Source organism: Homo sapiens, chromosome 2 (genome assembly GCF_000001405.40).
Source record: "Homo sapiens chromosome 2, GRCh38.p14 Primary Assembly".
NCBI lineage: Eukaryota > Metazoa > Chordata > Mammalia > Primates > Hominidae > Homo > Homo sapiens.
The window spans coordinates 171,508,182-171,650,296 of NC_000002.12; the positions used below are offsets into that span (position 1 = coordinate 171,508,182).

The following is a 142,115-nucleotide window of genomic DNA, read 5'->3' on the forward strand; positions in this document are numbered from 1 at the left end:
GAAGGGAAAAGTAAAACCTTCCGAGTACACGTGGAATACTAAGCAAAATTGATCAAATGCAAGTTCATTGCTTCGTGAGCTTCAAGTGTCTCAAATGCTATTCTTTACATGCGGAAGAATATCTTATTTTTCTTTCCCTATCAAGAACCAATCTTTACAAAGATTTATTACTGTCAAACTTTTAATCTAGTCAATACATTTGTGAATCATTTATTTGAAAGTAGTTTAAATGAGCATGGAAGTCTGAAGTCTCACAACAGATTAGATGTCATGGAATTAAAGGTATGATGTTAAAATCAGTAACAGATTCTTTCATGTTTCTTCCTTTGCACACCGAAGTTAATAGCACCTTCCCAGGATATTTTTATGATAGAAAACTAGCCCTGCCTCTTAAGCATTCATAAATAAATAAATCTAAATGATAAGAATATAAATAATCATTAACTTAGTACATTACTAATTGAACTGAAGTCCATTTCTTGCTTTAAGATTATAGTTGTAAGGTTTTGGAAGCAAATAAAGAAAAAGGACGTTCATGTCTTCCAAGTTTTCCAGTTTAGAACACCAGGGTATCTAATGCAGAATATCTTCAGAGTAAAGCAAGTTAATGCTCACATTACTTGATGTCTTCAAGGACCAAATAGCTTATGTGTATTTTACTAGCAGAATATATTCTTATACTTTCTTTGCTTGAGCCACTGATTAAGTTATATTTGATTAAATAGTAAAGGAAGCCTTTATGATGTTACAGAAGGAAAGCCAGGAGATTACTAACACCTTTTTAGTACTTTAGAGCTAAGTAATCATCTTGACATATCTCAAATGTAAATGTATTACCTACGAGACAGGAAGGTGGGCTTGGAGGAATTTCTAGAAGCTGGGTTTGTCATAGTTTGGAACATGGCTGGACCTGGACTTGGCTTGGTTAATGGCTATGATCTGGGTTGTGCTGCTTTCTGTAGTTTCTCATTTCAGAATTAATTGGCCTACCAGGTTGAAGAAGACCCTGAAGGGACAGACCCAGCTAATGATGACCATGAGTGGATGTCCAGCCCAGCAGTCAGAACGTGGTATCCAAAAGTTATGGCCATAAACAACAGAAAGACCAAGTCAATAACAGGAAAATGCAACCTAAGGTATCATAAAACTGATCTAGGCTCCCACATATGGTTGTTCAGATCATGCACTGCACAACCCTAGATGATGCTATTTACATAGATGGTATGTCCTAACAAATAGACCAAGCATAGACTGGGAATGCAGGAATGATAAATAAATAGTTGTCCAAATAGGAAATACATACAGTTGGAACAGAGAAAGCCTACTAATAGTCAAAGATTCAGAGGTAGGACTCCAGACTAAGAAGATGGACCCAAAAGGAAATATTTCTGTCTTTAACAGAAAACAGAATCTCAAAGGTTTTGGCAGCTCGGGGTGTCATCAAGGAGTGATTCAGTAGGCGTCACCTTGAATTTCACCTCCTCTGGATTCTTGCTATTGCCATGGGCACTGTGGCTCAGTGGTGCACTACTCTGCCATTAAAGTTCTCACACAAGTGGGCAAAATACCTTCTTTTAATTCTTGATAGAACAGAAATAAACTGAAATTTTTCTTAAAAAAAGATTTTACTAAATACAAAAAATGAACAAAAAATAAATATTTAAGGTAATATAAAATTGAACTAACTATCTTTACTCAGCTTTTGCATGTCTAGGAATTTATCCAAAGGAAATAATTATGAATGTCAATTAAAATTTGATCAGAGAAGCAGAACAACTATGAGTGATCCAGAGGGATTTGTGTAGAGGACAGACCTTACACATTAAGTCAGCGTAGGAGCTGGTTGTGCAGTCTTTGTATGACTGTGGTCCTTTGTGTGGTACTGAGCCTGAAGTCAGCAGGGCCCGTAGTTAGGAAGGGAAGATGCATGTGAAGTGGGAGTGAGCAAGGACAAACGGGGATTCACAGGTTGAGCTAAAACTGATAAAGTGAAACTAAAATTTGCATCTGCCTCTCATTGTTTCCAAACAACCAACTTCAATGATGTGGAAGACTTCGAGATGATCTAATGCATTCCACCATGGAGCTGCACATGTACAAGGGCCAAAATCTGGAGAAGTTGAAAGCTGGATCTGTTGGACCCAGATATTAACCCATGGAGATAGAGCTGGAATTGCTACTGGTCTGGTTGCTGGCTCCTTTAACAAGGTGAGGCAGCATGACAATGTATGTGAGCTGCAATGGTGCCTGACCCTGCACCAGTCTTCCAAGCCTAAGCATGATTGCTGCTACTATTCCACCATCCAAATCTCATGCAATTTTTTTATGGTTCTCATTAGCTCAGACGCATGCAGGGAGGCGGGGTCTGGGAAATGTAAAGTCCAGTTTACGTGACACCATACAAAGTCACTGTGTAACGCGTGTCACAAATTAACTACAGAGATTTTTATTGCAGTATTACTTGTGATAATAAAGAATAGGATACAACCTAACTTCCAACAATACAGAAATGGTTAAAAATGTATGAAACATCCACACATTAGAACATAATATATTACAAAGGGGGCTGGGTGTGGTGGCTCACGCCCATAATCCCCAACTTTGGGAGGCCAAGGCAGGTGGATCACTTGAGCCCAGGAGTTCAAGACCAGCCTGACCAACATGGCGAAACCCCTGTTTTTACCAAAAATATAAAATTGGCTGGGCGTGGTGGCACACGCCTGTAATTCCAGCTACTTAGCAGGCTGAGGCTCGAGAATCTTTTGAACCTGGGAGGTGGAGGTTGCAGTGAGCTGAGATTGTGCCACTGCACTCCAGCCTGGGTGACAGAGTGAGACTCTGTCTCAAAAACAAATTAAAATTAAAATTAAAATATAATATATTATGAAGGACATAAAAGGATGTTTAAGCCCACGAATGTATGTTCACAATACATTATTATTGTACCTGGTTGTGTAAATACGAAATGTTATTGAGTCACTATGGCAAACAGACTAACAGCATCCCAAAGATGGCCACTTCCTAATCCCAGAACTTGTGAATGTGTTAGCTTACACAGCAGAGGAGAATTAAAGTTACAGATAGAATTATTAAGGTTGATAATCAGCTGACTTTAAAGTAGAGATTATTTTGAATTATCTAGGTGGAACATTTAAGAGTGGATAAAAGTGGAAGAGGGCAGGAGAAGAGGGTCAGAGAAAGAGATGTGATGATGGAAGAAAGGCTCAGAGAGATGCAGGTATTGTTTGCTTTGAAGTGGAGGAGGGGGCCATGAGCTAAGGAATGTCAGTGGCCTGTAGAAGCTGGAAAGGCAGATAAATGGATTCTCCCCTAGAAGCTTCAGAGAGGAGCTCAGCAGCCCTGTGAACCCTTGATTTTGGCCCAGTGAGACCCATGTCAGACTTACGTGCTCCACAACTGTAAGATAATACATTTGTGTTAGCTACGCTGCCATGTGGTCATCTGTTGCAGCAGCAATGGAAAACTAATACTGCACTGTAACATAATAAATGGTCAAGGCCACCATGCATGCCACAATACCAAGTGGGAATTTCCAAGTGGATGGCCTAGAACATATGATGTGGCTCTCAAACTCAAAGGAAGATATAGAAAGATGGCAAAAGCAGAGATGGACTACTTTGTGAGGTTTTCTTTGGGCAGAGCTGTGACTTTGCACTCTCCCTCCCAGCAGGAGAGGGGGACAGAGGGTAACTTCCCCTTCCCTTCACTAATTAGAGGGGCTTTAAGAACTTAGTCTGTATCCCCTTGAGTTTGGGGCCACAAAGGACTGAGTCTAACTGCTGCTCAGGAAACCTAAAGGGCAAGAAAGATGAACTGGTGATCTGCTTTGGTTTCAGAGGATGAAGGTCTGCAGCTGCGTTCAGCTCAGCCTGTCTCTCCCAGAGTTTGTCAGGACAGAGTAAATAGGTCATTTCTGTGGAACAAGTGTTTTTGCTCCTGCCTTAGGGAAGAGGAAGCAGATGATGAAGTTGCAATAGGAAGAGTCTGAATGAAAAACCCAGAGCTGAGCGGGTAACAGTAGCTGAGGAATAGGCTGTACAGCAGTGACAGGGGAATTACAGCTAGAGGGGCTCAGCAGGGGAGCCCCCAAAGAACCCATGGGTGTTTTTCCATGAGAGGTATTCAGCTTTGCATGTGTGCCAGCCTATGACAGTAAATCAAGTAAGAACTTCCCCCTCCTCCCTCCCTACAAAGTAACTAGGGTTACTTTGAAGAAGTGCTGGGTATAATTGATAAATTGAGATATCTGCAAAAATTCTGATGCAACATGAAATTATCAGTGATTTATATTGGTGACAAGGTCACAGGTCCTATGAATACTAGTGGGGTTTGTTGTCTGCATTCATAATAAAGAGATTGCTAAATTTCAGTTAGGAGTTACTGAAAATAAAGATGCAATTTCCCCTCATCCATGTTCTGTCCACATATACCGGGTTAAGAACACTAATCTAGTCCCAAAGTGTCCTGTCACGGATTAGCAAACTGCAGCCCAGTTTTTGACCCCTGTGAATTGTTTGATGACAAAGTAAACTAGTAGCAGATTGAAGGCCTAGAACAATATCTATTCCCTTATTCCAAACTGCTTCATGTTGACTAGAATCTCAAGGATTCAGCATTGGCTTTAGCAACATGCAAATGACAGAAGTCAAGCTAAATTATTTTCCAACAAAGGTAAAATGCTGACTTATACCATTTGATTTCTCTTTTAAAAAAAGCTTTATCTGCTAACAGAAATGTAGTCAAGCCTTCCTAAGATCCACTGAAGTGTAAGATAAAGTTTGTAGGCAAAATTTATCTAGCCAAACACTTGACCTATTAAGAGGGCCTCTCTGGTCTACATTCAGAGTTCTTTTTGGACTTGCATGATTCCTTCATACTTCAATAAGGCCCTCAGATCTATGAGCCAAAATTCTGAGACACTGCCAGTGAACGTCCTTTAAAAAATCCATGTGACAGAGATTATAATTAGAACATTTATTCCTGTTATTACAAAGCCAAACAAGAAAGCATCCAATAAAAGTTCTCCAGGGCCAGGCGTGGTGGCTCAGGCCTGTAATCCCAGCACTTTGGGAGGCTGAAGTGGGCGGATCACGAGGTCAGGAGATTAAGACCATCCTGGCTAATACGGTAAAACCCTGTCTCTACTAAAAATACAAAAAAATTAGCCGGATGTGGTGGCATGCGCCTGTAGTCCCAGCTACTCAGGAGGCTAAGGCAGGAGAATCACTTGAACCCGGGAGGCGGAGGTTGCAGTGAGCCAAGATTGCGCCACTGCACTCCAGCCTGCGCAACAGAGCAAGACTCCGTCTCAAAAAAAAAAAAAAAGTTCTCCAAAGGTAAAACAATGTTTCTGGCTACTCTATAATAATCGTATAACCCAGTTCTTACATACTAAAATGTGCCATCCAAACAGTCCAATGTCGTAAAATTTGGTTATAAGAAAAATGTGCCAGGGCATTTCTTTCCTTGCTAATTCTCTGTCTTAGGCTCTCTAAACTTCTCATCAGTCTGTCAGCCAGTCAGTGCTTGAATGTGTTTTTAACGGCCTCTTCTCTGTTGACAACTGTTCTAGGCTATGTTAACTATTTGTCTGTATTCTTAGATCTCTGGCATGTGGAGCCTTGTGGACCTGGGGAACCACTCCTCCCAGAGTTAACTAATTCCTAGAGATAAGAATTTGCCTGCCAGCACATCTTTGATATGCAGACCAACCAATTAGGGTTCCACGCCCCAACCTACCTGCTTTTATCAGATCACTACAGGCCCTGCTGAAGTTATTTAAACTGTCCAATCATAAGGTTGTTCTGCTTGCTTACTTTGCTTTCCCCTTTCCTCTTTTCAAAAGCCACAATAAAGGCTTCTGCCCTTTCTGCCTGCTCATCTGGCTTCGGTGCTTCCCTATGTGGCCCTGCCTGCCATGCCTTGCCTCCTGTTTCTAGGGGACTGTGAACATAAAAAACCTCCTTCCTTCATGGCATTTTGTGTCTGTGTGTTGTACTATATCTGCTCAAAACAATTTCCAGGTAAATTTTTAGACAATAGGCTGGAAGAACAGCAGCAAGTAAGACACACCAAATCTGTCTTTGAAAAGCTGAAGATCCTTGAAGGAGCTTATATTTTAGCCTAGGGTTTATACATTTGCATGAGCGAGGGCTCTAAAATAAATAGAACCTAGATGTGATCAAGCACCATCCTTTTCTTCCCCATCTGGCTATTTTCTGCTAACATATGGGATAAAGGTAGTAGATGAGAATTGGGGAATCAAGGATTTAATCCTAATTCTCTTTTGCCTGGATAAAGACCAGACTCTGCCTAGAGCACACTCCACCTACTAATGCCTAGGCTGGGGAGAAACGACCAGGATGGGGTCCTTTTAATTTTATCTTGCCACATGATTAGGAAGATGCAAGATGATTAGGAATAGGTGTGGTGACTCACACCTGTAATCCCAGCACTTTGGGAGGCTGAAGCAGGAGGATCCCTTGAGTCCAGGAGTTCAAGATCAGCCTGGGCAATATAGGGAAACTCTGTTTCTATAAAAAATTTTAAAAATTAGCTGGGTGTGCTGGCACACACCTGTACTCCCAGTTACTCTAGAGACTGAGGTGGGAGGATTGCTTGAGCCCAGGAGTTTGAGGCTGGAGTGAGCTGTGATCATGCCACTGCATTTCAGCCTAGGTGACAGTGGGAGAGCCTGTCTCAAAAGAAAAAAAAAAAGGAGGGGGAGGGAGATGATTAGGAAGACTTACCAATGTCTTTCCTGAGTGCTTCCTGCCTTACCAGTTTTCCTTAAACCAAACTTGCACTGGATGGTGACGGAAGTGTGAAAGCAAAGTAACTCTTGGGGCCCCCAAATCACTCAGCTAAAGGGAAAAGTCAAGCTGGGAACTGCTTAGGGCAAACCTGCCTCTCTATTCTATCCAGTCATCCCTCTGCTCACTGAGATAAATGCATATCTGATTGCCTCCTTTGAAAAGGCTAATCAGAAACTTTAAAAAATGCAAATTTCTATAATCTGGAAGCCCCTCCCCATTTTTAGTTGTCCTGCCTTTCCAGACCAAACCAATGTACATCTTACATATATTAATTAATGTCTCATGTCTCCCTAAAATGTGTAAAACCAAGCTGTGCCCCAACCACCTTGGGCACATGTCGTCAGGACCTCGTGAGGCTATGACATGGGCACATGTCCTTAACCTTGGCAAAATAAACTTTCCAAATTGACTGGGACCTGTCTCAGATACTTGGAGTTCACAGAAGTATTTAAAATTTAAATGGAGGATCAGGCAGATCTTACAAAGCAGTATAGTGTGGAGGGAACAGAAGTCATGCCTAGGTCTAACCTACTCTTCTTCCCATGCTCTTCTTCTCCCATGCTCCCCACGTAGCACAAAAGAGGCTGTACTGAATTAGACATTTTGCTGGAATGCCTCTCAAAGATGCTCTGCTCACTCCCCATTCTCCCAGATACCTTCCTCTTATCCTTGTGTCTGCTTGTCAGTCCAGTGTCTTACTCTGTTCCCTTAGTAAGAGAGTTTCTTCCTGCCTCTTCTCAAAGGAAGAGGCTATGGACCAATACAAATGAAACCTTCCACTGCCCCAGCCCTGCCCACGTGGGGCAGGTGGACCCAGAGCCTCTTGAATTGGAGAACTGGTAGAGGGCTGCTTCCACAGCCAGTATCCCCACAGTGAGAGCAGAAGCTAATCTCTCCAGTTCCCTCAGAGGAAAAATCCCTCAGCAATGCAGGTGTTTGTTTTAGACAACACAGTCCAGCCTTACATGAAGAAAGTTTATTCCCCCCATTTAACATGGGTTTGGCTATGTTCTCTTCAAAGCAGTAATCCTTGCTTTATTTCATCAAGAAGCCTCTGACCACTCTGGGGCTTGGCTTGCCTCATGAGTCATGGTGCCGGCAGGGAGTTCCTTTGTCTTGGTCATCTGGGGCAGCTTTCTGGTCCAAATCTTTTTTTTTTTTTTAGGCGGAGTTTCACTCTTATTGTCCAGGCTGGAGTGCAATGGCACGATCTTGGCTCACTGCAACCTCCGCCTCCTGGGTTCAAGCGGTTCTCCTGCCTCAGCCTCCCAAGTAGCTGGAATTACAGGCACCCACCTGGCTAATCTTTTGTATTTTTAGGAGAGATGGGGCTTCACTATGTTAGCCAGGCTAGTCTCGAGCTCCTGACCTCGTGATCCACCCACCTCTGCCTCCCAAAGTGCTCGGATTACAGGCGTGAGCCACTGTGCCCAGCCACTGGTCCAAATCTCTTAACCAGAAGAAGGGAGGAAAAGAGAAAGTGGGAAGGGAAAGCATGTGAGTTCATCCCTCCTGCCTGTGATTTTCTCACACTGCGTCCGTTCCTCCATTCATCATATGTCTTCAGAAGGCATGAACAAAAGGCTAGGAGAACAGTAGTATCAGGTCAGAATATTTCCCCACTTGTATCTGGTCTTGCAAGAAATAGCTGGTTTGCACAAAGGATTTAATTGAAGTGAGTTTAATAAATGGACTATTAACAGAGGTGCAACAGCCTTAAGGGAACTCGGCAAAGAGTGGTGAAGAACCAGGGACAAGCACAGCAGGAAGCCAATGCCACTCATAGACGCGTAGAAGCAAGTGGTGATGGTGTTACTGGACCCCTGTGAGAGCCACAGCTGTGGAGAAGGGAACACTTGAAAGTCCCGTGGCAAAGAGGAATGCAGCCACTGCAAAACCATGTCCCAACAAGGAGTCACAGTGGGATAAATAGGCTGACCTGGCTTCCTGCCTTCTAATCCCCAGTCAGCACCAGCCATCAGCCAAACCCAATTGGAAGCCAGAGGACAAGGAGAGTCAGATGACACAGTTGTAGGCGTCAGCCTCCCAGAGCACAAGCCAAGGCAAAGGGTGGAGAGTGGAGGGGAAAACAGAGAGGAACCAACACACAGTCAACAATCAGAAGTGAAAAATGTTCGGCTTATCCCACAAAGCAAACCACTGTGTGCAGCTTATTACGACTTTCTGTTAGCATACTGGACTTCTTTTTTTTTTTTTTTTTGGAGTCATGTGCGCCTTTATTAGCTGAGCCATTACTTGAGAGGGATGAAGCGGGAGGAGTGGGTGGCCCCGATGCCGGGCCGGCCGTGCTTTACGGGCTTGTAGGTGATGGAGAACTCGCCCAGGTAGTGGCCGATCATCTCGGGCTTGATCTCCACCTGGTTGAAGGTCTTGCCGTTGTAGACGCCCACCATGCTGCCCACCATCTCGGGTAGGATGATCATGTCCCGCAGGTGCGTCTTCACCACTTCCTGCTTCTCCATGGGCGGCGCCTCCTTCTTGGCCTTGCGCAGGCGCTTCAGCAGGGAGTGCTGCTTCCGCCGCAGGCCCCGGTTCAGCCGCCGCCGCTGGCGCGCACTGTACAGCTGCATCGGCTGCTCCAGCTGCTCGTAGGACATGTCCAGCAGCTGGTCCAGGTCCACGCCGCGGTAGGTGAACTTGCGGAAGGTCCGCTTCTTCTTCTGCTCTACTTCTGCCATCTTGCCGGATCCTCAGAAGAGCAGCATACTGGACTTCTGTATGCACCAGAAGAAATGCAACATTATTTTGTGGAAGTTCAAAAGACAGATGGCATCTAGGGCTCCCAGTGCCTCATCTCCTGATGGGTGGGATTTGGATTTTCTTTCCACAACCCTCACAACATGTCTTCTTACTCTACATTCTACATCTGTGTGAGGGACAAAAAATTCTGCATGAGCATGTTTCTAGCATCTAGGTGTTTTTTTTGTTTGTTTTTTTTTTTTTTTTTTTTTTTTTGAGACAGAGTCTCGCTCTGTCGCCCAGGCTGGAGTGCAGTGGCGTGATCTCGTCTCACTGCAAGCTCCGCCTCCCTGGTTCACGCCATTCTCCTGCCTCAGCCTCCCGAGTAGCTGGGACTACAGGTGCCTGCCACCACGTCTGGCCAATTTTTTGTATTTTTAGTAGAGACAGGGTTTCACCGTGTTAGCCAGGATGGTCTCGATCTCCTGACCTCAAGATCTGCCCGCCTTGGCCTCCCAAAGTGCTGGGATTACAGGCGTGAGCCACTGCGCCCGGCCAGCTTCTAGGTTTTTAGGAAGGCCATCTTCTTCAATGCTCTCCCCCACCTGCTACATCAGGAATCACCCAACAGCATTGCTGACAGGTTATTGAGTCTGATTAGGTACTTTGGTGACAAACTGCTTACAATCTCCAGAGGGAAACTTCTATCATTTAACAACTCTGTTTTAAAAAAGTTCACAGGCAGGGGTGGTGGCTCATGCCTATAATGCCAGCACTTTGGGCCGCCAAGGCAGGTGGATCTCCTGAGCTCAGGAGTTTGAGACCAGCCTGAGCAACATGATGAAACCCCCTTTCTACCAAACATACAAAAATTAGCCAGGCATGGTGACACACGCCTGTGGTCCCAGCTACTTGGGAGGCTGAGGCAGGAGGGTGAGTCCAGGAGGTGGAGGCTGCAGTGAGCCAAGATCATGCCACTGCACTCCAATCTGGGTGACAGAGTGGGACCCTGTCTCAAAAAGAAAAATAATTAATTAATTAATTAAAAGGTTAACAGTAAGCCACAACAATGTTTATTGAAAAATTTCCCCTTCTCAGTGACAGTTTTATTTAATATCAAAGTTAGGTTCTTAAAAGATAATTTAAAAGTTGAAATTCTCTCAGTTTTACATATAACTTCAAGATGATTCAACACCATTGGTACCATTTGGCCATGTTTTCATCCTCCCGAAATGTTTTGTTAAATGGGGTCTGGAATCCCAGAGATTCTCATCTGCTGCTGCTATGAAGCAAAATTAACTCAAGAGTGGAGTGAAGGTGTTAGGTCAATGGGGTGAAAACATTAATTGAGGACAAAGACTAGATACTTTTAGGGAGAGGGATAGGGATACAATGATGTCATTATAGAATTACAAGCTAAAGTTCGCAAAGGAAAAGAATCAGTGTAAGATGAAACAGGCAATGTTTGCAGCACTCAGGAACCAAAAAAAGGTCTGAAAAAATAAAACCGGAAGATTCAGGGATAGTTTCCTTTTATTCCTAGGGATCCGCTCTCACTCTTCTCTCTTCTGCTCTGTGCCCTAAGTTGACCTGGGATGGATACATGGACTGCCCTGTGGCTTCTGATTAGGTTCTGGTTAGCCCCTGGGACACCCTAGGCAGAAGATCAGAGGGGAGAAGAGTAAGGCTGGAATATTTATCTGCTTCCATCTTTCTCCCTATGAGGTCTCTGCAGGCTGGCTGCATCCCTGTACTCAAGGCCTCTATCGGACTTCCCCCTCCGCACAATTTTCTCTCTGGATTCCAGTAATTCTCTGCCCTTCAGACCTGGGGCACTGCCTAACCCTGAGGTTTCCTACACTGCCCACAACTTCATAAACAGTCTTGTTCATTATGAAATTACTCAATTCCAATATGCTGTTTGTTTTCTGCCAGGACCCTGATTAACACACTCAGTCTCATTAGCCTCCCAACACATGTTTATTGAGTAACTACCACATCCCAAGGAGGAATAAAATGATCAATTAGAGAATCAATGCCTTCAATAGGGCAGTCTGAGAGTGGAGACAGCCAGAGAAGCAGATCCTTATATTACATCCTGACAGGTGACACAAGGAGGCACTGGATGGGGAGGTCAGTGGGATATAAAAGTCTGGGCAGGGGCAGACTCAGGGAAGGTTTCTCAGTGGAGATGGGGGTCAGGGAAATTTAGAGGCAGTGGCGTGGGTAGGAAGTGGTCAGAAGCTGCCAGAGCAGTTTACAGCCAAGGACATCAGGGCCAGTCAGGTTGTGGTAAGAGACTGGCAGGGGGTGCTAGGCTGGACCAGATCAAAGAAAGCCTTGTGCTGGGGAAAGGTATCCTTCTCTTCCATTTGCTTACTCTCCCCACCAAGGGAAAAATAATGACACAGGTGAGGTCTACAGCCTTTTACTCTGAGCCCTTAATCCTGCCCTACTACCATGGCTTGCCACTCCTATTTCCTTAGCCTGCTTTGAAAATCATCCCCGTATACTTCCTGCACATTCTAAGGTCTTTCAAGACGGCAACAAGACAATATAGCAAAGTAGTCCTTGGAGATGAGCTACAGAAGAGGGCTAGAAGTGAACGTTCCCAAATGCATTCTGGAAGCCCTGGCAGTCAGAACCCTTTTTCTTATAATAGCATTAGATAATGCTGACATTGTTTTTGTCCAGTGGAGAAGGGTGAGGATAATGTTGGAAAGAGGGCAGGGAGCAAGCTTCACTTCATCAAGGAGGGGCTTTGGTTCAAATTGGTTTGGGTGGGCGGGCACTTTGAAAATCCATTTGTCACACTAAACGGCAAGTCCAGGTCCAGGAGGTTCCTGTCTTCCCTCTCTCAAGAGCAAACTGCAAGTAGTTTCATTGCAGGATAAGGCCAAGCCCACCGCTGCCCATGCTGTTTTTGTTTTGTTTCCAGACAGAGTCTAGCTGTCACCAGGCTGCAGTGCAGTGGTGCGATCATACCTCTCCTGAGCTCAAGTGATTCTCTTGCCTCCACCTCCCAAAGCCCTGGGATTACAGCTGTGAGACACCTCATGGGGACCCGGTTTACTGGGTTTTTTTTGTTTTTTGTTTTTTGTTTTTTTTTGAGACAGAGTCTCACTTTGTCACCCAAGCTGAAGTGCAGTGGTGCAACCTCAGCTCACTGCAGCCTCGACCTTCTGGGCTCAAGTGATCCTCCTTCCTCAGTCCCCCAAGTAGCTGGGGCTACAGGTGCATGCATTTGTATTTTCAGTAGAGACAGGGTTTCACCTTGTTGCCCAGGCTGTTCTCAAACTCCTGGACTCAAGTGATCTGCCCGCCTTAGCCTCCCAAAGTGCTAAGATTACAGGTGTGAGGCACTGCGCCTGGCCTTTACTGTTAACTTAAAACAAAAAATTATAAATTTGAAAAAAGAGGAGACTTTATTTCTTATAAAAGGTTATAGCCTGCAAGGAGGCCATTCCATAGGCTGATAAACATAGCCTCTGGCCTAAGACCAGAGACAGGCACTTGGAAGGCAGAGGGGTTGGGGTAGGAGCTTTATGCTGAACAGTTTGGCCAAACATACATACGTAACAGGTTACAGGAGGAGCTATGAATATTAATGGAGGTGGTCCTTACACATGCATATTGAACAAACATGCATGTAACATGTTCTCTTTGGGGTGGAGACTTAACATTTAATTGTATTACTTCAAATACATTTAAATGTATTACTTCAAACCTACACTTCAAAAGGTCTTTTCAGGACGTGAATGCATACAAGTGCACAATCCCTGTACACTGGCCAGAACCGGTCCATGGTCGGTCTTCTTATCATGAAAAAGTTCCTGAAATCAGCCCAGTGAAAGCTGTAGTTCTGGCTGGTGCAACAGGGGTTCAGCTGGTCAGCATCTGTGAACTGATTAAGTTGTAATTGTTTTAATATTGCTTATCTCAAGCCAGTGCTTGTTTAGCCTCTAGAGGAAAAGAAAACCTTTGTGGCAGTTAGACCATAGTTTATTTCTTAAGTGTAGGAGTGTGTGACTTAGGTCCTTTTTATAATTTGATGTCTTATTGCTACAAAGAGTCTGTTCTGTCCGCCTTATGATTTCTATTTTAAACATTAATGCTAGTCAGCTGTTGAGTCTAAATTCCAAAATGGAGGGGGTAGACTTCCCTTCCGGCTGTAGCTAGAAACTCAGCTTTAAGGTTTTTCTGGGGTCTGCTTGGCCAAGGAGGTCCATTCAGTCAGTGAGGGGCTTAGGATTTTATTTTTAGTTTACACCACCTTACAGGTTCCTCCTTAACACCCTTTGATGTCAGAGACAGCCAATTCTCCAGCACTGTGGCTAAGGAGGCTTCGTTAGTAGTTAAAAGCACACACATAACCCTACCCAACGGATCCCTCTCTTCTCTTAACCAAGAGGGCGCACCACTGCCCTACTCAACCTCCCCACAAATAAGGACGAGACACGGGAAGTGTTAAAAGCAAGTGGTGAGTATAAAATCCTCGGAATTTTCTCTTTGAGCAACTAACTAGGTCTGTTACTGAAGCCCTCTGCGAGCTTGGATGCTGGACGAGGGAGAGGGTGAGGCCACCAGGCAATGAGCGCCCTCGGCGGCCGCGTGATCCCGGGGGTGGGGCCCATTTCTGAGTTGGGGCCAGCTCCCCACCCCCAAGAGGCCCCACATTCCGGGCCAGCAGCCCAGAAAGTCCCTCCCCGCAGGCGGAGACAGCCCCAAGAAGTCGACGCCCCGGTCCCGCCGCCCGGCCACTACCCAGAGGGCTGCCGCCGCCTCTCCAAGTTCTTGTGGCCCCCGCGGTGCGGAGTATGGGGCGCTGATGGCCATGGAGGGCTACTGGCGCTTCCTGGCGCTGCTGGGGTCGGCACTGCTCGTCGGCTTCCTGTCGGTGATCTTCGCCCTCGTCTGGGTCCTCCACTACCGAGAGGGGCTTGGCTGGGATGGGAGCGCACTAGAGTTTAACTGGCACCCAGTGCTCATGGTCACCGGCTTCGTCTTCATCCAGGGCATCGGTACTGGCACCTCCTGGGGGGGTGCGGGGAGGAAAGCGGGGAGAACGGCGGGGGCAGAGGGTCCTCCGTGAAGCCCCTTCCAGCTGAGGAAGTGCTGGAGGATCGCGGGGCCCGGAGGAGTGCGGTGAGGAGCGCGCGGGAAGCCAAGTCGGCTGGGCGGGAGGGAGGCTGGCTGGCTCTGGGGCGGGACAGAGCTGCGGTTCAGGAGGATCGCCGCGAGCGCGGGGCCGGGGGTGCGCGGTGGAGACGCGCTGCTGGGGGCGGCGGAGCGGGGCCGGCCCCACTTGGTTAACTCTTTGCGGCGACTGGCTAGGACGCACTGGAGGGGCCTCCAAGACCCAGAAACTTGAGCCCGGGCGCGATGCCGGAGCGCCGCGCAGTCGGGCCGCTGCAGCCCACGCGCCCCGGAAAGTCGCCCCTGTGGACCGAGCCTGCGCGATCGGGGGCGCGGAAACACTTTCGCCTCAGCCTTTTGCTGAACTTGCTTCCAGGCTGCAGATGAGGAGGGGAAGGCAGCGGGGAAAAGATTGCCGGAGCGAGAATTTGCCCGTATTTGTAACATCCTCGGCCCTGGGTAAAGGGGCTGGCCAAGGGGGGCGAGTGAAGCATCCGCCCTGGGTTCCTCTCCTCCTAGAGTGTTAAACTCAGTCGAGTCCGGGAAGCTGCCAGGACTTCCAAGTGTGTTTCGCCGCCCTGCCCAGTCATTGGACGGTCTTGAGCCCGACTTGTTTATGTGGCAGAAGAGTGGCGAAAGTTCCCCCGCGGGGCTTCCTATTGGGCACTGGCCCAGCACTCCGGGTGGGAGATGCCCGGAGAGGGCCCGCGGCTGCCTGGCACCGAGGGATGCCTCTGCTCGGGATGCCCCCGGCGCAAGCTGCGTCCGTGTTTGGCCCGCGGCGAGCCAGCCCCGGGCCTGCATTCTCTGGGCTGAGGCTGGCGCGGGGGAGGGGCTCAGCAGTCGCTGGCAATGTTTGTTGTCATTGTGTAGTGCCTCTCAATGTCCTGACTGCTTCCTTCGGTTTGCCGTGTAGCTGGAGGAACCTCTAGCTTTTGGCGCAAACACCATTTATTTGTAACCACTTCCCCAAAGGCACGGCCTTCAGAAAGTAGTTAGAGAAAGGCAGCAAGGGGTGGAGTGGTGTTATGTCGCAGAAAATAATCGAGAGGAGTAGCAAGGGTTTGGAAAGATATGCCCACTGGCCGAAATCTCTAGCTTTGCCTGCGGGCAGGCTGCCTTTTCTTCACCAAATATTTAACTCCCCACAAACGAGTGTGCAAAAGAGTGCTGACCTCATTCCTAAAGAAAAGTGATTTTGGCTTTTGTTTTTGTTGGTTGTTTTAAACTTGTACTGCAGCTTTGGCAAGTGTGGCCAGCATTCTCCCACTCTGGAATGTAGTGGAAGGTGTTACTAACCCTCAGCATTCAAAGGCTTCCCTGGTGTGAGATCGGCATCAGGGTGTGAGATCGGCATCAGGGTGTGAGCACCACTGGGCACCTAAGGCATTTCGTTGCGTAACTCTCAGTTATTTTGCCACTATGCTTATAAGAAAAAAACATACTCAAGTTCCAAAGTAACTGTCAGAAGCACTCTTTCCTTCGTGGTGGAGCCCTTAAGTTTGGCCCCGAGCTGTCTACACCTTGTTTGCTCAAAGAGTAGAGCCAGTCTCCTCTTCTACCCAACTCTTCAGAGCAGCTTCTAATACCAAAAAGCTTTCTGGAGGTCTTGGAATATCTTCTCATAATTGAGGGTAAGGGAAACACAAGTGTTATTGCTCGTTGCCTGACTTGCCACAGAGGAGAAGACATCAGAATGGCTAATAGTGATTGCATGCTGTGTGTCCACTAAGTGCATTATGTCACATCACATGTATGTAAGAGTAAACTGAGGCAGAGAAGTTATGTAACTTACCCATGAAAGTTGTTTTAAGTCTTTTCAGTGACCTTATCGTCAAAGTTGGATTCTCTGCTTTTATGGCAATATGCTTATTTTCTGCCAAATCTTTTTAGACAGCGAAAACCTTCATCTAAAATATGTTTTGAAACTCTTCATTCATGTTAGAGTCCAATATACGGTTTTCTAAAAGGTTTTTAAATTTCTCTAAACTTTGTACTTCTCTTAATCTGTTCATACTTAACTCTTGGACAAAAATGTGTAAATTTTGGCAATTTTCATCTGCTGCTCTTACGAAAATCTTGTTTCTTTTTTTCTTTCTTTCAAGACGTAGTCTTGCTCTGTCGCCCAGGCTGGAGTGCAGTGGCGCAATCTTGGCTCACTGCAACCTCCACCTCCCAGGTTCAAGCAATTCTCCTGCCCCAGCCTCCCCAGTAGCTGGGATTACAGATGCCTACCACCACGCCCAGCTAATTTTTGTATTTTTAGTAGAGACGGGGTTTCACCATGTTGGCCAGGCTGGCCTCGAATTCCTGACCTCAAGTGATCCGCCTACCTCGGCCCCCCAGACTGCTGAGATTACAGACGTGAGCCACAGTACCCGGCCGATCTTGTTTTCTTTAGGTTCAATTACTGTATTTGTATCAATGGTCCAGAGTTTGTCCCGTCATTACTCATCCTGTTTCCTGTTTGGATCCTGGATGTGCAAATCACTTTAATCATAATGCATTTAATTGACATGAGCATAAATGTTTTCATACATGTAGGCACATGTATAGTTCTCCCCAGTTCTTCCATATCTTGGCCAACCCATCCACATTCCTCACCCTAAGTATTAGGAAGGCTCCAGTGGAAGGAGGGGGAGTAATAAATAAACTTTATAGGCTGCGAGGGACCCACATGTTACAGACTCGCCATGTTATAACAGACTTTTTTACCGTGTGTGATTGCTGCAAGGAGGAAAATTTTAGGCTATGAGATTTCAAATCTCTAACAAAGAACACGATGTATTGGAGTTCTTCTCTTCTGTAATACACAAATATTTGGAGATGAAGAAGAGAAGGCTAAAGTACAGTTATTACTCTAAGTATAAAATGCTTTAGAAATGCAATATACAAATAGTAAACAATATTTGAAACTAAGAACAAGTATGAGTCCTTTGAAACACCTTTAAGAAGTAGGCTCTGGGCCGGCACAGTCCAGCTACTTGGGAGGCTGAGGCAGGAGAATTGCTTGAACTCGGGAAACGGAGGTTGCGGTGAGTCGAGATCTTGCCATTGCACTTCAGCCTGGGCAACAAGAGCGAAACTCCCGTCTAAAAAAAAAAAAAAAAAAAAAAAAAGAAGTAGGCTCTGGCCGGGCACGGTGGCTTACGCCTATAATCCCAGCACTTTGGGAGGCTGAGGCGAGTGGATCCCCTGAGGTCAGGAGTTCGAGACCAGCCTGGCCAACATGGTGAAACACTGTCTCTACTAAAAATACGAAAATTAGCTGGGCGTGGTGGCAGGCACCTGTAATCCCAGGTACTCAGGAGTCTGAGACAGGAGAATTGCTTGAACCTGGGAGGTGGAGGTTGCAGTGAGCCAAGATTGTGCCACTGCACTGTAGCCTGGGCAACAGAGTGAGATTCTGTCTCGAAAAAAAAAGAGGGATAAACTCCAAAGAAGCAAAGCTAACATAGAAGTTACAAAACAAATCTCCCTCTCCTTCTTTATTCCCCTTTCCCTTTCTCGCTCACCCTCTCTCTCCTTGTCCCATTTTCTCCTCTGTGTCCCTCTCCCTTCCTTTCCCCCTCTCTCTCCCCTCCTTTCCCCCTCTCTCTCCCCACCTCCCATACTCCAAGTATATTTTGGAATATGTATATATTCTAAATTAAAGTATAACAGATCATGGGAAATCTAAAACTAAAATAAAATTTTAAACTAGTGGGAAATCTAGCTAACAGACTCTAACATGAATGAGGAAGGGTTTAGAAGAGGCTTTGTGCTTCTCTGAAAGAAATGTTTCCCATGAAATAAGTATACTACTAGGAAATCAGAGAAACGAACCTTGAAAAGAGGGCCACAGAAAAGACTGAAACAAATAAACGCTGTCAAAGTGGCTGTTGACCTTTTAAAAGGTTCAGCAAGGTGGAATGTGTTCTTTAGTGAAAGGTAGAAAATTCGGGTGTCTACATTTAGCGAAAAGAAGTCTTGGCAATTCTATATTCCTTCCTTTCCTGTGTAGAACTCCTTTTATTGTATAAACTGAAGGGAGAGAAATTAAATAGTCTAATGATCTCAAGTTGATTTCGTGAGATAATATAACTACCTTTAAGTAACATTTAAAAGACTAACAGAAATTAAGAGCAGTTCTTAAAAAACAGTTGGGATATCCTATTAATTTATCTAAAAGTGACCAAATTCCAAGATTACTTAAATAGACTTGAAAAGGCTCTTGGGGTAAAATCCAGCAAGTAAGATAACGGAGAAAGTGTCCCAAATACCTACTCTAAAAGAAGCTTCAGGGACACCATTGATAATAAATCCTATCAATATTAGCGATACAAGGGTTTTTACAAAGCGTAAAGAGATGATTTAAAGCAATTTTGTGACCAAAACCACAAAAAATATCCCCAACATATTTTTTGTTGTAAATAAATACACATAGATTTTTAAATAATGCAACCAATAAAAATGTTTTAGATATGACTGTGGTGCTCAGTGCTATATCCCCAGTACCTAGAATAACACTGAGAACTGGCACATGGTAGACGAGTAAGTGGTTGTTGAATGAATGAGTGATTATTTCTGTACCATCATTGAATTGTTAGTAACAAAATGCAGTTTACAGCCACTTACTTGTGACGATAACAATAGTGTCTAAAGTAAACACACCCTCGCTTTTCCCTAGTGATTCTCCTGTTCAGCCAGTTTAAAAGCACTGGCTTAGTCAACCTCCAGGAAGAATGGACATCATATTGCACTGGAAACGCATCTTTATTCTGAGGCCTCTAGCTGATGAGAATGTTGCTGCTTAAGTACAATCTGTACCTCCTCTTCCCTTCATCCCAGTTCTCCCTCCTTTTTCTGCATCATTAAGTTTCTCCCCCAACTGGCTTATTTCCAACATGTTATAATTTCTATCATCTTCGAAAACAAAACAAAGCAAAACAAAACAAAATCACTCTTGACCCTGTATATCCCTCAGCTACTGCCTCAGTTCTCTGCTTGCCTTACTATGAACTTTTGAAATTTTTGTCCATACCTGCAGTTTCTAGTTCCTTTCTTCCTGTTCTTTCTCGAGCCGGTTCCAATTAGGTTTTCATCTCCTGCTCCACCAAAATTGTGCTTAATATGGTAGCTAATGACTACCATGTCACTAATTCCATTGGTCAATTCTCAGTCCTAATAGTGTTTGAGTGGAAGGCAGCATTTGACATAATTGACCCCTCACTCCTCCTTGGGGCACTTTATTTTATTTTATTTTTTTTGAGATGGAGTTTTGCTCTTGTTGCCCAGGCTGGAGTGCAATGGTGTGATTTGAGCTCACCGCAAACTCTGCCTCCCGGGTTCAAGCGATTCTCCTGCCTCAGCCTCCAGAGTAGCTGGGATTACAGGTATGCACCACGATGCCCAGCTAATTTTGTATTTTTAGTAGAGATGGGGTTTCTCCACGTTGGTCAGGCTGGTCTTGAACTCCCGACCTCAGGTGATCTACCCGCCTCAGCCTCCCAAAGTGCTGGGATTAGAAGTGTGAGCCACCACGTCTGGCCGGGACACTTTCTTTACTTGGCTTCTCTTTCTTCACCTGGTAAGTTGGGTGGCTTCCAGGACACCTGATTCTCATGGCTCTTCTCTCTTTCCTGGCTGCCCCATCCTCAGTCTCCTTTGCTGGTTCTTCCTCATCTTCCTGATGACGGCAGGTTAGAGTGCTCAAGCCTCAGTCTTCTGACCACTTCTTTTTTTCTACACTCACTTCTTTGGTGGTCAATCTTATCCAGTCTCTTCTTCGCTTTAAGTACTATCTATACACTGAACCCTCTCAAATTTGTATATTCAGCCCAGACTCTTCCCTGAACTCCAAATCCAAATATCTGTTTGCCTACTCAAACTCTCTACTTGAATATCAGATAGGCATGTCCAAATCTCAGCTCTTGATCTTCCTCATGCCTGCAAAACCAACTCCTCCCATAGGTTCCACCATCTCAGTAAATGGCAACTTTATCCTTGTAGTCGTTCAGGACGAAATTATGCAGTCATCTGTGATTCTTCTCTTCCATACTTCTCAGCCATTTCACTAGAAAATCTTATAGACTCTGAATTCAAAATACAGTATTATCTAAATTCTGATCACTGACTATTAATTTATTGTCTGTCTTCTCCTACTAGAATATAAACTCCCAGAAGGAAGGGATTTTGTCTGTTTTCTTCAATGCTGTATCCATAGCATTACCCAACACATAATAAACATTCAATGAATATTTACTAAATTGATGGAAGTTTGGCCAGTTCTTTAAACCAGAGGGTCACACCAACAAGGATTGGAGTACAAAGTAAATAGGTGAAGTAGATTTAGTATACAGCACCCACCAGGGTGTCTTTCTGGATTCAACTAAACATTCAGACACGAGAAACTGCTGCCAGGGGCGGTGGCTCATGCCTGTAATCCCAGCACTTTGGGAGGCCAAGGCAGGTGGATCACCTGAGGTCGGGAGTTCGAGACCAGCCTGACCAACATGGAGAAACCCCATCTCTACTAAAAATACAAAATTAGCCGGGCAGGGTGGTGCATACCTGTAATCCCAGCTACCCAGGAGGCTGAGGCAGGAGAATCGCTTGAACCCAGGAGACAGAGGTTGCGGTGAGCTGAGATCATGCCATTGCACTCCAGCCTGGGCAACAAGAGTGAAACTCTGTCTCAAAAAAAAAAAAAAAAAAAAAAAAGACATGAGAGACTATTAAGACCATACTGAACACCAGTCTACTCAGAAGGATGTAGGACAGAAGTCAGAGCTTGCTGGCAGGACAGTGGCTGGGCAGTGGCAGTGGGCATCCTTGCAGCAGCAGTCATCATAGCCCTCAGTAAGCTATCCTTTCCTCAGGTAACAGCTCAGGCACCAGGAGATGAGATCTGCACTGGTGAGATCAGAGCTTAAAGTCCCCTTGCCCCATAGGAACCACTGTCTTTTGTAGTACTCTGTATACCTACTTCTATGATCCCTGCAAGGGATAGGTAGTGGGTTGAACAGTGCCCCCCAAAAAGGTATGTCTAAATCCTAATCCCAGGTATCCATGAATGTGACCTTACTTGGAAATAGGATCTTTGCAGATGTTAACTATGGATCTCAAGATGAGGTCACCCTGGATTTAGACTGGGCTCTAAATCCTATGATTGGTGCCCTTATAAGAGAAAGGAGAAGGAGATTTGAGACAAAGACACACAGAGAAGAAGGCTATGTGAAGACAGGCAGAGATTGGAGTGATGTGGCCACAAGCCAAGGAAAATGGAGAATTGTTGGCTCCCCTAGAGGCCGAAGAGGGTATGGCATGGCTTCTCCCTCAGGACCATCCTGCTATTATAACACCTTGATTTTTAATTTCTGGCCTCCAGAACTGAGAGATAATAAATATGTTGTTTTAAGTTACTAGATTTCTGGTAATTTGTTATGGTAGCTCTAGGGGATTAATATAGGCTATAACAGTTATCACTGCACTCTGGGAAGCCCAAAGTATTGGCATCGTCATCAGGTATTTACAGATTTTTCATTGTTTCTCTCAGTCCAGACACAGTTTACCAATTGGGTCAGTTTTTATTATAACCAGCGTTGCCTAATAACTGGTGACAAACCACTTATCTGTTTACTAAGGCAGTTAATTAAAGGTCAAATCCTCATGCAGCAGAGTATAGGTGTACACTTGTGTGAGAGGTGGGAACTGTAGGGAACTAGAGAGTGCTCACTCCTGGCAAAACAGGAAGCTTCCACTTAGCCCCAGTGGATCGTGGCTACGTGAGGATGCCAGTTCAAGGTTGCCAGGGCTTCTCATTCTCCCGAGAGAATCCAGGTTTTTAAAAAATTGGTTCAAACAAAAAGTAAACCAGCCACAAAAACAAAACCTCCAAAACATTGGGCTGATCAAACAAAACAACATCTTTGGACCAAATTCCAGTCCATAGCTTCCAGTTTACAGGTGACTCCTGCTAGGGTTTTCTGACTTGACTTTGCAAGGTTTTAAATTTTTCCCTTAAAAGGTAGAACATTCTTCCTTTTTAAGAAAGATAGAGGGCCAGGCACAGTGGCTCATGCCTGTAATCCCAGGACTTTGGGAAGCCAAGTAGGGAGACAAGCCTGGGCAACATGGTGAAACCCCATCTCTACAAAAAAAAATACAAAAATTAGCCAGGCGTGCTGGTGTGTGTTGGTAAGTCCCAGCTACTCAGGAGGCTGAGGCTGGAAGATCACTTGAGCCTGGGAGGTTGAGGCTGCAGTGAGCCATGACCATGCCACTGCACTCCAGCCTGGGGACAGAACAAGACCCTGTCTCAAAAAAAAAAAAAAAAAAGAAAGACTAGAAATCTTTGTTATAACTTTTTTCTTTATATAGAGACTTCCTTAAAAGGTCAAAACAAGCTTTGAAATGACTATACAGACTTTGGCTGTACTTTTCTAAGTTTTTGTTGTTGTTCATTCAATTTCTTCATATTATCCTATCCATTTAATTAACATATTTATTAAGTACTTACTGTGTACCAGACACTGTGTAAAACAAGTAAGATACAGCTCGGTCTGCAAGCTGTTCCCATTTAATTTGGTTGGACACGAGTTATGGTTTCTTTCTTTTTGCTTGTTTGTTTTGATACAGGGTCTTGCTCTGTCAGCCAGGCTGGAGTGTAGTGGCGAAATCATGACTCACTGCAGCCTCGACCTCCCGGGCCCAAGTGATTCTTCCACCCCTCTCAAAGTGCTGGGATTACAGTTGTGAACCACCGCACCGTCCCAGCTCAAATTATGATGGGGTTTTTTGTTGTTTTGTTTAGAAATGTAGGTTATATTGATCCTTAAATATTTAGAGCTGGCTGGGACCTTAAGTTCTACCCTTCATTTTAGAGACCAAATGTCTGGCCAGGGTCAGACAACCAGGTAGTATCAAAGCCAGTACTCTTTCTAACCTGTCATAATATTGATATGAGGCACAAGAAAATATAGCTGATCTTTCTGAAAACACACAATTTCTGAATATTTTTAAATGTGTAGTCAATTAATTGAATTTTTTTCTTTTTCTACATGTATTTGGTACCAAGTAGCTGCCTTTGCGAGGATTTTAATCACTCAGAGATGTTTCTAGGGCTAAAAATATCTTCCAAATCATCTGAATCACTTCCTTCATTTTGACTTTCCAGAGATTTTCAGTTTCATGACATTCGTGCTGTGAGACAGTTTGAATGCACAGACATGTTTCAAAGCTCTGATTCTCTTTGACAGCCACTGCAGGAATCTTTTCAAGAAGTTTATTTAAAGAAGATTCTCTGCTTTTTCATTTAAACTTAAGGTCCTTTGGATAGAATCTGGTAAGCTCTTGCGTGCAGAGGGAAATGAGTTGTGGAGACTGATAATCCTGTTCTGAGCATTCTGCCAAGGAGAGTGAAATAATACTTTATTCAAAGAGGGAAGGGAAGTGTAATGAGCACACCATGTTTAAGTAGAATTCATAAGTGTTTTAAAATTCCAGTGTACTTCAAACTCAATAACTTACTCTTATTTTATTTTTGAATTCACTTCAAGTTGTTAAGTGGGTCCAAGTGCAGAATGCTTTTTACTTATTTGAAAGGGCCATTTGGTCTTCTATTAGCTAATACTTGCATCAGCAGTACAATTTTTCTTGAGTTTTTTGATTTGTGCATTTTATGGGCCTGGCATGGTGGCTTATGCCTGTAATTCTAGCACTTTGGGAGGCTGAGGCAGGAGAATCACTTGAGCCCAGGAGCTGGAGACCAGCCTGAACATCACGGCAAAACCCTGTCTCTACAAAAAAATACAAAAATTAGCCGGGCATGGTGGTGTGCACCTGTAATCCCAGCTATTTGGGAGGCTGAGGCAGGAGAATATCTTGAGCCCAGGAAGCAGAGGTTGCAGTGAGCCAAGATCATGCCACTGCACTCCAGCTTGGGCGACATAGTGAGACTCTGTCTCAAAAAAAAAGAAGACTAAAAAATAAGTATGTGAGGTGATGGATATGTTAATTAGCTTGATTTAACCATTTCACGATGTGTGTGTGTGTGTGTGTGTGTGTGTGTGTGTGTGTATGGAAACATGTTGTATAGCACAAATATATGCAATTTTTAATTGTCAAGTCTCTAAATTAAAAAAATAAATTTTAAAAAAAGTAAAAGAGGATTTGCTCATTTGCTGGCAATACTGAATGAACTACTGTGCTTTATTAGCAATTATTCCTGTGCTTTATTTAGAATTATTTGGGCCGGGCATGGTGGCTCACGCCTGTAATCCCAGCACTTTGGGAGGCCAAGGTGGGCAGATCACTTGAGGTCAGGAGTTCGAGACGAGCCTGGCCAACATGGTGATACTCTATCTCTACTAAAAATACAAAAATTAGCCGGGCATGGTAGTGCTGGTCTGTAATCCCAGCTACTCTGGAGGCTGAGGCATGAGAATTGCTTGAACCCGGGAATCCGAGGTTGCAGTGAGCCGAGATCCCGCCACTGCACTCTAGCCTGGGTGCAAAGAGAGAGACTCTGTCTCAGAAAACAAAAACAAAAACATACTTACTGAATTCCTACTATATGCCAAGCTCTATGCTAAATACTGGGATGTGACAGTGAACAAGATAGACATGTTCCCGCCTTCATGAATCACAAGATTTAAACACAGAAGAACTAGAGTCAAAATGTTTTCCATGTTTGGGGACATTTCTCTCCCTCTAAGCACTCTTCCCCTACCACACACACTTTGACAGATTCTAAATTTGCATTGCCTGCTCTAAGACAAACTTGTGTATATAAATAGTTTTGTAATGGTATATGGATGGAAAGCTGGTGTCAAACCAGAGATTACATTTTAGAGAGTATACATTTTCACATATTCCCAAGTTTTGGTTATGCAACAAGGAGCTGAGACATTTTCTTTTCTTTTCTTTCTTTCTTTCTTTTTTTTTTTTTTTTTGAGACAGAAACTCCAGCTCTGTTGCCCAGGTTGGAGTGCAGTGGCTCACTGGGACTACAGGTGTGAGCCACCATGCCCGGCTAATTTTTCTATTTTTTTATAGAGACAGGGTTTCACCACATTGGCCAGGATGGTCTTGAAATCCCGACCTTAAGAGATCCGCCTGTCTTGGCCTCCCAAAGTTCTGGGATTACAGGCGTGAGCCACCACACCCAGCCGACATTTTCTAATAATTAAACCCAAATTCAAGTTACTGTATTTTTCTCTTCATTGTCTTAAGATAATTATACACAGGTATTCACTTCTTCCTCCCTCCCTTTCTTTCTTTTTAAGTTTGTCATGCTAGCATGTTCCACCATCAATATCTTTTCTTTTAAAGGATTTAAAGTGTATTTCTCATCTATAATGTTTGTATTTCCCCTCATTTTCTGGGAGAAATGGAATGCCAACTACAGCCTCTAACAGCAAAGCCTTGTTTCCGTCACAAGTAGCTGTTTTATACCATTTCCCCTTCTTGTGGGCTTAGGGGACCTTTTTCTTCCTTCTCATTGAACCTCAGGAATGGTGTCTAGGTAAGTGCCAAGCCAAAGAAGCAAGAAATATTTAAATTCCGCTCTCCAGGCAGTTTTTATAACTGTTGAGAATAGATTCTTGTTTAGGAAATATGGCTTGGTTTGTTAAGATTGCCCTTTTCTCCCAAAGTCCACCATATTTCAGTTACTTATACATTTTAAAAAGCATGTAAACAGCTTATGCAAATGCAACATTTTGCATTTATCCTTCATTTATCCAGAGAGCATTTTGAAGCATATTGAGCTTTGCAGCAGAGCCTCTATGTAGCCAGGATAGATGCTGTGAAAACTCCATGTGCTAGAGGTCACCTGCCTCACTTCTGTGAGAGCCCCTCAAATCTCTGCGAGCCACCTATTGAGTAGGTAAGACTAATTGGCTAGTGGGTTTGCAGGCTTATGGAAATATTGTTTTAACTTTAAAACTGGAATGAGCTCTTTCAACCATAAGAAAAAACATAATAGATCCCTAAGTACCCACGACCCAGATTTAACAGATGTTAAGATTTTCAGCAACATAAAATTTTATAAGCTGTTAGCTGGGTGTAGTGGCACACACCTGTAATCCCAGTTACAGTGGAGGCTGAGATGGGAGGATGGCTTGAGCCCAGGAGGCAGAAGTTGCAGTGAGCCAAGATTGCGCCACTACACTCCAGCCTGGGTGACAGAGTGAGACCCTGTCTCAAAATAGATGAATGAATAAATAAAAATAAGACATTTTATAAGCTAAAACTTAGAGCTGGTGGGAACCAAGGATGAGACAAAGTGATGGAGGAGAGAGGTTGGAAGTAGGTGCCCTAACTCAAGCCAGAAACAAAACGAGATAGAAAAACTCTGAGAGAGACCCAGGGACTCTCAAACCATAATTGTATGGGCTCATTTGGATCAGAGGTGAGCACCTCTCCTGCTTCAGAAACCCCTAAGGGCTTCCCTTTAGAGTAACAGGATAATAATTGGTGTTTGATTGATGACCCCAAATGATCAATAAAAGACTGAATATATTCTATTCATTCTACTGCTGGACAGGGAAAGCTAGCGTGCAGCCAATTTGCGTAAATGTAAAAGGTTTTTAAAAATCAAGTTTTGACACTCAGAGGGGGCAAAGTTCAGTTTTACAGCAAATTTGACACATTTCTCTGTGATGCTTCATAGCATTAGAAAGAGTAAGAAGTCTTCACTGGGAACACGGTTGTCTTTGAATTTTTGGCTTTATTTATTTATTTTTGAGACAGAAAAGAGTAAGAAGTCTTCACTGGGAACACGGTTGTCTTTGAATTTTTGGCTTTATTTATTTATTTTTGAGACAGAGTCTTGCTCTGTTGTCCAGGCTGGAGTGCAGTGGCTCGATCTCAGCTCACTACAACCTCCACCTCCTGGGCTCAAGCAATCCTCCTGCCTCAGCCTGCTGAGTAGCTGGGACTATAGGCACACACTGCCAGGTGTGGTTTATTTTTGTATTTCTTTGTAGAGATGAGGTTTCACTGGGTTGCCCAAGCTGGTCTTGAACTCCTGGGCTCAAGCAGTCTACCCACTTTGACTTCCCAAAGTGCTGGGATTACAAGCATGAGCCGCTGTGCCTGGCCCCCACACTTTCTAAAAGTAAACTTTTTACTGAAGAACAACATACATGCATAAAAGTACCTAAATCGGAAGGGATGTGTGTTTATCACATGCACACATCCGGGTACCCAGAACAAGAAGCAATATTCTGTGCACATCAGAACCCCCCCAGCAACCCTTGTAACTCCTTTGAGTCATGATATCATGATAGTTACTCTTTTTTTTTTTTTTTTTTTGAGACAGTGTCTTGCTGTGTCACCCAGGCAGGGTGGAGTGCAATGGTGCGATCTCAGCTTACCTCAACCTCTGCCTCTCGGGTTCAAGCGATTCTCTTGCCTCGGTCTCCCCAAGTAGCTGGGATTATAAGCACATGCTACCATGCCCAGCTAATTTTTTGGGTTTTTTTGAGACAGAGTCTGGTTCTGTTGCCCAGGCTGGAGTGCAGTGGTATTATCTCTGCTCGCTGCAACCTCCGCCTCCCGGGTTCAAGCGATCCTCCTGCCTCAAGCCTCCCAAGCAGCTGGGATTACAGACATGCACCACCATGCCCAGCTGATTTTTGTGTTTTTAGTGGAGACGGGGTTTCACCATGTTGGCCAGGCTGGTCTCAAACTCCTGACTTCAAGTGACCCACCCGCCTTGGCCTCCCAAAGTGCTGGGATTACAGGCATGAGCCACCACGCCCAGCCTGTATTTTTAGCAGAGACAGAGTTTCACCATGTTGGCCATGCTAGTCTTGAACTCCTGACCTCAAATGATCTGCCTGCCTCAGCCTCCCAAAGTGCTGGGATTACAAGTGTGAGCTACTGCGCCCAGCCTACTCTTGACTTTTAATATCAGAGATGAGTTTTTATTTTGGGAATTTTTGATATAATATGATCCAGATTGGGGAGAAAATGCTACTGTGGTTCATTGTTCATAATTTGCTTTTCGAGTGTTGAAATCCTGAGTATTTTTTTTTTCTGTATGTAGATGTTCAAGTTCACTCATCTAAGACTCCTTACCCGGAGTGGTGTTTGCATAATGTGATGGTGATGATGATAACAAAAAAACAACAATATTAATTTTAAACCATGAATTGAGGAGGGACAAACTACTTAACCTCTCTGCCTCAGCTTCCTCTGTACAATAGTAATAATAATTCTATCTTCACAGAGTTGAGGTGAGAATTATAATGAAACTGTGAAGCACTTAGATGGTACCTACTACCTAGCAAGGACTCAATTGTGTGTGTGTGTTTGTGTGTCTGTGTATGTGTGCGTGTGTGTGTAATAAATGAGCCCAACACAGGCAAGGGGGAGATGTGTTATTAGGTCTTCATATATCGCACATTTTTATTTTACTATTGCGTGATCACACACAGATTGCAGAAGGCTCCACTTTGTAGATAAAAGTTCACTAGGTCATTGGGTAAAGAGGCATTTGCTTTCCCAGGAAACTAAAGAATTATGTAGGGTCTGCTTAGAGGAGAAAAAGCATGAGGAGGGGAAACCACAGTGTTTGAGTTGACATCAATTTAGTTTCCAGATTTGATCAGTCTGTAGAAAGTGCTTTGTGTTTGTTTATTTAAACAATACTTATGGGTCACACATACACACAAGTAACCTAGTGAAATCTGAATAAGGGATGGAGGAGGAGGGAGAGAAAAAAATAAAAAATAAGTAAATTTTAAAAAAACCTGAATAAGGTCAGAGGATTGTATCAATGTCAATTTCCTGGTTGTGCTATGGTACCATAGTTATATAAGGTGTTAGAGAAAACTGGGTGAAGAGTATATGAGATTTCTCTGTACTGTTTCTTACAACTGCTTGTGAATCTATGATAATCTCAAAATAGTTTAAAAAATAAGTTCTAGTGTTCTATATAGCACTGTAGGACGACTAGAGTTAACAATAATATGCTATATGCTTTCAAGTAGCTAAAAGAGAGGATATTGAATGTTTTCAACAAAAAGAAAAGAGTTTGAGGTGATAAATATGCTAATTACCTTGATCTGATCACTATACATTGTATGTTTTGAAACATTACTATGTACCGCATAAATATGTACAATTATTATATGTCAAGTTAAAATTTTAGGCCAGGCACAGTGGCTCACACCTGTAATCCCAGCACTTTGGGAGGCCAGGGTGGGCGGATCACCTGAGGTCAGGAGTTCAAGATCAGCCTGGTCAACATGGCAAAACTCCGTCTCTACTAAAAATACAAAAATTAGCTGGGCGCGTATTCCCAGCTACTCAGGAGGCTGAGGCAGGAGAATCTCTTGAACCCAGGAAGTCGAGGTTGCAGTGAGCTGAGATCGCACCATTGCACTCCATCCTGGGCAACCAAGAATGAAACTCCATCTCAAAAAGAAAAATACAGAGATTTAAAAAATACTTATGGAGGAGCTACATGCTTTGAGTCCAGGGCTGCCTTAGGCTCTGGGGATACAGTGGAGAACCAGCAAGACACATTAACGCCCTCAGAGAAGATGAAGTAGGGGTGAGAGGGGGCCTTGAGTTTGCTTTAAAAGTGTACTTTTTAAGGTATTGCATTAAATCATTTGAAAAGATTCCTTGAATATAGAAATGATTATCCAAAAAGTCTCCACGTTCTCAAGGAAGTATAACCAATCGACATTCATAGGATACCCATATACACACTAAATTTAGTAAGTAGCAGTCCTTCAGGGTTGGGATTAAGTAAAAGAAATATTGTCCTAATGGTGAGGACTGTTAAGTGTTAGAATGGAACCAAAGAATAGGAAAAATGACATCCTGTGCTGAAAGCTTTAAAGAGGCTGAATTCACATCGGTCTTTGTAGGTTTAGATGTGTTTCTGTCTGAAAAAGGAATAGATAATCCCTTATATTTTTATAATCCTATGAAGTTCTTGGGTGTTTGTTTGTTTGTTTTTTGAGACAGAGTCTCATTCTGTTGCCCAGGCTGGAGTGCAATGGTGCGGTCTTGGTTTACTGCAACCTCCGCCTCCCGAGTTCAAGCGATTCTCCTGCCTCAGCCTCCCAAGTAGCTGGGATTACAGGTGCCTACCACCACGCCCGGCTAATTTCTGTATCTTTAGTAGAGACTGGGCTTCATTATGTTGGCCAGGCTTGTCTCGAACTCCTGACCTCAGGTGATCCACCTGCCTTGGCCTCCCAAAGTGCTGAAATTACAGCACCGAGTGGCTCACTGAGCGCAGTGAGCCACTGCGCCTGGCCTGAAGTTTTATATATTAAAATTATAAAAGCCTTTGGTGAAGTGAGGCTCCTTTTTATTTTCTGGAATTAAGAAATGTACATGAGGCCAGGCACTGTAGTTCATGCCTGTAATCCCAGCACTTTGGGATGCTGAGGCGGGTGGTGCACTTGAGCCCAGGAGTTCAAGACCAGCCTGGGCAACATGATGGAATCCCATCTCTGCTAAAAATAGAAAAAATAGCAGCGTGTGGTGGTGCATGCCTGCAGCCCCAGCTACTCAGGAGACTGAGGTGGGAGGATCACCTGGTCCCAGGAGGTCAAGGCTGCAGTGAGCTGTGATCGCAACACTACATTCCAGCCTGGGTGACAGAGAAAGAAAAGAAAAGAAATATACGTGATACCCTGCTGATATAGTGGAATCCATCGTCTGAGGAAGTATTCTATAAACTTTTTCAATCTGCCACACATTTCCAGATATCTAAATTTTCCCTGACACAGACTGGAGGGATGGATAGGGGCAGGATTTTATCTTCAGAACAAAAATTAACTGAATGTTGGTTAAGGTGGCCATATAATTTATTGCTTAAACCAGGACACTTAAGACAACCCTTTGTAAAAAAACTTTTGTTTTCTTTTTTTTTTTTTCCCCGAGACGGAGTCTTGCTCTGTCACCCAGGCTGGAGTGCAGTGGCATGATCTCAGCTCACTGCAACCTCTGCCTCCCAGGTTCAAGCGATTCTCCTGCCTCAGCCTCCCAAATAGCTGAGATTACAGGTATGCACCACAATGCCTGGCTAATTTTTTTGTATTTTTAGTAGAGACAGGGTTTCACCATGTTGGTCAGGCTGGTCTTGAACTCCTGACCTCAAGTGATCTGCCCACCTCGGCCTCCCAAAGTGTTGGGATTACAGGCGTGAGCCACCGCGCCAGGCCATAAAAAACTTAATTGGAGTTTGTTCTACATGCAGAATGATGAATCTTCTGTCTATGACACCTGTGAAACCAGCACCTAGATTGAGAAACAGAATGTTAGTAGGAGTCTTCAAAATCCCTTGTGTGTTCCATTGTAATTGCTGTATCCTTCCCCACGAAGGCAACTACTATCCTGACTTTTCCAATGCAGAGATGAGTTTTGCTGGTTTCTATACTTCATATAAATTGAATTACACTATATACTTGTTAACGTCTGGCTTCTTGAGATTGACATTATAGGTTGATCCATATTACTGGGTCTAGTTCTAGTTGTAGATCGTTTCTTTCCATGGTGTAAATTTATTTATTCATTCTATTGATGATGGGCATTTGGGGGAGTTTCCAGGTTTTGGTTACTATAAATAGTACTGCTAATAATATTCTAGTATCTTTTGATGATCATATAAATATTTCTTTTTGGCATATACCCGAGAGTGAAATTGCTGGACAATAAGGTATGCATAACTTTACCTTAAGTAGATACTGCCAGTTTTCCAAAGTTTTGTTCTCATTAAAGCACTCATCAGCAGAACATTAGAGTTCTGACTGCTGTATATTCATTTTGATACTTGGTGTTTTCCAGGTTTAGCCATTCAGATATGTGGTAGAGGTATTCTCATTCGGCTTAAATTTGTATTTCTCTATTGCATGGTTTAAATTTGCATGTTTTTCTGTTCCTTTCTTTTTCTTATCAAACTAAGACTTTTTTTTTTTTTTTTGTCTTCCTCTGTTGCCCAGGCTGGAGTGCAGTGGCGCAATCTCGGCTCACTGCAACCTCTGCCTCCCGGGTTCAAGCGATTCTCGTGCCTCAGCCTCCAGAATAGCTGGGATTACATGTGCATGCCACCCCATGCCTGGCTAATTTTTGTATTTTTAGTAGAGATGGGGTTTCACCATGTTGGCCAGGCTGGTCTTGAACTGCTGACCTCAAGTGATACCCCGCCTCAGCCTCTCAAAGTGCTGGGATTACAGGCATGAGCCACTGGGCCCGGCCAAACTGAGACATTTTTAAGAAGAAAGGAGACAACAGGCATAAATCAGATTGTTAAGATTAGGAATTTGGTTTTGGATAAGTTTGAGATGTCTGGGAAGCAAACGCCGTACGGAAATACCAAGAAGACATTGGATTATGCAGATCTGAAGCTTAGAAGACAGTTCTGGGCTGGAGATATAAATTTTTTGGAGTCCCTGCCATGGAGACAGCATTTCAGTGAAAGAGTGAATGAGATCACCCACAAGAGGGAGTGCAGAGGGAGAAAAAGCCCTAGGACCGAGCCTGAGAGGCACCAAGGTTCATTCACAAGTTGGGAGTGAAGAAAATGCCAGCAAAGGAACTCCTCCACCGTCCCCTAGAGGGAGCCACTGAGAGGCAGGGGTAACATGGGGAAGAGGGGAGAAGCAAAAGCCAAGGGAAAAAGGTTTCAAAAAGGGAGTGTCCAGTGTGTCAAACTGTTCATTTTGTGTTGTTTAAAAAACAAAACAAAACACATTCTGTGTCCTTTCGTCTTTCCCTAGCCATCATCGTCTACAGACTGCCGTGGACCTGGAAATGCAGCAAGCTCCTGATGAAATCCATCCATGCAGGGTTAAATGCAGTTGCTGCCATTCTTGCAATTATCTCTGTGGTGGCCGTGTTTGAGAACCACAATGTTAACAATATAGCCAATATGTACAGTCTGCACAGCTGGGTTGGACTGATAGCTGTCATATGCTATTTGTTACAGGTCAGTATTTCAGTGTATTTACAAGCAAGTTATAAAAACAATTCAGAGACTGTAAATGTTTTCTTTTCTTTTTTTTTTTTTTTTTTTTTGAGACAGAGTCTCGCTTAGCCACCCAGGCTGGAGTGCAGTGCTGCGATCTTGGCTCACTGCAACCACTGTCTCCAGGGTTCAAGTGATTCTCCTGTTTCAGCCTCCCAAGTAGCTGGGATTACAGGTACCCACCATCGTGCCAGGCTAATTTTTGTATTTTAGTAGAGATGGGGTTTCACCATGTTGGCCAGGCTAGTCTTGAACTCCTGACCTCAGGTGATCCGCCTGCCTCAGCCTCCCAAAGTGCTAGGATTACAGGTGTGAGCCACCGCGCCCAGTGACTGTAAATGTTTTCTAAACATTCTTTACATTTGTTTCTATTATAACTATTTTCCCCTCAGAGAGCACCAGAATTGCAGAATTCACAGAACAAAATAATAAGAAATAAAGATTTCTTATACTGGATATGACTTTTAATCTGGATTCTCTAAAAACCAACTTATACTCTGCTCTATATCTTAATATGTAAAATTAAGAAATATCAGGCTGGGCATGCTGGCTCATGCCTATAATTCCAGCATTTTCGAAGGCCGAGGTGGGAGGATCATTTGAGCTCCGAAGTTCAAGACCAGACTGGGCAACATAGGGAGACTGTCTCTACAAATAAAGGAAAGACAGAGAGAGAGATCGAGAGAGAGAGAAATCAAGAGAGAGACTGATCTAACAATTAGCAATAAAGAGAATACCTATTTAAAAATCTGTGGGTCCTGGCTGGGCATAGTGCACTGCTCACTCCTGTGATCCCAGCACTTTGAAAAGCTGAGACCAGTGGATCGCTTAAGCCCAGACGTTTGAGATCAGCTTGGGCAACATGGCGGAACCTCATCTCTAAAACAAAAACACAAAAATTAGCTGGGCAGGGTGGTGCACACCTGTTGTCCTGGCTACTTGGGATGATGAGGTGCACAGCTCCCTTGAGACCAGGAGGCAGAGGTTACAGTAAGCTGAGATTATACCATTGCACTCCAGCCTGGGCAACAGAGCCAGACCCTGATCTCAAAAAAATAAATAAATAAAAATCTTTGGGGTTTAATTAAAATGGTTCCCAGAGGAATATAGGCTTAAATGCTTTTATTATATTTTTTGGAAAGAAAACTTAAAATACATAAGCTATTTACTTAGGTAACTATAAGGGAACAGCAAAATATACCAGGAAAAGTAAATCAATAAAGGTAAAAAAAAATCCATAAATAATTCATTTTCTATTGTGGTAACCAATTACCACAGACTTAATGGCCTGAAACAACATAAATTTATGACCTCACAGTACCTGTACATCAGAAGTCCAGATTGGCTTGTCTGGTTTCTCTGCTCTGGGTCTAACAAGGCCAGTATCAAGGTGTCAGCCTTCCAGGGCTCTGATTGGGAGACTAGGGTAGAATCAGCTTAAAGCAAATTCAGCTTGATGGCAGAGTCCAGGTCCTTGTATGTGCAGGACTGAGGTCCCTGTTCCCTTGCTGGCCATCAGCTGGGGCTGCCCTGAACCTTGGAGTCCTCTCTTCCTTGTACCCGGCTCCCTTCATCTCCCTACCAGCAATGGACATCCAGTCCATCTCGCTGGCTTGGAAACTCTCTGACTTCTCCTTCTCCTTCCTCCTCATCTCTTCTCCTCAACCAGATAAAGTTCTTACCTACCCCAACCCCTAGAGGTTACCATTCTCCCGGTGTTTATTCTCATTCTCTGCTTTTTAAAATACTTTAATCACATACTGTGAATCAATATATTGATTAAACAAGATGTTTAATTAAATAATATTGATTAATTAAACAAGATGTTTAAATATTGATTAATTAAATCATATATTGTTTAATTTTGCTTTTTAAATGAAACTTTTTTTAAAAAATGGTCTCATATATATTCTATTGCAACTTTTTTTTAACTCTACTGATTAAACTGTATTGATTCCTCTGGCTATAGTTCATTCATTTTTACTTTTGTATTCCACTGTATAAATATGCCACAAATTTACTTACCTGTTCTCTTGCTATTTTCAGTTAGAAACTATGCTGCATTGAATATTCATATATACATCTCCTGGTCCTCACATCTAAAGGTTTCTCTGGGCATATACATAGTAGTGAAATTACAAGCTCAACCTAAAAAGATAATGCTAAATTGTTTTCCCAAGTGATTGACCCAGATTATATTCCTGCCAGAAGTTTATGAGTTCCCATATCCTTACCAGCTTGCACCCTCTTTAAACTTTAAATCCTTGCTAAACTAGTTGGTACTTAATGATGTATTCTTGTAGTTTTAATGTTCATTTCACTTGTGTTTTATCTTCTAAGACACACCTGTTTGTGTCTTTTGTCTATTTAAAAAATGTTTCTCTTTTTCTTAAAGATTTATAGGAATTCTATATCGAATTCTTTTTCATTTATATATATTGCTATATCTTCTCCTAGTTTGAAGCTTGCATTTTCTCTGTTGTTAACATCTTTTGATAAACAGAAATTGTCAATTTTAATGTAACCAAATTAATCATCTTTTCCTCTGAGACTATCATTCTTTGTTTTGTTTTCTTTTGGTGACTTGTTTATGAAATTCTTCTCTACCCTGAGGTCAAAATATCATCTTATGCTTTCTACTAAGAGCATTAAAATTTTGTCTTTTACTTTTCTACTCTAGTACACAGAAAAAACAAACCAAAAAAACCCCAACAATATGAAAAATAGTTTTGTCTTTGATATTTAAGTACTTACTTCATCTGGAATTAATTTTAATGTGTGAGGTGATGTGATTCAACTTCATTTTTTTCCAGATGGGTAAACTATCTTCCCATCACCATTTATTGAATCATCTCTGCTCCTACTATTTATGTACAAAGCCAATTGCATCCTATAGAGTATCTTATCCTCTGTATCCTAGCCAGTGCAGTACAGAATTCAAGTGTGTAGAAGTACTGAAGTATGTAGAAGTGTATAGAAGCCATAAGAAGTAGAGAAGTAGAGAGAAAAATCTTTGACTTTTGGGGCCAGGCACAGTGGCTCATACCCATAATTCCAGCACTTTGGGATGCCTAGGTGGGAGGATTGCTTGAGCTCAGGAGTTCCAGACCAGCCTGGGAAACATGGCAAAACCCCGTCTGTACAAAAGATATAAAAATAAGCCAGCTCTGGTGGTGCACACCTGTGGTCCCAGCTACTCAGAAGGCTGAGATAGGAGGATTGCTTAAGCCTGGGAGGTCAAGGCTGCAGTGAGCTGAGATCCCACCACTGAACTCCAGCCTGGGTGACACAGCAAGACCCTGTCTCAAAAAAAAAAAAAAAAAAAGAATCTTTGACTATTTTTTATTTTAAAGAGAATGCCTGCCAAAGGCTAAAAAAGAATTAATAAATAAAAAGAATGCTTCTAATATTTTACCATTGAGTACAGATGCGTCACATTTCCTCCTACCCCTGTTTGTGCAAAGGTTTTGTTTTTCTTCTTAAATCATAAATGGATGTGGAATTTTATTGAATGCTTTTGCTATCTCTGCTGAGATGAATATACCTTTTTTGTTTTTTTTTTTTGAGATGGAGTCTTGCTCTATCACCCAGGCTGGAGTGCAGTGCTGCCACCTTGGCTCACTGCAACACCTGCCTCCTAGGCTCAAGCAATTCTCCTGCCTCAGCCTCCCGAGTAGCTGGGATTACAGGCTCGTGCCACAACATGTGGCTAATTTTTTTTTTTTTTTTTTTTTTTAGTAGAGACGGGGTTTCACCATGTTGGTCAGGCTGGTCTCGAACTCCTGACCTCAAATGATCCACCCGCCTCGGCCTCCCAAAGTGCTGGGATTACAGGTGTGAACCATCACGTCCGGCCAATGTTTATTTATTTTTTAATTGATGTATAATAATCATAACATATTTTTGTGGTACATATGATATTTTGATAAAAGTATACAATGGGTAATGAACAAATCAGGGTAATTGGGATACCCATTATTTCATTTATCTTTACTTTGTGTTGGGAGCATTCCAGTTCTTCTCTTCTAGGTATTTTGAAATATACAATAAATTATTACTAACGGTAAACACCCTACCTTAAGTTTTCTTCTTTAACATCTTAATGTAGTCAATTATATAAATATATTCTATTTTTAAACTTGGGTGAGTTAAAAACATATTTGTCTCAAAATTCTCTTTTGCTGTCTGAAATATCCAGATTCATATCTCGCGTTGTTGTCTTTGTGCTAACCGAGCTTCTCAGAAATATTATTTCACAACTTCATGGCTTTGCTTAGTGGGAGGAATTTTGGCACCTGGCTTCTTCCTTGCTCAGATCCAGAGGACAGGTAGTGTTTAAGAAAACAGGATTTGCAATTAGGAAGACCTCAGTTTGGATTAGGTTCATCCATTTGATAGTTGGTGACCGTGGACCAAGTTACTTCTCTGAATTTCTTTTGCACAGCTATAAATCAAGGATTATAATCCTTCACAAAATCATAAGAATCAAAGCCAAATAATGCATCTAAAGGTCCAGCCCAGGGCTTAGCACACTGGTATAACACAAACTAGCTGTTGTTATTATAAGTGTAAATCCTGTGGTATGCCCCTTTATGACCTGCAGATGACATTTTCCACTTCTACTATTGATCATAGGTACCTTCATGGTTAAGAACATGCATTTTTTGTCATTGCAATTTTATTCCCAAATCTATTCATATATTCAGCAGTGAACCGAATACCCGTTATATGCCAGATACCTTGCTAGGCTGGGCTGTGGGTGATACCTGTTCCACAAGACAAATGTGGGCTCAAAGAGACATGCTCTCTGCCCTTGTAAAGCTTGCAGGGAAGATAGGCAATTGAGTATTTGGTAGATAGGAAGTGTTCTGGGAGGCCTCTCATATAGTATGTGAGAGCTCTCATATAGGGGATAAAGGAAGTCACACCTCACACCAAGACCTGAAGCCACACACCTGGTGTAGAAAGGGCGGAGAGTCTTCTAGGTGGATGGAATAGCATGTGGGGAAGAGTTTGTGGTATTTGAGGAGTAGGGAGGAGACCAGGCTGTCCAGAGCAGGGCATAGAAGATGAATTGGAGGCTGGACAGGTATAATTATAGGGAGACTAGCTTGCAGGTGTTTATGGAGTTAAGATGAGAAACAATGGTGGCCTAGAGGAGTAGCAGTAGCAATGTAGCAAAGTGGATAGATTCTAAAGATATTTAGCAGGTAGAATTAATGCGTGATGTAAAGAATGAGAGAGAGTCACTCACAGGCTTTATTGAGCAGGTGGGTAGCCACAAGTTTGAATAAGTGGGTAGATGAGAAGGGAAACATTGGAGGGGAGGAGAGGGCTGGAGGAGTGTTAGATGCTACTGAGGAGATAAGCAAAATAAAGTCTGAAAACTGATCATTAGGCTTAGTAACCTGGAAGTCACTAATGACCCCAGAAAGCAATTTCCTGGCTTCCTTCCTAGGAGCCAGACTGCAATGGATTGAAGAGGGAGCAGAAGGTGAGGAAACAGAGTGGTAACTCAGTCAAGAGGTTTGGGTGAGAGGGGAGGAGACAGAGAGGGTGACAATTGGACAGGGGCAAGAGTCCAAGGAGGCATTTGGGTGCTCTTTTTTTTTTTTTTTTGTCTACTTCTGCTTTTTATTGTGAGAAGTTTGGGCTTATGGAAAGGCTAACAGGATGGCACCAGTAAAGAAAGAGACACTGTGAACACTGGAGAGACACAGTGATGTATAGCTAGGTCCTTGGGAAGCAGGTCACAGAGCACAGCTGAAAAATTGGAGGACATAATCTCCAATGTAATTGAAGAAAAGAATTGTTGGCTTGGGGTGATTTCTTGCTTTGTTTTGTTTGGTGGCAGGAAATTGAGGCTCTTCTCTGAAGTTGCTTCTGTTTTTCCCATGAGGTGATAGTAAAATCATCCCCCAAGAGTAAGGAGGCACATCGGAGAGTCAGACATTTGAGGATGGGGGAGAATGGAGAGCTCATTGATAAATAAGACAATAGAGGTTTGCTGAGCAGGGTTGTTGAACTGCTCATAATCATGAACTTGGAGTGATGCTAGTCTCTGTGGTTGTGGTTTACTCCAGTATTACCTAGCAGACCAGGGGTAGTCATGAAGATGGCTGAGCCAGGGTTGGGGTATTGCCAAGTTGATGTGATGAAAAGACAGTGTAGCAAGGAGATGTAGAATATTGGCAGGAGACTTAATGACCAGTTTGAGTGTCTGTTACGTCCCTTATAAAAAAACTATGGGCATATTGTAGTTGGTGCTGGTTAGATTTATTTATTTATTTATTTTTAATTTTTTTTTAACCCCTGGAAGAAAAGTGTCATTACACTGGAGGAATGCAATTTGGCAATGACCTAAGACAGCGTTTGGTCCCTAGAACAGCAGCATTAGCATCACTAGGGAAATTAGAAAGACAGATTCTCAGCTTCCACCCTAGATCCACTGAACCAAAGACTCGGGCTGGGGCCCAACAATCTGTGCTTTAACAAGCACATAAGGTGATTCAGATTAGTGCTAATATTTCTGAATAATTAATCTAAGAGAAAAGCCTATGAATGGTCAAAAAGTTGGACATTAACAGTAATATTAATGAAAATAAATGTGAGTTCTTTAACATTGGGAGCTTGTCTGTCTTGTGTAGCATTCCCAACACTCCGAACATCTGGGTCATAAGAGGGGCAAAACGTATGTGGAATGAAGGACTGAATGAGTTTATAAAATAGTACAAAGATGAAGGAGAGCTGGGAGGAGCTTCCATATAATAATCTACAGTTTACTTGAAAGCTCATTAAATCTACCTGTACCCTAAAAAAAAAAAAAAAAAAAAAGCAAACCATACCTACTACAAAAGCTAGCCAGGTAGATATTTTCTGGTCTCATTAATGTCTTTTGCAATAAGAGCTTTTGTTATGTCTAAAAGCTTACACACACTAAAAAAAAAAAAAAGAAAACAAAAGAAAAGAAAAAAAACCAACCTCAGGCCAGACATGGCATGGTGGCTCACGCCTGTAATCCCAACAATTTGGGAGGCCAAGGTGGGAAGATCAGTTGAGGCCAGGAGTTGAAGACCAACCTGGGCAGCATAGCAAGGCCCTATCTCTGTAAAAATAAAAACAAAAAAACTCATCTGTTTCATAAAGTGAGAAACTGCCATAGTAGTATACATTTATATCTTTAAGAATAGTAATAATTAACTGAGAAATGCCCAGGCATTTAAGATGGAAACTTTATTCTATTCTATTCTATTTATTTATTTATTTACTGAGACAGCGTCTCACCCTGTCGCCCAGGCTGGAGTACTGTGGTGCAATCTTGGCTCATTGCAACCTCTGCCTCCTGGGTTCAAGTGACTTTCATGCTTCAGCCTCCCAAGTAGCTAGGATTACAGGCCCATGCCACCATACCTGGCTAATTTTTGTATTTTTAGTAGAGAAGGTGCTTCACCATGATGTCCAGGCTGGTCTCAAATTCCTGGCCTCAAGTGATCCACCCACCTCGGCCTCCCAAAGTGCTGGAATGGCAGACATGAGCCACTGTGCCCAGCCAACATGGAAACTTTAAAAGTAAACTTTTATTGTCTATTTCTAATTATAAAAGTAATACACATTAATGTTAAAGTTTATAAGATGTAGAAAGATATAAAGAAAAAACCCTGGCTATTCTGGGCACACTGCCTGTGGGGTATTCCTGTTCCACAAGGAGTAGAACCTCTGCTGCTGCTACAAATTAAATAAAAAAACAAAAAATGAAAAAACCCACTGATACTGCCATAATCTAGAGATATCATTAGCTTTTGGCTTATTCCCTTTAGGCTTTTATTATGCCTATGCAAATGTAGATATAGATATTTAATTTTTAAACATAATTGGGTCATACTGTATTTTCACTTTCATCTCTAAGTAATAACTTTTTATGAAAGTTTATTTTTCCTTAGCTCTTAAGAACTTCCACTGTGTTGAAGAACAGCTTCCTGTAGGTGATGATTCCTAAACACTGGGGCACTTTGTTTGCATATAGTTGGCATTTAGTGTGTTTGTAGACTATATATAATGGAATATTCCACTACCTTCTCTTTTGAGGGTTTTCCAGACTGTTTATCCATATCTCTAGAATAATTTGAGTGAATCAACAGCAGTCATTTTCAAACTTCAACATACGTAAGAATCGTCTGGGCAGTTTGTTAAAAATACAGATTCCTGGGCCCTAATCCAGAAATTGGATTTAGCAGGTCAGAATGTGGCCCAGGCATCTTTTTATTTTTTATTTTTTTGTTGTTGTTGTTTTTGTTCTTGAGACAGAGCTTTGCTCTGTCACCCAGGCTGAAGTGCACAATGTCAGCTCACTGCAACCTCCGCCATCCGGGTTCAAGCAATTCTCTTGCTTCAGCCTCCAGAGTAGCTGGGACTACAGGCATGTGCCACCATGCCTGGCTAGTTTTTGTATTTTTAGTAGAGATGGGGTTTTGACATGTTGGCCAGGCTGGTCTTAAAATCCTGATCTCAAGTGATCCTCCTGCCTCGGCCTCCCAAAGTGCTGGGATTACAGCAGGCATCCCTTTAAATGCATGCCTTCTGTGAACAGCACTTCCAGTACTGACTTAGAGAGACAAAAGGTCTTATAATTTTCGGTCCACTAGGTTATAAATTATCACCTTCACTTGTAAGGTAGTAAGATTAAGATAGTTAAAAGGAAATAATGATTATTTATAAATTATAAGTTATTATAAATTATAAATATGCATTATTGCAGCATTCAGAACACTTTTAATCAAAGTTAAGCATTCTGTAATGTTTTTCTTTTCCTTTTAAATGTAATTTTCTTTTGTTGCAAAAAATGTTTAATGGTGAAAGTCAGATTTAGGGTAGTTAAGTTGCTCAGGGATCCTGTAAGCAAATTTCTGACCTCCTACCTGCTTAGACTGTTGAGCCCTACAGGATTGTAAGAGACACACATGACAAATTATGGAGGAAATGAGAGAAAACAGAAAGAATCTTAGGAATGAAAATAGGAGAGCAGGAATGAGAAATATATGTTTCTATGGGTAAGCCACAGAAAAGATATGATGATTTATGGAGATATATTTGTGCTATATCCCTGAGCCCCATTTTCTTTTCCTTTCTTTTCTTTTTTCTTTCTTAGACAGGGTCTCACTCTGTCACCCAGGCTGGAGTGCAATGGCACAATCTCAGCTCACTGCAACCTCCATCTCCAGGACTCAAGCAATCCTCCTGCCTCAGCATCCACAGTAGCTGGGACCACAGACGTGCACCACCATGCCCAGCTAATTTTTTGTAGAGATGGGGTTTCGCCATGTTGCCCGGGCTTGTCTTGAACTCCTGGACTCAAGTGATCTTCCCACCTTGGCCTCCCAAAGTGCTGGGATTACAGGCGTGAGGCACCACACTCAGCCCCCATTTTCATATAGAAAGCACAACATGGACATCAGGAAGCTTGCCCTTTGATACTAATAGAATCACTGAAGTTCACTGAAGAAGATTTAGGAATATTCTGAACCACCAAGAGGGAACCCTCTGAACCATTTCTAATATATTCAGGCATTTTGGTTATTAACTAAATAATAAAATATGCAAACCAACCTATCAAATGCATTTGTTATTACTTTTTAAATATAAATTACAGAATTTATTGTATTAGGATATACTTCAGAAAACAACAGTTAATCTTGGCTATTCTTGGCCCTTTGATCTATGTAAATTTTAGAATCAATGCATCAAATTCCACCAAAAATCTATTAGGATTTTATTTAATCTATAGATGAATTTGAGAACCGACATCTGTATAATACAAGTCTTCCAACTCATTATCCTGAGCCTGTTTTTTTAGCCTTCTCCAAAATATTGCAAAGCTTTATATTTTCTTTGTAGAGTTGTTGTCTCCAACTTATTGCTAGCTCCTTGCTATTAAAAATGGTATCATTAAAAATTAATTCACTTGTTGCCTCTTTACAAAAAGTGCAACTGATCTCAAGTATAAATTTATACCTAGCAAACTTGATAAACTTATGTTAGTAATTAATCTCAAGATTCTTTTGGATTGTGTTTTATAATCTTATGTGATTAATAAGTTTTGTTTCTTTTTCTATCATCATTTTTTTTTCTTGCTTAACTCAGTAGCTGAGACTTTCAGAAAAATGCTGAATAGGAATAGGTGATAAGGGATATAAGACAAATCCCTTCTAGATCTGAGTCATGTCTTGGAAGAGAGCTACTCTGAAATGCCTATAGACCATAAGCAGACTGTGTGTGAGCAAGAAATATACTTTTATATGTTAAGCTCTTGAAAATGGAGCCTGTTAGTTCCTATAGCATGTTCTGTCCTAATATAATCAGATTAAAATAATCATCTTCCATTCCTAGTTTGTTAAAACATCTCATACATGACTGTTGAATCCTACCAATGTTTTTCACCATCTGTTTTGATGATTATATGATTTTTCCTCTGCAGTCTGTTAAAGTGACAAATCATACAAATTGTTTTGTTATCAGTTTCCATTTATTACTACTTGGTATTACACATGAGCTGATTCTCAGTGTGAATTAGGGCGTTGGACCCCTCCCCCTGCCTCCCTTCTTCTGTCTCCCCATTAGCCCTTGGATCTCAATCAAGAAAGCTGAACAGTGATGTTAGTGCTTTCTCCCCACTCTCCTCTCTTTTCATAATTGTTTTGCTAGGATGGTAGATCCTAAATAGGCATCTGAAAAAAAATGTTCCTTTAAACTCAGTAATTCAGTAACCACAAAGTCATCTTTATCTTGTTGAAGAGAGGATACTTGATGGGCAAACGTGTGGGGTGACAAAACCGTGAAAGCGCAACAGACTTCAGTTTATATAGGAACCTTGCTGTCTTCTCTGCAAAGAGGTATCCCACTAGCGATTTCATTATCAAGGAAATGAAGACACCTTTTCTGCAGAATTCATTTCTTTCTCATAAAACAAAAATCAACTTCATTCCACATAGCTTTTTAGGTTGAACTGACTAAATTCTGTGTCCTAATGTACTCGGTTTTAGTGATTTAAAAAATCTTTTCCTTCCCTTCCTACTTAGCAACCTTAGGAGATTGGTAAAAACAAACAAGTAAGTACCAGAATGTTCACTATAGTCGGATTAAGGATAGCAAAAACCAAACAGAAACATCCATAGAGAACTGTATAAATAAATTGTTATAGCCTTAGGATATTAGCCATTAAAAGGAATAAATTAGGTAAATGTATAGGTATGAAAAAGATTTCCAAGATATTCTGTTAAGGGAAAAAAGCAAGATGCAGAACAATATGTATAGGGATAATAAATTTTCTGGAATGATCCATGAGAAGGTGATAAAAGGGGTTACATTAGGTAGTGGAACTGGAGCGAGGAAACTTCATTTTCTACCCTTTGGTTCTATATGAAAGGTTTTGTCATATTACACATATTGCTTTTTAAATAATTTAAAATTAGTTTAGAACTTAAAATTAAATGATAACCTTTGCACTTTTTGGTGTTTAGCTTCTTTCAGGTTTTTCAGTCTTTCTGCTTCCATGGGCTCCGCTTTCTCTCCGAGCATTTCTCATGCCCATACATGTTTATTCTGGAATTGTCATCTTTGGAACAGTGATTGCAACAGCACTTATGGGATTGACAGAGAAACTGATTTTTTCCCTGTAAGTTGCATAGTCTTCTTAATTGTAATACTTAAGCCACAAAATGTTAAATACTTGTTCACTGGGAAAATGTAATAAAAATATAACAAAATTTTTTAGATATTAAAATTAAAAAATATTTTAAAGAATTTGTTATATCATATAGGTAATATGATATTACTAAAAGTTTAGAAGGACCAAAAAGTCTGACAAATTGTATTACTCTTATGAAACAACTATTGAAGTTATACATTCCCTTTCAATCTTGTTGATATGCATGTTTTTATATTAATTGTAATTATAGTGTACATACATTTTTGTTTCATCCTTTTTAAAAATTTTAAGTGATAACTGTTACTGGTGGAGGGTGTCCAGGTTCTTGGCGTTTTGAACAAAGAAGTGGACAAAACACACAAACAAAGCAAGTAAAGAATGAAGCAACAAAAGCAGAGAGTTACTGAAAATGAAAGTACACTCCACAGGGCGGGAGTGGCCTGAGCAGCCACTCAACGGCCCGATAGGGAATCTTCTTGGGTCCAAATAGCCCCTAGAGGTTTCCCATTGGCCAGTTGGTGTTCACTGCATGTAAATGAAGTGGTGGCCTGCAGTCAGTTTGATTGGTTGTAGAAAGCAACCAATCAGAGATACTTTCAATTTTCCATCCGCCATGCAGAAAAGCGGGGTTTGCAAAGGGAGTAGCCTCGGGTCCTTTTGCTACTTAGATGTGGAAAGTTGGGGTTTTCCTTTTGGTTTAGTTCTAGGAAGTCCGTGTGAATTGACCTGAGGTTGCCTGCCTCCAGACCCTACCTGCCTTAAAACAAGTGTTACAGATGCTATATTATTTTCATATTTATTATTTTTAAATCAATTTCATTATATATTCCCGAGTGAATTGTAGCATAATTTATATTTCTCCTTAATAGCAAGCTTTGAGAGTTTACATTGAAACTGTACTAGTGTGCATTTTGAGCAGATAAATTCAAGACTGTTTTGCATGTTGCTGTATCATCCTGTTTGTAATTGGATACATCTCTTATTTCATAGGAGAGATCCTGCATACAGTACATTCCCGCCAGAAGGTGTTTTCGTAAATACGCTTGGCCTTCTGATCCTGGTGTTCGGGGCCCTCATTTTTTGGATAGTCACCAGACCGCAATGGAAACGTCCTAAGGAGCCAAATTCTACCATTCTTCATCCAAATGGAGGCACTGAACAGGGAGCAAGAGGTTCCATGCCAGCCTACTCTGGCAACAACATGGACAAATCAGATTCAGAGTTAAACAGTGAAGTAGCAGCAAGGAAAAGAAACTTAGCTCTGGATGAGGCTGGGCAGAGATCTACCATGTAAAATGTTGTAGAGATAGAGCCATATAACGTCACGTTTCAAAACTAGCTCTACAGTTTTGCTTCTCCTATTAGCCATATGATAATTGGGCTATGTAGTATCAATATTTACTTTAATCACAAAGGATGGTTTCTTGAAATAATTTGTATTGATTGAGGCCTATGAACTGACCTGAATTGGAAAGGATGTGATTAATATAAATAATAGCAGATATAAATTGTGGTTATGTTACCTTTATCTTGTTGAGGACCACAACATTAGCACGGTGCCTTGTGCAGAATAGATACTCAATATGTGAATATGTGTCTACTAGTAGTTAATTGGATAAACTGGCAGCATCCCTGGCCTGTTGTCATGCAGTCATTTCCTGTTAATTCTGGGAGACAATGATTTCACAACTAGCGGGAAGCAGTCCTAAAAGTTTAAAATCCGATAAGGAATATCTGGGACAGGGTTTAGATCATGACTCTACACAGATACCATGATGAGAGTATATTAAAGAAATTTAGGAAAGCACCTGGTTCCTTTCTCCCCATGCCTGCCTTCTGCTCCCTCCCCAGCTGGTTTGGGCTCAAATTGTCCCTGGAGACTAGGGTTTATGTTAGGGTATTGATAGATTAGAGCAGGTGGTTGAAGAGATCTTCTCTGGTCAGACTTGGAAGAATTTCCAAAACTGAAGTTAGCCCCAAGACTTCCCTAGGGTTGATGTACTTTATGATCCAGATGCTAAACTTCTTAGAATGAAAATATGCTTCAACACTTAAGTAGCATACACTGCCCTACAAACCTCAGAGAGCACTTTTCCCCAAGTTCTTGTTTTTATTTTTGAAAGTACTCACACAGCACTTACTATGCTCCAAACACTCCTCTAAGCACTTTACACATATTAGCTCATTCAGTCCCCAGACAGACGGGATGAAGTAGGTATTGTTACTGTTCCCATTTTACAGGTGAGAGATTTGAAGCCTGGGGAGGCTAGTAACTCACCCCAAGGTCACACGGCTCATACATGGTGGGACTGAGACTCAGATGCAGGCAGTCTGGCACCTCAGTCTGGATTCTAACCATTTCACTAAGCTATTTTTGTCTTGTACTACTTTGACCCACCCCTGAATAAACCTCAATTGCTGGAGTGGGGTGTAGTTATTAAAGGGATGCTTTTTACCTTTTGCTGTTTGCTGTGGCAGATTCCCCAGATAACCAAGGAAAAGGGGCCACCCATACCTGGAAATAGGCCATAGGGCCCCTACTACTGCCAACAAGCCATGGCCTACCTTGACACTTGTTTGATCTTAAAATTGTGTCTTGGTAACAAAAGATTTGGACAGGCATATCTGTAGCTTTCAAGTTAATTAATTGCAATATTTTTTTCTTCAGGATTTTAGCTGCTGAACAACTTTCAGTTTGGAGCTAAAAGAGACCTGTCTCATGGTCTGCCCTTCCCTGGGGCAATAGCTAGGGTCTTTCCTGATTTTTATGGAATTTTAGGGGATATTTTGAGCTTTGGGTTCTCAGTAGTGAATTGAGACTTGGAGGTGACTTTTCATGTTTGGAGTATCATCTCTGTCTGGGATCTGGGCTGACAAATTAAAACCTAGAGTAGTGCTTATGCTGAAATGATACTTTTCATTTTTTGGTTGATTTTTTTGCCTTCCCTTCAATTTTAAACTGAAGCATTTTAATATGGGTAGAAACTCTACACCAAATACACTAAACATTTTGGTGCTTAGTGGATTTCTTTTTAGGTAACTGGTACTTACTTCCAAAGACTGAATACAAGCCACACTCCATCATATCCCTTAAACTTCATGAAAAACCATTCAAGATCCCCTTGCTGCAACACTGTTCTCTTCTTCTCTACTAAATTCTATTTCCAAAATTGGTAATAGAGCCAGAAGGATCCCCAGTACCCAGCCCTCTGCCTGGCACAAAGTGGTAGCACAATTAAATTCAGTATGGGTGGAGCATGGTACAGTCTTGGTGCCATAGAAGGAGTAGTTGCATAGTCACACATCATTTGATAAGTTGGATGTTCCATTACATAGAGGAACACAAAATTCCAGGGTTTTTGGAGGAAGGGATTAGATAGTGACTAAGCCGCCAGAATTGAGGTGGCCATTCCTTTTTGTATAGGCTAAGAAACAGGTTATCAGTGAAAAGTTAATTATGGCTTTGGCACTAGAATAGCACTGTTGCAAAGTATTTAAGCACCCCCCATCTCAGCCCTTTATTTTATCTTTCATGTGGGCTAATGTGAGGATAATCTTACAGATATTATAGGAATTTCTTTTCTATCTTTATGAAAACAACGTATATAAAATATATCTAGAAAACCTTTGTTTGAGACTCTTATTTAATGGGCTTTTGATTCTAATGATAATTGTACCTTTATCTTTCAAAAGCTGATATTTCCTACCTAAGCATCTCCCGAGAAAAATATCTCATTAAAAAGCCCATAAATAATAGGGGAGAAGAAAGCCTTAGGTATCAATTCCAAAACAGTGATTGAAATTTCCCAAAATAATTATGGCTTCTGTCATCTCCAGAGATAATCTGGCTTGGTTTACCCCATAATCTAATTTCAGAAAAGAAAGCTTTATTTTAACACTCATCTGAATCAACATTAAAGCCTTTTCTCTCAAAGCGTTTATTGAGAAACTCAAATGAATATACTTTTTGAATTACTGTCATCAAAAGTGTACGGCTTCCTGTGCTGCTTGTGTCAAATGGAACCTGCCCTCTAAAGCACTTTCTTTCCTTTACTTGCGTGGTTTCATGTAAGCTGTGCTGTTTAGAAACAACATCTCAGACTTTACAAAGAAATGACAAAGAAGGCAATTGCACTTTTTAAGGGATATCGACAAGCAGTTTCTGTTTTCTAAAGGACAAAATACAGAGTGTGTGTCATTTTTAATTAGATTCTTTCCCCTGCTGAGTTGGAAATTCCAGTGCAGCACTGATTGACCACAGTTGCCAATCTAAAAGCACAAAGACAGAAGTAAAGCTTTATGCTAATTTTATTTCAATATGATAGAAAATTTATCTTGGTATGTCCTTTTTTAGATAACTCCAGCAGGAAACTGTAACTGCTATGTCTTTAGGAAAATGTAGAAGAAAGAACATTATTGTTCTTTAATTCCTACAAGGTACTCGAAAACCTTAAGTGAAAAAGATTTCTATCTTTTTATCTTAGCGCATTTATGGAAAAAATATTAACTATCCTGAATATTTTATAATTTTGTAGGAAAAATATGCATCTATTTTTTCTTGACTTCTTTTATATAGTAATAAAAGTTATTTTGGAAGCTCTTTGTGTGTTATCAATTTGTCTGGGGTAGCAGGGGTAGGCATTGTTGTGAAAGTTTCTTTGCCATGGTTTTTGGTTTGTTTATTTTTCAGCAGAGATAGTCTTTTTTCAGTTTCTTGATTATGTTAACTGAAAAGCCAGACTCTGTAATGTATAATACATATTTTATAATATTTACTATTAATATTATATATTTATATATAATATTTACTATAAATATCATATATTTATATATAATATTTACTATAAATATCATATATTTATATATAATATTTACTATTAATATCATATATTTATATATAATATTTACTATTAATATTATATATTTATATATAATATTTACTATTATTATATATTTATATATAATATTTAATATTTTATATATATAAAATTTTTCGCAGTAAAGAGTTTAATTAATGCAAAGCAGCCAAGCAGAAGGACTGGAGTTATCACTCAAATCAGTCTTCCTGAGGGCTCAGAGGTTAGGGTTTTTCAATGATAGTTTGGTGGGCAGGGGCAAGGGAATGGATGCTGCTGATTGGTTGGGAATGCAATCATAGGTGTGTAGAAAACAATCCTCATGCACTGAGTCCCCCTCTGGAGGAGGGCCACAGGACCAATTAAGTCATGAGTCACAAGTCCAGATGGGGTCAGCTCTTCACTACCTGACCAATCTTAGGTTCTACAATAGTGATGTTATCTATAGGAGCAACTGGGGAAGTCACAAATTTTGTGACCTCTGGCCACTTGACTCCTGAGCAGTAAGAGATTAGAGAAACTGATGCAGGTCAGGGGAGCCCCAACGTGGAGCTTAGCCCATGTAGGTTTTTGGCTTTGCCCAGGAAAGAATTCAAGAGCAAGCCAGAGGTGGAAGAAAACAGCTTTACTGAAGAGGCAGTGTTACAGCACCATGACTGCTCCTGTAGAGCAGTGCTACCCCCTAGGCAGAGAGTAGCCTGTAAAATATTTTAAAGAGGTTTATTCTGAGCCAATACAAGTGTCAATGACCTGGGGAACACAGTCTCAAGAGGTCCTGAGAAAGTGTGCCCCAGCAGTCGGAATTACAGTTTGCTTTTAGATATTTTAGGGAAGCAGGAGTTATAGGGAAAGGCATAAATCAATGCATGGAAGGTATGCAGTGGTTTGCCCCAAAAAGGTGGGATAACTTGAAACAGAAGCTTAGTTTATAGGTGGATTCAGAGACTCTTTAATATGCAATTGGTTAAAGGAATAGAGCTCTGTCTAAAAATTTGGAGTTGGCCGGGTGCAATGTCTCATGCCTGTAATCCTAGCACTTTGGGAGGCTGAGGTGTGAAGATCACTTAAGCCCAGGAGTTTAAGACCAGCCTGGGCAACAAAGTGAAACCGCATCTCTAAAAAAACAAAATTAAGAAGTTATCTAGGTGTGGTGGCATGTGCCTGTAGTTCCAGCTACTCAGGAGGCTAGGGTGGGAGGATCACTTAAGTCCAGGAAGTCAAGGCTGCAGTGAGCCATGATCATGCTACTGCACTCCAGCCTAAGTGACAGAGCAAGACTCTGTCTCAAAAAATAAAAATAAAAATAAAAAAATAAAAAAAAATTTGGGAGTCAACAGAAAGGAATATTTATGGAATAGCAAATTATTCTACGTAGTGGTTCTCTGCTAGGTTTAAGACAAATTTCTGCCCTGTAATAGCTACAATAAGGTCATGAGGATCTGGTAAAACATACTCAAATATCCTACCCAACTTTCTACACCTTGCTGAATTCAGCATCTCCTCTAAAACTCAGATTTTAGAGCTTTTCAGCTCCTGCTTCATCTCCTTTGCCCCTGCTCCCACCACGCCTCAGTCTGGGTGGAATGTTTCTCCTCACAGCATTCAAAGAACTTGGTTCCTGCCTCTAGCCCATCTTTTTTTTTTTTTCAGTTGCAAGATTTAATAGAGTGAAAACAGAGCTTCCATAAAATGGGAGGGGACCCAAAGGGGGTTGCCGTTGCCGGCTCGAATGCCTGGGTTTATGTCCCAATCATTGTCCCTTCCCCTGTGCTCTCACGTGATAGATGATTGGCTATTTCTTTACCTCCTGTTTTAGCCTAATTAGCATTTTAGTGAGCTCTCTTTACTACCTGACTGGTCTGGTGTGAGCTAAGTTGCAAGCCCCGTGCTTAAAGGTGGATGCAGTCACCTTCCCAGCTAGGCTTAGGGATTCTTAGTCAGCCTAGGAAATCCAGCTAGTCCTATCTCTTAGTACCACCTCTCAACAGGAAAACCCAAGTGCTGTTGGGGAGGTTGGCCAAAGACCGCTCTAACTGCTTCCTGCTGAATTGGGACGTAGTAGGGGTCGTGCAATTGAGATTTCCTCGGGAGGCGTGCCTTCGATGTCATTAACATCAGAGCATGGGCTAGCAGGCCGGTCCAGGGGTCCACGGTAGATCTTAGTCATGGACTGCTTCTGGGGCTCCATTTGAAGAACGATTTGTAGTTTTACAGCTTCGATTCTGGAAGAGACAAACTTAACAAGGAGGTTAAAGATACAGGGATTGAAATGTATGGCCTGCAGTGCAGGAGATTATTTCTTTGGCACACTTCACAGGCCCTGACTATCTGCTTGATAGTTTTGAAAAGGCCTGGTCCCATAAATAATGATTTGGCCATCTGATGGGTGCTATCAATGGCTAAGTGAAAGGTTTGGTGAAGGGTTTTAAGTAATTTCCATTGGTTAGCTGCAGGCAAAAGTATTTTCCCTTCTTTGGTGGCTAGCCATCCTGAGGGGAGGAAACTATGTCCCCGTGAGGTTCCCCATTCTATTTCTCCTGCTGAGTACAGAGGGGATTACCCCACACTAGGGGTCCTTCTACAAGCATTTCTAATGGAGGGTCCCACCTTGTGGCTCTTTTGGCTTCAATATCCACTTGGCAGTTCCCTTCCGATGACCCCGACAGTGTAAGACTGCCACCTCTTTAGGTTTCTGTACAGCTAATAATAATCTCCTAATGGCTTCCTGATGTTTGATAGGTGTTCCCTCGGAAGTTAGGAATTCCCTTTCTCTCCATATTGCTGTGTGGGCATGGAGGACTAGGTAAGCATACTTAGAGTCTGTATATATATTTACCCTTTTTCCTTTTTACCCTTTTTCCTTCTTCTAATTCTGGTGCCCAAGTGAGGGCTATTAGTTCTGCCAGCTGAGCGCTAGTTCCTGGAGTGAGGGGATTACTTTCAAGTATTCCATTATCACTGACCACTGCATACCCCGCTTTTCGAAGTCCTTTTTCTACAAAGGAACTTCCATCAGTATACAAGTTGAGGCCAGGATCAGTCAAGGGAATCTCTAGAAGGTCCCCTCGAGTGGTGAAGGTTTGAGCAATTACTTGTTGACAGTTATGTTCTATTTTTTTCTTCATTGCCTGGAAGAAATGTGGCTGGATTAAGAGTTGCACAAGTGTGCAGTCGCAGCACTGGTCCCTCAAGTAATAGAGCCTGATGTTTAAGCAAATGGTTGTCTGACAGCCACAAGTCTCCACACAGTGAGATCTCTTCCCTGTATCATTTTAACTGCTTCAGATACTAAGACTGCTACTGCTGCCACTACCAGTAAAAAATGAGGCCAACCCGTTGTCACTGCATCAGTTTCCTTACTCAAGTATGCCATGGGTTGCAAGCTGGTCCCTCGGACCTGTGTAAGGACTCCTAGAGCTATTCCTGTTTTTTTCTGTTGCATATAAGGAAAAGTCTTGCCCTGTTGGCAAGCTTAACACTGGGGCTTGGTTAGGGCCTTTAGGGCCTGGAAAACCACTTCTGCTTCAGGTGTCCATCTTACTAAATGGGTATTGGCTTTCTGAGTTTTCTTAATTAGTGTATATAATGACCTGGCTATTTCGCCGTACCTGGGAATCCATATTCGGCAGAAGCCTGTTATGCCAAGGAACCCTGTTAGTTGCTTTAGTGTTTTGGAATGAGGATAAGCCGGTATAGGCTGGATACATTTCTCACCAAGGGCAAAACTTCTGGTGAGTGTACTCTTTCTGCAGGAAGTAAAAATGGCCTTACTAAATAAATTAAATTTATGTTCAAGTACTATTTCTTTACAGCACCTGGGAACAAGCATTTCAAACAACTCCTTACCATTTATTCCCCGGGTCCACATCTCTTCTTAAAGGAATGTGGACTTTCTTCCATGATTATCGGCTGTATGAAGAACTGTCTTGGAACCAAGAGAATACATCTTCATAGGATGCAGGCTTCAGGGAGCTAGAATAGAGGAGTGGGGAGCACAAACTGAAAAGGGTTCCCCTCACTCACTACAGAGGCACAACCCGTAAGGCCAGCCATTCTAAGGACAGGCCAATTTGGGTGGGTGAGGATGCTCGATACGGGAGCGGTCCAGGAGCACATGTCTGCCGACCTTTGTTCATGTCAGAGGTAGCCCACAGGGCAGTGCTCATTTATATCACCAATCCATAAGAATACATTTTTGTTTTGTCAAAAAGACAATGTCTATAGAATTATCTGAAACCTGTTTTTTCAGATCTGACTAGAGTGAGTTAGCTATGATCACTTTCCTTCTGGTAGCCACTCAAGGGGCGTGATAGGCGAGTGAGGTTTATAGAGTGAAAGGAAGACGGCTCATGCAGGATTTGGCTGGTGAGTGTTCTATTAGGGTGAGAATTTTGGAAGGAGAAGCTTTCTGATTGACTTTCAAATACAGTTGGCAATCTGGTTGGTATAATATCTACTGGTACATAACTAGGAAATTTCTAGGCTGAGTGGAATAGTATGAGTTTTTCTGTTTCAACGGGAAGAATATCTGGTTGTCAGCCTCAGGGTCAGAACTGTACATAAGCAATCCCTTAGTTTGGTGAATGTTATGGCAGAAATTTAGTCTGAAGTCTAGTCCAAATAAATGTTTTCTATATTCTCATATCTATTTATATGAATCTTATCACATTAAGGCTAGACTGAGACATGTCACAAATTTCTCTCTTGTGGAATGAAGGTGAAAAAGAGAAATATAAGCATTGGGTGAATGTTGAAATGGATAAGTTCTGAGATTCCTCTTAAAGTTTAGATTCTGATGAGATTTCCTGAACAGGTGCCTCTCTTGTGGCTCAGGTACCAGAGGGACTCTGTAGAACTCCAGGGGGCCAGGCCCTAGCTCAGCCCTGGCACACACAGGCAGGCCCTAGAGTAGCCACTAGTGATGAAGGAGGAGGGCAGGAAGCATCCTTGCCCTCCCCAACCCACGACCTGGCTCCCTGTCTCTATCAGCGCTCACATTCCCCATTCAAACCTCTAGGTCTTGAGCAGATTGTAGGAGGTTCTGGCCCAGTGAACTCACCTGGAACACTCAAATGAAGGAAGTAAAAGGGTGTGAGGCAAGAGGAGCAGTGACAGCCTTAAGTGTGAGCTAATTCACCCCAAGAGCAAGCAAAAGTGCAAATAAAACTCAAGGGTGTGGAAAAGTGTGGAGTGATGATTAGGATTCAGGCCTCTCCTTGCCTAGCCTTCCTCCATTCTCTCTCTCTCAACCTCTCACTCTCTCTCTCTCTCTCTCTGTCTCTGTCTCATTTAACAGAGCACTGGATTGCGAATGGAGTGCAAGTAGAGACTGAGAATCACCACTGTAGTGATTGTATCTGTGTGGCAAATCATCTTAAAGATTTCTTGTATTTGGAAACAATGTCTAATAAAGAATGGCCAAATACAAAGTTACACTATACAAAAACTATGTCATCAAAAATTATATTGTTCAAGTGAATAATTAGCAATATGAAAATATGTTCATAAAATATTAAGTGAAAGAAATTGAATATAAAAGAGTTTGTAAATGTGAATGTGCATACACTTTCAAATAACTGGAGGCATAATATACCAAATAGTTAATTAGTTAATAATGGTTATCTTTGGCCTGGTGTGGTGGCTCATGCCTGTCATCCCAGCACTTTGGGAGGCCACGGTGGGTGGATCACCTAAGGTCAGAGACCAGCCTGGCCAACATGGTGAAACCCTGTCTCTACTAAAAGTACAAAGGAAAAAAAAAAAGACAGATGTGGTGGTGCGGGCCTGTAATCCCAGCTACTTGGGAGGCTGAGGCAGGAGAATCACTTGAACCTGGGAGGCAGAGCTTGCAGTGAGCCGAGATCGCACCACTGCACTCCACCCTGGGTGACAGAGCAAGACTCTGTCTCAAAAAATAAAGTAAAATAAAATAAAATAATGTTAAAAAATGGTTATCTTTGAGACATGGTAGGATAATGGGCATTTTTCATTTTCTTCTTTTTGTTTTCTCTGTATTTTCTATAATTAAGTATCACTTTTGTACTAAGAAAAACATGTATTATCGGAATCCCGTCTGCCTCATTGACATCATCCAAATGTTTGCTTAGTCTAATTTATCAAGAAATTGAAGATAATATATTTATAATTGAAATAAATGTTTTCCTAACACCAGGAAAGAGGAACTAAAGCATTTGCCAAGATCCTAACTTGGTCAGATACCGGAATGGCCTGAGGGACTATTTGCTTTGCAGCATTGTTAATCTCCAGATCGCAGAGACATAAACATTTACAAGTCTTCCGAAGGTCATGCAATCACTGGAAGCTGGGCAGTATATACTTGTAAGAACTGGACAAAACAGAAAAATCTGGATTCTTGTAGGAACTCTATCATGGTCCACGGGTGTAATCTTGGGCAAGCCGCTTAATCTCTCCATCTGCTACAAAAAACAGGTCCTTTTATATTCACTCACCAATTAGTGATTGAGGATGTCTTGTGTGCACTGCTCCTAGGCACTGCCTGGGGCTCATGCTGAAAGCTATGAATCTGTTATTTTATAGACTATTGCAGCCAGTTTAATTCATACACCATTTCCATCCTTCAGCACAGAATTACCTACAATTCTCATGGCTTACAACTGGAATAAACCTTTGTAATCTAGGTATCGAGGGCTCCAAAAAAGAGAGACAGTTAGTAGGCTTTGTAAAAGTGACAAAAGAGGCAAAAATGGGACCAGACACAGTGGCTCACAGATATAATCCCAGCACTTTGGGAGGCTGAGGCGGGCCGACCACTTGAGGCCAGGAGTTCAAGACCAGCCTGGCCAACATAACAAAACCCAGTCTCTATTAAAAATACAAAAAATTAGCCAGGTGTGGTGGCACACACCTTTAATTTCACCTACTCCGTAAGCTGAGGCAGGAGAATCGCTTAAACCCGGGAGGCAGGAAGCGAAGGTTGCTGTGAGCTGATATTGTGCCACTGCACTTAAGCCTGGGCAACAGAGTGAAACTCTATGTCAAAAAAAAAAAAAAAAAAAGAAAAGAAAAAAAGGCAAAATAGGGTAAGGAATAGACTGAGTAAAGAGTTAGAGATGGGTCAGAACAGAATCCACTTGGCCCAGATTAGCTTGGAGGGCAGGGAGGAGGGATGAAACCCTGAGCAAAAAGCAATAAGAGAAATTACAGATCACGGTGGTAAATTCCCAAACATGGTGTTTTAAATACCTTATTTACCACAATGTACAATTCATTATTCTTTTCTAGCAACAATAATCCGTACTAGTGTTTATGTGTTTGCTATTATTGCAAGAGAAGGAGAGGTTGAGCAAAACACCTTTGAAGATCTAATACTGTACACAGTGGTTAAGGTCACAGGTTTTAAAAGATATGGGGACTATGGGCCAAAAGCCATAGAGACTGGTTTTTGTTCCATGAAAAAGATGACATAAACTAAACATGATCATAAAAAACACCATAGTGTCCGGAAAAGTTATTTGTTTGCTTCTCAGAAGATATTTCCATACATTGCTAAGCACAATGGTTTGCTCTATTTTGTTTTTGATATATCATAATTTGATTGTCTTTTGTGATCGCACAAAAATTTTGTGCAGTTAATTGTTTTTCCTCATTGTACAACAAAGTGCTCATTAAGAAAATTCAAAGGGCTGTTAGTAACAAACAATTAGAAAGCAAACTATTTGGAAACATGCTCCCATGAGGATATGCACTCACATTTGAACACATATACACACAGATACAGATAAATGCCATCTAACCAAAAGAAATGTGAGGTATTCAATTAGCAAAACTGATCATTAACCAGAAATTTAACTATAAAGCCAAAAATACCTTTGAGCAAAAGTTGGTGAGCACATTTTTTCTTTGTGAGAGACCAAAGAGCTCCATATTATGCAATGTCAAAGAGCTCCCCTCAGCTCAGCTGTCTTAGCCAAACATAGGGCTAGCAAGGTAAAGGTACGTTGTATGTTAAGTTAGATAGAGGGTTGATAGGAATATAGAACCTAGTTATATGCTCTGAAATCAGGACAGAAGGTGTTTCCAGCCATTATGAGAGTTTGATCTGATAAGAGAACACTTATGAACAAAACAAACTCATATTTTATTATACAAAAAATAATAAAGCTTCTTGATTCATAACCCACATGCCTGATGGGCTCCCTTCCTTGTGTCAAGAAGCTAGGAAAGCTCAACTGAGACAATTAATAACATGTCATAGCTTTACATTGCCTTACAGATTGTACATTATATATAATGTATTTAAGTATGTAAAGTACAGTCACTTTATGGTCCCAAGCTTTATCCCTTACTAATTGTGAGAACTTCAGCAAGTTCTCTGAATTATAGCTTATGCATCTATAAAATGGAGCTAAGGATACCTTAATATTGGTGGTTTTAAAACAGGTCCTCAAATTCTTTGACACTCTTTCCCATCAAAAGATAGAACCCTATTCTCCTCTCCTTAAACATGGGCCAGGCTTAGTGACTCACTTGTAAAGAATCGAAGACAAGACTGGTGCAGTGGCTCGTGTCTGTAATCCCAGCGCTTTGGGAGGCCAAGTTTGAAGCCAGGAGTTCAAGACAAGCTTGGCCAACATAGCAAGACCCCATCTCTACTAATAAAATAAAAATTAACCAGGCATGGTGGCACACACCTGTAGTCCCAGCTACTCAGGAGGCTTAGGTGGGAAGATCGCTTGAGCCCAGGAATTCAAGACTGCACTGAGCTATGATCTGCCACTTGCACTCTAGCCTATGCAACAGAGCAAGACCCCATCTCTAAAACAAACAAACAAAACAGGAAGGCAGCAGACAATACTATGCGACTTCAGGGACTAGGTTTCCTAGCTCGCTGTCTCTCTCTCTCTCTCTCTCTCTCTCTCTCTCGTGTGCAATGCTTGCTCTGGGAACCCAACCACCTTGTCATTTGATGGGGAAATCAAACACTACATGTGTATTAATCCATTTTCACATGCTATAAATAAATATTTGAGAGTGGGTAATTTATAAAGGAAAGAGTTTTAATTGACTCACAATTCACACGACTGGGGAGGCCTCAGGAAACTTGCAATCATGGCAGAAGGGGAAGCAAACGCGTCCTTCCTCACATGGCAGCAGGAGAGAGAAGTGCCAAGCAAAGTGGAGAAAAGCCCCTTATAAAACCATCAGATCTCATGAGAACTCACTCACTATCATGAGAACAGCATGGGGGGAAACCAACCCCATGAGCCAATCACCTCCCTCCCTCAACATATGGGGATTACAGGTCCCTCCCTCCACACATAGGGATTACAATTTGACATGAGGTTTGGATGGGGACAAAGAGCCAAACCCGATCAACATGGAAAAGTCACGTGTTGATATTTGGACAACAGTTCTGCATGAGCTCCCAGCTAACAGCCAACATCAGCCAACCGGACACGTGAATGAGTGAGTTTTGAGTTTATTCTAGCCCCCAATCTTTGAACCACCCCAGCTGACACTGAGTTGAGCAGAGATAAACCGTCCCCTCTAAGTTCTTTCCAAATTTTTTTTTTTTGTTTTTGGAGACGAAGTCTTGCTCTGTCGCCCAAGCTGGAGTGCAGTGGCACAATCTCACCACACTGCAACCTCTGCCTCCTGGGTTCAATCTTCACCGGGAAGCCATTTCATTTGCCGTATGAAGAAGCTAGAAAGGAGAAACTTTTATTTTCAAACCCAGCAATTCCTGGCCCCTCTATATTTCACAGTTCTCTTTCACTTCTCTCTTTCTCTTGAAGTTTACTATACTCAGTGAGAAAAACCAGGCAGCTTCTTCAACACTTTTCCCAAAAATCTCCTTAGATAGACGGTTCAGTTAACTTGGTATATTTTCTATTCTCCATGTTACCACAGGTGACAGTGTTGCTAAACTTTTTGCTGCTATATGACAGCTCTCAGTAACATTTTCCTCGCTTTCCCATAAGCCCTAACCAATAACTTCTTCAAGAACCATGAGGTTTCCACTAACAGTCTCTTGAAGACTCTCAAATTCTGCCTGCCACCCAGTCCTGAAGCCATTGCCACACGTTAGCAGTTTTTGCTGTGCTACCAAACTCTGTTCCAGTTATCTATTGCTGCATAACAAACCACCCCAAAATTTAATAAATTAAAACAGTAACAACATCTATTTATTCATGAATCTACAATTTGAGGGCTGGGTGAGGTGGCTTTCGCCTATAATCCCAGCACTTTGGGAGGCTGAGGTGGGTGGATCACCTGAGATCAGGAGTTCGAGACCAGCCTGGCCAACATGGAGAAACCCTGTTCCTACTAACAAAAATTAGCCAGGTGTGGTGGTGTGCACCTGTAGTACCAGCTACTCGGGAGGCTGAGGTAGGAGAATCGCTTGAACCCGGGAGGTGGAGGTTGCAATGAGAGGAGGTAGCACCACTGCACTCCAGCCTAGGTGACAGAATGAGACCCTGTCTCGGGAAAAAAAAAAATAAAGAAAAATATGGTTCAAAAATAAAGTGAGTTTATTTTTGGGCATGACTATAAGACTCTTTGCTGAGACCTCAGAAAGTCCATAAGGTGTTGTTTCATAGGCCCTTTCAAGCAGACAAAAGGCCTAGCAACTTTTTTGTTTGTTTGTTTGTTCCTTCTTTATTTGTTTTCAACACACCATTGCTGGCTTGAAAGGCCTACAGATCTCAAGGGAATTATTGGACCGCAGCTTTAGGAGAAGGGAGAGAAGGGCTAAAGGAGATTTATTGGTATGGGTTTTGCCTAATGGAGTTAGTTATAAATTGATTAATAAGAAGACTATATATACATATTTTAAAAGAATTAGAATTAGCTTGGAGTGAAAGGGACATTCAGGCCTTTGGATTCCAGGCTTCTAAGAGCAGGAAGCAATCTAAAAAGACTGTCACTCAGCTGCAAACATGGGCTACTTTTTTTTTTTCTTTTTTTTGTTTTTTTGAGATGGAGTTTCGCTCTTGTTGCCCAGGCTGGAGTGGCATGGTGTGATCTCGGCACACCTGCAACCTCCACCTCCCAGGTTCAAGCGAGATTCTCCTACCTCAGCCTCCCGAGTAGCTGGGACTACAGGTACGCGCCACCACACCTGGCTAATTTTGTATTTTTAGCAGAGACAGGGTTTCTCCATGTTGGTTATGCTGGTCTGGAACTCCAGACCCCAGGTGATCTGCCCACCTAGGCCTCCCAAAGTGCTGGGATTACAGATGTGAGCCATTGCACCCAGCCCAACATGGGCTACTTTTAATGGAAAAGAAAGAATGGCTCAGAAGGTGGGACCGAGAGTGCAGTGGGTGGAGCCAAAAGCAAGGTGGACAACTTCCAGGTGTAGGACCAAGCCCTATCAAGGAACTGGCAACATACGCTCAGCTGGATTTCAGAATCGCTGTGCGCCAGTGGCTGCTGTGTGCCTCCCATTTCCCCCCTTTTTGAACAGAAGCGTCTGCAGCGATTATCCTGTGCTTGCTCCACTATTGTACAATATATTGGGTGCAGTGAGCAGAGAGGCAGCTTGTCCTTTGATTCCCAAGTCTTCAGGTGGAGAGGAACTGCACTGCAGGGGCTCTACTCCAGGAACAGCACCCAAGGAGCCTCAGCCACTCCTGCACCTGATTTATATGTCAAGATCATGGACCTTGAGCCCCAGCCTGATGCTACAGGAGATACAATGTTTAAGGGGTTTAGGGCAGGGGAGTGAGTCTACTTTGCATGTAGGGGAAAATGTAGGTAATGTATGTCCAACGGGCAAATTGTGATGATTTTAAAATATGTCCACAAATTCTATGATATTCTTCTCAGCAGAAGGTAGAGCCTAATTCCCCTTCCCTTGAATCGTGGCTGGCCTCAGCAACTAACTTTTAACCCATAAAATATGGCAGAAGTGAATCTGTAAGATTTCTCCGAGGAGGTCACCAAAGGGGACACAGCTTTTGCCTTCTTCTCTTCTCTCTGGGGATGTTTACCTTCGGAACCCAGCCAGCACTGTGTGAAAAAGCCAAGGAGCCCCATGGAAAGGTCAAGTGGAGGGGCTGTGGCCATAGGCCCTGCTGAGCTCCCAGCACCAACTAGCTGACCTGTGAGATTTCAGATGATTCCAGCCACCAGCCTCAAATCACCCCTGCTGATGCCAAGAGAAGCAAAGACAAACTGTCCTTCTCAAGCCCTGCCCAAATTACAAATTAATGAGCAAAATAAATGCAGTCATTATGTTAAGGAACAAAGTTTAGAGTGATTTGTTATGCAGCAACAGGTAACCAGATATTGATATGCAAATGCCTACTCAGAATATCCACATTATCGGTCAGGTACAGTGGCTGATACCTATAATCCCAGCACTTCAGGAAACTGAGATGGGATCGTTTGAGACCAAGACCAGCCTCAGCAACACAGTGAGATCCCATCTCTATAAAAATTAAAAAATTAGCAGGGTGCAGTGGCACATACCTGTGGTTCCAGCCACTTGGGAGGTTGAGGTGGGAGGATTGCTGAGCCGAGGTGGTTGAGGTTGCAGTGAGCCATGATCATGCTACTGCACTCCAGCCTAGGTAACAGAGCAAGACCCTGTCTCCAAAGAAAGAAAGAAAAAAAATCCACATATTGAAATACAATCTTGCAGCAGTTGCAACATTTTATACATTCTGAATTACAATGGCTTCATGGTCCCCAGCTTTATCACTTACTAATTGTGGGACCTTCAGCAAGTCAGTCTCCTGAGCTTTAGTTTCTGTAGCTGTAAAGTAAAGATTAGAATACCTGTCATTTTATTTTTCCAGCTTTATTGAGGCATAATTGACATATAAAACTATATATATATATATTCTTTTTCTCTTTCTTTCTCTCTCTCTTTCTTTCTTTCTTTTTTTTCTTTCTTTCTTCTTTCTTTTTTTTTGAAATAGGGTCTTGATCTGTTGCCCAGGGTGGAGTGAAGTGGCACAACCATAGCTCACTACAGCCTTGACTTCCTGGGTGCAAACAATCCTCCTGCCTCAGCCTCCCAAAGTGCTGGGGTTACAGATGTGTGCCACCATGCCTGGCCAAAATTATATATATTTAAGGAGTACAGTGTGATGACCAATATACTATACATTGTGAAATGATTACCACAATCAAGTTAGTTAACACATTCATCACCTACAAAGCCTACCACTTGTGTGTGTGTTTAGTGAGAACACGTAAGATCTACTGTCTTAGCAAGTTTTAAGTACACAATACCATATCATTAACTAGAGTTATAGGACTTTCTCCTTAGTTCAGCTGAAAGCCTAGTTCTTGTCACATGGCCATGAGAGATTAGGTTCACAGACAATTTGGAGGATGAGAAAAATGGAATTTATTAGGCAAAAAGGAAAAAAAAAAAGGGAAACGGACTCTCGGCAGAGTGAGAGTCCTGCTAGCTGGTTTTCCAGAATCACAGATTGAATTCCAGGTTCCACCCTGGAACCGGAGAGGCCAGCTCCTCTCTGCCTGCAAATGGGGCGAAATTCCGGAGGCTCCACCCCAGTGCGCACTCCTTGGCTGTCTCAGTCACCATGTTGTATATCAGTACTTGTCTTATTTTAGAAAATCAACTGTGAAAGCCATGTAGCAAGAAGAAAAATGGTAATATATCGTAGGCTATTGTTCTGTGAAATGGCCATATATGCAAAGCTGCTCCCAAATGCTGAAGAGCCAAGAAACCAAAGAAGGTGGCCAACAAATCCAGTGTGTCAGTAAAGGGTATTTTATTGGGGAACTTACAGACAGAAGCGTGGTCTTGGGCAGCAGCAAGACAGGTAGATCTCTGCACTGTTATTGAACAGGCAAGAAGGCTGTGCGTCATGTCCTATAATTTGTGTGATAACATCAAAGTTGACATGTTCTTAGACTAAGGACAGCAAATAAAGTAGGAAGCAGGAGGCATTCACGGGACTGGAGCTAATCAGAAATCAACCGGACAGGTTAGCATCTAAGAGGGATCCACTTTTGTCTCCATAGTTATAACGCTAAAATCAAATGATTACAACTTTAAGTGTGTATAGAAGAGAAGTAGAGGGATTAGAGGAGTGGGTGGGGATGATTTTTTCTTCCATTACCCAAATTTTCTATAATATTTTTACTTTAGTAATCCAAAGAAATGCATATATTTTAAAATTTTTTTATTGTGCATTTCCAGTCCATACCCAGTTAGTTCTTTTCACTGACCTCCCTTCCTGTTAAATCGGGTGAAGTGGCTTGGAAGAGGAGCAGGGATGAAGCAGTATCCTATTTCTTGGAGCTTAGGGATCAACAGAGAATTAACTCTAGGACCCAGATTGCCTGCCTTCCCAACCTATGCCCAATTCCTTGCCCTGTAACCCTCCAATACTAGTTAGTTCTCACCTATATAAGCTGAGTATTGGATCCAGTGCCACATTAAATGCCCATTATTTGTGTAAGCAGAAGTTGCAGCTTTCTGAGCTTAGAGGCGATGTCATCCAGTGGTTGGAGGAGTTGGTCAAAATGCATGGGTTGGACACCTACCTCCACCATGTATTGCCTGGGGGCTTGGCAGATGTAATTAAGGACCTCAAGGTGAGATCATTCTGGATCAGGTGGGCCCTAAATCCAATGACAAGTGTCCTTCTAAGACAGGAAGACACAACAGAGAGCAGGAGGCCATGTGAAGACAGAAACAGAGATTCACAAGCCAAGGAATGCCTTGGGCCACCAGAAGCTGGAAGAAGGAAGGAACACATTCTCTCTTAGAGCCCCAGAGAGAGCCCAGCCCAGCCCACCTCTTGATTTCAGAGTTCTGGCCTCCAGAACTCTGAGAGAATAAATTTTCGTTTTATTAAGTCACCCAGTTTGTGGTTGTTTGCTACGACAATTCTGGGAAATTAATATGATGGATGGGTCTCACAATCCTAATACTGAAAGAAAAAAATCCAAGTTACAGAAAACACGGATACCATCTCAACAGCGTTTCAGAAACGTGAAACCCGTACATTGTACCGTTTAGGAACACATATGTATCGGCAAAAGCGTAATGAAACAAATGGGAATGATGAACACCAAATTTAGAGAAGTGGAAACTGTAAAGAGAAGGAAGGGAATACAGCTGAGGGGGCACAAAGGCTTCACCTGTTTGGATGGTAATGCGTTTCCCAAGCTGAGTGGCAGAGTCAAGTAGAATCAGTATCATAGGTTTACACCTTTGTGTAGGACTTAACTATTTCATTACAATAAAATTTAAAAGGGAAGAAATGAAAAAGGACAAAAAGGAAGGTTAATAGCACATTGAAGATGGGGGAGCTTCTTTCTTGGATAAACATACAACCATTCAAGGTCAAAGCGGGATGATTTGGTGCATATGTATCTCCTGCTACTTAATAACCAGGTGAAATTCAGTTTGTTAATATTCAGTGTTCTGATGTTGCTTATAAATAATTCCAACAGTAACCTTTTCATTGGAAAAACACCTGTACAGTGCCAACTCTGATTACTCCCTGTGGATATTGCTTAGCTAAAAATTAATATATCATACTTTCTAGAATGACAGACTGTGGGCTGGAATAAGAGAAAACAGTAATTTATAAGATGGAGTAATTATTGGAGGATTCAGGTACCATTTACTGACTTTTTTTCTTTATCCTGAAGCCAACAAAATTATCGAGTCCACATTCTCAGTCTTTTATTAGCCTTTATCTTAGGTTGTCTATCAAAAACAATATTTCTGTGGATTAATAAACACCACAAACACATAATAAACTGCACAGGCCCCTGGTGTTCCTAGGCAATACGTGAGCTAAGCTGAAGACCATCAAAGTGAGCTGGCCAGCGCTTGCTACCTCGGCGTGGCTGAGGCCTCCTCGCTGGCTGCACTACCGATAATATGCACGAGGTGGCAGCAACGTCACGGCCGCCAGCCCGGGGCCTCCACGGGCGACTGAGGCTGCGCAGTTGACTTCCTCATCACCAACAGGGCAGTCTTGGTTTCAAAACCAGATCTGGTTGTTTCTTTGAGCGCTAGGATTTAGACAAACATTGTGATTATTTTCAATTAAAAATTATTCATGCCAAACATACAACCATAATTCGATATCTAGTATAAGTAGCCTTCTCTTTCCTTTTTTTTTCCGGACACTCAATGGTGAAATGCTTCATTACTTTAAAAACATGCCCAGGCCGAACGATGGGGACTCTAAAAAGATCAGCGGTTTGCCAGGGGTTGGGGAGGAGGGAGATGAATAGGTGGAGCACGGAGGATTTTTAAGGCAGTGAAAATACTCTGTATTATAGCATAATGAGTTCTATGTAGTTATAAATTTGTCCAAACACATAGAATGTACACCATAAAGAGTGAACACATAGAATCCCAGCACTTGGGACTAAGGTAAGTTGTGGACTTTGGGTGATAAGGTAACAAATGTACCCTCTGGGGAATGTTGATAAGGGGGGAGGCAGTGCATATGCAGGGCAGGGGTGGGGATATGGGAAATCTGTGTACCTTCTACTCAATTTTGCTGTAAACATAAAACTGCTCTAAAAAAAATAAAATCTTTTAAAAATGCCTATTTCCAAAAGTGTGCTAGGTATGTCAACATTTAAAAAATAATGACAATTATATAGGAAAGGTACCCTGAAAATCTATATCTACAATATTCAAAGAGAAACAGTCTTCCAAATAATTAGCATTTTATGAAGGACAGAATCATTTGACAGCAGGTAAATTACAACTGGCTCCAGCCATCTCTTCTTGTAGGGCATTATTGCTAAAATTCAGAATCAGCTGAGAAATGGCACATCAAGGCTGTGTCTTTCTGTGCCAGATTTGGAAGCTCTGAACCCTTGTCAGCCCAACTTCTGAAGGATGATTAGATGGTGGCCTTCAGAATTTTCTTAGCAGATGCTGCCTAATTTTCTGCCTCATTTTGTGGAATCTAGGATGTCTCTTCTGTATAATGAACTTAATACCACTCCTACCGACCTACAGGTTACTGTGAGACTCAAATGGAATAATCTAGATTCTCAATAAATATTTGTTGAATAAATGATAATGAGAGGACTTTAAAAACTGTACTTTTATAGACTACCAAAAATACATAATGATAGAGTTTTGTAACTGTGATATAATGAGAAATATGTATTTGTTCTAACTCCAATTCCTGGCACAGAGCTTCTAAAACCCTTGGAATTTTCCAAGTGATGGGGTGAGAGGAGTGTCTTTTGTTCTTCATAATAAGCATTTCAACCACACCTGAGTCCACCACACCTGAGTCCACTTTAGAGGATGGGGCTGGTTGCCAGAGGAACCCACCATGTGATTAGAGGGTTGGAACTTTCAGTCCCACTCCCAGACCTCTGGGGAGGGAAGAGAGAAGGTGGCCATTGAGTTCAGTCACAAATGGCCAATGATTTAATCAAGCATGCCTACGTAGCGGAGCCTCCATAACCACTCTAGATGACGGGGTCTGGAGAGCTTCCAGGTTGAATATATCCATGTGCCAGGAGGGTGGTGCACCCCAGACTCCACAGGGACACAAGCTCCTGTGTTCAGGATCCTTCCCGACCGCCCCCTAGGTACCTCTTCATCTGACTGTTCATTTGTTGTCTTCACTATATCCTTTATAATAATCTGGCAATAGCAAAGTGTTTCCCTAAGTTCTGTGTGCCGGTGAGGTGTCAGAACCCTGGCATCAGAAAGTAGTTGACTCCTGGTTTGGTAGGAAGATTTTACTGACAACAGTATAGGTTTGAAAAAAGAAAGAAGACCAGGCGTGGTGGCTCATGCCTGTAATCCCAGCACTTTGGGAGGCCAAGGCGGGCAGATCACCTGAGGTCGGGAGTTCGAGACCAGCCCAACCAACACGGAGAAACCCCGTTTCTACTAAAAATACAAAATTAGCCGGGCATGGTGGCGCATGACTCTAATCCCAGCTACTCGGGAGGCTGAGGTAGGAGAATCACTTGAACCCGGGAGGCGGAGGTTGCGGTGAGCTGAGATCGCGCCATTGTACTCCAGCCTGCGCAGCAAGAGCAAAACTCCGTCTCAAAAAAAGAAAGTTAGAAAGAAAGAATACTGCAGAATAGTGCAGCGGGGCATCTCAGAAAGAGGACTGAGCGCACCCCACACTGCTTTTTTTTTCTTAGGGGTATTTATGGACCTTAAGGCAGGAGCTGAAGGGTAATTTGGGCCATATTAGCCTTGTAGGTCATGATAAATGATTACATTTGTAGACATTTTGGTGCCTTAATGTCAGCAAGGGTTGCACACTGAGTTTCCGCATGGCATTCTGGAGATGTATAGAAATTCTAGTTACTTATACATTTTAAGTTGAAAAAGGCCTGGAACCAGAAGCTGACTTTAGATACTAGGGAAGTTTAATTACTTCTAAATTCCCCAGATAAGGAGTTTTGGCTGTTTGATAGTCACCAGGTGTCTTTGCTCCCTTCTAAGTTCCTCAGATAAGGAGTTTTTGTCTCCAGGGTTTGCTCAATGGTCACCAGCTGATTTCACTCTCGTCGCTGTGAGGGGCTAGAGCAAAAGGTGGAACCTAAGTGGGACATGGAAGTCTGGTTTGTAGCCAAGTCAGACAGAAGCGTGAGTCACCCAGGGACCCCTGACTTGCAACTGGCATCTGAAGTTGTAAGTGGGCAGTTTTGTGGGACTGGGTACTTAACCTGTGGGGTCTGTGTGAACTCCGGGTAGTGTCAGAATTGAATTAAATGGTAAGACACAAAGTTGGTGTCAGAGAGTTGGAAAATTTGTTAGTATGAGGGGAAAAAAACCCCATGCATTTGGTGTCAGGAGTATCATGAGAAACATTTTTTTCCTTTAGTAATTAAAACACATATTGTAGGAATGATTTTTTCTTTTTTTTTTTTTTTTTTTGAGACGGAGTTTCGCTCTTGTTGCCCAGGCTGGAGTGCAATGGCGTGGTCTCGGCTCACTGCAACCTCCGTCTCCCGGGTTCAAGCGATTCTCCTGCCTCAGCCTCCCGAGTAGCTGAGATTAGAGTCATGCGCCACCATGCCCGGCTAATTTTGTATTTTTAGTAGAAACGGGGTTTCTCCGTGTTGGTCGGGCTGGTCTCGAACTCCCGACCTCAGGTGATCCGCCTGCCTCAGCCTCCCAAAGTGCTGGGATTACAGGCTTGAGCCACCACGCCCAGCAGGAATGATTTTCAAAAATGAAAGAACTATGAATATCCTTCCAACCATTACTGAACAGCGGTTCTCAACACTGGGAAGGTTTTTAAATGTCCCAGTGCTCAGGGGTTTTTTGCCGGCCAGCAGGTGAGAAGCATCCATTGTTCTAGTGGTGTTTGGTTGGTGGGTTGAAGGTCCTCTGGCAATGGTATCATACAGTCAGCATTGACAGGGAAGTTAATGTCATTGTTGAATATTGGCCTTTTTTATGACTGACTTTATACAAAATAAATACACACTTAATGCAGAAAATGTGAAAAGCACAATCAAAACAGAAGTGTTACCGGAAAGCGGTCCCAATCCAGACCTCAAGAGAGGGTTGTCGGACCTCGTGCAAGAAAGAATTTGGGGTGAGTCCATAGAGCCGAGTGAAAGCAAGTTTATTAAGAAGGTAAAGAAACAAAAGTGCTGGGCACAGTGGCTCACACCTGCTGGGAGGCCCAGGCAGGAAGATGGCTTGAGCCCAGGAGTTCAAAACCAGCCTGGGCAACATAGCGAGACCCCAATCCCTAAAAATAAAAAAGAAAAGAAAAAGAAACAAAAAATGAAAGAAAAGAATGGCTACTCCATAGGCAGAGCAGTGGCATGGGCTGCTCAGCTGAGTATACTTACATTAATAGTTACTTCTTGATTATGTGCTAAACAAGGGGTGGATTGGATTATTCATGAGTTTTCCAGGAAAGGGATGGGCAATTCGCTGCTGTGAGAGTTCCTCCCACTTTTAGACCATATAGGGTAACTTCCTGACATTGCCATGGCATTTGTAAACTGTCATGGGGCTGGTGGGAGTGTCTCTTAGCATGCTAATGCATCATAATTAACACATAATGAGCAGTGAGGATGACCAGAGGTCACTTTCATCACCCTCTTGGTTTTGGTGGGTTTTGGCCGGCTTGTTTGCCACAACCTGTTTATCAGCAGGGTCTTTGTGACCTGAATCTTGTGGTGACCTCCTATCATCCTGTGACTAAGAATGCCTTAACCTCCTATTAATGCAGCCCAGTAGGTCTCAGCCTCACTTTACTCAGCCCCTATTCAAGATGGAGTCGCTCTGGTTCAAACACCTCAGACAAAAGCACTCCAAATCTGTCACTGCTGTTAATATGTTGGCGTGTGCCCTTGCAGGGTTTTTTTTCTTGTGCATAAATATGTATTTCTAAAATGAAAATGGAATCCTGCATGTCTTATGGCCAGCTTTGTTCACTCAGGAACACAATGTGGACATTTCCCCATGCCAATACTTTTTTCTATGACACAGTTTTTTAATTAATTAATTTATTTAGAGACAGAGTCTCACTCTGTTGCCCAGGCTGGAGTGCAGTGGTGCTATCTTGGCTCACTGCAACTTCCGCCTCCTGGGTTCAAACCCGATTCTCCTGCCTCCGTCTCCTGAGGAGCTGGGATTACAGGCACCCACCATCATGGCTGGCTAATTTTTGTATTTTCAGTAGAGATGGTGTTTCACCATGTTGGCCAGGCTGGTCTTGAACTCCTGACCTCAAGTGATCTGCCTGCCTTGGCCTCCCAAAGTGCTGGAATTACAGGAGTGAGCCACCACGCCGGCCTTATGACAGTTTTTAATAGATATTTTGCAGCTATTGGATGCACAGTTTCTTTAATCTCTTATTATTTAATATTAAGTTGTTTTCAATTATTCTGTGATAAAAACATTAAAAGTTCCTTCAATACACTTTTTTTTTTTGCATACAGCCCTGATAATTTCTTTGAATAATTACTTTTTTTTCTTTCTTTTTTTTTTTTTTTGAGATAGGGTCTCCCTCTCATAGCCCAGGCTGGAGTGCAGTGGCATAATCTCAGCTTACTGCAGCCTCGACTTCCCAAGCTCAGGTGATGCTCCCACCTCAGCCTCCCAAGTAGCTGGGACTACAGGCCCTTGCCACCATGCTGAGCTATTTTTTTTTTTTTTTTTTTTTGTAGTTTTAGTAGAGACAGGGTTTTGCCATGTTGCCCAGGCTGTTCTGAACTCCTGGGCTCAAATGATGCACCTGCCTCAGCCGCCAAAAGTGCTAGGATTACAGGCATGAGCCACCACAGCCAGCCATTCCCTCACTTTTAGTATTTACTCCTGACCAGTTTGGGCAGGATTCTAGATGAGTCAGTGATAGGAAGCTGAGCTTCTTGAAGGTACTCATCAATGAACTACCTCCTCATTTCAGCAGTTCCTCCAGAACAGCTGGCTTTCCTAGCCAATACTATCATGTAGGGTGGCTCAAAATTAGCCAAATATTCACTAAACAGGGGTTCTCAAATTTTGATGTGCATACAAATCACCAGGGGATCTGGTCAAAAATGCAGATTCAGCCCCTGCCTCTCTGGAGTGGGGCCTGAGATTCTGCACCGTTTAACCAGCTCCCAGGGCATGCTGAGACGCTGGTCAGTGGACCACACCTGAGGAGCACAGGCCGCGGCTCTATCACATTAGGCTGAGTATACCTGTGTTTCATCTTTGAGTTTCCCAACTGTATAAACGAAATGACTTCCAAAATAAAGGGGCAGGCTCAAATCAAATATCTATTTTTGATATGTTTCTTCAAGTCAGTTCATTTGAACATTGTTTTTGAAAGAAAAATTTTTTTGCTCTTTATTTTTAATCCTCTCTAATTTCCAGGTGACTACAGGCAGCTTTTCTTTAAACATTAGTAATTATATAAAAGAGAAATTCTAAGATTTTATAGCTGAAATTGATATATCAAAGATTTCAAAAGTGAACAAAGCAGAAATATTCTTTCATCCATTCATTATAGGAATCGTTTCACTTTCATGGCTGGCTTGTCTGAAGTATAATGAACATGCTTAGTAACTGGTAGAAAGTTTTGGGAAACATGAGTTTTTTGGGGTTTTTTTTGGCCAGATTAAAATAAATACTGCTCAGTTTTTGTTTTAATATTTGGAATATTGACACTTGGCATTTAAATAACTTAAATTCTTTTTTTAACTTTCATTTTAGATTTGTGGTACAGTAGTAGCTTTGTTATATAGGTAAGCTCATGCCACGAGGGTTTGTTGTACAGATTATTTCATCACCCAGGTGCTAGGCCTAGTACCCAATAGTTATTTTTTCTGCTCCTCTCCCTCCTCCCACTCTCCATCCTCAAGTAGGCCCCAGCGTCTGTTATTCCCCTCTTTGTGTCCATGAGTTCTCATCATTTAGCTCCCACTTATAAGTGAGAACATGTGGTATTTGGTTTTCTGTTCCTGCGTTAATTTGCTAAGGATAATGCTTCCGGCTCCATCCATGTTCCCACAAAAGACGTGATCTCGTTCTCTTTTTATGACTGCATAGTATTCCATGGTGTATATGTACCACATTTTGTTTATCCAATCTGCCACTGATGAGCATTTAGGTTGGTTCCATGTCTTTTTTTTTTATTCCATGTCTTTGCTATTGTGAACAGTGCTGCAATGAATATTCGCGTGCATGTGTCTTTATGGTAGAATAATTTATATTCCTCTGGGAATATACCCAATAATGGGATTGTTGGATTGAATGGCTGTTCTGTTTTTAGCTCTTTAGGAATTGCCACATTGCTTTCCACAATGGCTGAACTAACACCAACAGTGTATAAGTGTTTCTTTTCTCTGCAACCTCGCCAGCATCTGTTATTTTTTTGGCTTTTTAATAACAACCTTTCTGACTGGTATGAGATGGTATTTCATTGTGGTTTTGATCTGCATTTCTCTAATAATCAGTGATGTTGAGCTTTTTTTAATATGCTTGTTGGCCACATGTATGTCTTCTTTTGAGAAGTATCTGTTCATGTCTTTTGCCCACTTTTTAATGGGGTTGTTTTTTTCTTGTAAATTTGTTTACGTTCCTTATAGATGCTGGATATTAGACCGTTGTCAGATTCATGGATTGCAAAAATGTTCTCCCATTCTGTAGGTTTTCTGTTTACTTCATTTACTCTTTGCTGTGCAGAAGCTCTTAAGTTTAATTAGACCCCATTTGTCAATTTTGCTTTTGTTGCAATTGCTTTTGGCATCTTCATCATGAAATCTTTGCCAGTTCCTGTGTCCAGAATCGTATTGCCTAGGTTGTCTTCCAAGGTTTTTATAGTTTTGGGTTTTACATTTAAGTCTTTAATCCATCTCTTTGTGTGTGTGTGTGTGTGCGTGTGTGTTTTGTTTGTTTGTTTTGTTTTGTTTTGAGACAGAGTCTTGCTCTGTCACCCAGGCTGGAGTGCAGTGGCTCACTGCAACCTCCACTTCCCGGGTTCAAGCAATTCTCGTGCCTCAGCCTCCCAAGTAGCTGGGATTACAGGTTTGCACCACCATGCCCAGCTAACTTTTGGCATTTTTAGTAAAGACAGGGTTTCACCATGTTGGCCAGGCTGGTCTCGAACTCCTGGCCTCAAGTGATCCACCCGCCTCAGCCTCCCAAAGTGTTGGGATTACAGGCGTGAGCCACCGCACATGGTCGCTTTAATCCGTCTTGACTTGATTTTTGTATATGGTGTAAAAAGGGAAACGTTTAAATTCTTAAAAATTTAAATTGATAAAAACTGTATAATTTATTGTGTGCAACCTGTTATTTTGAAATATGTATACATTGTGGAATGGCTAAATCAAGCAAATTAACATATGTATTACTTCACATATTTTTTGATGGTAAGAACACTCAAAACCTACTCTCTTAGCAATGTTTAAGAATATAATACATTGGCTGGGAGCAGTGGCTCATGCCTGTAATCCCAGCACTTTGGGAGGCAGAGGTGGGCAGATTACCTGAGGTCAGGAGTTCGAGACCAGCCTGGCCAACATGGTGAAACCCTGTCTCTACTAAAAATACGAAAATTAGCCAGGCATGGTGGCACACGCCTGTAATCCCAGCTACTGGGGGGACTGAGGCAGGAGAATTGCTTGAGCCCAGGAGGTGGAGGTTGCAGTGAGCCGAGATTGTGCCACTGCACTCCAGTCTGGCTGACAGAGTGAGAGACTCTGTCTCAAAACAAACAAACAAAACAAAACAAAAAACAATACATTGTTATTAAGTATGGTCACCATGTTGCACAATGCATCTCTTGAACTTATTCCTCCTATCTAACCGATATTTTGTATCCTTTGACCAACATCTCCCCAGATTCCCACTCCTTCCCAGCCTCTGGTAACCACCAACTACTCTCTGCTTCTATGACTTTGACTTTTTAAGAGTCCACTTATGAGTGAGATTATGCAGTACTTGCCTTTCTGTGCCTGGTTTATTTCACTTAACATAATGTCCTCCAGGATCATCCATGTTGTCAAAAATAAACAGATTTTTTTTAAAAGGCTGAATAGTATAAATATTATTACAACAGAAAAATGCTCCAGGCGCGGTGGCTCACGCCTGTAATCCCAGCACTTTGCGAGGCCAAGGCGGGTGGATTACCTGAGGTCAGGTGTTTGAGACCAACCTGGCCCAACATGGTGAAAACCCCATCTCTACTAAAAATACAAAAAATTAGCCGGGCATGGTGGCAGGTGCCTGTAGTCTCAGCTAGTCAGGAGGCTGAGGCAGGAGAATTGTTTGAACCTGGGAGGTGAAGGGTGCAGTGAGCCAAGGGTGCAGTGAGCCAAGGGTGCAGTGAGCCATTGCACTCCAGCCTGGGTGACAGAGCAAGACTAAGCCTAAAAAAAAAAAAAAAAAAAAAAAACAGAAAAGAAAAGAAAAATGCATGTGCATTGTAGAAAATTTGGACACATTGAAAAGTAGAAAATAAAAATTACTCCTGTATCTCCTTACCCAGATACAATCATTATTAAAAATCTGTAACAAACACCTCCAGATGCCTCAGCAAATTAGGGAAATTCTCATTTCTTCTGTCTCATAAAATTCTACACCTCATTTCCAGACACAAATCTTGTCCAATTTCACTGCCCCTTATCCTAGGAAGCAGGCATAGTCAATCCAAGACACTCTTAAGAACTACTTCTTTACTTTTCTTTTTCCTTTTTTCTTTTTCTCTTCTATTTTTTTTTTTCCAGACAGAAAAAAATGGCTTTGTCACTCAGGCCATAGTGCAGTGGTGTGATCTCAGCTCACTGCAACCTCTACCTTCCAGGTTCAAATGATCCTCCTGCCTAAGCCTCCTGAGTGGTTGGGACTACATGCATGCACCACCACGCCCAGCTAGTTTTTCTATTTTTGGTAGAGATGGGGTTTTGCCATGTTGCCCAGGCTTGCCTCAAACTCCTGGGCTCAGGCAATCTGCCTGTCTCAGCCTTCCAAAGTGCTGGGATTACAGGCATGAGCCACTATCCCCAGCCAAGAATGATTTCTTCTTTATATCCTTTCTGAGTCATATAAAATATGTTTTACTTGGGGAAAGCTATTAAATCATCTAAAATTTTATATTTATTTTCATAGTGAAATTACTCCACTTGTTTTACAAGTGGAAATTTAATTGTTTAATAGTTTCTGAGTTTTTTTCCCCAACATCAGTTTAGCAACCCCTCCTTAGTAAGATGGTAGCCCACCCTACAACAAGCTAATGAAGCACATTAAACCCTGCTTGTCAACTCACATACTGTGCCCAATCAGTTAAAATACTAGAGGGTACTGCAGAATAATTACTAGAACTAAGATTTGATCAGTGTTTCAGGATTTACATTGTGTCCATATGCAGACATTTCACATGCACTTTATTATGTTGTCACCATGGCAACTCTGTGAAACACTAGTTTTATCTCTGTTTTATAAGTGAGGAAACTGAGATTCAAAGACATTAAGTGATTTTCTAAAAATCTCATGTTCAGGAAGTGGAACAGAAAATGGTACCTATTAAAATTTTCTATTACCGATTAGTTTTTGTTCCTAATTTCCTATTCAAATGTTCAGAATTGAAATGCCTTTATTTAAAAATAGAAGATACATACTGGAACTATGTACACTATCTTTTCAATTTTTCTATAAATGTAAAACTAAAATAAAAGGTTTATTTACATGTAAAATAAGATATATAATCTTACAAAATTACATACACTGTGTTAAAATATTTTTTATGTAAATAGTTCCTTCCTAACTCCATTTCTGTCTTTACTGCTTTTAAAATCTTGTGATTAGCCAGGAGTAGTGGCATGTGCCTGTAGTCCTAGCTACTCTCAAGGTTGAGGCAGGAGGATCACTTGAGCCCCGGAGTTCAAGGTCAGCCTGGGCAACAAGCGAGAACCCCATCTCTTAAAAAAAAAAAAATCCTGTGATGTTTGGCAAACACAGACCCCTGGTTAAAGGCTAGACCGCTGCGATCTTCCAGCTGACAGACCATAGCCCACAGAATCGAGAGTCTCTGGGTATGATGAAGCATCTCTTCCAATGTGGCCAAATACATTTCCCCATTAGGTCTCTAACTCTTTCAGCCCCAGAGAAGTGCTGGCTTCCATAAATAAAATTTCACTCCTTTTGGAAGATGAGTGTTCCTAGGGGTGATTGCCCTAGAACACTGGATGTACTTCAGGTCCCAACTCAACAAGCCTGTGCCCCTCACTGGCCAAGAGCCCACAGCATTGCCTCTGAATTTTCTCTAGAGTTTCATCGCAATGACTAGCTGGTCACTCTTCTGGTAGAAGTGGGGACCCCAGGAGAGGACTCCAAGTATCACTTGGCTTTCCTGATGACACTTAATGTCCCCTTTCTTTTAGTGGTAACAAAATCTAACTATTTAACAACCCTTGTTGTTAAAGAGGATCCCATCTTTGCCACCTCTTTTTCATCTTCTGTCTTCTGAGGATGGGTCTGCCAGATGTGTTCTCTGGACTTTTAGGAAATTGAATTTGGAGGAAAGGGAAGAAGATTGAGGACAAGAAGCACTCAGGTTAGTGGTGGTAGAGAAATTTCTCAGAGAAAACCCCTGCTTTTATCTGAGCACATGGCCTCCCAGAATCTCCAGCTTCCTTTGCAGCTAGGTGTGACCATATTAGCCAGATGACTAGGTTTTGGCCAATGGAATGCAAGTCAAAATAATGTGTATAACTTCTGGGTTATGCCTTTAAGATGAAGGGATATGATTCTCTTCTTTCGCTTTTTCTGCCAGCAGGAATATGGGAGTGGGAGTGGGTCATCTTGTTCATGAAGATAAAGGCAGCATCCAACACATCACAGAACAAGAGAGAAGAAACCTAAGCCCTTGACTACCTAGCAAAAGAAAGCCGCCATGTTTTCCCATGAGAGGAATAATCTTCTCACATGTTAAAGCCATGGATACCATTTCTTACATGCTTGAGTGGATTTCCACCCAATGTCATATCTGTCTCAGGCTCTGGGCCCTCTTGGCACCGCCTATCCCACTGTAATTAACTAGGCCAAGTTTAGGATAGTGCAAGGTACAATTTGTTCTACACTTTTTCTCTTGCTCCCCACCCTGTGGTTCTTAGACTATTTTCTCTATGAAAAGCATTACACAATGTTTTTTCCCTCCTTCTGTTCTCTGCTCTAAGCTTTCAGTCAATCAGTCACTCTCTCCCCCTCTCTCTAAGGCTCTTATTAAGCTCACCACCACCTTTGTACTGCTGGCATCTATTAAGGCTGCAATTCTGTGGTTCTGCTGCTCATTCCCAACTGACTTGTTACACAGTCAAATGGGGCAATTTATCCCCTTCAGAAAACTCCATGTCTTCTTCCATAGGAAAAGGACAGGCTCTCTCACATAAAACCACTGGAAAGATTACTTTCTCAAGGAAAACAAACACATTCTCGCTGTGATGTCTCATGACACAGCCACTCTTGGAAGAACTAACTGGATCTCAACAGGACAGATCCAAAGACCGAAACCAGCCCCACCCCATCCCCATAGGAAATCTTCTTATGGGGGATAAAGGGTCACTTGCTCAAGTCAGAGAAAATGGTATCTCCCTAAAGAGCAATCGACAGTCCAGCCAAGCTGTTGGCATGAGAAAGAGGCTGTGAGAATTACAGCAGCATCTTCCCAAGACAGCGGGGCATGGCCATGGGAACGCCAGGAATAAGCTATATTTGGAGAAATTGCCTTGTGTTTGGTATTAGGAGGTTTTGTCAGCAGATACCAGGACTCTGGGCATCAGGCAGAAGTTTAAAGACAGGATTTCAGGCCCTGGAGTAGTGATTCTTGACTGGAGGTTATTTTGTCTCCCCAGTACCTCAATGGCAAAATACCTCAATGGCACAGTAGGGTAAAGACATGGAAATAGGGCTGGGCATGGTGATGCATGCCAGTAATCCCAGCACTTTGGGAGGCCGAGGTGGGAGGATCGCTTGAGCATGGAAGGTTGAGGCTGCAGTAAGCCACATTGGCACCACTGTTTACTCTAGCCTGGGTGACAGAGTGAGATCATACTCAAAAACAACAAAAAAGAGAGATCAGAATGCTTATGACCAGAGGCAACTTGGCCAGGGCCTCCAGCAGCCCCACATCCACTTCTCACCCATCTGACTTGGCCTCTTCAGGGCTGAGTGTTTAAAATCTCTGAGGCCCACTCAGAACACACCAGATAGAAAGCTCTGCTATTGCCTTTTGGCTGGAACCTCCGTCTTCCAGTAATTCGCCAAAATGATGAACACGGGAAAAGAGGAGAGGCACCAGATATATGTTCTCTAGGCCTTTTAGAAAACATGGGGTTTTTCCTTTGGCCACGTATATGTGAATCTATGAGAAAGGTGATATTGTAGACATCAAGAAAATGGATACTGTTCAAAAAGGAATGCCCCACAAATGTTAACCATGGCAAAACTGGGAGAGTCTACAGTGTTCCCCAGCGTGCTGTTGGCATTGTTATAAACAAACAAGCTAAGGGCAAGATTCTTGCCAAGAAAATTAATGTGCATATTGAGCATGTTAAACATTCTAAGATCCCTGATAGTTTCCTGAAACACATGAAGGAAAATGATCAGAAAAAGAAGGAAGCCAAAGAGAAAGCTACCCGGGTTCAGCTGAAGTGCCAGCCTGCTCCACCCAGAGAAACACACTTTGTGAGAACCAGCGGGAAGAAGCCTGAGCTGCTGGAACCTATTCCCTATGAATTCATGGCTTAATAGATGTTTAAAATATCAAAGACCTCTGGACTGTAAAAATGTTTCTCTTCATTGAGTAGAAGTGTGGTGTCATCTCCCACAAAGATACATTTAAAGCAAATTTTAATTGTGTCCTAATTCATTGTGTAATATCTTTACTATTCTAATTTAAAGTTTTTCTTGCTGAAAGATGTGAGGTAGCTTATTGTGCAACAAATTACTCAATTGGTTAGAAAACGGGCAGATGTTATTTATGAACTGTTTGTACTGGTTTGAAGATAGTCCCTCTAAATCATCATGGGGCTGGGCGTAGTGGGTCGCACCTGAAATCCCAGCTCTTTGGGAAGCCCAGGAGGGCGGATCACTTGAGGCCAGGAGTTTGAGACCAGCCTGGCCAGCATGGCAAAGCCCTGTCTCTACTAAAAATATAAAAATTAGCTGGGCGTGGTGGCACATGCGTGTAATCTCAGCTACTGTGAGGCTGAGGCATGAGAATTGCTTGAACCCGAGAGGTGGAAGTTGCAGTGAGCTGAGATCACACCACTGGACTCCAGCCTAGGTGACAGAGCAAAACTCTATCTCAAAAAAAAAAAAAAAAAAAAAAAAAAAAAGAATTTTGGAAGAAATAAAATAATTTATAAAAAAAGACAGCTCTGCTATTATCACTAAATATATTTAATTACTAGCTATAATTTTTCCAACAGAGAAAACACCAGGCCTAGTTAGTTCAAAAGGTAAGCACAACCAAACATTCAAGAGATCAGTGCAATCATATGTGAAGTCTTGCAGAGAATAGAAAAAGAGAGATGAGCATCCAACTCATTATATAAGGCTAGTGTAATTTTGATACTAAAACCAGATAAAGACCTGGAAAAGAAACGTTCAAGCCAGTGTAATTTATTTGAAAATCCTTTTAAAAATTTAGCAAATCAAATCAGCAATGTATAAAGAAGTTAATCTATTGTGACCAAGATAGTTTATTCCTACAATAAAAGCTTAATTTCACATTAGAGTAATTTACCACATTATCAGATTAATGAAAAAATATTATTAGCTCAATAGATACAAAAAACAGCAATTGATTAAATCTAGTCATCAATGATTTTAAAAATTCTTAGTAAATGAAGGCTAAAAGGAAACTATCTAACATGATAAAGGGAAGTTGCAAAAATCTAACAGCACATATCACACTTAATGGTGAGACCTTAAAAAGCATTTTCTTTAAAACTAAGAACACGGTAAAGATGACTGTTCTCACCACTTCTGTAACATTGTACTAGGTGATCTAGCTTGCCCTTAAAATGGGAAAGAGGAATAAAAGGTATGAGGACCTGAAAGAAACAAACTATTCCTACTTGTGAATATCTTGCTAGGAAACTCAAAAACTCCATCAAAAAGCCATTAGACTTCATAGGAGCTTAGCAAGTCTGCCTTAAGTAAGGTCAATATACAAAATACAATTACACATGTATACTTCAGCAACAAATATTTAGAACACACAATTAAAGATGCCAATTACAACGGCAATTAAAAAAAAGACACCTTTGGAGTAAATCTAACAAAAATGTGAAGGCTTTTACAGAAAAAAATAATAAAAACTTCAGTAAAAGACAAAAAGAAGATACAAATAGTATTTCCCTAAAATAAGCTGTAGATTTAATGACTTTCTATTCACAGAACTTGACAAGCTGACCCTAAAATTTATATATTTTATATAGCAAAGCAAAGGGCCAAAGATAGCCAAAATAATCCTGAAGAAGAACAAGTGTCAGTAATTACACTACTACCAGGTATTAAGAATTGATATAAAATCATCATAATTAAGACTGTGATATAAGTTCAGAGATAGATCCATGGACCAAAACAGAATCTAGAATAAGACTTGTGAATAGATGAATAAACAGAAACCTCACCTATGACAAAACTGGCATTGCACATTAGGGGGAGGGAGGACTATTTAATAAAAATTAATTGATTAGCCATATAAGGGAAAAGCTAAACTGACTCCAACTTTACACTATACACAAAAGTCAATTTTAGATGGATAGATGACTTAAAGGGAAAATTTTTTAACTTTAGAAGAAAATGTAGAATATCATCTTTTTAACCTTGAGGGAAGGAAGGATTTCTTAATGCAAAACTGGAAACATAAATTCAATTACATTAAAATAAACAGGTCATGCACTGTGACTCCCACCTGCAATCCCAGCACTTTGGGAGGCTAAGGCAGGAGGATCACTTGAGCCCAGGAGTTTGAGACCAGCCTGGGCAACATAGTGCGACCCCCTCTCTAAAAAAAAATTACAAAAATTAGCTGGGTATGGTGGCACACACCTGTTGTCAAAGCTACTTGGGAGGCTGAGGCAGGAGAATCACTTGAGCCCAGGAGCTCAAGGCTGCAGTGAGCCGTGATTATGCCACTGGACTCCAGCCCGGGTGACAGAGTGAGACCCTGTCTTAAAAAATAAACTATGGCTTCTCCAAAGACATCAAGATACCAAGAGAGTGAAAACATAAGCTAAAAACTAGAGGAAGATACTCACCACACATATAATGGCCTTGGGGTTAGAACTGAGACTATATGAGCTCCTTTGAATCAATAAAAAAAATTTAATAGAAAAATAGAAAAACAACATGAATAGCATTTCACAGAAGAACAATTCTATGTGGTACACATTTGAAAATATGCTCAACCTCATTAACCATTTTATACCCTACAGCTTGGCAAAAATTAAAAAGACTGACAATAGCAAGTGTTGGTGAGAACTCATAATAATGGCAACTCTTATAGTCTGCTAGATAGTAATCTGGAACTATCTAGCAAGGTTAAACATGTGTATTACCCCTACCACTCAGCAATTTATCTCCTAGTTTGGTAAGCGGACTTCTAAGTTGGTCTGCAGGCATCTGCACCTTCTAGTATTCATGCCCACATGTAACTCCCTCCCTTAAATATGAGCTGCACCTAATGACTTGTGTCTAATGAGTAGAATACAGCAAAAGTGATAAGATGGCACTTCTGAGATTAGGTTTCAGAAGACTGCCTTCTCCTAACTCTCTCTCTCTCTGTTCTTCCTGATAACTTTAGAGAAGCACATTGTTGAAGCAAACTGCCCTCTGGAGAGACTGTCATGGCAAGGAATTGAGCATCCTCACCAATGAGGAAAGGAAGCCTGCAGCTCAATAGCCAAGGAGGAACTGGCCTTGCCAGCATTCATGTGAGTGAGCTTGGAAGTGGATTCTTCAACAGAGGATGATAGCAGCACCTGCTGCTCATAGCAGCCTTGTGAGAGCCCCAGAAGACCCAGCCAAGCCATGTCCAGATTCTTCACCCACAGAAACTGTAAGATAATGAATGTATATTGTTTTAATCTGCTGAATTTTGGGGTAATTGCTTATGCTGCAATAGATAATTGATAAGGTTTGGCTGTGTCCCCAACCAAAATCTCATCTCGAATTGTAATCTGAATTGTAATCCTCATGTGTTGGGGGTGGGACCTGGTAGGAGGTGATTAGATTATTGGGATGGCTCACCATGCTGTTCTAATGATAGTGAGTTTTCAAGAGATCTGATGGTTTTATGAGGGGCTTTTCTCCCCTTCTCTCCACACTTCTCTCTCCTGCCACCATGTGAAGAAGGATGTGTTTGCTTTCCCTTCTGCCATGATGATAAGTTTCCTGAGGCCTCACCAGCCATAAGGAGTTGTGAGTCAATTAAATCTTTTTTCGTTTATAAATTACCCAATCTTGGGCAGTTCTTCATAGCAGCATAAGAATGGACTAATACAATAATTAACACACCTGAGTATAAATCCTAGCACAGACCTTCCCAGCAGATGAGCCAAGGCATACTGGTATGCAAAATATGGATTACAGGTGAACCCAAGATATTGATCCTTTAACTACTGGGGATGCCAAGGGCAGGTGGGTCAGGTTGGGCCTGGGATTACTAGAGTTTAAGGGCAGGTTATCCCCAGTAGAGGAAGCATTCTAAAGCATACAATAATTTGGATTTACAATGGAAAGATAGTTTTTAAAGACTGAAAATAGGAGAGAGAATAGAAGAATAAGGTCTAAATAATCTTTAAGTCTTCGGAAAATCTAAGTAACCAATTCTTCTTTGCTGGAAAGAAATGAAATCTATGATATTTAGAAATCCCATTAAAATAAAGTTATAAAATCTCTCACATTTAGCCTTTGGGTAATTCATTTTGTTAAGTGGATGTGCAGAAAGGAGGCAGTTTCCCTTAAATGGAACCACTTAGGGGTCTAATTGGAGGTCCGATCCCTTTTTGCAGAAGATGTTTTTTTATCTGCTGAATACAGTTAACTCTCCTGCATGTCCTCTCCCTGGTTTATTTGCTTACTCTGGGAAATGAAAGGATGGCGTGGTTTGTGAACCAGGAGTTGTTATTCTTTGCCTGCATATCATGTTGGCTTTTTTTTGGTAAGAAAAATCACAAGAATATATGAAGTTTTTTTATGAATAGAACCCTTTATTTTTAGGAGAAAATGGATGGAACAGTTTGGGGCTTTGGGGCCGCCTGTTGCTCTTGTGTGAGCACCTCCCACTGCCTTGACTTTACTCTGCTGCATACTCGGTGCCAGGATTTACATGACCTCGGTGGGGAACAACTGGATTTAGCATAAGTAAGAATAACTGCTTTTCCCCTGGGGAGAGACAAAAAGGATAAGTGCATAAGGCACAGAGACAATATTATCGGGAGTTATATTCCTGTTCGGCTCTTTTATTCACTCTGAATTCTGGATTCTGTTGCAAATAATGAAAGCAAGAAGCTAGCTGGCTTGGAGCCAAGGTCTGGGATTAGCAAAGACTATTTTATTTGGGGCTAAAAAATATGTGTTCATTAGTGATGTTCTATACGTTGCACATATGGCCATCGGATTAAAAATCATTGTTTGTTTTTTTTTTTTTTTTGGTAAATTGATATTGCCAAGAAAGCACAGTTAATAATTTGAACTAGGCAGGGAAAGGTGAGTTTCTGCCACTGTGTCTACCCAGGATGAACGCAGAAGGTGTCTGTGCACACCTGTTCCTGCTTTGCCACACATTCTCAGGTTGCCCCATATTCTCTGGGCTTGGGTTGGACAGCTATCATCCCCATAATAACCTGCATCCTTTTCTCTCCCTTACTTCCAACCGTGAGGTAACTTTGACACGAACACCCTAAAATCTAATGTCAGTTTTTCCTTTTTACTCTCACCTTAAATATCCTGTTTTTCTTTTCTCATAAAACCATTGAACGAGTTGCAAGACCCCATTTTGAACTCAGCCAGACCCTGGTTGGAATCCCAGCTTCCCTGCATGCTACTGTCTCCAGGATCCTAGGGGAAATTATTTAATTTTCCTTCACTTCAATTTCCTCATTGATAAAGTGAAGAATAATCATATACATCTCATTGGGTTTTGTGAAGATTAATGAAACAAGAATAAAGAGTATTATATTGCATTGTACCTAGTAATAAAATTTTATCTTGATCATTAATACAGGGTAAAGTGGTAGTCAGAGGGAAATTTATAATTTAAATACTGATATTAAAAATAAGAAAGCCCTTAAAACCAAAATAAATCTTCCACTTGGAAAGTGTAGAAAAAAACAGTGTTTATATTATAAAAATGATGACTTCCATTTTTGGTTGTTTGAAAGACTAGATGTCCGGAAAAAGTCTTCTGGTATGGAACTAAAATTCTGGATAAAATATATTTTTAAACTTTCTAGAAAATACTTGTCTGAACTCTTGGGGGGAAAAAAGGAAGATCCTTGCCATAGATAATAAGAAGGTAAAAATCCAGGCCAGGCTCGGTGGCTCACGCTTGTAATCCCAGCACTTTGGGAGGCCGAGGTGGGCAGATCACGAGGTCAAGAGATCAAGACTATCCTGGCCAACATGGCGAAACCCCGTCTCTACTAAAAATACAAAAAATTAGCTGGGCGTGGTGCCACACGCCTGTAGTCCCAGCTACTTGGGAGGCTGAGGCAGGAGGATTGCTTGAACCTGGGAGGTGGAGGTTGCAGTAAGCCGAGATTGTGCCACTGCACTCCAGCCTGGGCGACAGAGCGAGACTCCATCTCAAAACAAACAAACAAAAAAGAAAGTAAAAATCCAGAGACTTAACCTCTCTAAAGCTGGTGTTTGCCATGACAGCCTATCTGACTGTCTTCGGTGGCACCTGCGGGGGAGGATAGACAAAAACACGAGGCCTGTGAAAGCCAAGAGGATGGACTAGAAAACATCACGTGAAGCCAGAATCCCAGAAATATTACTCTAGGTATGTTCAAAAGGGTTGAACAGAAGTGTGGGGGGTGCCCGAGAGACAGAGATGTAGAAAAACTTACCAATCATCTCTAGACCGAAATGAAAATTATAAATGGGAAAGAATACTTGGAGAATGCTAACCACAAGTTTGTTATCACAAGTGTTTAAGCCAGAATTTACACCATCTGTATTACCTACCCACCAATAAATCTAAGTCAAATATGTCGTTAAAAGAGCATCCAAATATTTAGCTAATAGGAACAGAACAATAGGATAAACCTAAAGAAAGTGGAAGGATGGGAATCATAAGGGAAAAAAATAATGAACTAGAAAATGAAGAAACAGTAAAGCACATCTTTTGAAAAGACTCATGGAAGTGATGACCCAGACAGAAAGGCTGTGCCCAATCCCCAGTGTTGCAGTTGGGGAGAGCACAGGTTTCATAGAAAAGTGCTGCATTGCCAGGCACGGTGGCTCACGCTTGTGATCCCAGCACTTTGGGAGGCTGAGGCGGGTGGATCACCTGAGGTCAGGAGTACAGGACCAGCCTGGCCAACATGGTAAAATCCCATCTCTACTAAATAATACAAAAATTAGCCAGGCGTGGTGGTGGGTGCCTGTAATCCCAGCTACTTGGGAGGCTGAGGCAGGGAGAATTGCTTGAACCCGGGAGGCGGAGCTTGCAGTGAGCCGAGATCATGCCACTGCAGTCCAGCCTTAGTGACAGAGCGAGATTCTGTCTCAAAAAAAAAAAAAAAAAAAAGAAAGAAAGAAAGAAAGTGCTGCATCCAATTGGATAAAGAAAATGTGGTCCATATATACCATGGAATACTACACAGCCATAAAAAATGTCTTTTGCAGGAACATGGATGGAGCTGGAGGCTATTATTCTTAGCAAACTAACACAGGAACAGAAAACCAAAAACCACATGTTCTCACTTATAAGTGGGAGTTGAATGATGAGAACACGTGGACACAAGGAAGGGAACAACAGACAGTGGGGTCTACTTGGGGGTGGAGGATGGGAGGAGGAAAACGGCAGAGAAAATAACACTTGAGCTGGGAGCAGTGGCTCATGCCTGTAATCTCAGCTCTATGGTAGGCCAAGCGGGCGGATCACAAGGTTGGGAGTTCGAGAGCAGCCTGACCAACATGGCGAAACCCCATCTCTACTAAAAATACAAAAATTAGCCAGGCATGGTGGCACGTGCCTGTAATCCCATCTACTCAGGAGGCTGAGGCAGGAGAATCGCTTGAACCCAGGAGTTGGAGGTTGCAGTGAGCCAAGATCACTCCAATGCACTCCAGCCGGGCGACGGAGCAAGACTCCATCAAAAAAAAAAAAAAAAAAAAAAAAAAAAAGAAAGAAAGAAAATGACACTTGAGTACTAGGCTTGATACCTGGGAGATGAAATGATCCGTACAACAAACCCCCATGATGTGAGTCTAGCTATATAACAAACCTGTACATGTACCCCTGAATCTAATATAAAAGTTAAAAATTTAAAATATATATATTTTAAGTGCCACCTTCAACAGTTCCTGAACAGACTGTGGTGGCTGAGGGACAGGTCCAGGCAGATTCTAGATTTTCCATAAAATGGGAAATCCTCTCAAAAGCCAGTGAATGCCAGCATGGTCCAGGGAACAAAACCAAGAGCCCTTGACCCTCCAAGAGAAAGTGGAGGTGACTATTTAGGCCACAGAAGGAGGAAGAGGCAGAGTATGGGACCAGCCTCAGAGCTGTTGGGGTCAGAGCCATCAGCCAGGCATGTGGTAGAAAGATCATTTAGGACCATGTGGGTCCCTTGGGGAGGGTGAGCAAAGCTCAGACCAGAGCTCCTCCTAATGCCAGCACTCCATGGACACTCCCATTGTGTTCCACCTGGGAATTCATATCTCTCCAGGGAGAAAGGAAGGAGAAGAAGGAAGGGAGAATTTCATAGTTGATGTTTACTTACCCAGAAGAGACTGAGTCTAAACTAAATGCTACAGTTTGAATTAGAAAAACATTTTTGCATATCTGAGTCCTAAGACTCTGAAATTCATGCTAGCTATAAAAGAATAAATGTGCAAAGAGGACTTGAAAAATCTAAATAACTAGACCTTGGAAAAATCAGAATGGAGAGTCAGGTTGAGTCACAGGAGCTTTCTGCTGGCGTTTAGCCATTAATGTGATTCAGCTTCTTGCTCTTTATGCCTTTGCTCCCTTCTCTCTCCTCTTCCAGGCAGATAATTCCTTCTGTATTTGCAAATCAGTTTCCCTAGAGAAAAAAGTACATTGGCTCAGCTCACCAGTTCACACCAAGTCTCACCATAGTGAGTTAGCCCAAGGGCTTCCTTTGGGTGAGTCTTGCTTCCATTACATCTTCCCAGTCTCCCCATACTCCCCCACCACCTCCTCACAGGCACGTGTATGTGTGCAAAGACCAGCTCAGGTTGAGTGAGGCAAGCTTGAGGAGTGATATTCCTGGTGTCTACAGTTAAAATATGGGAGAAAAATATACAGGCCACTATGATCTCGATTTTCCTGCCCAAGAATATGAGCCTAAATGAGGTAAAGTGTGAGTGCCTCATACAAAGGCTGGCTGTGTACTAAGCCCTGTGTTAGCTGTTATAAGAGCCAAGGGAAAACTTCCCCGTGGCCCCTAAAGGTTTGCAAAAATCAACTGACAAAAGGCAGAGTAATAGGAGAAAAGGCATATGAATGTATTTGACCATAGTTTTACATGACACAGGAGCCTTCGGAATGAAGACCCAAAGATACGGATGAAACTGTCTACTTTCATGCTTAGGTTCACCAAAATGTGGACGGAAAGGCTATGAGCTATAATAGACTGAGTGGGGAAACCCAAGAAGGCCTGTCTATTATTTATTTATTATTTATTTATGTTTAATTTATTATTATTATTTTTTGAGATGGGGTCTCACTCTGTCACCCAGGCTGGAGTGCAGTGGTGTGATCTCCACTCACTGCAACCTCTGCCTCCTGGGTTCAAGTGAGTCTCCTGTCTCAGCCTCCCAAGGAGCTGGGATTATAGGTGCGCACCACCACACCCAGCTAATTTTTGTATTTTTAGTAGAGATGGGTTTCATCAGGTCTCAAACTCCCAACCTCAGGTGATCCGTCCACCTTGGCCTCCCAAAATGTTGGGATTACGGGTGTGAGCCAACACACCTGGCCTCTATTTAGGTTCTTCTTGGCCTCTGTGCAGCCTTCCTTCCTCTTGGGTATGGGGCTGGACCCTCTCTGGAATGGGGAGATCTTATGACCTACAATCAGACAAACTAGGTCAAATTGCTTCTTTATGGCCAGTTTTTACACAGAAAGGTGATGTGGGTGGAGGAGTGGAGTTAGAATAATATGTTTAGGTTTTATGGCTGGCTTTAGGGGAAATGGATTTTGGTTTCTGAGATGCACCTTGCCAAAGAGTTTCTTCAGTAGCTAGCCTTGGGGGAGAATGAGAGGCCAGTGACAGGAGGCGAGAAGAAGGTCAGAGAGAGCTGCTTCTGAGGTCTTCATTTTGGGTTATCATTTTCTGAGATCTTACACTGTCATTATCAACAACATTAGATTAGAGCAAAACCTTGGGCTACCTTTTTTTTTGTAAGTCCCTTTTCAACTCTCCTTTTTATTTTTTTTTAAACCATCCTCAGAAATCCTCTAGTCATTTCCTATAATTATTCTATACATATAAATCCTACCTCTCTAACAAGGCCAGATAATTTTTTTAGGAGTTTTCCCTATTTTTTCTTTTGGATCATCCACAGACTCCAGGGGAGTGTTATGCACAGATCAAGTGCTCAAATGATAAAATACTTTATTATACATTGGCTTCATGAGACATTTATCAAATTGTTCTGAAAATTTATTGAATTGAATTTATTCAGTTGAATTAAAACTTCCTATTAACAAGATAGTAATTATTTGAAAGACACATACATTTTACTAATGAGCACCTAAAGAGTGGCCAGATGCTGTGCATGCCATCTCCCAAACATGCCAGCCTGTTCCCTGGTCCGCACCTGTCTGTCTTAACCATTTACTTCTATGCTTCAAACATTCTCACATGGAGACTAAAAAAGATATAACAGCAAAAAAATCAGGCCTAGTTTATGATTCTAAAAATAAACTTAGCTGGGCATGGTGGCACACCTGTAGTCCCAGCTACTTGGGAGGCTGAGGTGAGAAGATCGCTTGAGGCCAGGAGTTTGAGGCCAGCCTGGGCAACATAGACCCTGTCTGAAAAAAAATAAAAATAAACTTAAAACCAGTAATTTTTAAAACATTTCTTATGGAAAATGTCAAACATAAACATAAGATAGAGGGAACAATTTAATGGAGTCTCAAACTTCAAGAGTTATCAACATTATGGCAAATCTTATACCCTAGTCAACTGTTTTTCCATGCTGTATTACTTTAAAGAAAAATCTAGACTATTCCTCCTGTAACCTTTCAGAATGTATCTCTAAAAGATAAGGACTCTTTTATTAAACATAACCATAATATCACTAAAAAATAACAATGTTTCCTTAAGACCATAAAATATCCAAGGTTCAAATTTCCCAAATTGCCTCCCTAATGCTTTTCAGAGTTTTACAATTAAGATCCAAATTAGGTCACGCTTTGCATTTGATGATGTTTTTCTTCAATCTCTTTCAATTGAAGTTCTTTCCTCTCTCCTTTTTCCCCTTTGTAATTTATTTCTTGAAAGAACTGGGTCATTTGTCCCATAAAGTTTCCCACATCCTAGATCTGCTGATAGAATCCTTACACTGTGTGAATTATGTTCTTTAGTCCCCTGTACTTCCTATAAACGGGTAGATTTTCAGCCCTGTGCAATAGAACTTTTTGTGATGATGGAAATGTTCTATATCTACACATGTGGCTATTATGCTAGTGTAACCGAGGGATTGAATTATTTTTATTTTATTTTAATTAATTTAAAGTTGACCACAAGCAGCTAGTGCCCACCATAATGGACAGCACATAGAGGTTAACTGAAATGGAAATAGACACGTGGCTAGTGTCTACTGTATTGGATTCAGGTTTGATTATTTATCAACAGTATGTCATACATGGTGAACTTCCACTAGGGGGCTCACAATGCCTGGTTGTCTGTAATGTTAGCAGCCCATTGGTGATCATTGTCTGTACCCGTACGTGAGAGCAGTTGCAAAATGATAAGACTCGATTTCTATCATTCCTTCTTTATTTATTAGCTGAAATCTATCAAGAAAACAATGACTCATCAATAGTTTGATTGCTCTGAGGTATAATTTATACAAGAAAGACAGAATAAATAGATGTTTAACTTTTTGAGGAGCTGCAAGACTGTTTCCCAAAGCAGCTCCACCCTTTAACATTCCCACCAGAATGTATAAGGGTTCCAATTTCTCCACATTCTTACCAATACTTGTTATTGTCCCTCTTTTTTATCATAGCCATCCTAGTGAGTGTGACGTGTATCCCATCGTGGTTTTGTTTGCATTTTCCTAATAACTAATGATGGTGAGCATCTGCTCATGCTTATTGGCCATTGGTATATGTCTATGGGAGAAATTTCTATTCAGATCCTTCGCCTACTTTTAAATGAGTTATTTATCTTTTTATTATTGAATTGTGTTATTTATATACCCTGGAGACAAGTCCTTTATCAGATATATGATTTGCAAATATTTTCTCACCTTCTGTGGGTTGTCTTTCACTTTTTGTCCGTCCCAGCATTTGCACTAAGACCCTTGCTGCCCGTCGCGCCTCCCAGCCGATAACTGAGCAGGGAGGGGATAATAAGGCAGGCTCATTCCTGGAGATGTGGGACTTCTCTTATGGCTGAAGGTTTTTGCCAAACCTTCCTTACACTGCTCAGTGGTCCAGGATGCTTCATCCAACCTTCCCTCCTTTTCTTCTTTGAGATCGGACTTGCATTGCCATCTGACGGCTCTCAGCCTTCTCCTCCTGCCCATGTCTCTCACAGCAGAATTTTTCTTAATAAAATCTTTGCACATTTAATTCCATCTTGGTGTCTGCTTCTCAGAGGACCTGGACTAACACATCAGGCAATGGCAATGCCTACCCTAAAGAACGACTTTTACAGTTCAAGGCCAAAGTCCTTCTGTATTGGATAGCAGCAGCAACCCAAAGCAAGAACAAAGGTAGAGATCTGGACTCTCTAGTTGACCACAGGGTTTCTACCCAGCGAGAAGGATGATGATTTTTTGAGCTGGATAAATCACACCTGGATTTGAATATCAGCTCTGCCACTTAGGAATTTGGTGGCTTTGACAAGTTATTTAGCCTCCCTGTGCCTTAGTTTCTTCATCTGCAAAATGTCAACAATACCAATGCTGTCTCTCTGCATTTTTTAAGATTGAATAAAATAATGTAAAAAGTAACTAGTACAGAGTACAGAGCAGGAGCTCACCAAATGTTGGTTTCCTTTCCACACCCTTCAATCAGGCAGTATCATGCTCAGTTAACTGTTCAAAGGCAAGTCATAACTTGGCTGGATATGGGCTGCACACACTTTGTAGGAGTAAGCTAAGTGGTGAGCATAGAGTTTTCCCTTGCCTTTCCCTGATCTACTCTGGCCAGCTATTGCCCTCTTAGCTTCCTGGGTACTCAAGAGATGAGCTTTCCTGATGGGTTCCATAGAGATACCCAAGAAAAACACTGCTCTGAAGGAAAAAGATAAGGTTAGGCTAGAACCCCTAAAGCACAATGCGGTCCCAAGAGAAACAAGCTCTGTTATGTTTTCTGACAGTGACACAGGTGCCTATGGAGGAGGTGGCCCAGGAAAGGGACGGAGGAAGGAAGAAAAGAAATTCTGGAGAATCTGACAGAGGCAATTCAAGTTTCTGAAAAAGTTCTTTCTAGTGGTTTGTGAGCATGTTAGCAATAAGGCAGCACACATGGATGTCCATGTCCTAAATAAGTAATCTTTCCCCTTTGTTTCCTCTAGCCAAGATTGATGTGGGCTGGGCACGGATTACATGCATGTAATCCCAGCACTTTGGGAGGCCAAGGTAGGTGGATCCCTTGAGCCCAGGAGTTTGAGACCAGCCTTGGCAACTTAGGCTCTTGCAAAACCCCATCTCTACTAAAAAAAAAAAATAGCCGGGCATAGCAGCACGTGCCTGTAATCCCAGCTTCTCAGGAGGCTGAGGTGGGAGGATTGCTTGTGCCTGGGAGGCAGAGGTTGCCGTGAGCCATGATCGCACCATTGCATGCCAGCCTGGGCAACAGAGCCAGACCCTGTTTTGTTTTTTGTTTTTGTTTTTTTTTAATTGATTTAAAGAATGTTAAAGCACGTGATTGAATATGGAAATATCAGGAAAGATGTTTACCAAAATACCTTTGTGGCTGTCTTTGGATGGTGGGATTTCAGGTTTTTGATCTTTATAATTTTCTGTATTTGCTGCCTTCTGTGCTGCCCAAAGCTGCTCTCCCTTCTCCTCACCTCACCTGAATTTTTGTGTTGTTCTGCGATGGCGCCTCTTGGCCTCCAGCTTCCATAACCTTCCCAAGTGCTCTGCCCCAGATATCCCCACTTTTAACCAGCTTTTTTTCTCTTTAAAAATTCTCTGGACAAAGTCTGCTCCTTCTGGCCAGATGTGGTGGCTCACATCTGTAATCCCGGCACTTTGGGAGTCCAAGATGGGAGGATCACTTGAGGCCAGGAGTTCAGGAGCAGCCTGGTCAAGATGGTGAGACCCTATCTCTATTTTAAAAATTAAAAGATACGTCGGCACAGTGGCTCACACCTGTAATCCCAGCACTTTGGGAGGCAGAGGTGGGTGGATCACCTGAGGTCAGGAGTTCAAGACCATCCTGGCCAACATGGTCAAATCCCATCTCTACTAATAATACAAAAATTAGCCAGGCGTGGTGACACGTGCCTGTAATCCCAGTTACTCAGGAGGCTGAAGCAGGAGAATTGCTGGAACCTGGGAGGCGGAGGTTGCAGTGAGCTGAGATCACTCCACTGCACTCCAGCCTGGGCGACTAAGGGAGACTCCATCTCGAAAATAAAAATAAAAGAAAGTCTCCTCCTTCTGTTGTTCTCACACACTTCGCGTTGGCATCTTCCCTTCCACACACATTCTAAACTCCAAAGGGCCTTGATGATGAGGAGGCTCTTTGAAGAAAATCTCTAGTCAGCCCAAGCCTAACCCTATCCCTGCAAAAATCATGTTGTGGTTGGAAGTGTGGATTACTGGTAAATATTGCTGTGTGGAGAAGATTACAAAGTTTTTTTTACCTGTCAGAAAGTAAAAATATAAGCTTAACCCTGTAAGCTTATATTTTAAACTTTAAACTCTATAAACTCCCTGTCAGCTAGAAATGTTCTAGAAAACATTATTTAAAAGCTGGGATACTCCCTAGAGAAAAATTACCTTTACTGCCATGTTAGGCAAAAACATCTGATGAGGCACGGTGTTCTGTGTAAAAACTGAGGTGGTCCCAAACATGGACCAATAGTTAAATCATTTATTTCTTAATATAATACCCTTTGCCTGGTCCACAAAGTAAATTAACTTGTAAATCTAATGAGTACATGAAAATCTCAGCAAGCTCATCTGTGATCCACTCTCCGTCCATCTTCCAGCCAATCCCTCAGCTGCCTGAGGAGGGTCTCAGCCCCGGAACCCTCAGGTCCCTTCTCACCTCTTCTCCTCTAATTGACCTGCCCTCCCCTCTTCCTTCTCCTACTTCCTTCTCATCCTCAGATTTGAGAGGCGGGAGGGGATGGGAGACTGATTATGACTTGTTAGAGGGTGACGGGTCCTGGCCTTTTTCCTTTGTTTGTTCCTGAATCAGGAGACAATGATCTGCTACAAAGGGCAGGGGCCTCTTCATGGATTAGATGAACACGATCATTTCCCATTGTTTTCTTTACCATCTCACTTTCACATGTAACGTACTCATATGCACAACTATTTTTAAATAATAACCATTTGCTTATTGACTTTGTAAATAATACCTGCTTGTTGAAATAAAATAAAGCCAAGTACAGAAAATTATAAAGACAAAAAACACCTGAAATCCCGTCATCCAGAGACAGCCACATTCATATTTTGGCAGCCATCTTTCCTGATTTTTTTTTTTTTTTTTGAGACGGGGTCTTTCCTGATATTTCTATATACAATCCATGTGCTTTAACATTCTTCAAATCAACCTTGGCTAGAAAAAACAAAGGGTAGGGGTTACTGATTTAGGACACATATGTCCATGTGTCTTGCCTTATTGCTAACAAGCCACTTAGAAAGAACTTTTCCAGAAATTCGAATTGCCCCTTTTAGATTCCCCATAATTTATTTTGTTCCTCTTTTCCCCTCTTTCCTGAGCCACCTCCTCCAGAGGCACCTGGGTCACTGTCGGAAAACATATCAGAGCTGGTTTCTTTCTCTTGTTTCTTTCACGTTGTGCTTCAGGGACTCCAAGGCCACCTTCTCTTTTTCCTTTAGAGCAGTATTTTTGTTTTTATGCCAAGACGTTTTCCAACTTAGAGGTCATTTGTGGGAAGCTTAAAGGGAAAAAGCGTCAGTTTCGTGTTTATGTAAGAATTTGAACACCTGATATTTTTCTTGGGAGCCTTTAGCATATTGTGGAACTTGTGGATACCTGTGATATGCAAGAGGAGAACTTCTCTGCATCTTCACCTCTATAAATATGTAAAATAAATATTTGAAAGCCAGGAAGTGACTTTGACTTAATTGTCTTCCCCTATTTTTTTTTTTTTTTTTGAGACAGAGTCTTGCTCTGTCGCCCAGGCTGGAGTGCAGTGGCGCAATCTCGGTTCACTGCAAGCTCCGCCTCCCGGGTTCACGCCATTCTCCTGCCTCAGCCTCCCGAGTAGCTGAGATTACAGGCACCTGCCACCACACCTGGCTAATTTTTTGTATTTTTAGTAGAGACAGGATTTCACTGTGTTAGCCAGGGTGGTCTCGATCTCCTGACCTCGTGATCCACCCACCTCGGCCTCCCAAAGTGCTGGGATTATAGGCATGAGCCACCGCACCCGGCCTGTCTTCCCCTAGTTTTAAATTATGAAAAACAAAATCATTACAAATATCAATGGTTCTTAAATGTTAGGATAAGTGATATTCATGAGAGGATGGCTTATTTTGTTTTTCTTTGTTTGTTTTTTTTTTTTTTTTTTAGACAGTCTCATTCTGTCGCCCAGGCTGGAGTGCAGTGACATGATCTCAACTCACTGCAATCTCCACCTCCCAGGTTCAAGGGATTCTCCTGCCTCAGCCTCCTGAGTAGCCAGGACTACAGGTTTGTGCCACCACGCCTGGCTAATTCTTGTATTTTTAGTAGAGATGGAGTTTCACTATGTTGTCCAGGCTGGTCTCCAACTCCTGACCTCAGGTGATCTGCCCGCCTCAGCCTCCCAAAGTGCTGGGATTACAGTCATGAGCCACTGTACCCAGCCAGAGGGGGTTACTCAATAAGCACATTCTTAGACCTGAACCCTAGAAACCCAATCAAGTAGTCTGGGGTGGGCCCCAGAATCTGCATCTTTAACAAGCACACCAGAGAATTTTGAGGAAGTGGCCGTCTTTTGTGGCCTTGAATTATGCCCCCTAGTAAGATATGCTGAAGTCCTAAGCCCCGGTACCACTGAATGAGACCTTATTTGGAAAAAGGGTCTTTGCAGATGTAATCTAGTTAAAATGAGGTTATATTGGATTAGGGTGGGCTCTAAATTAAATGACTGGTATAGATATAAAAAGAAAGAGATTTGAAGACAAAGGCACATATAAAAAGGCCATGTGAAGATGTACTTATAGATTGGAGTTATGCTGCCACAAGCCAAGGAACACCAAAGACTGCCAGCAACCTCCAGGTGCTAACAGAGGCAAGGAGGGATTCTTCTCTAGAACCTTCAGAGGGAGCCTGTCCCACCTGACACCTTGATTTCAGACTTCCAGCTTCTAGAACTTTGAGAGAATAAATTTCTGTTATTTTATTATTTTATTTTATTTATTTTTGAGATGGAGTCTTACTCTGTTGCCCAGGCTAGAGTGCAGTGGCATGATCTCAGCTCACTGCAACCTTTGCCTCCTGGGTTCAAGCGATTCTCCTGCCTCAACCTCCCAAGTAGCTGGGATTACAGGCATGCGCCACCAAGCCCGGCTAATTTTTATATTTTTAGTAGAGACGGGGTTTCACCATGCTGGCCAGGCCAGTCTTGAACTCCTGATCTCAGGTGATCCACCTGCCTCAGCCTCCCAAAGTATTGGGATTACAGGCATGAGCCACCGTGCCTGGCCAAATTTCTGTTACTTTAAACTATGCTAGTTTGTTATGGCAGCCCTAGGGGACTAATACGCCCTCAGTCCTCACTTTCAGAAACACTGCTATCCATAGCAAAAACATGTAAAATGTATTTCAATAGAATGTGCTTTGATGGTTGATACTGAGATGGGAGAGTTCCTGTCTCCCCTCCATAGGACTTGTGACAGGGGTGTGGCTTGTTTCCTTGGCTGCTCAAACCCCTTGCAGAAATGGGAGCACACAGGTGAGAGGGTGCAGGAGCTGGGGCAAGTGCCTTGGGCACCGGCAGGAACAAACCCTGTACCGGCCTGTGGCAGTGTCTAGGGGTTGCCCGTGACCTGTGGAGCCCCAGAGGGCATGTGTTACAAACAATGCTCTTTTAACTTTTGCCATCTGTGGACAGCTTAAGTGTTAAAGAGCTCAGTGAAGAGTCAGTGTGACGGCCTTTTTGGGTTCCTGCACCCAGTTCATCCCGAATTCTTGTCTGGTGTCCAGGAAGAATCAGGTCACCCAGATTGAAGGGTGGTGTATGCGGAGGATTTTATTGAGTGATGGAAGTGGATCTCAGTTGGATGGGAGCTGGAAAGTGGATGGAGAGGGAAGATAATCTTCCCCTGAAGTTTGGCCGTCTCCAGCCGAACCCCTCTCCAACCGTCCCTGGCCAAACTCCTCTCTGACCGTAGTCTCTGGTGTTCAACTGCTTCTTCTCTTGACATTCAGATGCTTCTTCTCTTCTCTCCTTCTATGCTGCTCTGCTTCTCTGCCAGTGGAGCTCAGAGTTTTTATGGCTACAGGGTAGGGGGTGTGGTGGGCCACAGTGGTTTTGGAAAAGGCAACATTTGGGCAGGAAAACAGGAATGCATGGTTTCATTTAGGGCTGTGGGTCCAGGTTTGAGGGTGAAACCCTTGCCAGGGACCCTGCTCTCTTCTACTCAGTATTTCCCTGCCTCCTGTCTGTATCAAAACTATGGTATTTTCTTTTCTTTTTTTTTTTCTGTTTTTGGGAGAATCTCTCTCTGTCATCCAGGCTGGAGTGCAGTGGTGCAATCTTGGTTTACTGCAACCTCTGCCTCCCAGGTTCAAGCAATTCTCCTGCCTCAGCTTCCCCAGTGGGATTACAGGCGTGAACACTATGTCTGGCTAATTTTTTGTATTTTCAGTAGAGACAGGGTCTTACCATGATGGCCAGGCTGGTCTCAAACTCCTGACCTCAAGTGATCTGCCTGCCTTGGCCTCCCAAAGTGCTGGGATTACAGGTGTGAGCCACCATGCCTGGCCAATATTATGGTATGTTCAATTAACTGGGACCCAGGACCTTACCTATGGGGGCCTTAGTCTTCATGACAAACACCTGATTATGGTTAATGATCTAGAAAGGCCCATTCCTGTTCTAAAACATTTGAAAGTAATTGTATTAGTTTTCCCATTGTTGCTGTACCAGATCACTGCAAATTTAGTGATTTGAAACAATCCAAATTTATTTTCTTACAGTTTTGGAAGGAGTCCAAAATGAGTCTCTCTTGGCCAAAATCTAAGTGCTCGTAGGGCTGTGTTCCCTCTGGAGGCTGTAAAGGAAAATCTCTTTTCTGGCCTTTTTCAGGTTCTGGAGCCCACCAGCATTCCTTGGCTTGGGGTCTCCTTCCATCTTTAAAGCCAGATTGATGGCTTTAAATGGCTGTTTGAGTCTTTCTCATATCACATTCCTCTGACACTGACTCTTCTGCCTCCTTCTCCCACATATAAAGACCCTATGACTACATTGGGCTTACCTGGATAATCCAGGGTACTGTCTCTATGTCAAGGTCAGCTGATTAGCAACCTTAATTCCATTTGCAATTTTACTTCTTTTTTCTATAATCTGGGGATAGGGGCATAGGCCATATTCTATCTACCATAGTAACCAATTTTTGCACTCATTCAAAATTGTCATTTTCCACTTTAAAAAAAATCTTTACAGTAATTATTCTCCAGGAGAGGTAGAACAATGGTATAATTACCATTTCTGTTTTCCAAGTGAAGCAAGAGAGGTAGTAAGAGGTGATAATAAACCCACATCACTGAAGTAGTTTGTATATTTATTCAACAAATATCTATAAATAACAGCAATGTTACAATGAAGACCCAGATGCATGACTCTGCCAAGGCCCCTCTCCACCATCTGACTTGGGTCTGCTCTTCTCAAGAAATGAATAAAAATCATGTCCAGGGCAATTGATAGAGCTATTTAAGTATTATGTATTTTCCCACAGTTGTAGGAGATTCTAAAGAATAAAAAGCTAATTCTCCTCTCTTCCAGCCTCCTGCAAGAGCCAAACTCTTAAATTCTTGGGTCCAGGATTTTTTGCCCAGCCCTCACACACCAACCCTCACTCCCCAACCGTCCATCACTCCCTTCTTTAGGGAGGGAGGTTAAGAGCTTCCCTGTTGTAGAGGCTACTCCAGTTTTTGCCCTTGATGGGGGTAAGCTAAAGCTGCTTCCTGAGAACGATGGTGAGAGTGGCCCAAATGTGAGTTAAAGACATACAGATAGTAACTGAACACATGAAAGGACATTCAAAATTGCTAGCCAGTGCCAAGCATAGTGGCTCGTGTCTATAATCACAGCATTTTGAGAGGCTGAGGCAAGATGATTGCTTGAGTCCAGGAGTTCAAGACCAGCCTGGGCAACATAGAGAGACCCCCCCCCAATCTCTTAAAAAAAATGCTGAACATAGTAGCATGTGTCTGTAGTCCCAGTTACTTGGGAAGTTGAGGTGGGAGGATCACTTGAGCCTGGGAGCTCAAGGCTGCAGCAAGCTGTGATCACGCCACTGCACTCCAGCCTGGGCAACAGAGTGAGACCCTGTTTCAAAATAAAAAATTGCTGGCCATTTGGGAAATTCAAATTAAAACCATAATGACATACTATTACACACCTAGTAGAATGACTAAAATAAAAACATCGGCAGTACTGAATGCTAGCAAGGATGCAAAGAAACTGGATTGCTCATACTTTGCTGGTGGGAATGTTAAATGATACAGCCACTGTGGAACTATGTCTGGCAATTTCTTAAAAAGTTCTACATATATTTACCAAGTGATCCAGCAATTACATTCCTGAGCATTTATCCCAGAGAAATGAAAACTTATATTCACACAAAAACTTGCGTACACATATTTATTTGTAATAACCTCAAACTGGAAACAACCTAAATGTCCTTCAACAGGTGAATGGTTAAACTGTGGTACATCCATACAATGGAATACTACTCAGAAAGAAAAAGGAATGAACTGTCATTACATATGACAGCTTAAATGGCTCTCAAAGGCATTATGCCGAGTGAAAAAAGCCAGTTTTGGCTGGGTGTGGTGGCTCATGCCTGTAATCCCAGTGCTTTGGGAGGCCAAGGTGGGAGGATCAGATCACCTGAGGCCAGGAGTTTGAAACCAGCCTGGGCAACAAAACAAGACCCTGTCTCAATTTTTATTTTTTTTTGAGATGGAGGCTTGCTCTGTCACCCAGGCTGGAGTGCAGTGGTGCGATCTCAGCTCACTGCAAGCTCCGCCTCCCAGGTTCACACCAGTCTCCTGTCTCAGCCTCCTGGGTAGCTGGCACTACAGGCGCCCACCACCATGCCCGGCTAATTTTTTGTATTTTTAGTAGAGACAGGGTTTCACTGTATTAGCCAGGATGGTCTCGATCTCTTGACTGCGTGATCCGCCTGCCTCAGCCTCCCAAAGTGCTAGGATTACAGGCGTGAGCCACTACACCCAGCACAAAAAAAAATTTTTTTAGAAAGAAAAAAGCCTGTTTCAAAATGCTGCATGCTCTATGATCCCATTTATATAACATTCTTGAAATGGCCAAATTATAGAGATGAAGAGCAGATCAGTGGTTGTCAAACACTAGGGAAGGAGGAGGGGAGCGTGTGAGTATAATAGGGTAGAGGAAGTGACGGAACAGTTCTTTGTCTTAATTGTGATGTGGGCTACATAATTCTATAGCTATGATAAAATATCATAGAATTATATACAAAGACATAGAGTGAAAAACTGGTGAAATCTGCGTAAGGCCTGTGGTCAAGTTAATTGTATTGTGCCAGTGTCAATTTCATGGTGCTGATCATGTACTACTATACAGTTACATAAGATGCTATCACTAGGTGAAGCTAGGTGGTGGGGATGGGGAACTCCCTACTTTAATATTTCAAAAAACAAAAGCAAAACAGGCAGTGGGCTGAATTTGGCCAAGGCATAGTTTGATGACCCATTCTTTGGAGAAAAGAACTTTGTTCTCTCATTTCTATTTCAAAACATCCCCGAAGACTCTGATTGTCCTGGCTTGGGTCATGTGCCTCTCCTTTGTATCTGTCACTGTAGACAAAAAAGCAAGGCCATGTCATTACATATTAGAACTCATCAAGGGTGGTGAAGGAGTTGTTCTCCCAAATAAAGAAAGGAGGCCGGACACGGTGGCTCACACCTGTAATCCCAGCACTTTGGGGGGCCAAGGCAGGTGGATCACAAGGTCAGGAGTTCAAGACCAGCCTGGCCAACATGGTGAAACCCCGTCTCTACTAAAAAAATACAAAAATTAGCTAGTCACAGTGGCGTGCACCTGTAATCCCAGCTACTCGGGAGGCTGAGGCAGGAGAATTGCTTGAACCTGGGAGGCAGAGGTTGCAATGAGTCAAGATCGCGCCACTGCACTCCAGCCTGGGTGACAGAGAAGGACTCCATGTCAAAAAAAAAAAAAAAAAAGAAAAAGAAAAAAAAGGGCTGCAGTGTAGACAAAACCATATCTGTCCACTAGAGTAGTGAGTGTCTTAAAATTCTCAAAGTTAGGAAGCACAGATGGGCTTCATGCAGAACTAGAACCAGGAGCTCAAAAACTAGCAGGAGCTCCTTTCCTCATGGAGCCATTTCATCTCTTTTGACTCTACCCTTCTCTGTACCTGCTTCATTCTTTGCTCATGCTGCAGTATAGCTTTCTATGCCTTTCTGTGGGGGCTCAATTTTGTGGGGTGGTTGCTCCACAGCTTCTGTGCTTATGTTTTCCCTACTAAAATGCTTACAATATCATTATGCTCACATTTTATATTGCACTGGAGAATATTAAGATAGTAATCTTTTGACTTACTATTAAAATTTTGTGAATTTTTATCTTTATGATGCTATACTCCTTTCCTAGCCTAATAAACTATGTGTATTATTTTAAAAGGCCCAGAGACGAGAGATCAAAATGGCTGCCTAGATGCAGGTAGTGTGTGCCTCCTCCTCAGAGAGGAACCAGAATAGTAAGTAGATAGATTTCATACAGACCACCCAGCAAAGAGTGCTGGGATTCACCAGAGAAGAGATGGGAAGCACCAGAAGTAAGGAGAGGGTTCAAGGCAGCTTGCCTGGCCAGGGACTGCCTGTGAGCCAGGAATCTTCTATACGTTGGTAAACAGACTAAGAGTGAAACCCCAGGGCTCAGCTTTTACAATCTTGGCTATAAGAGAAACCCTCAACTCATTAGCTAGCGCCTTGGGTCTGACATACGGAGCTGCCTGAAGATTGCACAGAGATGTTGCTCCAGAATGGGAACCCACACAGAATCTCACAGGCACCCTAGCCTAGAGCAGCCTCAGCCAGGTGCCATATTGAGAGCCTACATGCTGGGGATCTACAGACATGGCTGTTGCCACTGCACTGCACCAAGGAGAGGGACAGGAGCCTGGGCACTCACACACACCCCTGGGAGGGTCCCTACCACCCTGCAATGGGCTGCTGTTGAGACTGAGACATGAGCGGACCACACTTCCCACAGTGCCTGCCCAAGCCACTTGCCTGGGAGGGACGCCACCCTCTCTGGTCCCAGGCTCAAGGTGCCATTTTGAGTTTAATGCTGGGTTGCACCCTGCCCTCAGGCCCAGTTTGAGCTGACTCAGCTGCCGCCATGATACGCTTTGGATGTTTGTCCCCTCTAACTATTACGTTGAAATGTGATTTCCAATATTGAAGGTGGATCCTGGTGGGAGGTTTTAGAGTCATGGGGGTGGATCCCTCATAAACGGCTTGGTGTCATCCCCTTGGTGATGAGTGAGTTCTTGATCTGTGAGTTCAATCAAGAGCTGGTTGTTTAAAGAGCCTGGCACCTTTCCCCCTCCTTCCCTTGCTCCCTCTCTCGCCGTGTGACACACTGGCTCCCCTTCACCTTCCGTACAATTGTAAGCTTCCTGAGGCTCTCACCAGATGTAGATGCTGGCACTATGCTTTGTGTATAGCCTGCAGAACCGTGGGCCAAATGAACCACTTCACTTCTCTCTTCTCTTCTCTTCTCTTTTTTTTTGAAACAGAGTCTCCCTCTGTTGCTCAAACTGGAGTGCAGTGGTGTGATCTCAGCTCAGTGCAACCTCTGCCTCCCAGGTTCAAGCAATTCTCACGTCTCAGCCTCCCAAGTAGCTGGGATTACAGGCACGCACCACCACACATGGCTAATTTTTGTATTTTTAGTACAGACAGGGTTTCACCATGTTGGCCAGGCTGGTCTCGAGCTCCTGGCCTCAAGTGATCCGCCTGCCTCAGCCTCCCAAAGTGCCGGGATTACAGGCGTGAACCACCGTGCCTGGCCAAACCTCTTTTCTTTATACATTACCCAGCCTCGGGTACTTCTTTATGGCAACACAAATTTGATTAATACAAGCCACCACCCAGCCAAGGAAAGCCAGAGAATCCAAGCCCTCCTATGTACATCTAAGATAACACCTACTACCCTGCAATGGGCTGCTGTGGAACTGAAGTGCTAGTGGACAGCACTCCCTACAGTGTCCTGCCCACGCTGCCTGCCTGGGAGATACTCTGCCTCTGGTTACAGGCCCAATGTGCCATTTTGAGGGTTTAATGCTGGGCTGCATCCCACCCTCAGGCCAAATTCAAGTTTACATGGCTGCCGTTGCTGCCTGGCCAAGGAAGGACAAGGAAACCAAGCTCTCCTACATACACCTAGGACGATACCCACTGCCCTGCTGCTGTGAGACTAACATTCAAGCAGACCACACTCCCCACAGCTTCTTGCTCATGCTGCTCACCTGAGAAGGGCCTTGCCCTCTCTGATCACAAGCCCACAGCTAGCACCATTTTCAGAGTTTCCCCACTGGGTTGTGTCCCATCCTCGGGCCAAGTGTGAGGTGACACAGCTGTAGCCACCACTAAGCCAGGGGAGGGGCAGATGAGAACATGCTCTCCCAAGCACACTTAGGACAATACCCACCACACTGGTATGGGTGGCTGCAGGGCTGGAGACTAGCCTGCTCAACACATTGAGCTACCAGGAACACCAACACAGACCAGTTGGGACCTTGTGGGTTACAGTACCGCCATCACCCACACCACACCAGCTGCCTGAGAATCCACCCACTACCTAGCCCACCACTCCCACTACTAGCTTCTAAGCAAGCCAACTGGAGATTGGCCCAAAACTCAGCCCTCCAGGACTAACTAACATCAGAGCCAGTGTAAGCTGCTCTAGAGTCTAAAAACAGCCACATTCACCCCGTTGCTGCCAACACCAGGGCCTGGAGACTGGTTCAGTTGGTGTCCAAGTCCCCAGCAAAACTATCACAACTTCAACTAGTAAGTGTTCCCTAAGCCACTGAGGAAATCATATATACCAGTGGCCCTGTGCACTGCTGAAGAAGTTGTACAAAGATTACACTATTTCAGGCATCCAAAATAAAAGCCAAAGTATCCTACTCAGCCGACAACATACATACTACTCAGGAAAAAATTTCCCTACAAAAGCAATGTCAAGAAATTGAAACAAGCAACTGCTACAAAAGATAGACAGATATCAATGATGGTAGAGCTCTATAGAGAGAACTATAAAACACTGATGAAAGAAATAGTAGATGAGACCCAAGAAGTGGAAAGACATCTCATGCTCATGGATTGGAAGAACGAATACTGTTAAAATGACTATATTGCCCAAAGCAATCTACAGATTTAATGTAATCCCTATCAAATTACCAATATCATTTTTCACAGAATGAGAAAAAACAATTCCAAAGTTCATATGGAACTAAAAAGGAGCCCAGATAGCCAAAGCAATCCTAAGCAAAAAGAATAAAGCCGGAGGCCTCACATTACCTGACTACAAATTATACTACAAGGCAGCCGGGCACAGTGGCTGACGCCTATAATCCCAGCACTTTGGGAGGCTGAGGCGGGCGGATCACAAGGTCAAGAGATCGAGGCAATCCTGGCCAACATGGTGAAACCCCCGTCTCTACTAAAAATACAAAAATTAGCTGGGCGTGGTGGCACGCGTCTGTAGTCCCAGCTACTCCAGAGGCTGAGGAAGGAGAATAGCTTGAACCCAGGAGGCAGAGGTTGCAGTGAGCTGAGATTGTGGAACTGCACTCCAGCCTGGCAACAGAGTGAGACTTCATCTCAAAAAAAAAAAAAAAAAAAAAAATTATACTATGAGGCTATAGTAACCAAAACAGCATGACACTGTTATAAAAACAGACATATAGATCAATAGAACAGAATAGAGAACCCATAAATAAAGCCACATGCCTACAACCAATTGATCTTTGACAAAGATGACAAAATAGACAATAGGGAAGGGAAACTCTATTCAATAAATGGTGCTGGGAAATTTGGATAGCTGTATGTAGGAGAATGAAACTGGACCTATGCATCTCATCACAGACAAAAATTTGAATCAAGATGGATTAAAGTCCTAAACATAAGACTGGAAGCTATAAAAATCCTAGAAGAAAACCTGGGAAAAACTGGACATTGGACCTAGGCAAGAATTTATGACCAAGTTTTCAAAAGCAAATGCAACAAAAACAAAAATAGGCAAATGGGACATAATTAAACTCAACAGCTTCTGCACAGCAAAAGAAACAATCCACAGAGTAAACAGACAACCTACAAAATGGGAAAAAAATATTTGCAAACTGTGCATCTGACAAAGTGTTAATATCCAGAATCTACAAGGAAGTCAAACAGCTCAACAAGAAAAAACCCCACTGAAACATGGGCAGACTGGACACGGTGACTCATGCCTGTAATCCTAGCACTTTGGGAGGCTGAGGCCGATGGATCATCTGAGGTCAGGAGTTCGAGACCAGCCTGGCCAACATGGTGAAACCCCACCTCTACTAAAAATACGAAAATTAGCTACGTGTGGTGGTGTGTGCCTGTAATCCCAGCTACCTGGGAGGCTGAGGCAGGAGAATCACTGGAACCCAGGGGTGGAGGTTGCAGTGAGTCGAGATTGCACCACCGTACTATAGCCTGGATGACAGAGCAAGACTCCATCTCAAAAATAAATAAATTAAATTTAAAAAAAAAAGAAACATGGGCAAACAGCCTGAGCAACATGGTGAGACCTCATCTCTACAAATGGTAAAAAATTAGCCAGGTGTGGGAGCATGCACCTGTGGTTCCAGCTACTTGGGAGGCTGAGGTGAGAGAGGTTGAGGCTACAGTGAGCCATGTTCATACTATTGTACTCCAGCCTGGGTGACAGAGCGAGACCCTGTCTCAAAAAAAAAAAAAAAAAAAAAAAAAAAAAAAAAAAAAAAAAAAAAAAAGTGGGCAAAGAACATGAACAGACGTTTTTCAAAAGAAGACATACAAGCAGCCAAAAATCTTATGAAAAAATGCTCAACATCACTAATCATCAGAAAAATGCAAACTGAAACCACAATGAGATACCATCTTATACTAGTCACAACAGCTGTTACTAAAAAGTCAAAAAAACAACAGATGTTGGCAAGAATGTGGAAAAAAAGGAACACTTTTACACTGTTGGTGGGAATGTAAATTAGTAGAACCTTTATGGAAAATAGTGTGGAGATTTCTCCAAGAATTAAAAATAGAACTACCATTCAATCCAGCAATCCCACTACTGGGTATTTACCCAAAGGGAAATAAATCTTTATATTAATATCAAAAAGATACCTGCACTTGTATGTTTATCACAGCACTATTCACAATAGCAAAGATATGTGATATATTTGGAATATTTGTTCCCACCCAAATCTCACGTTGAATTGTAATCCCCAGTACTGGAGGTGGGGCCTGGTAGGAGGTGTTTGGGTCATGGGGGTGGATTTCTGATGGCTTGCCACTGTCTTTGCAATAATGAGTGAGTTCTCATGAGATCTGGTCATTTAAAAGTGTGTGGAACCTCCCCCTGCACTAGCTCCTGCTCCCACTCTTGCCACATGATGTGCCTGCTCCTGCTTCACCTTCTGCCATGAGTAAAAGCTTCCAGAGGCCTCCCTAGAAGCAGATGCCAAAACTATGCTTCCTGTACAGCCTGCAGAACTGTGAGCCAATTAAGTTTCTTTTCTTATAAATTACCCAGTCTCAGGTTTTTCTTTATAACAATGCAAGAATGGAAATACAATATGGAATCGACCTAAGTGTCCATCAGTGGAGAACTGGATCAAGAAAATGTATTGTATGCAGACACACACACACCCCCACACCCCTACACCCACCATGGAATACTACCCAGTCATAAAAAAGAATGAAGTTGGCCATCACAAAGAAAATGATGGCAAAATATAAAATAATTTTTAAGAAATGAAATCATGTCTTTTGCAGCAGCATGGAAGGAACTGGAGGCTATTATCCTAAGTGAAATAACTCAGAAACAGAAAGTCAAATGCTGCATGTTCTCACTTATAAATGGGAGCTGAACAATGAGTACACATGGACATACAGACTGGAATAACTGACTTTGGAGACTCCAAAAGGTGGGAGATTGGGAGGGGGTAAGAGTTGAAAAATCACCTGTTGGGTGCAATCTTGTCTATTTGAGTAATGGATACACTAAAAGCCAAGACTTCACCATGACACGATAGATGCATGTGAGACATCTGCACTTGTACTCCCTAAATATTTAAAGATAAACACACACATGCACGCACACAAAACAACCCAAGGGATCGGTGTAGTAGCTTTCTTTCAATGAAGAGGGGTTGGAGGAAGGGCATAACATAGAGGTCAGAATGTAAAACATCAGTCTGTTTTAAGTCTTTAAGGCTTAAAAAACTATTTCTGGGAAAAAAGGCCCAGTAATATATAAAATTTTGGAATAGATTAAAAACAAAACATTGTCTCTAGTGAGAGTATATGTATATCATTTTAGTTAAAGTGCTTAGTAAATGAAGAACATTTTTTTTTCAAACCCAGAGACTGACAAGCATCTCTTAGTATCTGACCAGAATCTCTGGAGGGATACTTTGAACTAGGTGTCGCTCTTTAATTCAGTAATGATCTGTGACAACTGGTGGGGTCAGATAATAAAGACACAGCCACAGGGCCCCATCCTCTGAGACTCTGCAGTTCTTGGAGATGGGGGCCATGTGCTGAGCAGATACCTACCAAATGTGTCTATTATGCTACAGGAGACTAACAGGGTGCTGACCACCTGTGCTCCAGAAAACTAGCTACCTATCAGAAGCCATGCTCCCACTTCCAGGGGGTAGAATTGCACTGGGAATCAGCTACTCTGGACTGCGTCTCAAAGGACTATATCTCTCAGCCCTTGCAACCAAGTGAAACCATGTGACTCATGTTCGTCAGTGGAACATGGGCAGAAATGATGTGCCTCACTCCAGGCCTGGCTGTCCCTACCACCTCCCCAGTCCCTGCTTCATGTATACTTCTCCATGCCTGTTCCCCTTCTTCTAGCTGGAGGCAGAGGACTCCGGAGGCCTAGAGAGGGGTTGGGCAACCTGTTTAAAGAGCTGGATAGTAAATATTTTAGGCTTTGTGGGCCAGATAGTCTCTCTCGCAACTACTCAACTCTGTAATTATAGTACAAATGCAGTCATAGGCAATGCAACAAATGGGAGCAACTGTGTTGCAATAAAACTTTATTTCCACAAACAGGTAGTGGTGGGCTGGATTTGGTTCATGGAGGGCCCCAGTTTAGTGTCACCTGGGTTGTGTGATCTTGGCTATAGCATGTAATCTCTCTGAGCCTCAGTTTTCTTACCTGTGAAAGGAAGAAATCTGACTTAATCTCAAAATTCTCTAATAATTCCATGATTCTACAATTTCAGCTCATCAACTATTATTTATACTCAACTTCTAGCTTGAGTATAAGCTATTTACACTCTAGCTTGAGTATAAGCTATTTACACTCTAGCTTGAGTGTAAGTAATAGTTGATATTTGACCCAGCCATCCCATTACTGGGTATATACCCAAAGGACTATAAATCATGCTGCTATAAAGACACATGCACATGTATGTTTATTGCGGCACTATTCACAATAGCAAAGACTTGGAGCCAACCCAAATGTCCAACAATGATAGACTGGATTAAGAAAATGTGGCACATATACACCATGGAATACTATGCAGCCATAAAAATGATGAGTTCATGTCCTTTGTAGGGACATGGATGAAATTGGAAATCATCATTCTCAGTAAACTATCACAAGAACAAAAAACCAAACACCACATATTCTCACTCATAGGTGGGAATTGAACAATGAGAACACATGGACACAGGAAGGGGAACATCACACTCTGGGGACTGTTGTGGGCTGGGGGGAGGGGAGGGATAGCATTGGGAGATATACCTAATGCTAGATGACGAGTTGGTGGGTGCAGCACACCAGCATGGCATATGTATACATATGTAACTAACCTGCACATTGTGCACATGTACCCTAAAACTTAAAGTATAATAATAATAAATAAAAAATTAAAAAAAAATAGTTGATGAGCTGAAATTGTAGAATCAGCTACAGGATGGTGTGTGTATGCATTTTAAAATACTGATGACTTTACTTTCAAGCATCCTGTGAAAGAGAAAATTAGCTCAAAAATATACAGCAGTTAACCTTTATTTCCCAATTTGAGGAAAAGTAGAGGAGAAAATTATCAAGAGAAGAAGAAAAGCATCAGGTATTTCTACCGTTTACGGAACTTAACAGATTAAATACAGAAAGCAAGTTAGTGAATGAGTTCCAAGCATATATTCCATTGATGCAGACCACAGGGTGCTGCAGCTTGATCACAGCCATCACACAAGAGGGAAATTGAAAGTCTTTCTTTGGGAACTTCACAGCATCATTTATTAAATAAGCACCCTGGGAGCTAAAGAATTGTTTAGCTCAACAGCAGCAAGACACATTGAGAAAAGAGGGATGATGACATGAGTCCTTCCAACAACTGAGCAGTTTGCTCAGTGGAGGGAAGTTAATGTGTTAAAAAAGAAATATCAGCTATAAAAGTAGCAATAATAATCAAAATCTATATTTGTTTTTATTTACTTTCAAGAAGTCCTGAGGACTTTAACTCTGTCAACCCCACATTTGTGGGAGAGTCGCAAATTTTATATGATTAGTCTTGTTCGACAGATGAAAAACCTGTAAAAGCACTTATTAATGTCACATTTATACATATTTAAGTTTCAGGATAACTTCAAGGAACAATATTTTACTGAATGACAGCTATTTCACACCAAAACCACTAGTGGTAACTATTGCTGTATGAGTAATAATATTGGAACAATAAAATTCATGTTTCAAACAATTTTTTAGTGTAAAAATGTACCATACAATATTTGGTACATACTTACACTAAAAAATTACTCATTGTTTACCTGAAATTCAAACTTAACTGTGTGTCCTGTATTTTTGTTTGCTAAATCTAAATGTTGAAGCCAGAAGGAACCTTGCAAATCACAGTTCAATTCCTTAATTCTAAAGACAAAGTGGGACCAAGAGACATAAATCTCAAGGGAAATTTTCCTTAATGGTGATTGGAAATGCCTTAGAGTCTCTGAATTGTCAGTTTCTTTTCTAGTTCATCTAAGTCCTTCAGAGGAAGGCAGTCTAGAGATAGAAAGACAGGTAGGACATTGAGCCTCTGGATCCAGCAGTGCCCGAAGCAATTCTCAAACTTTTCAGTAACATGAGCCAGTAAATGTCCTTAATCACTTGAGCTGGTTTGAATGGTATTTCTATCCTTTTAAACTAACCTTGAGAGTCCACACTAATATTGCAAGGACTTCCACATTTCACATTTTCTTTTTTTTTTTTCACTTGGAGATAGGGTCTCACTCTGTTGCTCAGGCTGGAGTGTAGTGGTGTGATCATGGTTCACTGCAGCCTCAATGACCTGGGCTCAAGCAATGCTCCCACTTGAGCCTCCAAAGAAGCTGGGACTACAGGTGCTTGCCACTATGCCTGGTTAATTTTTAAATTTTTTGTAGAGATAGCATCTCGTCATTTTGTCCATGCTGGTCTCAAACTTCTGGCCTCAAGCAATCCTCCTGCCTTGGCCTCCCAAACTGCTAGGATTACAGGTGTGGGCTACTGTGCTCTGCCCACTACCACATTTTCTTATTCAAGTTGATAGACTAATTATCATAGTGCCATACAGTAGAAGTTCAACAAATACTTTTCAAATAAATGATAACCTTGGTTTAGGTTATTGCTTTCATTTTACCATCCAAACATTTTCCTTAATCATACAGTGTTGTTGTTGTGGGGTGTTTTTGTTTGTTTTTTGAGAAGCAGTCTTACTCCATCATCCAGATTGGAGTGCAGTGTTATAATTATAGCTCACTACAACCTCGAACTCCCAGGCTCAAGCAATTCTCTTCCTGCTTCAGCCTCCTGAGTAGCTGGGATTGCAGGCATTGCACCACTATGCCCAGCTAATTTTTTTATTTTTTGTAGAGAGTTGGGGGGTCTCACTGTCTTGTCCAGGCTAGTCTTGAACTACTGGTCTCAGGTGATCCTCCCACCTTGGATTCCCAAAGTGTTAGGATTACAGGCATGAGCCCCTGCACCCAGGCTTGTTGCTGCTTTTTAAAAACAAAGTCTGAATTTATTTGCCTGGGCACACAAAAAACAAATATATTATTAAAAGAAATATAAACATGTAGAATAATGAAACCAGAGGTCAAATTGTATATCTGTATTGCTTTCTGGAGAATAGCTTTGTTGACCTAAAGGAAAAAACTGTGGCCAAATTAACATAAGTAGAGGGTTTATTTGGGCCAAGTTTGAGGACTGCAACCAAGGAGCACAGATTCAAGTTGCCTGAATATATGCTCCAATTAGCAGTAGTTACAAGTGGGTTTTTAAAGGAAAAGAGAAGAGGCAGTTTGTAAGTTGTTTATCAAGAATTTACACTAAGGTAACATAAGGTATTGATTGGCTAAACATTGTTCTTTCTTTTCTCATTTCCCCCTTTTGATCAAAATTTTTCTCTTCTGAAGGCATCGATGACCAAAATTTTAGATGTTTGTCTCATGTCATTGGGAAGGCTCATTCCCAGGTAATCTCATCCCATGTCTGAGGGAAAGAGGACAGGTACTTATGGCTTAAGAATTTAGTGATGGCCAGGCACTGTGGCTCACACCTGTAATCCCAGCACTTTGGGAGGCCGAGGTGGGAGGATCACTTGAGCTCAGGAGTTCAAGACTAGCTTGGGCAACATAGCAAGACCCCCATCTCTACACAAAAATATAAAATAAAAAAATTTGAAATTTTAAACTTAAGAATTTAGAGAGGTCTCAAGGCTGAATTGACTGGCAACATAAAGGGACAGAGCAACAAGATCTAGGCCATCCACTTACAGAGGAGCCACAGCATGTTGGATCATTTCTTTCTTGATGTTAAGACATCTAGAAATACAAAGCATAATCAACTTAAGAACCAAAAATATTGAGATGGGATTTTTCCCCTGACTTTGACCCTCTTTGTGGACAGGAACTAGAGTGGCTCATTTCACTCAGCCTGCAGTCCATGGATGGCTAAGTGTAACAGCTCAGTGAAGGCTCAGGGTGACAGCCTCCTACACCTGCCTTTTTTGACACCTGAGTTCTTGTTCAGTGTCCAGGAACAATCAGGTCACACAAACTATTTGAAGGATAGTGTATTTGGAATATTTATTGGGCGATAAAAGTGGCTCTCAGTAGGATGGGGAATTTGAAAGGGGATGGTGTGGGAAGAAGGTGATGTTTCCCTGAAGCTGCACTGTCTGAAGTTAGCAGCGTCTATTCGTAATTTCTGACACTCAGCTGCATGGATCCCTGATGCTCAGCTGCACATATCTCCAATGTTCAGCAGCTTGCATCCCCAACCACTTGTATAAGCCGCTTGTGTTGCTCTTCCAGCTGAAGTCTTTTTATGGGCACAGGATAGGGGAATGGCAGGCAAAAAAGGCAATCACTTGGGCAGAAAAATAGGGCCAGCTGTTTTTACTTAGGGCTGAGGGTTCAGGCTTGAGGGTGGTGTTTAGCTGGGAGCCCAGCTGTTCTGTATCAATATGATGCAAATAAGGACAATTATTAACAAACAATTTGAAATCTAGATCTGAAAGGTGTTTTTATTTCTTAAGGTAACCAATCAAGTAAATCATGTAAGGGGTTTGGTCTTTCTAATGTCTTGTAGCCATTTAGTCTTTTGGGTGATTCTTTCTAACTGAATTTCTACTTTTCATCCTGGTCTGTAGAACAGGGTGACTAGCTGCAGGTCAGCTCCAGTTGGAGATCTTCTCCAGTGATGGAAGATGTCTGCTCAGGTAGGGCTAACTTTTTAAAATGAGAAATGTGAATTCATGAGTAGATGGCCTTGAGTTTGGCTGCACAAGGATTGGTTAACAATATCTGATATAGTCCCTTCCAATGGGGTTGGAGAGAAGCTTTTATTTGATGTCATTTCCAGTAAACAAAATCTCCGGGTTGTAGGCCATGATCTCTGATGTCTTCCTCTCCCAGGAGCTCAATGTTGAAAGAATCCTTAACTAATTTAGAAATGTTAACCAGAAGCTTATAAGGCCTTGGCAAAAATGAGGAACATCACATTTGAGGAGAGCTGGTTTGTAGGCTCCTTCAACCAGGTGCACGGGCCTTGCAGTTATTATTTCAAATGGAGAAAGGTGCTGTTTTCCAAATAGGGTAGAACGTAAGTTAAGAAAGTGGAAGAGGCCGGGCATGATGGCTCATGCCTGCAATTCTAGCCCTTTGGGAGGCCTAGGCAGGTGGATCACTTGAGCTCCGCTGTTCAAGACCAGCCCGGCCAACGTGGTGAAATCCTGTCTCTATAAAAAATTAGCTGGGTGTGATGATGCATGCCTGTAGTCCTGGCTGCTTGGAGGGCTGAGGTGGGTGGATCACTTTATCCCAGGAAGTTGAGGCTGCAGTGAGCTGAGATTGCACCACTGCAACCTAGCCTGGGTGATGGGTGACAAAGTGAGATCCTGTCTCAAAAAAAAAAAAAAAAAGAAGAAAAGAAAAGAAAATGCAAGAGCCTTAGGCCAGGGAAGGGTAAACGTTTCTTTAAACCTTTCCAACTGATCTTTTATTATTCCATTTGTGCATTCCACCATTCTGGAAGACCGAGGGTGGTTTGCACAATGGAAATAATGATTGATCCAATCTCAATCAACTTTGACCGTACAAGATAATCATCATCAGCAGCAGCACTTTGGTAGGCTGAGACGGGCAGATCATTTGAGGTCAGGAGTTCCAGACCAGCCTGGCCCACATGGTGAAACGCCGTCTCTACTAAAAATACAAAAATTAGCCAGGCATGGTGGCGCGTGCCTGTAATCCCAGCTACTCAGGAGGCTGAGGCACAAGAATCGCTTGAACCTGGGAGTTAGAGGTTGCAGTGAGCTGAGATTGCGCCACTGCATTCCAGCCTGGGCAACAAAGTGAGACTACATCTCAAAAAAAAAAAAAATTTAATAGCAGGAACGAAAGGAAGTAAAGTACACTTGGAAGATGGCCAGGTGGGAGATTAGAGATCCAAGTGCCCTGTGTGGCCCTTGACTTGGGGTTTTATACATTGGCATGGTTGGAAGTTTTGCATTTCTTCTCTCTCGATTCTTCCCTTGGAGCAGGCTGTCCACATGCAGGGTGGCCAGCCAGCACTTGGGAGGGGCTGCTTATGCAGTGTGTTTGCTGATGTTGTGTGCATGCTCATTTGAGACATTTTTCCCTTAACCGTCAAGTGTTCTAGAGGAAGGTCATATATCAGTTAAACTCCGCCATTTGCCTCTTAATGCCCATGCTTGAGCCCACTCAACTCCTGAGATCTTATTGGGAAGCCGCTAATCACCAGCTTCAGGTGTTTTCTATCTATTGGGAGGCAGTCCTTCCATGGTGCCAGCTGCAAACAATTATTATTACTAGAGAAACAGTTTAACAACCCCCTGACCATCACCTGATGGTTGCTTGATGTTTCTGGGGTTGGGGAGAAGCTCTTCTGCCCTGCTCATGTCTGCCTAACTGCCTACTCTAATAGTTCACACTAGTTTTCAAAAGTTTTTCTCCCTACTTTGGACTCTTAGTCTTTTGATTACCCATTCCATTGCCCTAAACAATTGTCAGGTAGGCAACCCTGAGTTTGCATTGGCAAAGACACAACTCGGCTGAAACGAGGTAGAAAATTTATATCTCAAAGGCACAAAATTTAGATATAAACACCATTATTTGCTGAGACAAGAGAATAGATAGAGGCTCAGTTAAGATTGCTAGGAAAAGTATCTTAAATAGGTAAGGTATGTTACATAAACTTTAAGCTAATGTATTCCCTGTGATAAAAGTGTCTAATGGTTTAGGTGCAAAGAGAGAGATACCCTTACAAATGGAGATTTCCTTAATAGATATAAATTTCTTTTACAAAGAGTTTCAAAATAGCTAAATATCCGAAAGGTATATTTTGGAGACTGATTTAGTTAGAATGGTGGCCTTATTCATTTAGCATCTTTCTTCATTCGATTACTGACTTCAGGGTGGAGGCCATTAGTGTAAAGGGTAAAGAAAGTATTTGCGGTTTTCAGGGCCTAATATGTAAGTATGTGAAAAGCAGGCACAACCAGAAGGAAGAGCATCTAGATCTTTCAGAATCAAGGATCCTATTTTTATACCAAATTCTGGGTCGCCCAATAGAGGGAAACACCCTGCAACAGGGCTGCACAACATTCCGCAGTGCTTCTCACTACAAAGACATTCCCCCAAGGCCAGTGGTCACCCAACCCCAGTCAGCCCACTCTGTGATCACCCATTCTCCATGGGATTCTCATCCCTTGGTGGCAAGTGTTTCCACAGCCTCCACATATTCAAACTACACCTTTGTTATCTGATCGTGCAAAGAAACAAGGAGTTCCCTACCAGTGACTTGCCAGCGATCACACCCATCAAAGTTAAGTTCTCTCTTACAGTACAAAGTAATCCCTCATACCCCAAAAGCCAAAGAGATTAGGAAACTCAATACAAACAACAGCAGAGCTTTACATCTGAGAGGAAACTGCCTATGCCCTCTTGAGACTCCACAAAGGAGAGAGAGGACCCCAAGGGGAGGTGTGTGGGGGTGGGGGCACGTTTTTCTGTGTTCCTCAAGGGGTATCCAGGCTGCTAGAAGTCTACCCTAGATTTTTTTTTTTTGAGACGGAATCTCACTCTGTTGCCCAGGCTGAAGTGCAGTGGCATGATCTTGGCTCACTGCAACCTCCGCTTCCCGAGTTCAAGCAATTCTTCTGCCTCAGTCTCCTGAGTAGCTGGGATTACAGGCACATGACACCATGCCCAGCTAATTTTTTTTTTTTCAGTAGAGACAGGGTTTCACCATTTTGGTCAGGCTGGTCCCCTAGATTTTTTCATGTGGTTTTAAAAGTAGCAAAAGTGAAGAGGATCAGAAGTAGAAGGAAATAGAAGAGCAAGCCTAGAGTAGCCAATTTGGGAGGTTTTAAGCTTTCTAAAAGGCCAGTGAAGTTTTACATTTTTCTCAGTGGAATTGTGTCAACAGGAAAGCAAGCAAACAGAGGGACCGAACATATTTTACGAAGGGTTTCAGTTGACTGAAAAAAATTCTCAGAAACAGGATCCAAAATAGAAAAAGCAGAGACCTTTTTTCCAAAAAAAATTATAGCCTAAATATCAGCTTTTAATTAAGTTGACTTCTGACCATAGAACTGAAAAAAAAAAAAAAATTCAAACCTCTTATCAGATTTCAGCCAGCACAAACAGAGAATAGTTCTCCTTCAATGTGTCTGATTCTAAAACCAGCTTTTTCCAATTGTACACACATGAGTTATCTTAGGCATTTCAAAGGACCCTCATTTCAGCCATTGCTGCTTATGACCATCCTGGGTCATGTGGGTTCATTTTCCTAGATATTATAAGAGGACGCCTTGTAAGTGTTGTACATAAAAACCAGCTGGTGTTTCTAAAGGAGGCTGTCCCTTAAAAGAGCACTCCGATTTTGAAGCTTGAATTCCCATAATTTAGGAACTTTTCAAAAGTGACCAAGGCCAGAAATGCGTTTTGCTTTGAGAAGTGTGCTTCTTCTGAGTGTCACTCCTCAGGGTGTCATCCAAAAGTCGAGACTCTCTCTGTTATGTGTCCCAGACTGCCTCTAACTGCCAGGTGGCAGTAGGGTGCTCAAGGTATTGGGGTAACCAATTCCTTAATTTTTACCTTTCCTGATGAGTTAGATTCCCTAAAATGTTCTTCTGGTGAAAAATGCCCTATGAGGCTGCTTCCCATCCCAGACAATATTCCTGACACCTCTATAAAGTCTCTAGTCACATAGAACACCTGAATGGGTCAGAGGGAGCAGTTGCCTCTTCTCTTGGAGGCGAGAAAACTCACACTATGCACCTTTCAGTTTGAAACTAACAGGAATTGGTCACAAGTGAAAATGCAAGTCTAAATTACAAGGAGTAGATAGCAGCTGCAATTTTATTTTATTTTACTTTATTTATTAATTGAGATGGACTTCCACTCTGGACCCTAGGCTGGAGTGTAGTAGTACCATCATAGCTCACCGTAGCCTCGAACTCCTGGGCTTAGGCAGTCCTCTTGCCTCAGCATCCCAAGTAGCTGGGACTGCAGGTACATGCCACTGCATCTGGCTAATTTTTAAATTTTTTGTAGAGATGCCACTGCACCCAGCCAATAGCTGCAATTTTTAAAGCATGCTATGTAATTTTAGGCCAAAACAAGTGTAACTACTGGTACCAGACTGCCCATACCATAACCTGAACTTCTTGCCCTGAGGTAGAGGCAGAAAAAGCAGTTCTCTGCAGACCTGTTTATCCAAATCTCCCATCCAGACACTGAGACCAAAGCCCTCACTCTTAGAGGAAAGAGAGGGTTTGACTTTTTTCTTATTTTTTAGATACAGTGATGGCAGTGGCAGCCTGTCTGGAGCAGCTGCTGTGAAGATGCGGGCTGCAGTAGGGGAAGTACTGCCAGGGCTGCATGCTCCATGGAGCCAGCAGGAGCTGAAACAGGCAGGAGCCCTGCCCGCTTCCAAGTTGGCAGGGCAGGAAACCTGTGCTCCCTGAGTGTAGCTGCAGCTGCCCAGCTACAGCTCCAGACCCAGGCATCCCTGTGCTCTTGGGGGCCCAGGAAGTGCCCCCTGACCCCACAGGCTCAGAAGTGCCTGCTCTCACTCCCTGGCCTCTCCCTGCACTCAGTGCCCACTCTGTTGCAGAAGCAAAGTTGTGGCCAAAGCCAGATGCTGTCGTGACCCAGCCAGGTGTGTGTGCACTTGGGGCAGTGCTGACATGCCGCCCTGGCCCCCTTTGGACTTTGGTCACTGATGAGTGCAGGAGGGAGGTGGTGGGGGGTGCTGAGGGCAGCTCGGTGTGGGCCTGCAGGTACCCCTTATCATGAAAAGCCTGGGTGCCATGGATGGAATGTTGTTAGCAGGAGGTAGACAGGTTCCTGGGCAGAAAAGAGCAGGTCCCTATCCACCTTCAAGCCAGGGATGGCCTGAAGCCTGGGGGCCAGTCTGCCACTTCCAGGTGGAGTCCACACCTGGAATGAGAACTTATGGTGCTTTTTCCGAGCCCATCCATGACCACCCATGGGCCAATTAGCATGCATTTCCTCCCTTCTGAGCTCATAAAAACCCTGGACTCAGACAGATGTAAGGACGACCTGCCTGTGAATAGGAGCTACCCACTCTGGGTCTCCTGTCTCCTGACAGCTGGACACTCAATGGGACAACCTGCCTGCAGAAAGAAGCTACCCATTTTGGGTCTCCTGAGAGCTGTTCTGTCGCTCAATGAAACTCCTCTCTACTTTGCTCACCCTGCAGTGGTCTGTGTAGCTCATTCTTCTTGTACGTGGGACAAGAACTCAGGAACCGCCGAATGGCAGGACTGAAAGAGCTGTAACACCAACAGGGCTGAAACATGTGCCCCACCTCCCTGTTTGCCACACCGTGGGCAATGAGAAGGGGAAAAAAGCTGTGGCCCTTCAGGGATCCCAGACCTAGGGGATCCCCAAGCCAGAGCTGTGACACCCTCTTTGGGGCTGTGTGGTTCCTGGCATCTCCAAGCTTCTGGGTACCACCACATTCCCCTCATCCAGACGTGGATGCCTGCAGCAGAAGCTGTGTGTGGTGCATCTGTTCCAGCCACAGCTTCACATGGAGCTGGCACCTGTGCCAGAGCCTGGAGCTGCCTGCCCTGCCACAGCAGCCAGCATCCCTGGCTGTGCACAGTGACCTCACCTCGCACTCGCTCACCCACACACCCCTCGCCACTCCCTGCCTGGCTTGCCTTTGGCAGGTGTCAGATCCAGGCCGGTAGTGCAAGCCAAGCACAGCCTGCCAGGCAGAGTGGGCAGAATGAGCCCAGCAGGTGCAAGCAACACTCAGGCAGAATGTACTGCTAGCCACAGAGGTTTCTGGCTGGTGAAGCAACACCCCAAGGATTCCATGACAACAGGAATCTCACTCACTTGCCCAGGTTAGAGTGTAATGATGTGATCATAGCTCACCGTAACCTCAAATTCCTGGGCTCAAGCAATCCTCTGGCCTCAGCCTCCTGAGTAGTGAGGCTAATTTTTAATTTTTTTGCAGGAACGGGGTCTTACTCTGTTGCCCAGGCTGGCCTTGAACTCCTGGCCTCAAGCCCTCCTCCTGCCTCAGCCTCCCAAAGTGTTGGGATTACAGAAGTGAGGCACCATGCCCAACCATGAAAGAGAGGGTTTGAAAAACACAGCCCAAATAAAATCTAGACCTCAGCTGAAAAGGAAATGGAGATCCAGATTCAGGACTGAAACTTTTGTGGCCACTGAAACCTCTGGAGTTGGAAGAACACAGTGGGTTTGTGCTGGTACCAAGCATTGAATCAGAGAAGGAATGCCAGATAGTCGGCAGTCTGTCATTTTAAATCCTGCTGGTGACATTTTAAATCTGGTGACATACACCACATATGTCAACCTGAAGGAAAAAACTGATACAAAATTAATGGAAGTAGGAAGTGTATTTGGGCCAAGTTTAAGGAGTATAGCCCAGAAGCATTGATTCAAGTTGCCCTGAATATATTCTCTGATTAGCAGCAGTTACAAGTTATATCTTATTTATTCATTTATTTAAATTTAATTTAATTTGTTTTTTTTGAGACAGAGTCTCACTCAGTCACTGGGGCTGGAGTGCAATGGCGTGATCTCGGCCTACTGCAACCTCTGCCTCCTGGGTTCAAGTGATTCTCCTGCCTCAGCCTCCCAAGCAGCTGGCTGCCGTCATGCCCAGCTAATTTTTGTATTTTTGCAGAGACAGGGTTTCACCGTGTGGGCCAGGCTGGTCTCAAACTCCTGACCTCAGGTGATCCGCCTACCTTGGCCTCCCAAAGTGCTGGGATTACAGGTGTGAGTTACTGCACCCAGCCTTTATTTATTTTTGTTTGAGACAGAGTCTAACTCTGTCACCCAGGCTGGAGTGCAGTGGCACGATCTCAACTTACTGCAATCTCTGCTTCTGAAGTTCAAACGATTCTCCTGCCTCAGCCTCCCAAGTAGCTGGGATTAGAGGTGCATGCCACCATGCCTGGCTAATTTTTGTATTTTTAGTAGAAATGGAGTTTCACCATGTTGTCCAGGCTGGTCTGGAACTCCTGACCTCCAGTGACCCACCCACCTTGGCATCCCAAATTCCTTGGATTACAGACATGAGCCACTGCACCTGGCCACAAGTCAGTTTTTAAAGGAAAAAAAGAAGAGGCAGTTTCTAAGATGTTTACCAAGAATTTACATTAAGATAACAAAAGCTGTTGATTGGTCTGTTCCTTGCATTACATTGTTCCTTGTATCCCAAATTCTAGAAACATAAAGATAATGAGTGAGGCAGCTAGTGAGGAAACTACAGAGAGGAAAAGAAAGAATAAAATTCAAAGAATTGCCCCTGGGCATGTTGGGCAGCAGGATTATTACTGAAGTTCTATCCTCATGTCTCTCCGGTCCTGTTAAATGTTGCATACCACAGATAGCTCAAAGTGTTCTGACCTATTTTTCTTTTCTCAGTTTAAACATAGAAGTAGCCAAATTGAATAATGCTATACTTCCAGACTACATCCATTCTTCTTCTCCTCCATTTAGTCTCAGTCTGTCAGAATAAGAAATGAAGAATGACTGGTGTGGTGGCTCATGCCTATAATCCCAGCACTTTGGGGGACCAAGGCAGGAGGATCACTTGAGGCCATGAGTTCAAGGGCAGTCCGGGCAACACAGTGAGACCCCATCTCTACAGAAAAATTTAAAAATTAGCTGGTTGTGGTGGCGCATGAGGCTGAAGTGGGAGAATGGCTTCAGCCCAGGAGTTCCAGGCTGCAGTGAGCTATGATTGCATCACTGCACGGCAGCCTTGGTGACAGAGCAAGACCATGTCTTTAAAAAAAGAAAGGCGGTTGTGGGGGGAATACAGGGATGTAGACATCCATAGTAACTTTAGAAATTAAAAAGGTATTTTAAAATGAATATATTTCTAAATAATATATTTCTAAAACTAAAATCCCCTTTTTTATAATTTATTGTTTCATTCTCGGGACAAAACTCTCAACTTTACAGATGTGTTATTTTAGCATATTTACTTATTTACACCCAGATGTGAGAATTTAGCCCCTATACATCAAAAGCCATTTGAATAGCTGGATTGGTGTTTTCCTCTTTCTCTTTCTCTTAATTCTCCAAGACAGTCACATTTCTGAATGCAGATTCTGCAGGCCTCATTCTGGTAGCAGCCCTTCTGGAGCTGAGCTTCTTGGACATTTGAAAGTCAATCTCCAAGACAGTTTATATTCAGTTTCATATGAATATTGAGGAGTATCAGAATATGCCAACCTAAAATATGCCTATTTGGCATTTGGCTTATTTTGCGCTAAAGCCCGCTGAGAACCAGAAGACCAGGAAATTACATTTAGAAAGTCAATTTACATATAGAAATGGTGCTTCCCTCTGTACCAGGAGGAAGAGGATCCTTAACAACTCCTATCAATGGAGAAGGTACTTCCATCTGCATAACAAACCAATGACCCTTGTTTACCATACTTTTCCTGGTCACCTACCCCTAACTTTCCTCCCCCATGCAGAAGCCTAAAACTCTTCTTTCCTTGTTTAAGCCTAAGATGATAGAAAGCCAACTTCTAACCACCTAATGGAGTCAATCAATTCTGAATATGCCCATATGTAAGCACCAGGCATATGCTAATAAACATCTGTTTATTTTTTTTTCTTGTTAATCTGTCTTTAGCCAGCCTAATTTATATGGCACCAGCTGGAGAACTTAAGATGAGTGAAAGAGGAGTTTTTTTCCTCCTCTACAGTATCTATTTCTGCATTGGAAATGGACCCACATATACACTTAAACACAGTCTTCTAAACCACCCGGCATTCAAAGGTGACATTGTCACCTACCAACCCCCACATCCAGTAAACTCATTGCTTTAGATTGAATTTCAGATCATTTCATTGTGAAAGAAAAATAAAAAGTAGGAACTCCCAATTCATTATGCCAAAAGAGAAAAGTTAAGCTTGAAAACTGAGTCACAAAAAAACTGCCTTGCCTTTTGCTCCTAAACTGAAAGGTACAGATAAAAGACCACATGCCTCCACAGGGGACCTCCCACCCTGACCCTGAAAATGAAAATTAACAGCTTATCTCTATGGGTGCAGGACAAGAGTGAAGCAGGTGATACAGAAGAAAAAACAAATTTTCTTCCTTTCCTTTGGTATGAGCAGCTTCTCCCTTGAATCCCTCCCGCCTCGTGTGATTGTACCCTGCTCTGCAAGTTTTTATGAGTTTATAGGTTCCTGTTTTCTGTAACTAGTGTCTGTAAGTCTGTTTTTCATCTGAGTAGCACCATGGAGGTCATGAGACATGCTTGAGCAATCTTAGATTGCAGCCATCTGGGCGCCATAGTGGAGGACATGAGATAAGATTGTGCAGGCATCTTGAGCAAGCCTAGATAACAGCCACCTGGCCCACATAGCAAGAGTCACATGAAAGCCTGAGTTATGAGCCTGTCTCTGTTTGATAAACTGCCTTTGTTCTGCTTCCGTAAACCCACTTTTGCGCCACTGCATTTCGAGCCACAGATGCATGTATAAAAGTCAAGCCCTGTCTTTGTTTGGGTCTCAGCCTTCTGGATGCAAATCCGCTGAGCTGGTGCACCTAAATAAAATCCTCCTGTCCCACCTATTGGTCTCTCCAGTTCCTTCATTCCCGCAACAAGAGGAGATTAGAAATCATCTCCCCTACTTTAGACAAAGGCATATTTGACTGCTTCATCTACTCTGTTTACTTTTTTTTTTGAGACAAAGTGTCGCTCTGTTGCCAAAGCCAGAGTGCAGTGGCACAATCTCAGCTCAATCTCAGCTCACTGCAACCTCCACCTCCCGGGTTCAAGTGATGCTCCTGCCTCAGTCTCCTGAGTAGCTGGAATTACAGGTACATGCCACCACACCTGGCTATTTTTTGTATTTTTAGTAGAAACAAGGTTTTGCCATGTTGGCCAGGCCGGTCTCAAACTCATGACCTCAGGTGATCCACCTGCCTCGGCCTCCCAAAGTGCTGGGATTACAGGCGTGAGCCACCATGCCCAGCCTATTTTTTCTTATGTAAAGTACAGATTTACTGATTGTGAAATGAATACATAATTGACTGATTCCTCTACCCTCTCCTTTTCATGTGCAATATGTGGATTCACAAGAATGTCACCATACCCTCCCTCTTTTTTTCTTTCCCCTTTCCCTTCATGTCCAGTTTTCCCCTTTAAATGTTGAAGCCTTCAAAATCCTCTTTGGGGCCGGCCGCAGTGCTCACATCTGTAATCCCAGCATTTTGGGAGGCCGAGGCAGGCAGCTCACCTGATGTCAGAAGTTGGAGACCACTCTGGCCAACATGGCAAAATACCGTCTCCACTAAAAAATACAAAAATTAGCTGGACATGGTGGTGCACACCTGTAATCCCAGCTACTTGGGAGGCTGAGGCAGGAGAATTGCTTGAACTGGCGAGGCAGATGTTGAACCCAAGAGGCGGAGGTTGAAGTGAGCTGAGGTTGCGCCATTAAACTCCAGCCTGGATGACAGAATGAGAATCAGAAGGAAGGAAGGAAGGAAGAAAGGAAGGAAGGAAGGAAGGTTGGTCTTCAGAAAAAGTATGGGCTGCAGATCCTACCGTGGCTTGTGTCTCTTTTTCCTGGGTGTGTCCTCAACTTCAGCAAAATAAACCTCTAAGCTGATTGAGACCTGTCTCAGATACTTTTTGGTTTATACCATCAATAAATAGTTATAAATATTTTCCCCATTAACATCTAGTTTTGGGTGTTGAGGCAAGTTTTCCAGTAAAATTAACACTGGAAGAAGTGTTAGAGTAAAATGTTATAATTCTTTAGATGATTCTATCTTGTTTTGTATCCAAACCTTGAATCTCAATATTATTAAAAGTGAATTTTCTGGCTGGGCATGGTAGCTCATGCCTATAATCCCAGCACTTTGGGAGGCCAAGGTGGGAAGATTGCTTAAAGCCAGGGGTTCAAGACCAACCTGGGCAACACAGCAAGACCACATCTCCAATAAAAATTAAAAATATTATCTGGGTGTGATGGTGCACACCTGTAGTCCTAGCTACTCAGGAGGCTGATGTGGGAGGATCTCTTGAGCCTAGGAGACTGAGGCTGCAATGAGCTGTGATTGCACCACTGCACTACATACAGCCCAGGTGACAGAGTGAGATTGTCTCAAAAAAAAGTGAATTTTCTTAATATCATGATAACAAAATAACAAATATGCTTTTCACTCCAGCAAACACCCAACACCCTGACCAATTTAATATAATTGGTAACCATAATGTCTGAAGAACTTCAGTGACTTTCCCTCTTCCTTACATCTCATTGTACATTTACCAAGCTCTCTTTGGGCCCTCAAAAATAAAATTCTTGAGATTCATTTCATCTGTGAGATCCTGTCACAGTTACATTAAATGACAAGAGATTCATTTGTTTGTTTTTGGAATCTGAATGGTCTCCAAATTTCTTTAGGGCTCATTCAAACTTGAAAAGTAGTCCTAGGCCACAAACATAGAACCCAGAAGAAATCTGGGACTGAAAAGGGCAAATTGCATCATGACCTCAGATTTTTCCAAATTGAAATTATTTGCATGAATATTATCTGATACACAAACTTCACATCCATTCAATTCTTATTCCCTGACTACCCAGCCTCACCCCAGCTGTTCACCATAGTCTGCACCTGCAGGCCCAACACCCTTTAAGGACCCCTCAGATTTCAGAATAAGGAATTGCATATGGTGTGACTCAAGGAAATCTCCACTAGCAAGTAAAGTTTATAAGTGATTCCTTCCTTCCTTCCTTCCTTTTCTTTGCCTTTTCCTCTCTTCCACCCTTCTCCCTCCTCTTCCTTCCTCTCTCTCTTTCTCTTTCTTTCCCCCTTCCTCCTTCCCTCTCCCTCTCTGTCCCCTTTGTCCTTTCCCTCCTGTCTCCTTTTGGAATGATTTTAGCATTCTAGGTCTCCATGAGAACTTCAGGCATTGGCTTCCTTAATCTGAAATCTTGCCAACATGTACTAATTTCTGGATTTCCAATAACCTAGTCTCCCCAAATTAGGAAACTGACTCCAGTCAAAATCAATAAATACCATTGACTTGATCTGGTTTTGATTTGGTTCTTGTCACTTATAATCCTGCATTTCTTAACTAATACAGGAACACTCTCTCATGTTTCTTGCTAATCACCATTTTTCCAAGGCTTGGTTCAGTTTGTAATATCCCTCAAATCATTTTAGCACCTCCTGATTTACAACCTGGGTTCCTAAATACTTTTGAATTTTTTAAGTCACCCATAAAAGAAGCCACCACTCAGCTGAGTACAGTGGTGTGCACCTGTAGTCCCTCCCAGCTACTTGGAAGGCTAAGGCAGGAGGACCCCTTGAGGCCAAAAGTTTGAGGCTACAGTTCTTATGATCATATCTTTGAATAGCCATTGCATTTCTGTATTCCAGCCTAGGCAAGATAGCAAAATCTTCTCTAAAATAAAAAAAAAGAATCCCCTCACTTCTAATGAATGGGCAGTGAGTAGGTCATGCATAGGATTGTGCTCTTCTTTCTTACCACTGCTTATTGGGCCAGAAACCTGATCTGACAGAGGCCAGTCAACTAGTCAATCCACAGATATTAATTAGGATATTGCACTGAGACCATGGTGCAGTTGGAACCAAGAGCAAGATGAAAAAGCAGAGGATAAGTAGTTAGCAGAAAAAGAATGCAGCAGAGGTGGAGAAAAAAATAGTTTGTTCCAAGAACTTTATACTTATTATTTCTCTCTTGGAGATGTCAATGCTATGGATATACCTCAACAGAAACAACAAACTTTCAAAGGCACTGTAGATTTCCATAAACAGTGTATAGCAATTTATCCTATGATTTACATAAGAAAATGTTCAAAGGTTTAGCTACAAGTTTTTTTTTGCCATGTGTTATCTATAATAGAAAAATATTAAATATGTTAAATCTAAGAAAAATTCCCTAAGTAAGTTATGCTGCATCCATCTAATGGAATTTTTTTTTTTTTTTTTTTTGAAGACACAGTCTTCCTCTGTCACTCAGGCTGGCGTGCAGTGGTGCAATCTCAGCTCACTGCAACCTCCACCTCCCAAGTTTAAGCAATTCTCATGTCTCAGCCTCTGGAGTAGCTGGAATTACAGGTACACACCACCCCGCCCAGCTAATTTTTTGTATTTTTAGTAGAGATGGCATTTCGCTATGTTGGCCAGGCTGGTCTCAAACTCCTGGCTTCAAGTGATCCGCCTGCCTCAGCCCTCCCAAAGTTCTAGGATTGCATGCATGAGCCACCATGTCTAGCCCCATCTAATGGAATATTAAACTCGCATTTTAAAAATATTCTATATAGGCCAGGCATGGTGGCCTATACCTGTAATTCCCGCAGTTTGGGAAGCTGAGGCAGGTGGATCACCTGAGGTCAGGAGTTTGAGACTAACCTGACCACCAAGGTAAAACCTCATCTCTACTAAAAATACAAAATTAGCTAGGCGTGGTGGTGCATGCCTGTAATCCCAGCTACTTGTGAGGCTGAGGAAGGACAATCACTTGAACCTAGGGGGCGGAGCTTGCAGTGAGCCGAGATCATGCTATTGCACTCCAGCCTGGTCAACAAGAGCAAAACTCTGTCTCAAAAAAAATATTCCATATATATATAATTGTTATCATGGAGTGATCTCTAAGCTACACTATTAACTAAAAAGAGCTTGCTATAAGCAATATGCATATAAAATACCATTTAAATAAAAAAAGTGTTTGTGTTTGTAGAGAAAGACTTCAAAGCATTGTTACTAAAACACACTTATTGCTTCTGGGCCAAAAGAAATGTGAATAAATAACTTTTACTTTTTTATTCACGTTTTTCTTAGTTGCTTGAATTATCTACATGATTATGTGTGAACTTTATAAGGATTTTAAAAACCACAATAATATGTTCTGTTATTTAGTTTTTAAAAATCTCTGGATTTTAGATCATTATTATTCTGTGGTCCTTTTTTTTTTTTTTTTTTTGAGACAGAGTCTCACTTTGTCGCCAAGCTACAGTGCAGTGGCACAATCTCCGTTCACTGCAAACTCTGCCTCCCTGGTTCAAGCAATTCTCCTGCCTCAGCCTCCCGAGTAGCTGGGATTACAGGCACACACCACCACACCCAGCTAATTTTTGTATTTTTAGTAGAGACAGGGTTTCACCGTGTTGGCCAGGATAGTCTTAATCTCCTGACCTCGTGATCTGCCCACCTCAGCCTCCCAGTGTTGTTTGTTTTTTATTATATAAATTTAAGTGTATAATATGATATTTTGATATACACATACATAGTAAAATAATTACTACAAGTAAGCAATTTAACATATCCATCATCTCATTTAGTTACTTTTGTGGTTGGGGGAGGATCACCTAAATCTACTGTCTTCGAAAAATGTTAGTATACTATATCAATATGGTTTGGCTCTGTATTCCCACCAAAATCTCATCTCCAATTGTAATTGCCATAATCCCTACATGTCAAGGGAGGGACCTCGTGGGAGGTGATTGGGTCATGGGGGCGGTTTCCCCCATGCTGTTCTTGTGATAATGAGTTCTCACGTGATCTGATGGTTTTATAAGGGGCTCTTCCCCCTTCGCTCTCTTCCTCTCCTCCATCGCCAAGTAAGACATGCCTGCTTCCCCTTCTGCCATGATTGTAAGTTTCCTGAGGCCTCTCCAGCCATGCAGAACTGTAAGTCAATTAAAACTCTTTCCTTTATAAATGACACAGTCTCTGGCAGTTCTTTACAGCAGTGTAAGAATGACTATTACAAATACGAATAACTAGTCTCATGCTGTACTTTAAGTCTCTTTATTCATCCTATATAACTGCAACTTTGTACACTTGACCTGCATCTCTCCATTCCCCTCCCACCCCACCTCTAGTAACCATCTATGGTCCATTTTTTAAAAAATATATATTCAAAGGGGAAAAAAGCTGAAAGCAATGTGTTAATACTAGTTAATACTAGTATTAAGGGTGGTGGCTTCTCCTCCTCCTCCTCCTCCTCCTCCTCCTTCCTCTTTTGCTAGCATTTGTGTTTTCTTATTTTTCTACGAGGAAAATATGTTACCTGTATAAAAATTTTCTAAAGTTAATATTAAAAGTACTCGAAGGGTAAAGATCTCCTCTATGCAAGGAACTCAGTGAAAAAAATCCCCAATTAGTGTCAAAGATAAGCAAAACCAACATCAGTTAAAGCAGTAAAAACATTTTATTCAGGACTGCAGTAGAGGAAAGAGCCAAGCTCCATCCTGCTCAAATGACCTGGGACTTAACTCTCTTTCAAAAATTATGGGATGAAGAATCAGAATGGTGTCCACAGAGAATTTCAATTTAAATGTTATTTCTAATATTTACTGGCTCCCTTGGCAAGAAGAAAAAATATTATGTTCTTTTAATACCTGGTTTGGGTTGCTCTTACGGACTAGGATGACCTGTTTGCCAATTCCAGCAAATGGTAGCAGTTTCCTTGTCTCAGACTGCTCTATAAGCTTATGGGGGAAAAAATTAAAAGCAATTAGATTGAGATAGGCTTATAAAACAATGAAATAAAACTCCAAAAGGAACAGGGGAAGTGATAATTTCTGTGTGATGGCAAATTCTCATTGTATAAAACTCATTTTTAACATGAGTTTTCAGGGTGCTAAAACTGAAATTAAATTGAGGGTATGCTTAAATACTCTCTCTCAACACCTATTTTAAAACAAAAAGTTAAGTTGACTAAATTAACCTTTTTGAAAAGTTAGCTATTGTCAAACAAATTCATTTTCTCACAAAATGTACAATTATAATTCTTTAAAATCTGAACAAAGAAGATAAAGGCAATTTAGTTTCAAAACCATAAAAATATAATGTTTAAGGTGGCTTCAGATTGATTTTGAAGGCAAATGTAATATTTTCATCTGCTCCTTGGATGTATTTATTTCCTTGGTGCCAAATATTTGTTGATTTTGTGTCATTAAATTTAAAATCCAACTTCATGAGCCCAGGGGTGACCAATCTGTGCTGCTTATGGCTCTTCAAAGCTTGTCTAACCTTGCATGTACACTTTTTAAATTTTGGATTTGCTTTTACTGTTTAAAAATGCCTTTACTAATTATATAATACCATGAATAAAAAATATATATCCTCCAAAAGACTTAAAATGACATTGCAAGGCAGAGATACACAAGAACACTACAACCAACACCAGCAATCTGAGAGGTATTTTTATAACAATCTTTTTTCTTGTGGGGAGGTGGGATGAGCAGAAGGGAGAATGGGTGAGTAGGGTGGGTCTTTCAATGAATGGCATTGATAAATTCCGACATCTAACCTGAACCATGACTTGCATTAGTTTCTTTAATGCCAACTTAATGTGGTGGTGTTTTTTTTTAATTAATACTTTAATGGTAGTTGCTTCCTTAAGCATAGCCACATCCTTTAGTAAAGTAAAAGGAAAATGTGATTATAATATAAAGCAAATAACAGTGTATGGTTACTGACTCAGAAGAAATCACAGATTGGATATATAGGTCAAGTTTTAAAATGTTGATATGTGACCAAAAGGGAGTACTACTTAGGCATACCAAGAAGGAACTGGGGAACTCAATGAGAAGCCTCCCATCTCACCCAAAATGGCAGCTCAGTGAGGTGTCTGAATTGGTGATGGAAAAGCTGCTGAGACTGGACGCATAAAGCAGTGCCCTGGCCCAGTGGTCCCTAACTCTTTATGGTTCTGTTTGTGGGATTGTGTCTGTTGGTAGTGGCCTTTTGAACCAGGATCTGTAGGGTCTTCATGTTATTCTCTAGAATAGAATCTAGATTCTACAATCTAGAGTCTAGATTGTAGATTTTAGTGTTTGAGAGCCTCCAAGCTGCCCAGCTACCAAGTTTGAATTGTGCCCTCTCTCAAGGCTGATGTAGGGGTCCCCTTGTGTTCAACCCAGCTATTATCCAGTCAGATCAGACCACACTGCAGCATGCCACAGTGTGCCATGAGAAGTGAATGTTGGCTGCCATGTCATCGATCCTTACCGCATAACTCCAGAGATTATACACCAACTATTCAAAAGCAGTCCAGGCTTTTCTTTTTTTCTTTTTTTAAATTTATTTTTAATTTTTGTGGGTACATAGTATGTGTATATATTTATGGGGCACATGAGACATTTTGAAACAGACATACAATGTGTAATAATTACATCAGGGTGAATGGGATATCTATCACCTCAAGCTTTCATCCTTTGTGTTACAATCAAATAACTTTCAGTTATTTTAAAATGCACAATAAATTATTGTTGGCTATAGTCACCCTGTTGTGATATCAAATACTAGATTTTTTTTTTTTTGAGGTGGAGTCTCACTCTGTTGCCCAGGCTGGAGTGCAGTGGTGCAATCTCAGCTCACTGCAACCTCCGCCTCCCAGGTTCAAGCCATTCTCTTGCCTCAGCCTCCCGAGTGGCTGGGATTACAGGCACAAGCCACCCTGCCCGGCTCAAATACTAGATCTTATTCATTCTGCTTAACTATATTTTTGTCCCCATTAACCATCCCCATTCCACCTAACCCACCCCACTTACATTACTCTCCCCAGCCTCTGGTAACCATCCTTCTACTCTCTATCTCCTTGAGTTCAATTGTTTTAATTTTAAGCTCCCACAAATAAGTGGGAACATGTGAAGTTTGTCTTTTCGTGCCTGGCTTATTTTCTTTAACATAATGACCTCCAATTCAAGCTATGTTGTTGCAAATGATAGAATCTCATTCATTTTATGGCGGAATAGTACTCCATTGTGTATATGTAGCACATTTTCTTTATCCATTCCTCTGTTGATGGACACTTATCATGCTTCCAAATCTTAGCTATTGAGAATAGTGCTTCAATAAAAATGGGCATACAGATATCTCTTTGATATATTGATTTCCTTTCTTTTGGGTATATACCTAGAAGTGAGATTGCTGGATCATATGGTAGTTCTATTTTTAGTTTTTTGAGGAACCTCCAAACTGTTCTCCGTAGTGCTTGTACTAATCAACATCCCCACCAATAGTGGAGGAGGGTTCCCTTTACTCCGCATCCTCACCAGTATTCATTATTGCCTGTCGAAAAAGCCACTTTTTAAACTGAGGTGAGATTATATATCATTATAGTTTTGGTTTGCATTTCTCTGATGACCAATGATGTTGAGCACCTTTTCATATGCCTCTTTGCCATTTGTATGTCTTCTTTTGAGAAATGTTATTCACATATTTTAAAATCAGATTCTCAGATTTCTTTCCTATAGAGTTGTTTGAGCTTGTTATATATTCTGGTTATTAACCCCTTGTCAGATGGATAATTTGCAAATATTCTCTCCCATTGTATGGGTTATCTTCTCACATTGTTGATTGTTTCCTTTGCTGTGCAGAAGCTTTTTAACTTTATGTGATTCCATTTCTCCATTTTCACTTTGGTTGCCTATGCTTGTGGGGCATTACTTAAGAAATCTTTGCCCAGACCAATGTCCTGGAGAGTTTCCCCGAAGTTTTCTTTTAGTAGTTTCATAGTTTGAGGTCTTAGACTTAAGTCTTTAATCCATTCTGATTTTTTTTTTTTAGATGAAGTCTGGCTCTGTCGTCCAGGCTGGAGTGCAGTGGCATCATCTCGGCTCATTGCAACCTCCGCCTCCCAGGTTCAAGCGATTCTCCTGCCTCAGCCTCCCACATAGCTGGGATTACAGGCACCTGCCACCATGTCAGGCTAATTTTTTTGTATTTTTAGTAGAGATGGGGCTTCGCCATGTTGGCCAGGCTGGTCTTGAACTCCTGACTTCAAGTGATCCGCCTGCCTCGGCCTCCCAAAGTGCTGGGATTACAGACATGAGCCACCGCACCTGGCCAATCCATTCTGATGTGATTGTTGTATATGTTGAGATAGGGATCTAGTTTCATTCTTCTGCACATAGATATCCAGTTTCCCCAGCACCATTTATTGATGAGACTGTCCTTTCCCCAGTGTATGTTCTTGGCACCTTTGTTGAAAATGAATTACTGTAGATGCATGAATTCCTTTCTTGGTTCTCTATTCTGTTCTCTTGGTCTATGTGTCTGTTTTCATGTTAGTGTATATGTAGCACATTTTCTTTATCCATTCCTCTGTTGATGGACACTTAGGTTGCTTCCAAATCTTGGCTGTTGTAGATAGTGCTGCTGTATTGGTTACTATAGCTCTGTAGTATAATTCAAAGTCAGGTAATGTGATTCCTCCAGTTTTATTCCCTTTGCTCAGAATAGCTTTGGCTATTTGGTTTTTTTGTGGTTCCTTATAAATTTTAGGATTTTTTTTAATTTTTCTTTTTTAATTATACTTTAAGTTTTAGGGTACATGTGCACAATATGCAGGTTTGTTACATATGTATACACACTCCATGTTGGTGTGCTGCACCCATTAACTTGTCATTTAACATTAGGTGTATCTCCTAATGCCATCCCCTACTCCCCCCACCCCACAACAGGCCCGGTGTGTGATGTTCCCCTTCCTGTGTCCATGTGTTCTCATTGTTCAATTCCCACCTGTGAGTGAGAACATGAGGTGTTTGGTTTTTTGTCCTTGTGATAGTTTGCTGAGAATGATGGTTTCCAGCTTCATCCATGTCCCTACAAAGGACATGAACTCATCATTTTTTATGGCTGCATAGTATTCCATGGTATATATGTGCTACCTTTTCTTAATCCAGTCTATCATTGTTAGAGATTTGGGTTGGTTCCAAGTCTTTGTTATTGTGAATAGTGCTGCTATAAACATACGTGTGCATGTGTCTTTATAGCAGCATGATTTATAATCCTTTGGGTATATACCCAGTAATGGGATGGCTGGGTCAAATGGTATTTCTAGTTCTAGATCCCTGAGGAATCACCACACTGACTTCCACAATGGTTGAACTAGTTTACAGTCCCACCAACAGTGTAAAAGTGTTCCTATTTCTTCACATCCTCCCAGCACCTGTTGTTTCCTGACATTTTAATGATCGCCATTCTAACTGGTGTGAGATGGTGTCTCATTGTGGTTTTGATTTGCATTTCTCTGATGGCCAGTGATGATGAGCATTTTTTCATGTGTCTTTTGGCTGCATAAATGTCTTCTTTTGAAAAGTGTCTGTTCATATCCTTCGCCCACTTGTTGATGGGGTTGTTTTTTTCTTGTAAATTTGTTTGAGTTCATTGTAGATTCTGGATATTAGCCCTTTGTCAGATGAGTAGATTGCAAAAATTTTCTCCAATTCTGTAGGTTGCCTGTTCACTCTGATGGTAGTTTCTTTTGCTGTGCAGAAGCTCTTTAGTTTAATTAGATCCCATTTGTCAATTTTGGCTTTTGTTGCCATTGCTTTTTGTGTTTTAGACATGAAGTCCTTGCCCATGCCTATGTCCTGAATGGTATTGCCTAGGTTTTCTTCTAGGGTTTTTATGGTTTTAGATCTAACATGTAAGTCTTTAATCCATCTTGAATTAATTTTTATATAAGGTGTAAGGAAGGGATCCAGGTTCAGCTTTCTACCTATGGCTAGCCAGTTTTCCCAGCACCATTTATTAAATAGGGAATCCTTTCCCCATTGCTTGTTCTTCTCAGGTTTGTCAAAGATCAGATAGTTGTAGATATGTGGCATTATTTCTGAGGGCTCTGTTCTGTTCCATTGGTCTATATCTCTGTTTTGGTACCAGTACCATGCTGTTTTGGTTACTGTAGCCTTATAGTATAGTTTGAAGTCAGGTAGTGTGATGCCTCCAGCTTTGTTCTTTTTGCTTAGGATTGACTTGGCAATGCGGGCTCTTTTTTGGTTCCACATGAACTTTAAAGTAGTTTTTTCCAATTCTGTGAAGAAAGTCATTGGTAGCTTGATGGGGATGGCATTGAATCTATAAATTACCTTGGGCAGTATGGCCATTTTCACGACATTGATTCTTCCTACCCATGAGCATGGAATGTTCTTCCATTTGTTTGTATCCGCTTTTATTTCCTTGAGCAGTGGTTTGTAGTTCTCCTTGAAGAGGTCCTTCACATCCCGTGTAAGTTGGATTCCTAAGTATTTTATTCTCTTTGAAGCAATTGTGAATGGGAGTTCACTCATGATTTGGCTGTCTGTTTGTCTGTCATTGGTGTATAAGAATGCTTGTGATTTTTGTACATTGATTTTGTGTCTTGAGACTTTGCTGAAGTTGCTTATCAGCTTAAGGAGATTTTGGGCTGAGACAATGGGTTTTCTAGATATACAATCATGTCGTCTACAAACAGGGACAATTTGACTTCCTCTTTTCCTAATTGAATACCCTTTATTTCCTTCTCCTGCCTAATTGCCCTGGCCAGAACTTCCAATACTATGTTGAATAGAGTGGTGAGAGAGGGCATCCCTGTCTTGTGCCAGTTTTCAAAGGGAATGCTTCCAGTTTTTGCCCATTCAGTATGATATTGGCTGTGGGTTTGTCATAGACAGCTCTTATTATTTTGAGATACGTCCCATCAATACCTAATTTATTGAGAGTTTTTAGCATGAAGCGTTGTTGAATTTTGTCCAAGGCCTTTTCTGCATCTATTGAGATAATATGTGGTTTTTGTCTTTGGTTCTGTTTATATGCTGGATTACATTTATTTATTTGCGTATGTTGAACCTGCCTTGCATCCCAGGGATGAAGCCAACTTGGCCGTGGTGGATAAGCTTTTTGATGTGCTGCTGTATTCGGTTTGCCAGTATTTTATTGAGTATTTTTACGTCAATGTTCATCAGAGATATTGGTCTAAATTCTCTTTTTTGGTTGTGTCTCTGACAGGCTTTGTTATCAGGATGATGCTGGCCTCATAAAATGAATCAGGGAGGATTCCTTCTTTTTCTGTTGATTGGGATAGTTTCAGAAGGAATGGTACCAGCTCCTCCTTGTACCTCTGGTAGAATTCGGTTGTGAATCCATCTGGTCCTGGACTTTTTTTGGTTGGTAAGCTATTAATTATTGCCTCAATTTCCGAGCCTGTTATTGTTCTATTCAGAGATTCAACTTCTTCCTGGTTTAGTCTTGGGAGGGTGTATGCATCAAGGAATTTATCCATTTCTTCTAGATTTTCTAGTTTATTTGCATAGAGGTGTTTATAGTATTCTCTGATGGTAGTTTGTATTTCTGTGGGATTGGTGGTGATATCCCCTTTACCATTTTTTATTGCATCTGTTTGATTCTTCTCTCTTTTCTTCTTTATTAGTCTTGCTAGCAGTCTATCAATTTTGTTGATCTTTTCAAAAAGCCAGCTCTTGGATTCATTGATTTTTTGAAGGGTTTTTTGTGTCTCTATCTCCTTCAGTTCTGCTCTGATCTTAGTTATTTCTTGCCTTCTGCTAGCTTTTGCATGTGTTTGCTCTTGCTTCTCTAGTTCTTTTAATTGTGATGTTAGAGTGTCAATTTTAGATCTTTCCTGCTTTATCTTGTGGGCATTTAGTGCTATAAATTTCCCTCTACACACTGCTTTGAATGTGTCCCAGAGATTCTGGTATGTTGTGTTTTTGTTCTCGTTGGTTTCAAAGAGCATCTTTATTTCTGCCTTCATTTCATTACGTACCCAGTAGTCATTCAGGAACAGGTTGTTCAGTTTCCATGCAGTTGAGCGGTTTTGAGTGAGTTTCTTAATCCTGAGTTCTAGTTTGATTGCACTGTGGTCTGAGAGACAGTTTGTTATAATTTCTGTTCTTTTGCATTTGCTGAGGAGTGCTTTACTTCCAACTATGTGGTCAATTTTGTGAATAGGTGTAGTGTGGTGCTGAAAAGAATGTATATTTTGTTGATTTGGGGTGGAGAGTTCTGTAGATGTCTATTAGGTCTGCTTGGTGCAGACCTGAGTTCAATTCCTGGATATCGTTGTTAACTTTCTGTCTCATTGATCTGTCTAATGTTGACAGTGGGGTGTTAAAGTCTCCCATTATTATTGTGTGGGAGTCTAAGTCTCTTTGTAGGTCTCTAAGGACTTCTTTATAAATCTGGGTGCTCCTGTATTGGGTGCATATATATTTAGGATAGTTAGCTCTTCTTGTTGAATTGATCCCTTTACCATTATGTAATGGCCTTCTTTGTCTCTTTTGATCTTTGTTGGTTTAAAGTCTGTTTTATCTGAGACTAGGATTGCAACCCCTGCCTTTTTTTGTTTTCCATTTGCTTGGTAGATCTTCCTCCATCCCTTTATTTTGAGCCTAGGTGTGTCTCTGCACCTGAGATCGGTTTCCTGATACAGCACATTGATGGGTCTTGACTCTGTATCCAATTTGCCAGTCTGTGTCTTTTAATTGGAGCACTTAGCCTATTTACATTTAAGGTTAATATTGTTATGTGTGAATTTGATCCTGTCATTATGATGTTAGCTGGTTATTTTGCTCATTAGTTGATGCAGTTTCTTCCTAGCCTCGATGGTCTTTACAATTTGGCATGTTTTTGCAGTGGCTGGTACTGGTTGTTCCTTCCCATGTTTAGTGCTTCCTTCAGGAGCTCTTGTAAGGCAGGCCTGGTGGTGACAAAATCTCTCAGCATTTGCTTGTCTGTAAAGCATTTTATTTCTCCTTCACTTATGAAGCTTAGTTTGGCTGGATATGAAATTCTGGGTTGAAAATTCTTTTCTTTAAGAATGTTGAATATTGGCCCCAACTCTCTTCTGGCTTATAGAGTTTCTGCCAAGAGATCAGCTGTTAATCTGATGGGCTTCCCTTTGTGGGTAACCCGACCTTTCTCTCTGGCTGCCCTTAACATTTTTTCCTTCATTTAAACTTTGGTGAATCTGACAATTATGTGTCTTGGAGTTGCTCTTCTCCAGGAGTATCTTTGTGGCGTTCTCTGTATTTCCTGAATCTGAATATTGGCCTGCCTTGCTAGATTGGGGAAGTTCTCCTGGATAATATCCTGCAGAGTGTTTTCCAACTTGGTTCCATTCTCCCCGTCACTTTCAGGTACACCAATTAGACAAAGATTTGGTCGTTTCACATAGTCCCATTATTTCTTGGGGGCTTTGTTCGTTTCTTTTTATTCTTTTTTCTCTAAACTTCTCTTCTCGCTTCATTTCATTCATTTGATCTTCCATCACTGATACCCTTTCTTCCAGTTGATGGAATCGGCTACTGAGGCTTGTGCATTCATCATGTAGTTCTCGTGCCATGGTTTTCAGCTCCATCAGGTCCTTTAAGGACTTCCCTGCATTGGTTATTCTAGTTAGCCATTCGTCTAATCTTTTTTCAAGGTTTTTAACTTCTTTGCAATGGGTTCGAACTTCCTCCTTTAGCTTGGAGTAGTTTGATCGTCTGAAGCCTTCTTCTCTCAACTCGTCAAAGTCATTCTCTGTCCAGCTTTGTTCTGTTGCTGGTGAGGAGCTGCATTCCTTTGGAGGAAGAGAGGCGCTCTGCTTTTTAGAATTTTCAGTTTTTCTGCTCTGTTTTTTCCCCATCTTTGTGGTTTTATCTACCTTTGGTCCTTGATGATGGTGACGTACAGATGGGGTTTTTGTGTGGATGTCCTTTCTGTTAGTTTTCCTTCTAACAGTCAGGACCCTCAGTTGCAGGTCTGTGGAGTTTGCTGGAGGTCCACTCCAGATCCTGTTTGTCTGGGTATCAGCAGCAGAGGCTGCAGAACAGTGGATATTGGTGAACAGCAAATGTTGCTGCCTGATCGTTCCTCTGAAAGCTTCATCTCAGAGGGGTACCTGGCCATGTGAGCTGTCATTCTGCCCCTACTGGGTGTGCCTCCCAGTTAGGCTACTCAGGGGTCAGGGACCCATTTGAGGAGGCAGTCTGTCCATTCTCAGATCTCAAGCTGCATGGTGGGAGAACCACTACTCTCTTCAAAGCTGTCAGACAAGGACATTTAAGTCTGCAGAGGTTTCTGCTACCTTTTGTTTGGCTATGACCTGACCCCAGAGGTGGAGTCTATAGAGGCAGGCAGGCTTCCTTGAGCTGCAGTGGGCTCCACCCAGTTCAAGCTTCCTGGCTGCTTTGTTTACCTACTCAAGCCTCAGCAATGGTGGGTGCCCCTCCCCCAGCCTCGCTGCCGCCTTGCAGTTTGATCTCAGACTGCTGTGCTAGCAATGAGTGAGGCTCCATGGGTATAGGACCCTCCGAGCCAGGCGCAGGATACAATCTCGTGGTGTGCCATTTGCTAAGACTATTGGAAAAGCGCAGTATTAGGGTGGGAGTGACCCAATTTTCCAGGTGCCGTCTGTCACCCCTTTCCTTGGCAAGGAAAGGGAGCTCCCTGACCCCTTGCACTTCCCGGGTGAGGCAAGGCCTCGCCCTGCTTCAGCTCACACTTGGTGCACTGCACCCACTGTCCTGCACCCACTGTCTGACAGTCCCCAGTGAGATGAACCTGGTACCTCAGTTGGAAATGCAGAAATCATTCGTCTTCTGCATCGCTCACACTGGGAGGTGTAGACTGGAGCTGTTCCTATTCGGCCATTTTGGCTCCACCCCTCGATTTTTTTATTTTTCTGTTTCTTTTTTTTTTTTTTTTTTTTGAGACAGAGTCTCACTCTGCCACCCAGGCTGGAATGCAGTGGCACCATCTCGGCTCACTGCAAGCCCCGCCTCCTGGATTCATGCCATTCTCCTGCCTCAGCCTCCCAAGTAGCTGGGACTACAGGTGCCCACCACCACACCTGGCTTATATTTTGTATTTTTTTGTAAAGACAGGGTTTCACCATGATAGCCAGGATGGTCTCGATCTCCTGACCTCGTGATCCGCCCACCTCAGCCTCCCAAAGTGCTGGGATTACAGGCGTGAGCCACCGGGCCCAGCCTATTTTTCTATTTCTGTGAAGAATGTCATGATATTTTGGTAGGGATTGCATTGAATCTGTAGATTGCTTCGAGGAGTAGGAACATTTTAGCAATATTGATCCTTCCAAACCGTTTTCATTTTTTTGTGTTCTCTTCAATTTATTGCATTAATGTGTTATGGTTTTCATGGTACAAATCTTTCACTTCTTTGGTGAAGTTCATTTACAGGTATTTTATTTTATTTGTATATATTGTAAATGAGATTATTTTCTTGATATCTTTTTCATATTGTTTGCTAATGGCATATGGAAAATGCTACTGATTTTTGTATGTTGATTTTGTGTACTGCAACTTTACTGAATTTGTTTATCAGTTCTAATAGTTTTTTTGGCAGAACCTTTAGGTTTTTCCAAATATAAGCTTATATCATCTGCAAACAAGGATAATTTGACTTCTTCCTTTTCAGTTTGGATGTTCTTTATTTCTTTCTCTTGTCTGATTGCTGTAGCAAGGACTTCCATTACTATGCTGAATAACAGTGGTGACAGTGGGCATCTTTGTTGTGTCCCAGATCTTACAGGAAAGACTTTCAGCTTTTGCCCATTCAGTATGATACTAGCTGTGGATCTACCGTATATGGCCTTTTTGTGTTGTGGTGTGTTCCTTCTATACTCAAGTTTTTGAGGGTTTTTATCATGAAGGGATATTGAATTTGATCAAATGCTTTTTCAGCATCAATTGAAATGATTATATGGTTTTTGTCCTTCATTCTGGACATATGATTTATCAGGTTGATTGATTATATATGTTAACCATCCTTGCATTGCTGGGATAAATCCCACTTGGTCATGATGAATGATGTTTTTAATATGCTGTTGAATTTGGTTTGCTAGTATTTTGTTGAGGATTTTTGAATCAATATTCATAAGGGATATTGGCCTGTAGTTTTTTTTTTTTTTAACCTGTCCTTGTCTGGTTTTGGTGTCAGAGTAATGCTGGCCTCATAGAATGAGTCTGGAAATGTTTTCTCCTCCTCCTCTATTTTTTGGAATAGTTTGAGTAGGACTGGTATTGGTTCTTCTCTAAATTTCTCACAATAATCAGCAGTGAAAACATGGGATCCTGGACTTTGCTTAGAGATCTTTTATTATGGCTTCAATATCATTACTCATTACTGGTCTGTTCAGGTGTTGAATTTCTTCATGGTTCAATCTTTGTAGGTTGTATGTATCTATGAGTTTATCCAGTTCTTCTAGGTTTTCTAATTTATTGGCATACAGTTACTCAAAGTAGCCTCCATTGATCCTTTGAATTTCTGCAGTATCAGTTGTAATGTCTTCTTTTTCATTTCTGATTTTATTTATTGTGTCTTCTCTCTTTTTTTCTTAATTAATCTGGCTAAAGGTTTGCCAATTTTGTTTATCTTTTCAAAAAAACAACTTTTCATTTCACTGATCTTCTGTATTATTTATTGTTTCAATTTCATTTATTTCTGCTCTGATCTTTATTATTTCTTTCCTTCTACTTATTTTGGGTTTTGTTTGCTCTTGCATTTTGAGTTCTTTAGGATGCATCAATAGGTTGTTTATTTGAAGTTTTTGTACTGTTTTGATGTAGCCACTTGCTGCTATAAGCTTGGCTCTTAGTACTGCTTTTGCTGTATCTCATAGGTTTTGGTATGTTGTGTTTCCATTATCATTTGCTTCAAGAAAATTTTAAATTTTCTTAATTTCTTCATTGACTCACTGGTCATTCAGGAGTATAGTGTTTATTTTTCATGTGTTTGAATACTTTCCAAAATTTCTCTTGTTATTGATTTCCAGTTTTATTCCATTGTGGTCAGAGAAGATGCTTGATATTATTTCAATTCTTTGAATGTTTTAAGACTTGTTTTGTAGTCTAAGATATGATCTATTCTTGAGAATGATCCACGTGCTGAGGAAAGGAGTGTATATTCTGCAGCCATTGTATGAAATGTTCTGTAATATCTGTTAGGTCCATTTGCTCTATAGTGCAGATTAAGTCCAATGTTTCTTTGTTGATTTTCTGTCTGGCAGATTTGTCCAATGCTGAAAGTAGGATGTTGTGGTCTCCAGCTCTTACTGTTTGGGGTCTATCTCTCTCTCTTTTGCTCTAATAATATTTGTTTTCTATATCTGGGTGTTCCAGTGTTGGGTGCATATATACTCACAGTTGTTATATCCTCTTGAAGAATCAATCCCTTTATCATTATATAAAGGCTTTCTTTGCCTCTTTTTATAGTTTCTGTCTTGAAGTCTATTTTGTCTGATATAAATACAGCTACCCCTGCTCTTTTTTGGTTTCCATTGGCATGGAAAATCTTTTCCATTCCTTTATTTTCAGTCTATGCCTGGCTTTTGTTTGTTTGTTTGTTTGTTTATTTTTGAGACAGGGTCTCACTCTGCCCAAGCTAGAGTACAGTGTCATGATCTCAGCTCACTGCAGCCTCCACCTCCTGGGTTCAAGCAATCCTCCCACCTCAGCCTCCTGAATAACTGGAACTATAGGCACGCACCACATGCCCAGCTAATTTTTGTATTTTTAGTGGAG

General features: G+C 42.1%; 1 protein-coding gene and 2 pseudogenes across 3 annotated transcripts, besides 5 other annotated features; 2 read left to right on the forward strand and 1 right to left on the reverse strand.

The window, feature by feature from the left end:
• Positions 5,498–5,971: a transcriptional cis regulatory region, noted in NCBI's record as "candidate enhancer chr2.5458 targeted for multiplex CRISPR interference". NCBI's record gives its function as "positively regulates CYBRD1 gene expression with high confidence in K562 cells {active_cell/tissue: K562}" and the evidence as "EXISTENCE:mutant phenotype evidence [ECO:0000015][PMID:30612741]".
• On the reverse strand, positions 9,057–9,556 carry RPS15P4 (ribosomal protein S15 pseudogene 4; annotated as a pseudogene).
• CYBRD1 (cytochrome b reductase 1) lies at positions 14,052–49,948 on the forward strand. 3 transcript variants are annotated; one of them, NM_001256909.2, is made up of 4 exons: positions 14,052–14,110; positions 33,404–33,612; positions 45,165–45,319; positions 46,343–49,948. In NM_001256909.2, the coding sequence occupies exons 1-4, from the start codon at positions 14,092–14,094 to the stop codon at positions 46,644–46,646; spliced, it is 687 nt and encodes a 228-aa protein (NP_001243838.1). In that variant the 5' UTR covers positions 14,052–14,091; the 3' UTR covers positions 46,647–49,948. The 3 variants fall into 3 exon arrangements, with proteins under 3 accessions (NP_001243838.1, NP_079119.3, NP_001120855.1); NM_024843.4 differs by lacking the exon at positions 14,052–14,110 and adding an exon at positions 14,293–14,557; NM_001127383.2 differs by lacking the exons at positions 14,052–14,110; positions 33,404–33,612 and adding an exon at positions 14,293–14,557.
• Positions 14,382–14,491: an enhancer, noted in NCBI's record as "active region_16758". NCBI's record gives its function as "activates an Ori minimal core promoter by ATAC-STARR-seq in GM12878 lymphoblastoid cells {active_cell/tissue: GM12878}" and the evidence as "EXISTENCE:reporter gene assay evidence [ECO:0000049][PMID:35858748]".
• Positions 14,602–14,711: a silencer, noted in NCBI's record as "silent region_12103". NCBI's record gives its function as "represses an Ori minimal core promoter by ATAC-STARR-seq in GM12878 lymphoblastoid cells {active_cell/tissue: GM12878}" and the evidence as "EXISTENCE:reporter gene assay evidence [ECO:0000049][PMID:35858748]".
• Positions 14,862–14,931: a silencer, noted in NCBI's record as "silent region_12104". NCBI's record gives its function as "represses an Ori minimal core promoter by ATAC-STARR-seq in GM12878 lymphoblastoid cells {active_cell/tissue: GM12878}" and the evidence as "EXISTENCE:reporter gene assay evidence [ECO:0000049][PMID:35858748]".
• Positions 59,726–59,897: a silencer, noted in NCBI's record as "fragment chr2:172424417-172424588 (GRCh37/hg19 assembly coordinates)". NCBI's record gives its function as "represses an EF-1alpha promoter that drives an FKBP-Casp9 reporter gene in an ReSE screen in K562 erythroleukemia cells {active_cell/tissue: K562}" and the evidence as "EXISTENCE:reporter gene assay evidence [ECO:0000049][PMID:32094911]".
• On the forward strand, positions 78,869–79,425 carry RPL21P38 (ribosomal protein L21 pseudogene 38; annotated as a pseudogene).

Bases quoted from the DNA above. Each gene is read 5' to 3' on its own strand.
- CYBRD1 (NM_024843.4), top strand. From the start codon at position 14,365: ATGGCCATGGAGGGCTACTGGCGCTTCCTGGCGCTGCTGGGGTCGGCA. The intron at 14,558-33,403 runs GTACTGGCACCT...GTCTTTCCCTAG, and splicing joins CGTCTTCATCCAGGGCATCG to CCATCATCGTCTACAGACTG. The intron at 45,320-46,342 runs GTAAGTTGCATA...CTTATTTCATAG, and splicing joins GAGAAACTGATTTTTTCCCT to GAGAGATCCTGCATACAGTA.